This window comes from Rhipicephalus microplus, unplaced genomic scaffold, assembly GCF_043290135.1.
Source record: "Rhipicephalus microplus isolate Deutch F79 unplaced genomic scaffold, USDA_Rmic scaffold_16, whole genome shotgun sequence".
In the NCBI taxonomy this organism is placed as follows: domain Eukaryota; kingdom Metazoa; phylum Arthropoda; class Arachnida; order Ixodida; family Ixodidae; genus Rhipicephalus; species Rhipicephalus microplus.
The window spans coordinates 12,260,053-12,404,231 of record NW_027464589.1 but is presented as its reverse complement, the minus strand read 5'-3'; the positions used below and the strand labels follow the sequence as shown (position 1 = coordinate 12,404,231).

Below are 144,179 nucleotides of genomic sequence, written 5' to 3'. Positions count from 1 at the left end.
AAAAGTCAGAGCATGAAAAACTTCAGGGGCTCAGAACCTCCTCACTACCCGTCTAGTTACGGCCCTGGTCTATGTGTTCCGAGAGTGAAGCACTCGTGGAGCTATCTAACTACCTAACGGTGAGGAGGGTTTGTGTATACTCGAGCTTGTTTCATCACATGGTGAGAGGTGGCAGGTTGTGGAAATAATATGCTGTGTGGGAGGTCAAGATTTTGATTGAGAACGCTGAATATGAGCCAGTGACATTAGGCGTTCAAGATTTTTTGCGATATTCACCCTAGCATAGAACCTTGGTTGGTGGTTAACGTGTGCATTTGATCGCATCGTAGTCTTCCATCATAATTTTTTTGCCACTTGGCGTCGGCGCTCTTGAGTTGTACCAAAGTAATTAAGCATCCAGGTACAAGTATCTTCTGTCAGTGTTTCAATGAAGAGCTGAATATGAGTAATAGCTTCCATCGATACTTCTGGCATTGGTGTACGCACATTTCTTTTGAAGTTCTCTTGCAAAAAAGGCATTAAAGGTATGTTTTTGTGACTTTTTAGTGTTAGCCAGAACTGCTGGTGTGTCTGAAGGGCTCTTCGATTGATTGTGGTGTTGTCATGTTCAGGGCCACAGAGCTTTCAGTCTTTTTTTATATATGCCTTCATAGGAATGCTCTTTGCATGCTTCTTCAGTACTTTGTATTATTCCTAAAGCATTGACTTCTAGAAGTTGATTGTGGTGCTTTAATCTAGTGTTCAACTTCATGCTAGCTTCATTTGCACGCAAAGCAAGAACTCGGGAGTATGGTAACTTTTGCTATGGGTTTCCCTTCTTCAGTCTACCGTATTTTTGTCTGTGTTGTCTAAACGCTGACAGCCTCGTGCGACAGGTTTTTTTTGTGCACTTATTGTGTGCCAATGACTTATTTGCCTCCTCAGCTAAAGACTTTTTGAATATTAAGAGAAAGCTCTGTCTGTTCTGGTTTTGTCATTTGCTGATGGTGTATCTTCAGTATCTTTTTTCAGTGTACACTATACTTGAATGGAAGAGCAGCATGACTACCTTCAGCTGTTAGCAGGCTTTTAGCTGCTGTAAAACTGATTGATGCTCCTTTCTCGGGCGTTCTATTTTGGATGGTTGGCATGTCATTGCTTCTTTTAAACTATAAAACTGCAGGTGCGCCTTTTTCTGGTTACACCTGGTATAGTTTTCCAGTGGTGATGTGCTCCATATATATATACATACATACATACATACATACATACATACATACATACATATATATATATATATATATATATATATATATATATATATATATATATATATATATATATATATATATATAATATATGTTGCTAACTTGAGAAACAAGGCCTCTTTACGTTAGGTGCACATCAGGTGGGAAGAGTACTTCTATTACTTGCCAAGATTGTAGCCCCTTCAGGTGGGAATCATAATGCACTGTTGATGTGTCAAATTCACATAGCATAATTTCAAGGCACTCGATCAATATACGAGGAAGAAAATTATGTTATTTTGCGTGAGTTTCAGCAACTCATAGTAATTTGTATGTAAATGAATACTTCATCATTCTTGGCTGTCATGTTTTATGGAAGCACATGTGCTTCGTTAATAACACAAAAACACGCACGCTCACGCCACTGCAGTGGCGTGAGCGTGCGTGTTTTTTTTTTTATTAACGATTTGCCCTACCCACTCACGTTTCTTCTTTTTTTGTGTGTCGTACTGCTCGTATCGCGCAGCCTACCGTTTTGGGCACACGTAAAAAAAGTACATAAAAAAGAAGCGTTCCACGCCGAAATTCGCGTTCGCAACGAGCTGGGCACCGACAGGGTGCCCTACGACGCCCACACACTCCCCGTTCGCTGCGATGTTGTTGGGAATTCGTGTGGTCGTTGCATGAATATAGCGCGTGCGTGCGCACGCGCGTCTGTGTGTTAGATCACGGCAACTGCATATGTTGTATGATTCAGTCACCATAACGCAACTGACGACCCCCGCTCTTCCCACACGTCAAGCAGCAGCAAGTGCCGTTAACACGTACTGTGCTGTGAATGCAAAACAGATTCGAATAGGTTGCGTAGATAGCTAGCCCGACACATGATACGATAAGATTTGCGTCAGATATTCGACGTCTACACGCACGCGTTTGACAGCGGTATCCGCAGCAGCTTCGTCATACGTATGGATAGCACCGCATCGGACGTCACGTCTGACAGAGAAACTTGATCGGTAATTTTTTCTCACTTAAATAGTCTACCTTGCACAACTTCAACCAACGATTATGCATATCAACGAGCTGTGCATGGTTTAATGACGAAAAGATAGTTCTAATGTTGTGCCCGGCACATATATTACTCTCTCTCTAACTTGAAAAATCGGCGCGTGAATTGGGGCCAGAACAGCGCCAAAAAGCAGCAGACGCAGAAATTGGCTCATATTCTAATGTTATGACATCGTGATGCTGACTTTTCAGCTGACGCCGGCAATAACGGTGAAACGGCGGGCCAATAATGCCGGTCTTATTGGATGGCTCCACCCATATTGGCTGCTATTTGTACAACCTGGCCCGATGTGTCCGTTCTAATAGGCCGGCACAGCCTATATGGGCGGAAAGTTCTGAAAGCTGGCCCAATATATAACCGATCTAATAGACTGGCGCAACCATCATTGGCGGAATGTTGTTAATGCTGGTCCAACATAACCGTTCTATTCGGCTGGCACAGCCAATATTGGGGGTACGTTGTCAACGCTGGTCCAACGTCGCCGTTCTATTTGGCTGGCACAGCCAATCTTGGCGGCACGTTGTGAAAACTGGGCCGTTCATGGGCCAGGCAATGCCGATCTATCCCCAATATTGGGCCAACCTTCTGTGCTGCCTGGGCCATATTGTCGACATGTCATGACTTCCGGCGTTCGGCATACGTCCAGGTGATGCCCCACCTTGCCACACTGATAGCACGTGTTCACTTGCTTGCGATACAGATACATCTAACAAGGGTTGGACCATACCTCAGAAAATTTGGCACCCTTTGCCTATCAGACGCCACTATCACCGTGCCCGTGTCCTTTATACGTTTAGCCTCGAGAGCTAGTGGGTCCTTGCTGTTGATGATTCGGCATTGCACCACCACGTGGTTGTCTCCGATGGGAATGCCACGAATAACGCGCTTGCATGGGTTGTGTGGTGCCACTTCGTAGGCGCTATTTCATAATTCTTACCATTTAGCTCAAGGGCCTGCGTTTTCACGTTCAGGGTTGGGGTCTCCTTCTTTGGCGTGCTGACGACGACAATATTCTGCATTCCTTTGGGACCTATATGTCCCCTCCTGCTTCACTCTCAGCGATGCCGGCCATACGTATAAGCGGACTTGCACTCACCGGGACTCCATCCTGGCGATGCTAAACTTTCCTCTCGGCCTTACGATGATTTAAGCCTCTTTAGATAAATGGGGCATTCACCCTGCTTTGAGTAGACTTCCGTTGAGTTGCGCAGCACGGGCTCCACAGTGCCGGGTATTTTAAATGCAAGGATCAGCGCCAACAGTTTCTTCAACGAAAGCGAGAGCAGCTCTGCAGCGTTTCGCAGAAAGACTGGAAACCGTCTACTACCATCCTGAATCTTCGGAAACGTCCTCGGAGGATATATGCTCCCCCTCCACAGTGACTCACATTTTGAGTAGCTCTGACTAGTGTCGCCCGAGCGTCAAACAGGCTCCGCCAGCGCTGAGGCCTAGGGTGGGCACACACACCCCTCCACTGCGTCGTCGAAACAAAAAGTGGCGATAAATCGATGAAAAGTTCTCCCACCAATAAAAAAGGTGTTAACGTAATTTTCTTCAGTTTGGACGCCTTTTCAGTCAAAAACACTGTGTGCCGGAAGAATATTTCTGACGCAAACACTGAAAAAAGCTGGAGCCATGTGAGTAGGACGACACTGTACGGCACCCCCTCAAGCTGGTGCATGCCTTTTACCAATGTGGGTCCCAAAGCACGCAAACGTAACCGCGCTTCTGCCTTATTGAAGACGATAGTTTTTCTTAAGAACGTTCAACGCAAAAAATTTGATCTGTCTGTCTTTACATTTGTCTGTTTGTCCATCTTTAGCGGCACCTTAAAAGGTACCGGAGTAACCGGCCGATACCCCAAACAGCCAACCCCATCCGCAGCGCCCACCAATATTGCTCACGGTTTAGTATTCATACTTGTGTGATTGTCAATCAAAAAGCAGCTATTCCTCATATCTGAGGCACTATATAACAACACGTCATCATTTTGTGTGTTTATCTTTTACTCGACAAGGCCTACATAAGCAATTCTAAGGACCGTAGCGTTCATCACGCTGCGCTGACCATGCAACGCTTGCATGAAATTCAAGTGTTTCCAATGCTTTGCTAAGACGACACGGTGGTGGCACCTACCCGTCGCCTTGGGTTCTACACCTTATCGCCTTCGAGATGAGCGCGCACACCGCGTGCACGCATCGTTTTCCAAGATAACTGCCACATGATGCTCATGTCTGACGTCTGAAGTGTCTTGATGCGCTTATTCGCCTCCGCTGCACGCTCGAGGCACTCTAACATAGCGCCTCCAGAATACCATTCACCAATTTGCTTGCGCGGAACCTCAAATAAACGTTTTGTTCACTCTCTTCCTACTCAAGGCTATCATCTTTCGACGACATTTGCAGTGTGACATGCAGATACAGAACCAATTTATTATTGTGACAGGAATATTATGGACACTCTTTTTAGTATTTCACCGCCAGCGTCGACGTGGACGACAGCGTCGATGTCATGCACCGTATATGCTTACGCATATATATATATATATATATATATATATATATATATATATATATATATATATATATATATATATATATATGCCAATCAATGAACTAGCACTGAGAGGGAAAGTACAGGAATTCAGAATGTCGCTGCAGAACAAGTACTCGGCTCTTAGTGAGGAACCCAACCTTAGCGTAGATACAATGAATGATAATCTGACAAGTATCATTACGGAGTGTGCAGCGGAAGCTGGAGGCAGGGTAGTTAGACGGGACACTGGCAAGCTTTCCCAGGAAACGAAGAACCTAATTAAGTAGCTTCAAATCATGAAAGTGTCAAGTACAACAGACAAAATAGAACTGAGAGAGCTTTCGTAGTTGATTAATAGACGTAAGGTATGCGATGTAAGAAGGTATAACATGGAGAGAATTGAACACGCTCTGAAAAACGGAGGAAGCGTCAAAGCAGTGAAGAGAAAACTTGGGATGGGCAAAAGTCGGATGTATGCACTAAGAGACAAATAAGGCAAAATAAACACCATTATGGATAGGATAGTTAAAATATCAGAGGAGTTTTACAGAGATCCATACAGTAGCCTAGACAACCACGACCTTAATACTATAAGAACTAGCAGTAACCCAGATGACACCCCACCAGTAATGATAAAAGTCAGAAAAGCTTTGCAGAGCATGCACAGAGGAAAAGCTGCTGGTGAGGATCAGGTAACATCAGATCTGCTGAAAGATGGAGGACAGATTGTGTTAGAAAAACTAGCCTCCCTGTTTACGTGGTGTCTCCTGACGGGAAGAGTACCAGAGTCTTCGAAGAACGCAAACAATATCTTAATACATAAGAAAAGAGATGATAAGGACTTGAAGAATTACAGGCCGATCAGCTTGCTCTCTGTAGTATACAAGCTATTTACAAAGGTAATTGCTAACAGAGTAAAGAAAACATCAGAATTCTATCAACCAAAGGAACAAGCAGGATTTCGAACAGGCTACTCAACATTCATACTATCAATCAGGTAATAGAGAAATGCTCAAAGTATAACCAACCACTATACATAGCCTTCGCAAATTACGAAAAGGCGTTTGATTCAGTAGAAATATCAGCCGTCATGCAGACACTGCGGAATCAGGGCGTAGACAAAGTATATATAAACATTCTGGATAAAATCTACAGGGGATGAACTGCTACCATAGTGCTTCATAAAGAAAGCAACAGAATACCAATCAAGAAGGGTGTAAGGCAGGGGGACACAATCTCCCCTATGCTATTTACCGCGTGCTTACAGGAGGTTTTCAGAAGCCTAGAATGGGAACAGTTAGGGATAAGAGTTAATGGAGAATACCTTAGTAACCTGCGCTTCGCCGATGACATTGCATTGCTGAGTAACTCAGGGGACGAATTGCAACTCATGATTACGGAGTTAGACAAGGAGAGCAGAAAGGTGGGTCTTAAAATTAATCTGCAGAAAGCAAAAGTAATGTACAACAACCTCGGAAAGGAGCAGCGCTTCGAGATAGGTAATAGTGCACTTGAAGTTGTAAACGACTATGTCTACTTAGGGCAGGTAATAACCGCAGAGCCGAACCACGAGAATAAAGTAACTAGAAGAATAAGAATGGGGTGGAGCACACTCGGCAAGCGCTCTCAAATTATGACAGGTGGATTGCCACTATCCCTCAAGAGGAAGGTATATAACAGCTGTATCTTGCCGGTACTTAGCTACGGAGCAGAAACCTGGAGACTTACAAAGAGGGTTCAGCTTAACTTGAGGACGACGCAGCGAGCAATGGAAAGAAAAATGGTAGGTGTAACCTTAAGAAACAAGAAGAGAGCAGAGTGGATTAGGGGACCAACGGGTGTTAAGGATATCATAGTTGAAATAAAGAAGAAGAAATGTACATGGGCCGGGCATGTAGCACGTAGACAGGATAACTGCTGGTCATTAAGGGTAACTAACTGGATTCCCAGAGAAGGGAGGCGGGTTAGAGGGAGACAGAAGGTTAGGTGGGATGATGAGACTAAGAAGTTTGCGGGTATAAATTGGCAGCAGCAAGCACAGGAGCGGGTTAACTGGCGGAACATGGGAGAGGCCTTTGTCCTGCAGTGAACGTAGTCAGGCTGATGATATATATATATATATATATATATATATATATATATATATATATATATATATATATATATATATATATATATATATATATATATATATATATATATATATATATATATATATATATATATATATATATATATATATATATATATATATATATATATATATATATATATATATATATATATGTGAAAAAGAAGGTGTCCTTGGATCCAGTGGAGAAATACCAAGAAGTGGAGGACGGGCAGAAGGAAAACTTTTTATTTTTCCTACGTTTCAGCCGGGCCGGGGCCGGCCTTCATCAGAGAAAACACGTTACAAAAATGAGCTTTTCTTAAGTAGGCATGGTATATCAAGAGCTCCAGTCACGTGAACTATCACTATCATGCACTATCTACTGTGACGTGGTGAGTAATGAACAGCAGAGAATGTCAAAGCAAAGTCAAAGAAAGATTTTGAGAATGAATGAACGGTGTTTACATCAAGTAGATCACATGAATAGCAGTTTGAAAAGTACAGTAATATCTACAAACAAAACTATGAAATTCATACAGCAAATAACACGCACAAAAAAGACAAACAAGTATAGCAGAAAACGTTCAATTGGAACAAGATGCGTAACTAAGAATTTCATGGGGAAAAAACAGAATTGATGAAACAAAGTCAAGAAATTCACTGCACCGGAAAGGTGTAGTAAAGGTCTGCGTGTACAGTGATTATGAACATACTGTGATGAAACTAGAACTTAGTTCTGCACCGAAAAAAACGTCCGTTTGCCTGGATCTTGATTTATACCGGATAAGATCGCGTTGAACTTGTGTATCAGAAATGACTCGCACAGTTCCCTATCTTAGTGTGAAGGGAAACCTGATTCCAGTATAGTAGCTCTTAGTTTATTCAATGAGGGACCAGGAATGTCAACGTGCTTAGACAAAGGTAGGCTGGGTAGGCTTGTGGCATGTGACTTATGGTTATTAAAGCGCCGTCTAAAAGGTGTTTCAGTATGTCCGATGTATTGGAGTTTGCACACAGAGCATTCAAGCATTTACACAATGTTGCTTGTGTCGCAGTCAAAATGACCTTTAATTTGTAGAAGAAAGTTTGATGCTGCACCCTTAACCAAAGTGGTCGTTGTCATATTGTTACTAACTTTGCAACGGGGTTTGTTGCATGGATGACAACCAGAAAAAGTGGTGGCGGTAATCCTTGATGAGGTTAGTATGTCGCGTAAGTTTTTCGATCTGCGATATACCACACGTGGGGGATCAGGAAAAATTTTTTTAAAGTGATTACTCTGTATTAGTATGTTGTGATGCTTCTGAAGAATGCTGTTTATGTTTGGTGTTGATGCGGCGTGTGTTAAAAGCGGCGTGTGTTAAAACCAGGCTCGTGCTTGAGGGTGCGGCCTGCTTCTTCCAAATAAAAAGTTCCTTACGGTCAATGTCCTTAGCCCGTTTAATAGCATCGTTAAGAATTTGTGGTGGATATTTTTGCTTCTGTAGGGCCTCCCGAAGTTTGGTGTCGTTGTCTGTAAAATCTGAATTGTTCGAACATATTTTCTTGAAACGCAGTGCTTGACCATAAGGGATTGCCGTTTTGCAGTGCTTTGGATGTGAACTATTGAAATGTAGGTATGATTGCCTATCCGTAGGTTTTCTAAAGAGTTTAGTCGTCACTTTGTTAGCACGTATAGTAACCGTGACGTCAAGAACGTTTATTGCTGTGCTTGAGTATGATTCCGAAAAAGAGATGGTGGGATGAGCCTGGTTGAAGTTTGTAATGAACGACAGAAGTTCTGTCTCTCCGTGCTGCCAGATCAGAAAGACGTCGTCAATATAACGCTTACAATAAAACGGTTTGAGACTGCATGCGCCTAAGAATTTATCTTCTAGTTGGCCCTTAAAGATATTTGCATAGCTTGGTTCAATTTTCGTACCGATAGAAGTGCCACTAACCTGAACATAATGCACTCCGTCAAATTCAAAATTGTTCAATGTCAGGATTATTTCCAGTAACCGCGCTAGTGTGTTGCTGTCCACCGTTTTGTTGGAAACTTTTTCTTCATAAGCCTCCGATATTGCTTGAATGCCATCAATATGAGGGATGTTCGTTTAGAGTGAGGCTACGTCTAGTGTCACAAGCAATGAATCAAGTGACACGTCAAGGTCAATGATGTCGAGCAAAAAATGGTTTGTATCTTTCAGGTATGATTTGAAAGTGGGTGGGATATCCTTAATGAGATTATCAGCGAATATAGACACCGGTTCAGTGACGGCGCCAATAGCGGAAACAATAGGGCGGCCAGGATTATTTACTTTGTGTATTTTTGTAGGATATAAAATCGCCCCGGCATGGGGCTAAGGGGGGGCTAAGGGGGATCAAGGAGCGTATAGCTCTCTCGTTGATTTTGTATACTTTGTCAAGGTCTTTTATGGTATTGGAAACCATTTCCTTGAACTGCTCTGTCGAATCGTCATCAAGGTGCTTGTAGAAATGGGTATCATTCAGCTGTCTTTGCATCTCAGTAGTATAATCAGACTTATTCATTATTACTACAGCGCCACCTTTATCAGCTGGTTTGATAATTATGTTTTCGCGATCTTGCAGCATATGCAGGGCTTTTTTCTCAGAAATGGACAGATTATGTTTAAAGGACGTGGGTTTCTTATAGGCCTCCAGAATGTCGCTTCGTACTGCTGAGATGTAGAGATCAAGAAACTTGTCACATTGTGTTGGAGGCATCCAGTGCTCGCGGGATGGCATGTGCGAAGAAGATGGCTGTTCATGAAAGAATTCTCTTAAGCGTAGGTTTCGGGCAAAATTATTTAAGTCCTTTGCCAGCTGGAAATCGTTAAAGCCACTAGTGGCAGGACAGAAGTTAAAACCCTGAGCAAGTACCGCGAATTCCGGTTCGGAAAGAACAACCTCAGAAATTTTGACAATGTTAGTGGACTTGTCTTCTTCTGTATTATCAGAATCTGCTATTTTTTTTAAGCCGTCTCAGAAAGTATTTTGTCGCGGAGCAACTTCTTAGCATTTTTGAGTGGATTTCAGCGTATTTAGTTTGTTCGTATTCGTTGAGGGCCCTGATCTCTGAAGTACTAATCGGATGCGAGGCACGTAGTTGTCGCTCAGTGTTAACTAATGCTTTGGAGGATTCTTTGTAATGGTCGATCACGACACGTGTTAGGTCTAAAGAACCATTTGTTAAGATTGCATTCCATATGTCGCTTTTATGGCCCGACATTTTGGAAGTTGCTGGTTTCAACGAAAGTCGAAGCCCCTTAGGTACCGTCGAAGCAGTTACATAGGTACCAAGTGTGGACGCGGGGAGAGCATGGCGGATTCGTTTTTCAATAACCTTCCCGATTTTACAAAAACTCGAATAGTTGGATAGATTGACTGCCAGCTGGAATACTAGTCAATGATTAGAGACCTTGCTGAATTTAGCACTCCTAAGTTTGCATGAGTGTGAAGCAGGAAGAGTAACGGACCTTTTTTGTGGTGGCTGCGTCTGCAAACTTGAAGCGTTGTTAGGAGAACACCGGCGCTCTTTCGTTTGACACCCGCTAAGAGAGTCACCGGTGCGCTCGTCTTGTGCGGGAGACGGTCGGGTGGCGTGCGCTTGGTTTGAGTAACTGTTCAACTGTCCAATGAAGGAGGGACCCTTTGTGTATTGCTTCTGTTCGCATGGTATGCGGTTGAGCGAAGCTTGCTTCGGAGATGCGCTGCGTTGTTGACTGCCCGAGGGTTGACTTTGTCGTTGGTCCAGAGGTGACGGCAGTCGATCGGGAGACTTCTGTTTTCAAGAACAGCTGGTTGCGTGATCAAGCCATGAGCAAGATACGACGTTGCGCATGTAACCAAGACATAGTTGTCGGATATGGCTCGCCATCAGTGCGACGCCCTTGTAGCTGGGATGTAGGCCGTCAGCAGCGAGAACACGCGCAGATGGGAACCACTTGAAACCGTGGTCCAGAAAAAATACAAGACGAGAGTGACGGCAAAAATCTCTCAGGCGATGGTTAAATTCACATGCCTCTCGGTTGCATTGTTGTACAGTCGCTGTGTTACGGTTGCCACGGCGACGATTGGTACATCGGGGAAGGAAGGACCAAGCTTGCATGTATCCTGTGTATTTCAGGGCGTTGCGAAGCAATGAAGTTTAGCAGGTCGCTGTATTTGTCAAACGCCACATGACCGGTGTTGCGGGTGAGGTCATTAGTCCCGGAGCTGGCGATAAGGGTCGTTATTGACGGTGGCACGAAGTCCAGTAACGCACATACGTCGTCGATGCTGGCGCCACACTGTGTGACGAAGGCGGGACTGCCTTCTCGAGCAAGGTCGAAGTGCTGGTAAAGCTACATTGTTTGGGAGTCCCCTACAACGACAGTTAAAACCGCCGTCTTTTGGAACTTCAACAGTATAGTTTGCGTCGCCATCCGTTCGGGATTCATAGGTGTAAGGTATGAAAAAGAAGGTGTCCTCGGATCCAGTGGAAAAATACCAAGAAGTGGAAGACGTGAAAAACGAAAACTTTTTATTTTTCCTACGCTTCAGCCGGGGACTGGCCTTCATCAGGGAAAACACGTTACAAAAATGCGCTTTTCGTAAGTAGGCATGGTATATCAAGGGCCCCTGTCACGTGGACTATCACTATCATGTCCTATCTACTGTGACGTGGTGAGTAATGAACAGCAGAGAATGTCAAAGCAATGTCAAAGAAAGATTATGAGAATGAAAATTGGACCAAGCTATGCAAATATCTTTATGGGCCAACTAGAAGATAAATTCTTAGACGCATGCAGTCTCAAATCGTTTTATTATAAGCGTCATATTGACGACGTCTCTCTGATCTGGCAGCATGGAGAGACAGAACTTTTGTCGTTCATTGCAGACTTCAACAAGGCTCATCATACTCAAGCACAGCAATAAATTTTCTTGACGTCACGGTTACTATACGTGCTAACAAAGTGACGACTAAACTCGTTAGAAAACCTACGGATAGGCAGTCATACCTACATTTCAATAGTTCACATCCAAAGCACTGCAAAACGGCAATCCCATATGGTCAAGCATTGCCTTTTAAGAAAATATGTTCGAACAATTCAGATTTTACAAACAACTGCACCAAACTTCGGGAGGCCCTACAGAAGCAAAAATATCCACCATAAATTCTTAAAAATGCTATTAAACGGGCTGAGGACATTGACCGTAAGGAACTTTTTATTTGGAAGAAGCAGGCCGCACCCTCAAGCACGAGCCTGCTTTTAACACAAGCCGCATCAGCACCAAACATCAACAACATCCTTCAGGAACGTCACAACATACTAATACAGAGTGATCACCTTAAAAAATCTTTCGTGATCCCACACGTGTGGTATATCGCAGATCGAAGAACTTACGCGACGTACAAACTCATCAAGGATTACCGCCACCCCATTTTCTGGTTGTCATTCATGCAACAAACCCCGTTGCAAAGTTTGATGATTGATATGTGAGGTTTAACGTCCCAAAACCACTATATGATTATGAGAGACGTTGTAGTGGAGGGCTCCGGAAATTTCGACCACCTGGGGTTCTTTAACGTGCACCCAAATCTGAGCACACGGGTCTACAACATTTCCGCCTCCATCGGAAATGCAGCCGCCGCAGCCGGGATTTGAACCCGTGACCTGCGGGTCAGCAGCCGAGTACCTTAGCCACTAGACCACCACGGCGGGGCGCAAAGTTTGCAACCATATGAAGACGACCACTTTGGTTAAGAGTACAGCCTCAAACTGTCATCTACAAATTAAAGGGTATTTTGACTGCGACACTAGCAACTTTGAGTACATGCTTCAATGCTCTGGGTGCAAACTCCAATACATCGAACATACTGTAAGACCTTTTAGACTGCGCTTTAATAATCATAAGTCACAGGCCACAAGCCTACCCAGTCTACCTTTGTCTAAGCACGTTAACATTCCTGGTGACTCATTCAATAAACTAAGAGCTACTATACTGGAATCCGGTTTCTCTTCACACTATGATAGGGAACTGCGCGAGTCATTTCTGATACACAAGTCCAACGTCATCTTATCCGGTATAAATCAAGATCCAGGCAAATTGACGTTTCTTTCGGTGCAGAACTAAGTTCTAGTTTCAGTACAGTATGCTCATAATCACTGTACACGCAGATCTTTTCTACTCCTTTCCGGTGCAGTGAATCTTGACTTTGCGTCATCAATTTTCTTTGTGCCCCATGAAATATTTAGTTATGCATCTTGTTCCATTTGAGCGTTTTCTGCTATACTTTTTGTCTTTTTTGTGCGTGTGATTTGCTGTATGGGTTTGATAGTTTTGTTTGTAGATATTACTGTACTTTTCAAACTGCTATTCATGTGATCTACTTGATGTAAACACCGCTCATGCATTCTCATAATCTTTCTTTGACATTGCTTTGACATTCTCTGCTGTTCATTACTCACCATGTCACAGTAGATAGTGCATATTAGTGATAGTTCACGTGACAGGAGCCCTTGATGTACCATGCCTACTTAAGAAAAGCGCATTTTTGTAACGTGTTTTCCCTGATGAAGGCCGGTCCCCGGCTGAAACGTAGGAAAAATAAAACGTTTTCGGTTTGTCCGTCCTCCACTTCTTGTTGTATATATATATATATATATATATATATATATATAATATTGAATGAGCAAGGCAGAAAAATTCAGAAAAGTCCGGCGCGCGGAATCAAACGTGGGACCTCCGTGATATGAATGCGAGGACTTACCACTGACCCATCGCAAGGTTTCTCCTTGAACATGCAAATGGCAAGATATTCATATCTATCACTTACTGCTGTTGGCGGCATCTCCTGGAGGAAGTATCGTGTTTACAGCATTATCAGCAAGATGGCACAGTGAGCGCGCGGAAGCTCTCATCTCTCACGCGTACTATGCCCGCGTAGAGAATAAGTGGGCGTTTGATCGCGCGTCCTCATCTTGCAGTGGGGAGGATTGTACATCTCGTACGTATTCTGTTGTAGTTACCGGGTGCACGAAGGTCACTGCAATCGTTTCACATCCTCCGTTTGCTGAAAAGGCACGCTTTACAGACAGGGCGAAGTAGCAACTGAGACGCTTCTTCGCGTTCATCTTTATCTGTGAGTACGTTTCGTGCGTTTCGTGCGAACTCTGAATGCTGATCTGTATAGCACTATCAAAATAAATTAATAACACCGTCTACTCCAGCACTTTTCCCAGCGTTGATATTAGGCAGCATTTTCAGTACACCTTTGACCAACACTACAGGAACGCCTCCAACAGAATAATTTGGCACAGATGCTGCTGTTGTAACACTATATAAATTAGGTACCCTCCTAAAATAGTCCTTAAAGCACTGACCTATTTTTACCTCATAACTCACTAGTTTTCCGTGAAATACACGATCTTTTACGCATTCTTTGCAGTTGGAAGTAAAGCGTCGGAACTTCTTTAGATCGCTCCTAATGTACTGCGGTATAGTGTGGTCCTGAAACCTTTGCTCTTGGCTTAATCAATCTTAGTGGTTAGAGAATGCCTAAGTACTCGAAAAGTGTTTGTTTGGTCCTGTGTTACACAGTGTTTTTATTTTCGTTTTGTTTAGGTACGCTCCAAAAATAGTCTTTAAGCACTGACCTATTTTTACCTCATAATTCACTAGTTTTCCGTGAAATACGCGATCTTTTACGCATTCTTTGCAGTTGGAAGTAAAGCGCCGGAACTTCTTTAGATCGCTCTTAATGTACTGCGGTAGTGTGGTCCTGAAACCTTTGCTCTTGGCTTAATCAATCTTAGTGGTTAGAGAATGCCTAAGCACTCGAAAAGTGTATGTTTTGGTGCTGTGTTACACAGAGTGTTTTTATTTTCGTTTAGTCTGAATAATCTTATAGCTAATCCAAGGGCTGAGACGACTATTTTAAACTCTTTTTTATGTCTAGCAAATGTTCTGTACACAATTTAGGGCTTTCTTGAGGCTGTTCAACAAGCGACGAACATATTTACACTCATTATATTGTGATGCGACGGTGAAGGCAACCTTTACTAGGCCCAGAAGACACAATCAAGTGACCAAACCCAAGGCACAGAACTCAGGTAAGCCAAGTCCCCACAGCAGATAAAGATGACGACCACTCGTGATGAACATGTGTAAAGGCAGTATATGTGCTTAATGAATGCCTACACTAACTCTCCCCCCCCCCCCTCCCCCACGTGAAAGCGGTCATCCTGACCGCAGTTCTTGGCCGCAGTTTAAAGCGAAGAGGAAAGCCATATGAAAGGCTTCATGCGAAATACGTGGACTATTTCTGCTGCCCGGCAACGGCGATCCGTTGAAAGAAGAACGGGTGCCACGCTATAATTGACAGGAGACGTTTGCTCCAAGACAGTGTAGGGGCCTATGAAACGTAATTGAAACTTCTCGCACAGGCCGAGAGTGCGAATAGGTGTAAGGAGGAGGACTTCGTCGCCAGGGCTGAAGGACACGGCAAGATGAGAGGCATCATATTCATGCTTGCGATCCTGTTGCTTGGCTTCAGTGTTGACGCGAGCCAGCTGGCAGCAATGAAGTAGATGAGACACGTATCCTTCACTTGAAGATGAACGTGGTTTAATGGGCGCAGAGAAGAACGAAACATTGAGGAAAGAAGAAAGGAAGCGACCGTGGACGAGGTAGAGTGGCGAGTAACCGGTTGTGCGCGGTATAGAGGTATTATACGCAAAAGTGACAAATGGCAAAATGGTGTACAAGTTTCTGTGGTCCGGTTCGATATACATCGTTATCATATCTGACAGGGTACGATGAAAGCGCTCAGTCAGGCCGTTCGTCTGAGGATGGTAATAGAGCTTGTTTTGTGAGTAGTGCCGGATGCCTTGAGCCCTTCTTCGACGAGTTCTGAAAGAAATACTCTTCCATAGTCAATCAGTATCACACGAGGAGCTCCGTGATGAAAGATTATTGCTCGAAGGATGAAGTCAACAACTTCCGAAGCTGATGCAGAAGGCACGGGAGCTGTTTCGGTGTAGCGGGTCAGGTGCTCGACAGCTGTAACTATCCATCGACTGCCCGGGACAGTCATAGGAAGCGGACCACACAGGTTAACGCCAACTACCTCAAATGGTTGCAGGGGACACGGAAGGGGTTGTAATTGTCCACTTCGAGTTGATGTAGGTAGCTTGCGACGCTGACAAAGGGTGACAAAGGGCTGACAAAAGCAACGTTCTTCACGACACAGGTTGACAAGCCCGGCCAGTAGTAGTGACATTTTATGCGGTCATACGTTTTCTGGAAGCCCATGTGTCCAGCAGACATGTCATCGTGATATGTCTTGATGACTTTAGCCCGAAGGGAGCGAGGTAGAACGGGCACCCAACGTTGACCTTCAGGGTGGTAGATATGACGGACGGTACAGGACGTGGTTGGATGGATGGATGGATGGATATGGCTGTACCCTTTAGATCGGGCGGTGGCTAGAGCCACCAAGCCGTTATACCTAATGAACCAAAAACTAGATTAATTTTTTTCTTAAATAGTGAGGTTGAGGATTCGTACTTTGCAGCGAAGGGTTCAATTTTCACTCGGGCCTTGACTTTAGCCACCAATCAAATAACCTCCTTCTCGTTAATTCTACCCGCTTAAAGTCTACTTTGCCCTCACTGTCCCTAAGCCCCAATGCTTTAAAAAACTAGGCCATCAACCTGAACTACAGGGTGAAGCCCTTTACAGAACATGATTATCAAGTGTTCGGCAGCTTCTTCTTCCTCTCCACACGCACTGCATACCGTGTCTACCCCTTCGTATTTGGCCCGATATGTCTTTGTTCGCAATACTCCTGTCCTGGCCTCAAACAGTAGAGAACTACCCCGAGTATTATCATGGATCCTTTCCTTGGCTATTTCCTGCTTAAACGTTCGATAGATTTCTAGTGCGGACTTCTTAATCACGCCAATTCTCCGTGTATTGGTCCCAGCTTCCTTCACCTTCTTCTAAACCGATAATTCTTTTTGGTTTGGCCGCCTGCTGTTTTCCAAGTATTTACCAGTCACTTTTCTGGTTCGCTTCCGCCATTTTGTATCGACATTCTTCATGTACAAGTAGCTGAATACTTTCCTAGCCCAACGCTCCTCCCCCATTTCTCTCAATCGCTTCTCAAAATTTATCAGGCTGCTAGCTTCCCTGCCCTCAAATGATGTCCATATCATATCACCTTGTACTTACTGATTTGGTGTATTCCCGTGATCTCCTAAGGCAAGCCTACCTATTCCACATTGCTTAATTTCTAATCTTGCTTGAACTTCTGATCTCATGCACAAGAGCGCATTGCCGAACGTCTGACCAGGAACCCTGACCCCTTTCCATATTCCTCTCACAACATCATACCTATTGTAATTCCACACTTGTTGAGCTTGAATTGCGTCAGCTGTCGGCGAAGACGGGCGTTAGGGGGCCGGCAAGTCCCGTCAAAGCGGTCCATGATGCGGTGAGAGTAAGGGTCAGCATGTTGGTGAGATAAGAACAATTCACACTCACATGGAGAAGTTGGGTCCACAGTAGCTAAGGACGAAATATGTAGGGAAGAGACGGTCGAAAGCTCCTCGAGTGCGGCAGTGGCCCGTTTGTTAAGTGGCGCTGAAGAGAGCGGGCAACGCGAAAGTGCGTCGGCGTCTTGATGTTTGTTTCCCGACTTGTATGTGTTCGTGAAGTCATAATGTTGTAAGTGAAGAATTCAGTGACCAAGGCCGCAGGAGAAGTTTTTGATTGTCGAGAGCCAGCACAAGGCGTGATGGTCCGTAACCACGGTAAAGTGGCGGCCATGGAGATAAGATCGAAACATTTGTATCGACCATACGACCACTAGGCACTCCTGTTCGGTGATGGTATAATTCTTTTCGGCAGGGGTCAGTGGACAGCTCGCGTATGCGACGACCTTCTCACGTGAATATTTGTCTTGCTGTAGGAGAATTTTACCAATGCCTTCACCACTAGCGTCCGTATGCAGGAGCGTAGGCGCGGTTTCGTCGAAATGAAAGAGGAGTGGTTTGGATGTGAGTGCACACTTCAGTTGGGCAAACTCCGCTTCACATTCAGGAGATCACACAAAGGCGACGCCTGATCAGAGCAACTTGTGCAATGGTGAAGCTATTGAGGAGAAGTCTCGAATGAATCGGCGAAAATAAGAAGAGAGGCCGAGGAAACTGCGCAAACCTTTGGATTTTTCAGGATGCGGGAAGTGTTTGACAGCGGAAAGCTTGTCTGGATAGGGACGAATACCGTCTTTGCTTATGATGTGGCCTAACGCTTTACTTGTCTTGCTCGCAAAACGTCACTTCTTGGTGTTCAGCTGAAGGCCTGCGTTTGCAAGGCACGTGAGAACTTCGTCCAGTTGTTGCTAGTCCTGAGGGAAAGTTGAGGAGAAAATAACAATATCGTCTAAATAACACAAGCAAGTCTTCCATTTCAAGCCTCGTAAAACTGTGTCGATCATCCGCTCGAATGTTGCTGGAGCATTGCAAAGGCCGAATGGCATGATGTTGAACTCGTACAGCCCATCTGGTGTTGAAAACGCTGTCTTTTTTTTGCCGTCCTCGTGCATGGGTATTGGCCAGTAACCCGAACGCAGGTTTAGGCTTGAGAAGTACTCGGCACTTTGCAGGGAATCCAAAGCATCGTCTATGCGCGGCATGGGTAAAACATCCTTGTGGGTCCACGAGTGTTGAAGATTGGGCGAGTTGGTTCGTCGTACTTGAACTGGTATAGCGCATTACGGGGAAGAAGAAACGGCCGAGCAGACCGACAGTAGAGGACAGAGCGCTAACTTCCAACTGAGCTTTATTGTCAAACTGCATCAAATATGTAGACCGGCGCAAGCATACAAAACCACCATAACGCAACGACAAGATAACACACAACATCACACCGTCACATATCACAGATTCATAGGCGGTTACCCTGATTAAGGAAGGCCACTTCATGTTCAGATAAACCCAAAGAAGGGGCGCTAATACACGTGCTGCCAGCTCTTGCTATACAATGCGCTTCTATAATTTCTCGAGTCAATTGTGACGGGTGCTTTTTTATCACTTCACATTGCTCAAACATGGGGGTACATCCACAATCGCGGCAGTGAATTCCAATGTGGCCCTGGATTGCTTTGAGAGCATTATAATGGTGCTATTTTAGCCTTTCATTAAGGCATCATCTTTTAGCCTTTCATTAAGGCATCATCTTTTAGCCTTTAATTAAGACAATAGCTTACGCTTTTTAGATTTGAATTTAATTCTTTCACCTGACCATGTGTGCTGGCTATTTGAACCTAGAAATGGAAAACCCCTTTTACCCTATGACTCTTCCCATTCCAAGTTAGTTAAGCGCAGCATCACAAATCTTTCCCTCATCAATCCTCTTAGGAAATCATGTCATCATGTCATGCATCGCAGCTTTGCTGCTCAAGCTGAAAGGCTTTTGAGTGCTGGGTACCCAGCTATCCTACTGGCATCTATAGCTGAAAAGCTATTAAAACAGATAAAGAAAGGATGCAACTCCGAGGCCCAGCCGGAATCTAACGACCGAAAAAGACCCGTAGTTTTACCCTACGTGCATGACATTTCCCACCGGATAAAAAAGATAGGGGAGAAATGCAGCGTCAAAGAGGTGTTTTCAGCGCCGGATAAGTTACAACGGCTTTGCAAAGCTGTCAACCCTCTCAAATCACGTACGACTGGTTGCGCAACTAAGCACAAAGCCCGGTTTGTGCCGTGTGTAGTGGGGGTTGTTTACGCGATTCCATTCTCATGTGGTATGTGGTATTTCGGCCAAACGGGGCGTTGTCTTAATGAAAGGCTAAAAGAGCACCATTATAATGCTCACAAAGCAATCCAGGGCCACAATGGAATTCACTGCCGCGATTGTGGATGTACCCCCATGTTTGACCAATGTGAAGTGACAAAAAAGCACCCGTCACAATTGACTCAAGAAATTATAGAAGCGCATTGTATAGCAAGAGCTGGCAGCACGTGTATTAGCGCCCCTTCTTTGGGTTTATCTGAACATGAAGTGGCCTTCCTTAATCAGAGTAACCGCCTATGAATCTGTGATATGTGACGGTGTGATGTTGTGTGTTATCTTGTCGTTGAGTTAGCGTGGTTTTGAATGCTTGCGCCAGTCTACATATTTGATGCAGTTTGACAATAAAGCTCAGTTGGAAGTTAGCGCTCTGTCCTCTTCTGTCGGTCTGCTCGGCCGTTTCTTCTTCCCCGTAATGCGCTATACCAGTTCAAGTATCCTTGTGGGTGATCCTATTAAGTGCTCTATAGTCCACACTAAATTGCACGGAGCCATCTTTTTTCCTTACTACAACAACAGGGGATGACCAAGGACTCGCGGAAGGACGTATAATAATCCGTTGCAGCATATAGGCTACATTTCGTTCAATGACCTCCCGCTCGGACGAAGAGACGCGATATGGTCAACGGCGTACGATGGAAGTACCATCGGTCTGGATACGATGCTTAATAATGGACGTCTGTCCCAGAGATGAGCAATGGGCATCAAAAAAACTCCAATGCTTTTGTAGCAAGGCAAGCAACTTATCTGCATGTGAGAAGGTCAGCTCTGGACTAATAGTCGCAGCAAGAGCAGAAACGCTTGATGAACGTCCAATAGAAGGAAGGTCTGAACACGCTGGCATAAGCGGGACAACAGAGACAGGTTGGCATTGGGTAACACAAGCCATTGTGGTGCCTTTAGGAATGAGAATTTTCTCAGACGTCTGGTTTGTATCGTAGAGGAGTCCGGGGCCATCGTGGAACCGCGCTAGACCTGAAGCAAGTGCTATACCTCTTGCGAGACAGCGTGCAGATGGCTGTACAAACACGTCATTAGAGTTTATCACATTAAAAGTGATGGTGACCATTCGCTGACGGCCAGGTGGTAGCTCGGTATTTTCCACAGCGAGCAAGTGAACGGGCTTGTCATCCGTATAAGGGCATTGTCAGCTTCCGTCATATGAACAACATTTTCTCGACAGCAGATGGAAGCGTTCGCCGTAGACAGAAAATCCGAGCCTAATATAAGCTGGGGGGCCCACGAACTCCGCACGACAAATTGCACAAAATGGAGAAGACCAGCTATGAAAACACGGGCGGTGCACAGAGCGGCAGGTCTAATGGCGTCCCCCTGAGCAGCGAGCAGTGTAGGTTCGTCATAAGGGGTTGTGACTTTTCGCAGACGTGACCACAAGGAACGATCAATCACAGACAAACAACCACCAGTGTCTATTAAAGCGTCAACGTACACACCTTCTATTAAAACATATATCGTATTATATGGACGCACTGGAGGAATTTCTGTCTTTTTGTTCGATGCAGCTTTCCCTGCAAAAGCTGCAGAGGTTAGTTTTCCGGGCGTTGGTTGGTGAATTGTGAGACAGGTCGCAATGGAGACGTGGAGCGGCGGAGGGGTGATGGTGAGCGGCGTCTAGTAGGGTGGTAAAAAGTGGTTGGCGCGTTTGTCGCTCTTGGAGACGGTGAGCGACGTAACGGCGGATCATAAGGACGACGTTGGAAAGCGGACCCACTTGTCGCATTATCCCGTCCATAGGGGTCAAATCTACGACGCTCGCCCTGCTGACGCTTCCGAAAGAAGCGTGCAATGTTGCCCCGGTAGCCACAGTAATAACAGATCGGACGAGATGGGCGCCATGGTGGGTGAAAGGCCTGGCTAGACGCACTCGTAGTTAACGAAGCCTGTGGGACAGGCGTCGAGTGTGCGGGCATCGGTTGTATGACGGGTGGTGAACTAGCGAGGACTTGTGCGTACGACGGCTGGAGTCGAGGTACCGGAGAGTCCACATACGCTGGCCCGGTCATGGACGCCAACTCCTCTTTGATAACGTCGTGCAAAGGAGCGTTGGAGGAGGGAGGGTGGACATGGTGTCATTGAAAGGCCGAAAGATTGCAAGTCTTTCCGTATAGTCGCCCGGATCGTAGCACGCAATGAGGCATCAGTCGTGGTGGTATTTTTAGCGCTGTCCGGTGGTAACCGTTGGGAGTCACGTTCAATGACCAAGGCATTGAACGTGACCGTGCCGATCCCTTTCAGTAGATGACGAACTCTCTCTGATTCAGACATAGACGTGCTGAAACGGTGACAGTGAGCAACCACATCCTCTATGTACGAGGTGTAAGACTTACCGCATTGTTGCTTGCGAGCATCCAGTGTCTTCTTCGCGACAGCTGAACAAACCGCCGGGGTGCCGAAAATTCGGCGAAGCTGTTGCTTGAAATGTGTCCAGCCCGTCATGTCCATTTCATGGTTGAAATATCATGTTTTAGCAACGCCTGTCAGATAAAAAGAAACACGGCAAAGCTTGGTATCCTTCGATCATCCCAGTTGTTAGTGGAGCTCGCTCGATTGAACCAATACTCCACATTTTCACCTCGAAGTCCGGCAAACGTGGGTGGCTCACGCTGGTGCGCGGTGATAATCCACGATGGATAGGCCGCGGTAGCCAAGGCCGTGAAGGTAGATGCAGAAGCGTCGGTTGGCTTGTCCTGAGGCATGTTACCAGATACCTGGCAAAGAAGACGACCTGAGCGGAGCTCCAGGGGGTAAAGCGGGCTGGGAGAGGATGGAAGATCGCAGAGCACACTCCACCACTTGTGATGCAACGGTGAAGGCAATCTTTACTAGGCCCAGAAGACACGATGAAGCGACCGCACTCAAAGCACAGAACTCAGGCAAGCCAAGTCGCCACAGCAGATGAAGATGACGACCACTCCTGATGATGAACAAGTGTAAAGATAGTATATGTGCTTAATGAATGCCTACAATATACTAGTATGCTTTCCCACTAATGAAGAATGCTTTTGTCATCAGCACGTTAAAAATCACGTATGTATTCTGATGAGGTGATTCTGTCGCTTGAAGCAGGAGCCGAGATTCATAGCTAGAAGCACATTCATTCCCACACTGCAGGGTATATATTTTTCGAAATATATCGCTTCCAATCCAAGTCAGGCAAACTAAAATCACCTGTGATAATGATATCTTCAATTCGCTTTGAAAACAGGAATTCACAAAATTTCTCAAATTAACAATCAGCAGCATCAGGTGGTCGATAAACTGAACAAAGACAGAATGTGAAGCCTGATAATGTTACATTTTGAAATAAGGTCTCGTGGTTCGGAATATGGTCCATAGAATTCTTAGCTGCATTTTTTTTCGCCGCAACCGCAACACAACCACCTCTTTATCTTCAACCTCTATCACGTTTGCATAACTTGTAACCTGTTGGTACGACTATGTCACTATTATTTGACCACTGCCTTAAAATGAGGGTTTCTACCAGGAGAACCACCGAGCCGCTATGCAAGCGTCTACATTATCGCGCGCCTGCGTGAACTTAATGCGGTGCCGCAAGACATATTCCTCGTACTCGGGCTCGTTACAGTGGCCTGATCTGCTGGTTGTCAGAGAAGTGTTCGAAAGAGACATTCCTGTGGCACTCTTTAGCGAAGGCATTTATTGCTTCTTTGTTTTCTGGGCACAAGTTTGCCTCTAAATAAAACTATTGTTTGTGTTACCCTGTTGCAATATGTGTCAATATTGTTTATCTTATTCACAGTACTTGTAGCATTCAGAGAGAGAATGCGCAGTTTCCTCGGATCTTGGTATAGCTATCTGTCATCCTGCGCATCCACTGTTTGCGTTGCCAAAACACGTTCGCCTAGTGCATCGATTCAGACCTAGAATGATTGATCCACACGAAGCCTCTCACTCACACAATAAATACTCTTTCATCTCTCTGTAATATTTAGCACTTAGCCACAGGCTGTTTAGTTTGCTTCGTGTTTCAACCGATACTTTGCTTTGAATAAATATACGAGTTTCTTTCAACTTTTCTTATTTACGTAGGACGTCTTGTTTTTGCAAGTAATTTTGCAATGACTGGTTGGTTTGATTATGCCCTTCTCGATCTATTTATTCGTACTACAGTCGAACAACGTATCTCAAGCTTGTCTTCTATGACTTCCTTAAGCAACCACTCTTTAATCAAGAATTTCATAATTTTCGTATTTGCTTTCATTGATTCGAAACGCATAAATATATTTTCTATTGTGGTCTTTTAGTTCCACCAGCTTTTTTTTTCGTGCGCTTCGATAGCTTCCTTCCGTTCCCTCAGGATTGTGTTTGAACTATTCATGGCATTAGTCACATTGGTTACGTCCTTAATGTATTTCACAGCAAAATCTGTTATAAGATGAACACTCGGGTCATGCACGACGCCGTATAGGACACAGGTCACCACCACTGCCACGGCCTATGTCCGTAACTACATCGAAAGAAACTAGAAAAAAAAGCTAGAACCCATGACAATATGGGACTCGACCCCGAGTCAGCTAGGTGCCAGCCCAGTATTCTACTACTGAGCCACGCCGGTGCTTAGGACGTTTTGGCAAACTTGACTTAGGCAGGCATGATGTCGGGAAAACAATCACATTATTACGACCTATAACGCGTTTTAAAACCGCGAAAGAACAACCAGTCGTCGGACAATTGAAGTAGCGTAATGAGTGGGCCATCCAGTGCTCCAAACCATTACAAAAGCTTGTTAATGTTCACCTAATAACTGTGGCCCATATTCACTACAGGCATAAGTCCTCGTCGTCGTCAGTCACTGCATCAAAAATTGGCACAAAATTCTATGCAAGTGCTTTGCAGATTCCATGCTACTCAGAAGAATGACAAAAGATAGCATAGCAAATGCTGGCCTACAGCCCAAAAAGCTTTATTATGATGCCGTAGTGGGTACAAGGTAAGGGTGCTTGTAGCAGTTACCTAATTAGTGTATGGAAAAGAATCTGAAAGGCCGATCTTCTAGGTTTCGCTTTGTCTGTGCTGTGCCTTCCGCGCCGGCGAGGCAGTCTGACCGTAAGCGATCCGATGTTTTTACCAGTTTTATCTATTGTTTTTATGACAACAGCCAAGTCACTTCATATAGGCTTCCGTCCATCTGTGTGTGTTAAACGCATCTTAGCGACATCAGGACCAGGGTTTTCTTGAACGTCGTGAGCAAGCAAAGGCTTACAATTGTTAATTACGCTGTAATTAACAATTGTCTATGTGGGCACGGCACAACCGAATCTCTTCGATGATCACTCTTGTATGAGCAGTAGTAACTTACCTGGAAGCACAATAAAGAAGGCATGTTCAGAGTGATGAAGACTGCGCTTTCACCGGGCCCACTTAAGATTTTGTCCAGCAGCACCAGATATAAAGGAAGTTTCACTGGTGACGTCGCTCCCCTGGCTCCTATGGTAGCACTGACCGGATGCAGCGTTTTCCAGCGGTAGTGGTGATCTGCACGATCATTCGTTTCCGCGCGATCCTGTGCGGCTTGTTTCGTGTCTGGCGGTGGTGCCGCTGATGCTACGCATAGGCGCAGTGCCTGGTAGCACGATATTTAACGCTTGTTGAGAGCTCTGACATCAATAATATTGATCAATAAACACAATCATCAGCATCATTAATTGAACAATTGATTGATATGTGGTGTTTAACGTTCCAAAACCACCATTTGATTATGAAAGACGTCGTAGTGAAGAGCTCCGGAAATTTCTACCACCTGGAGTTCTTTAACGTGTGGCCAAGTCTGAGCGCACGGTTCCATAGCAATTTCGCCTCCATCGAAAATGCAGCCACCACAGCCGGGATTCCATCCCGCGAGCTGCGGATGCAGCCGAGTATCGCAGCCACGAGACCACCGTGGCGGGGGTGCAGACTTATTGAACGCCACAGCTTTGCCGGAAAGGCGAACGAATGAACGCGATAGCAATAAATTGGAAGGTCATGCACAGAATGGCAAGCAGATCGAAATTTGCCCCGCGTTTCTCGCGCACGAAAAATGCACTAAACGTACTAACAGGTGCAAATGAGCGCGCATAAGCGTCTCAGTTGTTACTTCGCCGTGCCTGAAAAGCGCGCCCTTTTTCAAACGGAGGCTGTCCAACGATTGCAGTGACCATTCTGGGCCCGGTAAGTGCAACAAAAGATTTTGACGAAACTCAAAGGCTAGCCATGATGTACGATTCTCCCCACTGCAAGATAAGGGCGCGCGATCGAGCATATACACTCCCTTATTCTCTACGCAGGCCAAGGTAGGTGTGAGAGATGAGACCCGCCGTGTGCTCACTGCGCCATCTTGCTAATAATGCTGAAAACACGATATTTTCCTCCCCAGATGCCCGCCAACAGCGAAAAGTGGTAGATATGAATAGCTTGTCATTTGAACGTTGAAGGAGGTACCTCTAAGTAGCTCATTTTCACTTCCGGCTTTCGAGCGATACGGTTGCGGAATGTTCGGCTCAGACGGAACAGCTTCAGCGGCCCGAATGGGCCGTGGTAACAGGGTTTTTGCGCCTAGCGCCGACGATTATCAGGTGATTCTGCTCAATCTGCCTTCCGGACGTAACGCTGCAAATACCGTTTTCATGCATGGTGATTCGAGAGCCCGGCCTTATCACGTCGAAGATTACCGGGACACTTTCGCCAAGCTTGGTGCGCTCGACGACGTTTTGGCGTTGGGGGCGTCTCAAATGAACTAGACGTGTTCAGAGCACCTCTGGGTTCTGGGCACAGTAGGTGGAAAGGAAACGTGGCTAGGGGTAGCCTACTTGTGGACGGGGAATAACTGCAGAGAAAAGAATCAGGAGATAGTGGATTGCATGAGTGCGGATATTAAGGAATTTGGTAATGGGGCCGAAATCATCCTTCTAGGGGACATGAATGCCCACATACATGACCTTGACGGATATTCAGACACCAATGGGAAGTTATTACTAGATCTTTGCGAGCAACATAGTCTGGAGATAGTTAACACGGGGCCTAAATGTGACGGCCAGATCACATGGGAAGTCGGAAACAAGCAATCAAGTATTGATTATTGTCTCATGACTGAAGGAATTCACCACAAACTGACAGAAATGAGGATAGACGAGGAAGGCATTAACAGCTTGGGTAGTGATCATAAACGAATAACATTACAAATGGGATACGAAACTGAAAATATGAGCATGGAATCAAAGTCTGGCAGCTCGTATTTAAATGACAAACAAATAATAAATATAGCCGCAAGAGTCGAGGAAGAAGTAGGCGAAATACCAGGCAAGGACTGGGAGTATAGTGAGCTGTTACATCTAATGACGAAGGAGATAGGGAAAGAGAAGAAAACTGTTTGCTGGAAAGGAAAAAGGAAGCCAAAAAGTTGGTGGAACAAGGAAATCCGGGAGGCGATCGAGAAGCGACGCGAAGCATCACGGGAGCATAGAAAGGCAAAAAAGGAGAAGCGGCCGCAGGACGAAGTCAAAAAAATATGGGAAATATATTTAGAGAAAAAATCCCTTGTACAGAAATTGGTAGAGGCAAAAATTAAAGGTGAAAGTGAACGCTGGATGACAGAGATACACGAAAAAAAGGAGGCCGCGCCTAGGATTTTTTGGAGCCACATAAAGGCGCTAGGTAGGAAGTCTGTCACAACGCAACAACATATTCTAGATGAAGGAGGAAATCAATTGGAAGGGTACGAAGCGCTAGGTTACATCCAAAAGGTAACAGCCGATTCGTTTCAAAAGAGCGTCCAGGGGATCTCCCCGGTGAGTAAAAGTGTGGCGGAGAAAGCAACAGAGGAAGAGCTAGTACTTGATAATTTCAACTGGAAAAAGGCCGAAGGAAAAATTCCAAAGTGCACTGCCGCGGGTTTAGATGGGATTCCCGTTAGCCTCATTAACGAACTAGGACATAACACTAAAGAAGCATTGTTAAAAGCAGTAGAAAAAAGCTTAAAGGACGGACAAATACCGGACAGTTGGCGACAAAGTAGAATGAACTTAATCTATAAAGGCAAGGGAGAAAAGGAGAAGATTCGCTCGTATAGACCACTAACCATTACATCGGTACTATACAGGTTGGCGATGCAAGCAGTAAAAATGAAAATAGAAACATGGGCCGAACATAACGATATTTTGGGAGAACTCCAGAACGGATTTCGAGTCGACAGGCGGTTAGACGATAACCTGTTTGTTCTCACTCAGTGTATAGAAATATCTAAAATAGAGAATAGGCCCTTGTACGTGGCTTTTCTAGACATCACTGGGGCATACGACAACGTTAATCAGGAAATTTTGTGGGATATATTGAAAGGAATGGGCATGGGCGACGACTGTATACAGCTTTTGAGGGAGATATACCGAGAAAATACAGTTTGCATAGAGTGGGAAGGAATGCGTAGCAAAGAGAACGTTGAGGTTAGCAGGGGTCTGAGACAGGGATGTCCTTTGTCCCCGCTGTTATTCATGCTGTACATGGTGAGTATGGAAAAAGCGCTAGAAGGTAGCAACATTGGTTTTAATCTGTCACACAAACAGGGCGGCATGATGATTGAGCAGAAGCTTCCAGGTTTATTTTATGCGGACGATATCGTCTTATTTGCGGACAGTCGAGATGATATACAGCAGCTGGCGAATATATGCGGAAGGGAAGGTGAAGCTCTTGGACTAGGATTCAGTGTAACGAAGTGTGGATTGATGGTATTCAATGATCCCTGTGATCAGACGGTGTCCATACAAGGCCAAGAAATACCGAGGGTAAGTGAATACAAGTACCTTGGAGTATGGGTAAATGAGAGTGATAGATACATGGAGGTACAGGAAAAAGCCTCGGCAGCAAAAGGAAAGAGGAATGCGGCAATAATGAAGCACAGAGCGTTGTGGGGATACAATAGGTATGAGGTGCTTCGAGGTCTGTGGAAGGGTGTAATGGTTCCAGGGCTTACTTTTGGGAACTCAGTGGTGTGCATGAGGGCAGAGGTGCAATCGGGAATGGATGTAAATCAAAGGACTGTGGGACGCCTCGCGTTGGGTGCTCACGGGAAGACGACAAACGAGGCTGTAAAGGGCGATATGGGGTGGGCAGGTTTTGAGGCGAGGGAAGCGCAGAGCAAATTAAGGTTCGAAGAAAGGCTAAGAAATATGAAGGAGAGTAGATGGGCAGAGAAGGTGTTCCGTTATTTGTATAGGAAGAGCGTGGACACACAGTGGAGAAAAAGAACTAGAAGACTCACTAGTAAATATACGGCTGGTATTGTAAGCCATATGTCAACAAAGAGCGTTAAGGGAAAAGTCAGGGAGGCGGAGAGGATTTACTGGATGGCAGCTATGGAGAAAAAACTGGCTTTGAGTAACTACCGAAAGGGCAAAAATGAAATAAGGAGGGAGGAATTTTACGATAATTCAAGGGGAAGCGCTTTACTGCTTGAAGCGAGATCGGGTTGCCTTAGAACGCGTAGTTATAAAGCAAGATTCAGTAAAGAAGAAGAACAATGCACATGCTGCGGGAAAGATAAGGAAACGGCGGAGCATGTTCTCATTGAATGTGGAGATATCCACCCAGGTGTACGTTTGGGCACGAGCCTACAGGAAGCCTTGGGTTTTAGGGACAACAATGGAAAGCTGAACACACCCGCGATTGAAATAAGTAAGAGACGGTTAGAGTATTGGTGGCAGAAAATTAGAGAGAAAGGACAAAAATAAATATTGGAAAAATAAAATATGGACAGTGTGCCGTAAATGGCAGAGAACTTAAGCTGAAAATGTACCTTTTTTCCATTAAGATAGAATTTATCGAAGTAGAGGCATTAGGCCAACATAAAAAAATTGCCCGCAGCTTCCCTCGGGGGAACACTGAGGAGGATGCGGACCATATAATTGGTTAACGGGGTGTTAAAGTGCGACTTACTTGGGTCGATGGCTAAATTGGTTAACGTGGTTGTGAAATGGGGTGTTAAATTGCGACTTACTTGGGTCGATGGCTAAATTGGTTAACGTGGTTGTAGGAGGGGGTGTTAAATGAGTGAACACGTACACACGTATGCGAAAGGGCGGCGCTGGTCGAAGGGACGTCGATCATTGTGTTTGTGGACTCGTTGGAATTCATTTCACCGCGACCTTGGACGTGGACGCGCCGTACAAACCAACCGACGAGCGGCAACTGAGCGAGCGAGCGCCGACCTTGAGTATATATACAGCACGACGGCGCATGCACTGTCAGCTGTTGAATGTTCTCGAAGCGCGACGCCACATGCGCGTCCACTGGAGAATCAGGAGAATTGTAGAGGTCGAACGCGGTGTGTAGAGGAGGAAGGGTGCACAGATGGTGGAGGAGTGAAGCGCGCGCGGTGTGTAGAGGAGGAAGGGATGCACAGATGGTGAAAGAGTGGGCGACGGCGCGACGGCGCATGCGCGCGCGTCAGCTGTCGAATGTTCGAGAAGCGGTGCGGACGGCGCGGACGGCGCACTACAAGGCGCGAGTATAAGATGCTCCGCATCTAAAAAAAAAGAAAAAAGGTTTTTTTTTTGTCGAGCCTGGTGGCATACTTGTCACCACCCCGTTATAAAGGGGACGCTCATAGCATCCATCCATCCATCGTATGAGCTGTGACGCTGACGAGGGCTGAGGCTGCTCGGAAGTTGCTCTCCGCCGTCGATGTGAAGGTAAAGGATCGCCCATGTTTGCTTACTGACCCAAATAACCGCGAGGTTCGCTTGCCGCTTCACTGGTTACTGCACGGCGTGACCGATGAAGGTGTGCGTGTTGCCTTGACTCCCTATGGGAAAGTACTCGAAGTGAAGCTGCAGAAGTGGAGAGCACCGGGCATCACTGAAAAGGGCTCAACGACGCGGTCTGTCGGACTAAAGTTGCACTCCGACGTCAGGGTGTATGACATTCTGCACCAGCTCAAGATTCCCGGAGAGTTGACTCTCGTTGTCATTCCGGGCCGTGCACCGTTGTGCCTACGGTGCAAGAGTACCGGTCACATACGTCGCGACTTCCGAATACCCCGCTGCAGTCGTTGTCGCCGCTTCGGCCACGAAGACGACGACTGCGCGAAGACATATGCCAGTGTGACAGGACCAGCGCAGGAAAGTGACGTACTGGGCTTCCATACGAAGGCGTAGAAGAAAGCAGCAAAAGATGGATGCAAGCAGCACCGGCGACACGTTTTTTGGCTTAGCAGACGAGACCCCCTCTGAGGCGTAACCGATGACTGGGATTGAAAGCGACAGTGGCTCTGTGACGGGGAAGCGTCCCCGTGACGCAGGGAAAAAAGAGAAGGGCACCACTGCTGCCACGCCGGACGAACCACCCGCCAAAACGTCTCCCGCTCGGTGGTCTGTCCTTCGGCCACGGCCAAACATTTCGACGGAGCGCAAGACGGCGGAAACGCCGCCTTCGCCACCTTAAAGACTGTACTGGGACAAGGCATTCAGGAAGGAATTGCAATTCTAAGGTAAGCGCCATGCTCCTGGGTTTTTCGCAGCCTTACAATGGTGCAAATAGAAAATTCAATCCGTGTGGCCACTTTAAATGTGCGTGGCCTGGCCTCACGGAGAAAACAATGTCAGCTTTATCGACTAGTAAGTGACCTCGACCTTGGCATCCTGGCAGTCCAAGAGACTAAAGTCCATGGCGACGATGAAACTGGGGGCATGGTGCGCCAATTCTTGCCGTGGTATTCCGCTAGAGCTAGTCAAGCCATAGGGACTTCTTCCAGCTGTGTGTTGTTCGTCAGATGGAGCCTGGGCACCAAAATAGAAGCCTTAACGTCATGTCCGTCTGGTCGGCTCATTGTTTGTGATCTTTTGTTTTCAGGTTTGAAATGGTGCATAATATGTTTGTACGCACCGACTGTCACCGACGAAAGACGCATATTTTTCGAACAACTAAAGCAGTATACCCAGTGTAATAGGCTCCTTATCATTATTGGTGATTTCAACTGCGTCCTTTCAGCCAAAGACAAAACTTGCGAACGACATTACAGGGATGCAAGCACCGCTGTCTTAAGCGATACAGTAAGGGAACATGGTTTGGAGGATGTGGTAGAATGTCTCGGTGGTGGCGGGACTATGCAGTACACCCACTTTCAGGCAGCCAACCACAGCCGACTAGATAGCGTGTACGTGAGTGTTGAATTGGTGCCGCTTTGCAAAGCATACCGTGTTAACGCCGTTACATTTAGTGACCACTGCCTGGTTAGCTTTGTAGTAGCTAGCATGAAAGAAACGAAAAGGGCCTTGGAGTGGCAACTATGGAAAGTGAATTCGAATCTGCTGAGTGATGAAAAATTTATGGCGGAAGTAATGACGGAAGTTGAAAAAATGAAAGTTCTCAGTAAAAAGACGTTTAGAGAAAAATGGGAGAACTTCAAACAGGTCGTTAAATTGAAGGCTTTGGAGCGCTCGAGCGCTATAGGCAGAAAAAAAGGAGCAGAAGAAAAGCACATGCGCAGAAACCTGGACAAATTGCTAAACGAAGAATGTAGGATGCCCGGCATGTGTATTGACGATATTCGCGCATCGAAATGTAAAAAATGTAACGGTTCGATATCGAAAGATACAGCAGTGCTATGGTTCGGGCAAGGGCCGAGCAACTGATAATGGCAGAAGCACCGTCAAAAAGGGCGTTGGGCTCAGAAAAGTGGCATGCGCGACGTAATCAGATAACAGAAATTGAACACGAGGGTGAAAATCAGCAATGTCGCAGATGTTATCGAGCGTGCTTTCTTTGAGCACTTCAATGGTTTATTCGCCGCCAGCTCAGTTGATGTCAATCACTTTAAAAAAGAGTTTTTAACGCTGATGCCAAAGCTTGACAATAATACAAAAGAAATATTGGAAGAACCCATTTCGGAAGAGGAAGTTAACAGTGCCATTGAAAGTCAGGGAAATCCCCTGGCCCTGATGGTCTAACTTCTGCCTTTTAAAGTGTTTCAAGTTAGAAATAACACCAGTCTTAGCCGACGTTTATAATGAGGTGTTTGAGCTGAAAATATTACCCGCCTGCTTTTCATCCTCTCACACTGTTCTTATACCAAAATCGGGAGACCCTGTTGCACTGCGCAGAGTATCTTCTTACCGCCCAATGTGCCTCACTAATGGAGATTAGAAGATATTCATGAAAAATCCAAGCTAAAAGGTTGCAAACAGTCATTACGGAGCTCGTGGGGCCGCATCAGACGTGCGGCATTAAAAGTCGAAATATCCTCACTAATGAACACGCAGCACGGAGCATCCTCGAATGTTGCGATGCTATTGGTGCGCGAGTGGCAATGCTGCAAACTGACCTCGAGAAGGCTTTTGACAGGGTGCCTCATGAAAGTCTGCTGTGAATCCTAGATTATGTGAATTGAGGGAAAATAATCAAAGAGGGGGTTGCCATGGCGTACCGAGACTGCTCAACGCGGCTAATCATTAACAAGGCGGTGGGGAGCGCATCCCGTTCAAGCGTTCAGTCCGTCAGGGTTGCCCTCTCTCACCACTATTGTTTTGTTTGTACATAGAGTCCTTTTGTTTGAGTGTCATGGGGAATGACTGTGTCCGTGGGTTTAAGCTGCACGAGGTTGAAGTCCCATCTGTTGGCTTATGCGGATAATATTGCCATTTTTCGCGCTGACTCTGACAGCATAGCAGAGGCTGTCAAATGTGTTACTAACTTGTGTGCTGCAAGTGGCAGCGCTGTAAACTGGGGAAAATGCACTGGGGAAATGTAAACTGGGGGAAATGTAAACTGGGGAAAATGCAAATGATTAACGACAAACGAGGCTGTAAAGGGCGATATGGGGTGGGCAGGTTTTGAGGCGAGGGAAGCGCAGAGCAAAATAAGGTTCGAAGAAAGGCTAAGAAATATGAAGGAGAGTAGATGGGCAGAGAAGGTGTTCCGTTATTTGTATAGGAAGAGCGTGGACACACAGTGGAGAAAAAGAACTAGAAGACTCACTAGTAAGTATACGGCTGGTATTGTAAGCCGTATGTCAACAAGGAGCGTTAAGGGAAAAGTCAGGGAGGCGGAGAGGATTTACTGGATGGCAGCTATGGAGAAAAAACCGGCTTTGAGTAACTACCGAAAGGGCAAAAATGAAATAAGGAGGGAGGCATTTTACGATAATTCAAGGGGAAGCGCTTTACTGTTTGAAGCGAGATCGGGTTGCCTTAGAACGCGTAGTTATAAAGCAAGATTCAGTAAAGAAGAAGAACAATGCACATGCTGCGGGAAAGATAAGGAAACGGCGGAGCATGTTCTGATTGAATGTGGAGATATCCACCCAGGTGTACGTTTGGGCACGAGCCTACAGGAAGCCTTGGGTTTTAGGGACAACAATGGAAAGCTGAACACACCCGCGATTGAAATAAGTAAGAGACGGTTAGAGTATTGGTGGCAGAAAATTAGAGAGAAAGGACAAAAATAAATATTGGAAAAATAAAATATGGACAGTGTGCCGTAAATGGCAGAGAACTTAAGCTGAAAATTTACCTTTTTTTCCATTAAGATAGAATTTATCGAAGTAGAGGCATTGGGCCAACATAAAAAGAAAAAAAAGGTTTTTTTTTTTTTGTCGAGCCTGGTGGCATACTTGTCACCACCCCGTTATAAAGGGGACGCTCATAGCATCCATCCATCCATGCCTTGGCTTTTGGCACGGTGACCGGGCAGAAACCCCAGACAGTTTTGCCAGCATGAGGTTTGTTCCGACACCGGTGAAATACTTGGGTGCCGCCCTCGAATGCTAATAAGACAGCGATTTGTACTGGAGGAGCCAAGTGGATAACCTGTGGGAAAGAGTGAACCAGTGGAATGGCTGGAATCGGTCTATGTTTTCTAAAGCAACAATTTACAACATATTCTTAGTGAGTAAAATTTGGTATATCTTACAAGTCTTACACACTTCAAGGGTAAACATCCAAAAATTTCACCGTTTGTTCGCTGTCTTCGTGCGGGAACCGTCTTGAGAAAGTTCATGTTCACCGTGTGTTCGCTGTCTTCGTATGGGAACCGCCTTGGGAAAGTTCAAGTCGGACCAATTTATTTATTCAAGTGCGAAATGGGGGACTGGGCTTGTCGCATTTGTTTTGCAGACAGGCAGTCAATCAATTTTGTTTCCTTAGAGACGTCAACAGCCCATTTCTTCGCACTGTCTGTCAACTTCGCCTGGCGCAACACTTGCCTAACATGGTTGTCTGAACCGGCAGCGTACCCGGTAGTGTTTATGGCTTTCTCCGCGAAGTTGTGCTTTTTTGTAGCTTTCTGTCAGTGCGGCTTTCACATGAATACTTGAGTCAAGTCCAACGTAAAAAGTTGTACAAGGACCTATATGATGTGTTTTTACTAGTGCCTTTGTATCGGTCCCTTTACAATGTGTGCCATGGTCACACTGTACAAAAGCGCGTCAAGGCGATGAAAATACCGCCAGGTGCTAAGAATTTCTTTTTTAAATTACATACTGGTACGCTGGCCGTCAAAACCTGAATGACTGCGAAGGGGTTTTATGTCCTTGGGGCACGCATTGCATAATATGCAGAAAGGAGGAGACAATTGAGCATGTATTCCTTGACTGCTGGGATGCTGTCTTTCTTTGGAACGTGCTTCAACGCACGGTCAAAAAAGATTTCCCCCTTGCTGCACATGGCATCCGCTATTTGCAAATACAAAGTGACGTTGGTACCCCGTATGATATGATAATGCTTATGGCTCTTCATAGCATTTGGAAATCTAGGATGGCAGCCATGCACTTTGATGTAGATGCATGAGCGCCCACCCAGTACTTCAAAGAATATATAAGAAATTTTGTGGATGCACAAAAGTTGCAGGAATTCACCCCAGAGTGGTTGCCGCGCGTCTAATTATTATCGACGATAAAAACATGTTAACGGATGCGTGGCCACAACATTTGAGCCACGGTTTTTACAATGTTTGTATTGTGTTGTGTAATTATCTGTTAATTTGTGTATTGTTTACGAGAGCCAAAGACAGGCAATGAAGAAAAAAAACCTCTCAGTAGCTTAGTGATTAACGCCACACATTCACGATGCAGAGGTCCCTCGTTCAATTCTGCACGCCGGAGGTTTTCTTTTTCTGGGATTGTTTTCTTTCTTGCGTTTTCATATATATAGATACGTATAAATATAGAGTTGATTGATTGATATGTGGGGTTTGACGTTCAAAAATCACCATATGATTATGAGAGACGTTTTAGTGGAGGGCTCCGGAAATTTCGACCACCTGGGGTTCTTTCACGCGCACCCATATCTGACCCTATTGCAAAAACCAGAGTCACTGTACCAGCGTCCAGCGCCATGCCTGATTATGGGCCCAGTATGGTGCTGGTACCAGCACCTCCCAGCGCAGGTTCTGGGATGCTGGAGCGATCCCAGTACTCTGCACAAATTGGCTGCACAGGGTTAAAACAGAGGTGCCCATTCGCCATAAATAAATAAATATATAAGTAAAACAGCGCATTCATATTCAAAATTAAACAATTAAAAAAGAAAAAAAATAGAACGCTGCCTGGCGGGATTCGAACTCGCCACTTTATAATTTTAAACCGAGTACGCTACCCACTACGCCACGAGAAAATTTTGTGCATGGTAAATATTAAAGTATTTGCGCAATAAAGACAAAATTAAGCGAGCACAAGTACAATCAAATCGCGAAAATATGCGCTCAAGCGTTACTCATAAACACTCAATGGCTAGCACAGCGTGAGTTCCTCACGTGGAGAGTTCTTCGCATCGTTTTATGCAAACAAAAAAGGGGTGAGGTCAAACAGTTCTTTAAAATGGAGTACCAGTCCGGTCTAAAGTCTTGCTCGTCGTAAATGTTTTTGAGGTGGTGTCACAAACAACGCTCCGAAAAAGCGCGTGCCGCTGAATTCTAGCGACAGTAATGATTCCAAGCGCAGAGAGGCGCCTCAAGGTCAACGATAAAAAAAAGAAAACCAGCATTCAAAGGCTCCTCGGGCGTGCGTCTCTGCCCCATCGGAAGCGTAGTCTCGCCGACCATCCTCCTTACATCGGCGGCCGAGCAAGCCCCGGAAGGTTCTCGAGGGATATGGGCGTGGTGATGCAGAGTTGCATCATGAGTCGCGAACGGCCCTCAAAACGTCTCGCGCTTTCCCCAGGCTTGGCTGTGCTAGCTGTGCATCGCGGCAACGAAACGATGAGAATTTTCTGGAACCTAGCGCGAAAGGCATTTAAGTGAGCAGCGGAGAAGGGAGATTAGGAGGAGGAATTTCACGCCAGTGTGCGTAGGGTGTTTCCGCCGTGTCGTCGGCGAAGCCTTTTGTTCTCAGTGACAGAGAAGAAGAAGGAATTTCGCGCCAGTGCGCGTAGGGTGTTCCGCGTTGTCGGCGAAGCCTTTTGTCCTCAGTGACAAAGGAGAAGAAGGAAGTAAGTGCCAGTTTGCGTGGGGTGTCTCCACCGTTTCTGCGGGCGAAGGTTTTGCCCTTAGGGACAAAACAGAAGAAGAAACTTCGCGCCCGTGTGCGTAGGCAGAAGATGAAAGTTTTGCACAAGTATGCATAGGGTCTTTCCACAGTGTGGGCGAAGCCTTTTGTCCTAAGTGACAAAGGAGGAGAAGAAGAGAATTTTCACCTGAGGGGTTAAGCCTCGTGCTACAGGCAGGAGTGTGTGTCTACCGCCAGCCAGCGAAGACGCGTGGCAACAGCTGCGCGTAGGAAGCCGACGTGTTACCGGCGAAGAAGTTTGGTGCTTGGAGAGCGGTCAATTGAAGACGCGAGGTTTCCTGGAAGAGAAACTTCGGGGGCAGTGGAACGACAACAGCGCTGGACTTTGAGTGAGTGATTTGCGGAAGAGTATCATTCAGACTTTTGTTCCAAGGACTTTGGACTGAATAAGTTCTCGAACTCTTTAGTCTTTAAGTGTCTTGGTTGTTCGATGCATGCGACTGCATTGGAGTGCGTATTGTATGTGTCCGTTGTTTCGAGGGTGGCTGATTGTACTGTGTAGTACGTTGTTTATTGGTGACATATCGTATTCAACTATTGTCAAGTGTGCATATTTTGGTATCGATTTGTTGTGCCAGAATTGAGAATATAATTTGTTTCGTTTATCAGCTCTCGGCTCTGACTTGTTCTTTGGGCCACAGCATGCGTCCGCTGGCGTGCCAAATAGGACCACTTCTAAATTGTCCACACTTTCGTGGTGCAGTTCGGGGGGCCAATATTTAGGCCTTTGGAATTATCCCGGCCATCGCCTCCCTAATTAATGGGACCTGTGACAATTAATCTGGCGTCCACAAAAGGACCTTTTTTGGGCACAGTGTGTCCAAAGTAGTGAGAAAGAGCCTCGAGTTGTCGATAGTGCTATCGGAACGATTTTGTGTGTTGCTCAGTGTTCTCGTTAACGAGTGCAGGAGAGTGTTTCGATACACTGAGTTGGCAGATACCTTGTGCACATGGCTAGAATTTTATTTGCGAGACGCAATGGATCTCGAAAAGTTAGTAGCTCAAGCTACTAGAAGTTGGTGAGAAGATGAGTCTTTCTGGTGCCGAACAACGGAAGTGTGTCACCCAGAAGGAAAAAGAAGAAAAAGAGAGGGCCAAAGAAGAAAAGGCAGCTTAGCTGGAAAAAGAAAGTTTGGCGGTCGAAAGAGCCAAAGCTGAAAAAGCAGCTGAGTTGGAGAGAGAAAGGCTGGCAGCTGGGAGGGCGAAAAAAGAAAAAGAAGCGGAGATGACTGAAAGGGAACAGCAGCGGCAGCACGAGATGGAACTCGAGCTGCTCTGTTTGCAACAACGACGTGAAACTTCCGTCCAAGCTAGTTGAAAGCAGCGAACGGGAAGACCATGGCTTCCGCTTTACCCCAAGCAAGCTACTCGTAGCGTTTGATGAAAGGAAGGACGACTTTGAGGCGTATCTTCACAGATTTGAGACAATTGCAAGGAGCCAGAATTAGCCGGAACATCAATGGGCAACTGCTTTGAATACTTGCTTGAGTGGCGAAGCGCTAAGTGTGTACGGTAGATTGACGCCGACCGATGCAGCCAAGTATTTGAAGGTGAAAGCTGCTTTACTGAAGCGATTTAGATTTACTGTGGAAGGTTTCCGGGACAGATTTGGGACAGGAAAACCAGCTGATGGTTAGACGGCTACGCAGTACGGCGCCCGACTTAGCAATTATTTCGACAGGTAGATTGAACTTTCAGGCACAGCACAGGAGTATGATGAGCTTAGAGAGCTCCTAATTAGAGAGCGATTTCTTACGAGTTGCCACCCAAGCCTGTCGCTGTACTCTAAAGGGAGGAAGGTTGAGTCACTTGAAGACATGCTTGAGTTGGCCGACCAATTCTTGGAAGCGCAATGTAGCACAAATTTGGCCAAAGTCAAGAAGGAGTGTCCCGAAGATTCGATGAATGCGGCACCCGAACAAAAGAAGCGTGCACCGGGAAGTGTTCCGCGATGTTTTCTGTGTAACCGAGTGAGTCATCGCGCGAACAGCTGTCGAACTAACTTTACAAGCCCTACGGTTGTGAAATGTTCCAAGTGTGGTCAGACCGGGCACAAAGAAGGCGCATGTCGTAACAAAGTGAGACAAACTCACCAAGTACCCTACTGAAACGTTCCGTTTGATGAGGAAACCTCAAGTACGGAATTATTGGAATACGGAAGCCATATGTTGCAGACTCCGCATTTTATGGAAGGACAAATGATGCTGGCTCCGCATTTTATGGAGAAACGTATGATGCGGACTCCGCATTTAATGGAGAGACGTATGATGCGGACTCCGCATTTTATGGAAAGACATATCATGCGGAAGTGATACGGCACTCCGCATTTCCTGGAAAGACGAATCATGCAGAAGTTACTGAAATCTTTGCATGTTACGGAAATGTGTGCATGTTACGTCCGAATCTAGTACAAAGCAATGTATAGTGTAAATTGAATAGACGTCCACATCTTGAGTACATGCAATACTGCGTACAAATCACAATATTTCTTAAATATGCATGATGAGGGATTGAATCATCAGCATCTTTTCAATTGTCGCGATGCGGAAGCAAAATTAGCTTTTAGATACAATATGTTACAAAGCTACTAAATTAACATGCTAGCAATCATAAATGGTAGTTACATAGCAACACAATAATGCAGTGTTCTATGCAAGACTTAAAAAACTTATAAAGTAATTATTTGCAATAGAGAAGCAATAATATACACATCAGCCCTGCTACAATGAATATATTTTTTTACTTGTCTGTATTGCCACGTTCCATTTCCCAAGTTTTTGTTATCGTCCCAAAACACCACACGATTCTCAGCGCAAACCGCGCCTGCAGTTTTCTAGAGGGTTCCGGACTGTAGTAGATCATTTCGATAAGATCACGCCCACTGTGCGAATGGTACAGATTGTTCTGGAACGCACGCCGCCGCCAGCGATAGCGCTAGAACATTCGACGGCAAGGGTATAAATGCCGACGCGCTTCACCGCTTGTCAGTTGTTGATCGAAGGCCGACGCTCCGTTCGCCGCTATCAGTCTGAGACTGCTATCTGTGCGAGACTGCTGCTGTAATTGGACTTTCTGTAACCGGGCACAGGTTCGCCCAAATAAACAGTTAAATTCCAAGAAGAAGTCTCCTGTCTTCGGCCACGTCACGACCCCGTGACATATGGTGGAGGTGCTGCTTCGTTCATGTACCGGACGCCCCCGTCAAGCCGTGAACCCAGCCCACGTCGCGGAGAAGACACCGACGCCAACCAGGAGCAGCGAACAAGCCGCCGACAGCAAGGGCTACCGCCGGAGTACGGGCTTCTACACGACAAGCCGCGGAAGACCAAGGCCATGACCGCGACTGCTGCGACAATGACAACCGCAGCGTCCCAGCCCACGATGGTCATGCATCAACCCAGGGAACCACCAATTTTCCATGGGTCATCGTTCGAAGACCCGGAGTCCTGGCTAGAGACATACGACCGTGTGGCCGCCCTCAGCCACTGGGACCATGACGAAAAGCTGCGTCGTGTGTTCTTCTATTTAGAAGACACCGCAAGGACCTGGCTCGAAAATCGGGAGTCCACGCTCCGAACGTGGGATGTTTTCTGCGGCGCATTCCTGCAAACATTCGCGAGCGTCGCTCGAAAAGAGAGGGCCGCTGCTTTATTAGAGACCCGGGTTCAGCTACCAAATGAAAATGTCACCATTTTCACAGAAGAAATGACCCGACTATTCCGTCACGCTGACCCAGACATGCCTGAGGAGAAAAAAGTTCGTTTCTTCATGCGAGGGGTCAAACAGGAGCTCTTCGCGGGGCTGATGAGAAACCCACCGAAAACCGTCCAAGAATTTGTAGCCGAAGCGACCACTATTGAAAAGACCCTGGACATGCGCACCAGACAGTATAATCGTCGCCTGACTGCAGACTGCGCTGCTGCTCAAGCCAGTAACTCCGGAGACCTGCGTAAAACGATCCGAGCGATCGTGCAGGAAGAGCTGCGCAAGCTGTTGCCTTCGGCGCAGCCTCAAGTGGATTCGATCGCCGACATTGTGCGAGAAGAAGATCGGCAATCGCTTCAAATTCCCCACGCACCGCTGCCCGAGCCGGAAGCTATGAGCTACGCCGCTGCACTGCGCCACAACGCTACTCCCCGTCCACGCCAAAACGCCGCCCCATCGCACTTCCGTCGACAGACGCCACCGCCGCCACTACTTCCACCGACGTCATACTGTTCGCCAGCAGCCCAACGCAGTGCACCGAGGAAGACTGACGTCTGGCGCACCCCTGATCATCGCCCGCTCTGCTACCACTGTGGCGAGGCCGGACACACATACCGCCGTTGCCAGTACCGACAGATGGGATTGCGTGGCTTCTCCGTCAATGCACCGCGCCCACAGCCAGGAGAACGACAAGAAAGCCGTGCGCCGATTTCTGGGCCTGTGCGCCTATTATAGGCGGTTCGTGAAAAACTTCGCCCGCATCGCCGATCCTCTCACTAACCTTACCAAGGCCGACGTGGAGTTCAAGTGGGAAACTCCACAGGAACACGCTTTCCAGGAGCTCAAACATCGCCTCCAGACGCCTCCGTTACTTGCCCATTTCGACGAATTCGCCGAGACAGAAATACATACTGACGCAAGCAGCGTAGGTCTTGGCGCCGTTCTTGTGCAGAGGGCTGACGGACTTGAAAGGGTTATTAGTTACGCCAGCCGATCGCTATCCAAAGCAGAAGCAAATTATTCCACAACAGAAAAGGAGTGCCTCGCCATCATCTGGGCTACGTCGAAATTTCGCCCATACCTCTACGGCAGGCCCTTCAAAGTTGTGAGCGACCACCACGCCTTGTGTTGGCTAGCCACTTTGAAGGACCCTTCAGGTCGCCTCGCACGATGGAGCCTGAGACTTCAAGAATATGACATTACTGTCATTTACAAGTCCGGCAAAAAACACTCCGACGCCGACTGTCTCTCTCGTGCGCCTGTCGACCAACCGCTACCCGACGACCCGGATGACGACTACTTCTTGGGAACGATAACTACCGATGACTTCGCTGAACGACAGCGGGCCGACCCGGAACTTAAGGCCCTAATAGAATACCTCGAAGGCAAGACCGCCGAAGTCCCGAAGGTATTCAAGCGCGCATTTGCGTCGTTTTTTCTACGAAACGGTCTTCTACAAAAGAAAAACTTTTCACCGCTTCGGGCTAAGTATCTCCTTGTGGTGCCTTCAGCTCTGCGACCAGAACTCCTGCAGGCCCTGCACGACGATCCGACGGCAGGGCACCTCGGTGTTTCTCGCACGCTCGCGAGGATACAAGAAAGGTACTACTGGCCACGTCTTACAACCGACGTCACTCGTTATGTGAGGACATGCCGGGACTGTCAGCGACGCAAGACACCGCCGACAAGGCCAGCGGGACTTCTGCAGCCAATTGATCCACCTTGCCGACCTTTTCAGCAGATTGGTATGGACCTATTGGGGCCGTTCCCGACGTCGGCTTTCGGAAACAAGTGGATCGTGGTAGCCACCGACTACCTCACCCGCTACGCCGAGACAAAAGCCCTGCTAAAAGGCAGTGCATCCGAGGTAGCTAAGTTCTTCGTCGAAAATATCGTCCTACGTCACGGCGCCCCGGAGGTCCTTATCACCGACAGAGGAACGGCATTCACTGCCGACTTAACTCAAGCGATCTTGGCATACAGCCAAACAAACCACCGCCGGACGACAGCGTACCACCCACAGACCAACGGCCTCACCGAGCGGCTTAACAAGACGATCGCCGACATGCTGTCAATGTACGTCGATGTCGAACACAAGACGTGGGATGCCATTCTTCCGTATGTGACCTTCGCATACAACACGGCGGTGCAGGAGACGAGGCAGATATCTCCATACAAATTGATCTACGGAAGGAGCCCGGCAACGACGCTCGATGCCATGTTACCCAACGTCACCGACGAAGAAAACCTCGATGTGAGCGAGTACCTTCATCGCGCCGAAGAAGCCCGACAACTTGCGCGGCTCCGTATCAAGAATCAACAGACGACCGACAGCCACCGTTACAACCTTCGACGACGCTTCGTGGAATACCAGCCCGGTGAACGTGTTTGCGTGTGGACGCCGATACGCCGACGTGGACTAAGTGAAAAGCTTCTGCGATGGTACTTCGGACCGTACAGGGTGGTTCGACGTCTCGGCCCACTTGATTACGAGGTTGTCCCCGACGGCATCACGAACTCTCAACGACGCCGATCGCGACCTGACGTCGTCCATGTCGCACGCCTCAAGCCGTTTCATGCGCGTTAACAAACTGAAACAGTGTTTTTTTTGTATTATTGTTGTATCGTAATTTATTCATTGTACTTTTTTGCATTATTATTGTACCTTCATCTTTAGTTAAAGCATCGAGACGATGCCTTTTTCAGAGGGGGGCAATGCCACGTTCCATGTCCCAAGTTTTTGTTATCGTCCCAAAACACCACACGATTCTCAGCGCAAACCGCGCCTGCAGTTTTCTAGAGGGTTCCGGACTGTAGTAGATCATTTCGATAAGATCACGCCCACTGTGCGAATGGTACAGATTGTTCTGGAACGTACGCCGCCGCCAGCGATAGTGCTAGAACATTCGACGGCGGGAGTATAAATGCCGATGCGCTTCACCGCTTGTCAGTTGTTGATCGAAGGCCGACGCTCTGTTCGCCGCTATCAGTCTGAGACTGCTATCTGTGCGAGACTGCTGCTGTAATTGGACTTTCTGTTTACCGGGCACAGGTTCGCCCAAATAAACAGTTAAATTCCAAGAAGAAGTCTCCTGTCTTCGGCCACGTCACGACCCCGTGACAGTATGCTGCAGCTGAGAATAGCGACCTTGCAGTGTTGATGGTACGCAAATGAGGTGACTGCACCGTGATTTCACGAGCTCCACCTAAGCCACAGGATGGTGGCACAAAACACTATCTAACAGCAATTTTGGAACGAAATATTTAAACATAAATACTAATCATAGCACTGTGAAAGTGTGGCGCGGTGTTTATTTTATGAACGCCTTGTGGAGATCGGCGAAATGCTGCTTGAGGCTCCGGCACCACTGTAGATTTGGTAGGTCACTGCCATAGAACTTATGTGTCCGTCATAGGCACCTGAAAGTGTAAATAATTGGCACAAATAATGTTAGAGACACATGTTAGCACCTTAGTTCACATGCACAAGAAATATGACACACAGAATGAAACTGAAAATGTAAGGCACACAAACCTTCATGTTATGCATATGTGAATATTAGAAGAAAGAAGTGTTCTTCAACATGAAAGAAATTAGTTCTTCAACATGAAAGAAAACAGCATGCTTACCACAGTGAAAATACCTAGGTTGTTGTCATAATTTTCAATGGTAGAGATTATCTATTGATATGTCCTTATAAAATTATGATTTAAATGCTTCCTGCACACTAAAACTTTAGGAACTGCTTGTGAAAGCTCTCAATGTACATTTAATAGTCCGTACATTTGCTGTCTTTAAACTATACAGTTTGTGCGCAAAATTGGCATCTTTAACAAGTTTGAGATGTAAAACTATGCAACTAATGAAGGTTAAAATTACCAAGAAAGCAAGCAGGATGAGGCAGGTGCCATTTAAAATGTCTGCAAGCCAGACTACTATAACCGAACTGCACAGAAATATGAGAGCAAGAGTAACAGAAATTCGGCTGCTGACCAGCAGGTCGCGGTATCATATCACGGCTGCATTTCCGATAGAGGCAGAAATGCTGAAGGCACGTGTGCTCAGAGTTGGGTGCACGTTAAAGAACCCCAAGTGGCCGAAATTTCTAGAACCCTCCTCTACGGCGTCTCTCATAATCATATAGTGGTTTTGGGACGTTAAACGCCACATATCAATCAAGAATAACTGAAATAAACTGCCAACAGAAAAGTTGGGTGCGTGTGATATATGTAAGTGCTTACACCTTACTACATACATCATGATCATTCCATTTTAAATACTGATATTGAAAATAACTGCTCCATTAGGAATGTAAAAGATGACATAGAACTGAACGACTCTATTAAAAGTGACCCTATTATGACATCACGTTTTCTTATAACAAATTTGACTAAGACCCTGAAATTTCATTATGGAAGAAAAAATCTTCAAAAGAACAATCAAGTTTGAAGTCATAACTTTTATTATGGCTACTATAACTATAACCAAGAAATCGAGCTCAACATGGCTAATGTTAGTTTTTAAGGCCTATGTTCGCTAGACAATGAACTATACAACAAAAAGCACAGCGCTCAGGCAAAGCACCACACAAAAAAGAAAACAGACCTTTTTGTTATTACCTACAATGCCTTTAAAATGGTATTTTTACCTCTACTTGCCGCTTTTTATCTAAGTAACTGGTGTGAAACAATTTAGCTGAAAATGCACTGTTCTTCCAAAACCTGTTGGTTGAATCTGCATTTTTAAAAAATTGATGAAGCTTCCACTAATTTAGGCTCCACAAGTCTTAGAACAGCGAAACTGCATGACTCTTAGGACTACTTTGGTTACTTGTGTTTTGTTTCTGGGCCTAAGCATGAAGACAAGGGCTTGATTGAATTGCTGCTAACAAAAAATGCTTTCGAAATTGCCTGAGCATCAAGGCATGCTCAGGCATTTGTTGTGTTTTCTACTGGGCAATTCTACACCAAACATCCAAACCATACAGCCTGGCGACCATCACAGATATATAGTTTAAAAAATGGTGTTAATTTACTCTTTTGAAAACAGTTATTTGCTGAAATATTTTGAAGAGAAAAAAGTCGTGGTCAGGTGGGTACCTTCAAAATTTCGCAGAATGTCGCGCGGGTGTTGTTTGTGAGAAAAATTTAAAAGTACCGCTTTTTCTTGTCATATCCAATTTGATCTACATAATGAGTAAACGTGCTTCTTTAAGGCATTTGAAGCCGAGTAACATTAGTACAATTTTTCCGCTACATACACTGTAAACCAGATTACACCCATATAGGTGTTTTATAGTGTCTATAACTCACACCCCAACACCCCACGAAATAGGTGTATTAAGCGGGACCTACACCTATACTGTGGGCGGATTTCCGAATTTACACCCTATGGCACAAACATTTTTGGGGTGCAAAAGCGAATGTACACCCAAGTGGCCTTAAGGGAGTGAGGGTGTAAAAGCGAATGTACACCCAAGTAATCTTGAGGGCGTAAGGGTGTAATATCGCTATGACACCCTAACACCCTTAAAAAACTAAAGTATATGTAGGGGTGTAATTCACCCAAACAGCGAAAAGGGTGTGGGGGTGTTCATGCTGAATAATGCCCCAACACCCATGCGAAAAATACCTTACTTCGAGTGTTACCCCTTCCCAGTAGGCCCCTGTAGAAGCACGTAAAAGCTTACCCTTTAGCTAGACCTTTCATGTGCAGATGTCCTATTGTAGTGGCTCCTGCCACCGTGTGGTAATCCTGGCCCTAGCGCAGCTTTTATGGTGCATATATGAAGCACGGCATATAAGGCTCTCACATTAAACATGTAATCGTAGCTGAATGCGAAGGCATCACTCAAAATGAGCTGTCACACATAACAGAACGTTCACAAAGTCATGCCATAGTGCAAAATGAAATCAAGATTTATTTTATTAGACACAGAGCACATATAGGCTTCAGAGACAAATTGTACCTTAATCAAAAGCCTTTTTCAATTGTGCAGAGCAGAATGCCATTTGCTACAAAAGAAGACCGAAAATCAGACGTCAATGGTACGGCATGGAGCTCTACCGACCGATGCATGCATATCAAAGTACAACAGAAGAGCCTTTATTTGCACTTGAAAATGAAGAACTAATTTTAACACAAGAAGCACAAAAGCACAGTGCAGTGAAGCATACAAACAGTAGAAAGAGTAGTGCAATGCAGCATGCCTTGTTTCTCCAATATACTGAAATACTTTAGCAATGCACACTACAATTGCCTCCTTGATACACCACAGTTTGCATGTGTTGTGGCATGCCTTATGTATATTATGCAAGGCTAGTGGTATTCTAATGAATGCAATGACAAAACAGTCTTAAAATGGCATTTTCATTTCACAATAACCCTTGTGTGTCCAGACATTCAGAATACTGGAGAAACAATAATATAGGAGTGAAAACAATAGGCAAAACTATAATAGCTTAACAGTGTCACTAGATACTAACCATGCAGAATAATTGATTTAAAGCTGTAAAATATGAAGCGCATCACATAATGTGTCCCCCTGAAACAATGCAGCATCAAGGAACACAAAATGGACACACAAAAGCAGGGTGAAAGATTAACCACTTACAGCTAGCAGAGGTGGAGCAGCCAAGCTATCATCTGAAGCAATATTTTGGAGCATCATATCTTGCTTTTCCATAGAGAAAATTCAAATTTGGAGCAGGTTTCAGGAAAAACAAACACAGCATTTTTTAGCCTGAAATTCTAAATTTACAGCATTGATTGATATGAGCAGTTTAGCGTCCCAAAACCACCATATGGTTATGAGAAACGTCGTAGTGGAGGGCTCCAGAAATTTTGACCACCTGGGGTTCTTTAACGTGCATCAAAATCTGAGCACACGGGCCTACAGTATTTCTGCCTCCATCGGAAGTGCAGCCACAGCAGCTGTGATTCGATCCCGCGACCAGGGGGTCAGCAGCTGAGTACCATAGCCCCTAGACCACCACGGTGGGGCTCCAAATTTACGGTAGTACAACAAATTAGACTGAATCACACAAACGGAAAAAATATATGTAGAAATTATTTGATATCCGCTAAGTCATTCAAAATATACGAGAGCGCAGCTATTTCAATAAAAGCCCACAATGCGAACAATGCTAACCTTCCTATTTACGAACGCTCTTCGACTCGAATCTCGTCCTTCACTTGAACTAGCCGAGCACAGCGCTACCGCTTGTCTAAAAATGACGCTGCGTTTCTCGAGAATCGCTGCAGATTATCCCTGATATTGATTCACTTGCTCTGCCTAGAGACTGCGCTGGAATCAATTTTCTCAAGTCAAGGTGAAGCATTTAGTGAAGGGACGTTCTAAAATTCGGGGGTAAAACTCACAGTAGTATTTGCCGAGCTTGTCAAACTGTTTGACAGGCTTCCCAGAAATTCCAGATATTCGTAAAGGAGGAGCTCAAGGGGGTGGCGAAATGAAGAAAGTGGCATACGATTTTATCGTTGCTTAAGGCTGCAAAAAACTCATAAATCACTCTGAAAGACGGCCAGCGCCCATACTAGTACTCGTTGTTGAGTGGCATCTGCATGGCAGAGTAATATAGGGAAAAAATATTTTGTGTCCTGTGACAACGAGTATTAGTAGCCACTTCCAAATCATAAAGCACTTTTCCGCAGAGCGAAAGCGCACTCTGCCAAAAGCGACCTAAAAAGCGTTATGGTTGTCATAGAAAGGGGGGGAGAACTTTCTTTTAAACTGTTCTACTCTTTTCTTTTACTGTGAGGTTAGAATATAGTCAATTAAAAGTTATAATTACGGTTGGCGCATCTGTATTTGATTGTATGATGATGACCCCGCCTCGATGGTTTAGTCGCCAAGGTACTCAGCTGCATTTTTCATGCAGGCGGAAATGCTGTGGGCCCATTCCCTTAGATTTGGGTGCACAAGAACCCCAGGCGGCCGAAATATCTGGAGCCCTCCCCTAAAGCGTCTCATAATCAAATGGTGGCTTTAGGACATTAAACTGCACACATCAATCAATTGGATAATGATGCACAAACTTAAGTTGATTAATGAATTTCATGTTTCTTAATAAAAATTAACAATACTGAGGAATAATTGAGGCTGGTTGGGCAATTCATAATGGTTTTGTGCAAAATTAAGAAATTGTATCCAATTGACACAATTGGCGCGGCTGCTGTTCTCTTAAGCATGCAAATATGAATACGAAAATAGCATGTGATATTGTGCTACACACATTAAACATGTGCTGTAAATAGACATGAATGCCTGAATTGAATAGTCGATTTCGCGATCAAACAACGACCGCACAAAGAAAACACATGGACAGGACAGGTGCTCACTAGCAGCTGTTTGTACCATATATTCATAATATACCATATATTCATACACACAACCTTAAAAAGGTGGCGAGTCGGCATGAAGTACTGATGGAGTTCGTGCCCCTAACAAACTAGCAAAGTTGCGCCGGTGCATCGCTGGAAATCATGCTGAGCAGCTGAAAGGCTGTAAAAAGAAGCATGCGTGGCCATTCACGAAGTCTGCCACTGAAGTGGTTTACAAAATACCCCTATCCTGCAGAAAGAGACATGTTAGACAGACGACGAGGCGCTGCGTCAATGATCGAACGAGGGAACACGCCCTTACGGCAAATAATAACGACGGTGCCTGTTCAAGAGCGCAAGTCACTTCATCTGGATTCACACCCAGAGCAATTCCGAAGGGCTTTCACAGAAGAAACGGGGTATCAATTGCGTTAGAAAAACTTCACTCATCATGTATGAGCTGGAAGCACGGTATCTAGCGATCATGTGCCCTATAGCGCGATTAGGTAAGGGACGGCCCGAGTAGGTTGCACATGCGTTGACGAAAAGTGGGCTTATATCAGCCTGTTTCCTCGAGAAATAAACAATTGCAAATGAGTGCCCATCCAGTTTATGTGTTTTCTTTGTGTGGTCGTCATTTTGGGGCAATATTGACTAATATTTATTGCAAACATGCACCAACTATCCCAACAGCGAGTTCTACTAGATATGAATGCCGCTGCTGCACATGTAAACAACAATAGCACGTGCAGCCGCCTTAGCACTCCGAAAAAAAAAAAAGCAGCGTTATACAGTGCTTCAGATGAGGCACTTTCAATATATTTCTTGGTAAATAAGGAGCTTAATAAGCACAGGACCTTTTTCTGTGTTCATGACATGCTCTTAGGGTGATTTCATGCCAAATGCCCAGCCATTTTGACGACCATCTCAAATGCATTCGAAAAATATTGTGCTGATTAACTGTATTGAAAGCAATGAAACAGTAGGATATTTCGGAGAGAAAAATGTTTGGTCACGTGGTTGCCTTCAGAACATTCCGGAATGTCATTTGGGTGTTGTTTGTGAAAAAAGTTCTTTTAAAAGTACGTTCTATACCAAACTTGGTCTACATGTTGAGTAAAGGTTCTTGTGTAAGGTGTTTGAAGCTCAGTAATATTATTGCAATTATACTGACACATATGCTTCTAAGAATTCATCCAAAATGTGTTATGTTTGCAATTTTTTATTGCAATACTGCAATTTGTATGAATATCTGAGTAGTGAATACTTACTCCACGCAAGGTATATCTTGAGAAAAAAATATTTGAGACCTCTCAAGCTGGTAAACTTTATGAGAAAAAAACATAAATTCTACAAATTCGTAATTTTTGTCCATATTGAGATGCGATTTACGCCATGTGGTGGCTAAACTAAAAATTGCCTTTATACATAAATTGAAAACAAATAAACAGTTCTTTTCATATACTATCATTACATTTTTTGTTTTAAGGAAGAAAATATGTTTTTAGAATTCCCATTGGCGCCTACCTTCCCGTTTGGTCATATGACAGCTGCCGCCTTGAAACTCCCTATTTTCATCAATGGGAAAGTTCAAAACTTATTTTCTTCCTTAAAACAAAAATATGTGATAACAATTGGCATATGAAAATACCTTTCTTTTCCTTTTGATTTAGGTTTGAAGGTTATGTTTATTTGGACCACTCGACAGTGCAAATCGCGTCTCAACACAGACAAAAATGACGATTCTGCGAAATTTGTAATTTTTCTTGTAATGTTTAGCAGCTTAAGAGGTCTCAATATTATTTCCTCAAAATATATCTTTTGTGTAGTTGCACATACATGCACCATACGGCCTACCTTATCAACAACCGGTCATATAAGTGGACCCCAGATAACTAACTTGACAGCAGTTAAGAAAAATTGAGGGTACACTAACACAGGAAGCACCAAGTTGTTGAATATAGAAGGCTTCACTAATCTCGTGCTCGCGCCGATTTTTCTATCTCCCGTGATCAAACACTTGTCAAGAATTGGCTGACAACAAGACTTATTACAATAGACTTATTACAACAAGACTTATCACAATAAATGATCAGTTGAGAGAGCACGCTAACCCTCTAAAAGGTTCTCTTCCTAGCCACTTGGCAGACCATTGTGATAAGTCTTGTTGTCAGCCAATTTTTGAAAAGTGTTTGATCATGGGGGGGATATAAAAATCGGTGCGATCACGAGATTAGTGAAGCCTTCCACATTCAACACCTTGTGCTTGCTGTGTTAGCGTACCCTCAATTTTTCTTAACTGCTGTGAAGTTAGTTATCTGGGGTCCACTTATATGACCGGTTGTTGATAAGGTAGCCTGTATGGTGCATGTATGTGCGATTCTGCTTATGGTGCGTCGTTATACGCAGATTCTGTTTTCTATATATTGCAGTTGGTTTGCAATAAACTCTGGTTGTTTCTTCAGGGCTCAACTCGTTTCTTCTTTCTCTTCTTGTCGTTTGCGCTGTTAAGTACTTTCTTTGTCTACCATACAGCACCAACCAGCCGTATATAGCACTTTGTTAGTCTTGGAGGCGTATGTGCCAGTGAAATTGCACTAATATTACTGCGCTTCAAACACTTTACACATGAACTTGTATTTAACATGTAGACAAATTTAGGTATAGAAGCAAGGAGCAGTACTTTTAAAATAAAATTTTGCACAAACAAGAATAAAACGACATTCCGGTAAGTTCATAAGGCAACTACGTGACCAAAAATTTTTTCTTTCAGAAATATTTATTGTTTCACTGTTTCCAATGCTGTAGATCATCACAATTTTTTCGAATACATTTGAGATCGTCGCTAAAATAGCTGGGATGTTTGGCGGGAAATGACCCATAAGTGAATCAACCTTTAAGCTGGAGACATCTAGGCTGTCTGCAGTTTATCATACAACTCTAACATTATGCATTATACACAGTTTTCTACACGCAGTGCTGTTAAGCTGATGGCAAACTGATACTCATATTGGAAAAATAAATAAGTATATAGGACACATAGCTTGAGATAAAGCCTTCCCATCAGAGGAATGTTCCTAAAATGTACAAGATAATTGGTGCACCCTATGAGTAGCATCCACCACTGCTGAAACCCTTTGAGTGAGGTCGTGAGCCCGGAACACCTGTTTTCATGTTGTGATGAAGAGTACAGTGCATTGTCAGCACCCAGTTCATCGTAGAAGATGTAGTGTGCTTTCCTTTCAACATTCTGCATGTAAGAGATGCATAACATTCAACTAAGCATTTAAAAAATACTGGGAACAATCAGAACCTCATTATGATGTATCATATAATAAAAAGCTACAGCTTCCCCCCTTCCAGCTTTACCACTATTCACTTTTACGTTTACAAGCATCTGTGCATATTAGTGTACGAATGCAAGTGCCATGTTTAAGTCTACACCATGGTGGTGGTGAAAAAGTGCTTCTCTCTTAAATCATGCACCTACCAAGAAGTCTGAAATATACTAGGATGCTCAAATTTCAGCGTTTTTACCAAGTTTTCTTGCTTAGCTAGAATACCTTAACCAATAGGCCACTACAATGGGTGATACAAAAAATTATATAAACCCATTCAGACAGAAAAGTAGCAATATTTATCATTTACTTTGAAGGATCGTTTTGTAGACATGTACACATCACAGATGTACAATCTACTGTGTGAAACTAGTGTAAAACATCGAGCAAGCCCCACTCTGAAAGGATCAACTGCACTTATTAAATGACAACTGCTGCTGGAAACACAGCACTGTGTATTTGTGGAAGCTCACCTCTAAATTTCTTCTCCAGTTACATAAATTTGTTGTACTGGATAATTTTATAATATGTCTTTCACAGGTTGCTTATTGGTCAACAAAATGATTACTTTAGGCCTGACTTCTATCAAAATCAAAAAACTGACTTCTCTCAAAATCAAAAAGACGTGCTAATCTTATTCTTCGAGTGCACGCGTAAGCAGCTCATTCGCAGTTGAATTTTGTTAATTCATAAAAACAGCCATGCAACAGATAATGTATCACAAGTAAGTTAAATATATGCTAAATAAGCTCTGAACTGTTGGACTATAAATATGTATAATTAAAAAAAATGCACGACTTATTGGAAAAGTAGCTAACAGGTATATATGCATGGAGGGCTTATTAGTTAGATCAGTGTGTTTGCATTCGTAAGGATGAAACCTGCACAGACAAAATGCATGAAACAGACAAAAACTGTTAGGTCTGCCTGCTTTCATTTACAGCCACCTGTGTCGCCATCATTTCGTTTTTCGCGAGCGTGTTCTTCATTGGCTAACTATGCCTACACCATTATCATCTGTGCTGTATCAGCTTAACTGAAAGTTCTGTGTGGGTGTTTGTTGGTACACTTTGGCTAAGCTTTGATATGTAACCACAGCACCAAAACCCTACACCAAAATATACAGAAATATTCTATTCTACAATATTCTATGTGCCGCACTACAACGGTGCAAAAATGCAAAAGGATGTGTGCAATTGAGTGTGGCTGTGCAATCCCTTATTAAAGCACATCAATATTTATATATCCTGATTATCTACAATATACTAGTATAAATATAAACAAACCTAACAAGGCATAAAAAGCGCAAATCGCTGAACAAACAAGGTCATATAAATTCTTTGGTTAGCTGCACGATTTTTAACAAAACACATGTCACGCCACTGCAAAGCGCAGGCATCAAAGGGGTACTGATACAATGTTTAAGTATTTTTGAATTGTTGCTTTAAATAGCGTATTTATCGCATTAAAAACGCACCCCTATCTTCAGTGATTGAAATCTGGATTTTTTTTTTCTCCCGCGTACTAAACGCGCCCCATTTGTCCGCTGCAGTCCCGCTAACTGACAACTGGCGCCTCCTTTACCGTTTATCTGCTTCGTTTTATTATTATTATTATTATGCCATTTCTTTCGCCCACCTCAGCTCGCTCACCCCCCCCCCCTTTTTTTTTTCCTCACCCGCTGTCGCATGCCGTAAGGTTTATCTGCGCGCCGCGGCACATCCCCCCCCCCCCCCCCGTTTTCTTTAACCATGCCCCACAGCGATGTTCACGAACACTGCGACTGTTGAGACATTGCAGCTGATAAGCACCCAGCGAGCGAAGGTCACGAAGCTACCAAGAGACGGTCGCTTCCTGCAATTACGAGTCATCATCATCATCAGCCTGACTACGTCCACTGCAGGACAAAGGCCTCTCCCATGTTCCGCCAGTTAACCCGGTCCTGTGCTTGCTGCTGCCAATTTATACCCGCAAACTTCTTAATCTCATCTGCCCACCTAACCTTCTGTCTCCCCCTAACCCGCTTCCCTTCTCTGGGAATCCAGTCAGTTACCCTTAATGACCAGCGGTTATCATGTCTACGCGCTACATGCCCTGCCCATGTCCATTTCTTCTTCTTGATTTCAGCTATGATATCCTTAACCCCCATTTGTTCCCTAATCCACTCTGCTCTCTTCTTGTCTCTTAAGGTTACACCTACCATTTTTCTTTCCATTGCTCGCTGCGTCGTCCTCAATTTAAGCTGAACCCTCTTTGTAAGTCTCCAGGTTTCTGCTCCGTAGCTAAGTACCGGCAAGATACAGCTGTTATATACCTTCCTCTTGAGGGATAGTGGCAATCTACCTGTCATAATTTGAGAGTGCTTGCCGAATGTGCTCCACCCCATTCTTATTCTTCTAGTTACTTCAATCTCGTGGTTCGGCTCTGCGGTTATTACCTGCCCTAAGTAGACATAGTCTTTTACAACTTCAAGTGCACTGTTACCTATCTCGAAGCGCTGCTTCTTGCCGTGGTTGTTGTACATTACTTTCGTTTTCTGCAGATTAATTTTAAGACCCACCTTTCTGCTCTCCTTGTCTAACTCCGTAATCATGAGTTGCGATTCGTCCCCCGAGTTACTCAGCAATGCAATGTCATCGGCGAAGCGCAGGTTACTAAGGTATTCTCCATTGACTCTTATCCCTAACTGTTCCCATTCTAGGCTTCTGAAAACCTCCTGTAAGCACGCGGTAAATAGCACTGGGGAAATTGTGTCCCGCTGCCTTACACCCTTCTTGATTCGTATTCTGTTGCTTTCTTTATGAAGCACTATGGTAGCAGTTGATCCCCTGTAGATTTCTTCCAGAATGTTTATATATACTTCATCTACGCCCTGATTCCGCAGTGTTTGCATGACGGCTGATATTTCTACTGAATCAAACGCCTTCTCGTAATCTATGAAGGCTATGTATAGTGGTTGGTTATACTCTGAGCATTTCTCTATTACCTGATTGATAGTATGAATGTGGTCAATTGTTGAGTAGCCTGTTCGAAATCCTGCTTGTTCCTTTGGTTGATTGAATTCTAATGTTTTCTTTACTCTGTTAGCAATTACCTTTGTAAATAGCTTGTACACTACAGAGAGCAAGCTGATCGGCCTGTAATTCTTCAAGTCCTTGTCATCTCCTTTCTTATGTATTAAGATGATGTTAGCGTTCTTCCAAGACTCTGGTACTCTTCCCGTCAGGAGACACCTCGTAAACAGGGTGGCTAGTTTTTCTAACACAATCTGCCCTCCATCTTTCAGCAGATCTGATGTTACCTGATCCTCACCAGCAGCTTTGCCCCTTTGCATGCTCTCCAAAGCTTTTCTGACTTCTTCTATCATTACTGGTGGGGTGTAATCTGGGTTACTGCTTCTTATGATATTAGGGTCGTGGTTGTCTCGGCTACTGTACAGATCTCTGTAAAACTCCTCCGCTATTTGAACTATCCTATCCATATTGGTAGTTATTTTGCCTTCTTTGTCCCTTAGTGCATACATCCAACGTTTGCCTATCCCAAGTTTCCTCTTCAATGCTTTCACACTTCCTCCGTTTTTCAGAGCGTGTTCAATTCTCTCCATGTTATACCTTCTTACATCGCATACCTTACGTCTATTAATCAACTTCGAAAGCTCTGCCAGTTCTATTTTGTCTGTTGTACTTGACACTTTCATAATTTGACGCTTCTAAATTAGGTTCTTCGTTTCCTGGGAAAGTTTGCCAGTGTCCTGTCTAACTACCCTGCCTCCAACTTCCACTGCACACTCCGTAATGATACTCGTCAGATCATCATTCATTGTATCTACGCTAAGGTTGGTTTCCTCACTAAGAGCAGAGTACCTGTTCTGCAGCGACACTCTGAATTCCTGTACTTTCCCTCTCAGTGCTAGCTGATTGATTGGCTTCTTGCGTATCATTTTATGTCGTTCCTTCTTCAAGTCTAGGCGAATTCGAGACCGTAACAGTCTATGGTCACTGCATCGTACCTTGCCAATCACTTCCACATCCTGCACGATTCCAGGGTGTGCACTCATTATAAAGTCTATTTCGTTCTTATTTTCGCCATTAGGGCTCCTCCATGTCCACTTGCGGTTTTCTCGTTTTCGGTAGAAGGTATTCAGAATCCGTAAATTATTGCGTTCTGCGAATTCTACTAGTAGCTCTCCTCTGGCGTTTCTAGTACCGATGCCATAATCTCCTACTGCCTAGTCTCCAGCCTGCTTCTTCCCTACCTTTGCATTAAAGTCGCCCATCACTATAGTATACTGTGTTTTTAACTTACTCATTGCCGATTCCACGTCTTCATAGAAGCTTTCAACTGAAGCGTCATCATGGCTGGATGTAGGCGCGTAAGCCTGTACTACCTTCATCTTGTATCTCTTATTCAGTTTAATTACGATACCTACCACCCTTTCATTAATGCTATAGTATTCCTCTATGTTGCCAGCTATGTTTCTGTGAATTAGAAACCCCACTCCTAGTTCTCTTCTGTCTGCCAAGCCCCTGTAGCAAAGGACGTGCCCATTCTGTAGCACCGTATAGGCCTCGTCTGTCCTCCTAACCTCACTGAGCCCTATTATATCCCATTTAACACCCTCTAGCTCCTCGAATAGTACAGCTAGACTTGCCTCACTAGATAAGGTTCTAGCGTTAAACGTTGCCAAGTTCAGGTTCCAATGGCGGCCTGTCCGGATCCAGAGATTCTTAGCACCCTCTGCTGCGTTGCAGATCTGACCGCCGCCGTGGTCAGTTGCTTCGCAGCTGCTGGGGACTGAGGGCCGTGAGTTATTTGACGTAAGCATGTGGGAGGTAGTGGCCAGATACTGCACCAGGGTGGCCAATCCTTCTCTGGTGAAAGTATGCGTTCTCGGCGGTGTTTGCCGGTGAGGCCGCACCCCAGGCCTCTTAATGCAGTTCCACCAACACGCGGATTTTTTTTTTAATCCGGTTGGGAAAATCGCGGTACCGGGATTTGAACCACGGACCTCTTGCATGCGAGGCGGATGCTCTAACCACTACGCCATCGCCGCTAAAAATAGGTTAACAAAGTGCAAGTTAAATACTTTTTTAGGGTGCACACACACACTTAGCGATACTTTTTCCGAAGTCTTGAGGGCTTCGCCTTTCATTTGGCACCAGAGAATGATAAATGAAAATATTCATCTCCGTACCCCTGACACCTGGTGCGATGCAATTGGTGAGAAGCAATCGTCCTTGGATGAGAGCTTCCATGGTTTAAATGAGTGAGATAGCTCAAAAAAATAAAGTTTTGTGCTTGATTTTTCTTTTTCATTTTTCGGCTTCAAGGTAAGGGAGCTCACCAATATTGTGTATTATATGGCAGTTCCTGGAATTCTGTTTTGTGGAGTACTAACATTTCTTGACATTTAACTTGCTCTATCTATAGAAATGTTTTTATTCATTTTCTTTTGGGCAATGTTATCTACTGCTTTTACAGTAATGCAGGCAGTGCATTTTTCTCACTAAAATTCCGCTTTATTTAATACAACAGGTTTTCTCTCGCTGCAGCAACTGCTACACTATGTACCTTCCCAAAAATGGTGTGCTTGTTCTGCAAGTCAGGACAGGCGCCCAAGGTGAAAAAGAACTGGCTGCCATTGTCGTCGGCCCCGCCCGATGCCATGGCCACCAGTCCACGACGAACAAAGCGCAGGCGGGAGTGGAACTCGTCCTGGGCCGACATTTGACAATCGTCTCTTGTGGCACGCACAAAGGGTAGAAAATTTGACTCAGAAAGAGGCGAGCCCTTGGAAAGAGACAAGGCAAGACGATGTGTTGACAAGTAGTTTGATCAGATGAAATCATTCTAGTAATGAAAAACCTCCTAGCTCATGCATGCAGGTGGAGACACCAAAAAACGTACAACCATGCCGATATACAATCGAGAGCTGCGCTCTGCTACATTGATGCCTGTGGCAATGCAGGCATCGAGGTAGCAAACCTTTCATGTACAAAACCTTTCCTGAGTGCACTACATAAGCTTTTCCCAAAGCGACATGTATTGACACCGGAAAGAAGTGCAACAACCTGTTTTCTTTGTTGGACACAATATTACTGGAACTAACAAACAATGATGCCAAGTAAAGTATAGGGCATTGTTAGTATTAACTATAATGTAAACGTCAAGAAAGCAAAAAAAAGTGCACGAAGATATCACTTGCCACTGGCGGAGACCACTATTTGAAGTGATCAAAGCGAACGGCGGAATGACTGCTGTTGTAGCTCAATGGTCGAGCATTATTCGAAGCGATGTGCTGCTTCGAATAATGCTCGACCACCGAGCTAAAACAGCAGTCATTCCTTTGTCCGCTTTATAGGGTATATATGTGCATATAAATGGTCCCTGGCAAACTCGATGACTTCAGGTAGTATGCAAGGGATTACTGGTCAATAGCCAGCTCGTCATAAGTTCATGTGCTACGTGGCCCCAAACAGTCCGATAAAGAGTGCTCCACACTCGCCATAAGGACAACAGGTGGCACTGATTGGCACTGCCCCGTTTAAATGCACATATATACCCTATAAAGTAAACAGAGGGACTACCACCACCATAGCTCAGTGTTAGAACATTGGGCACCTTATTCAAACGTCGTTGGTTGAGTGCCTGCCCATGGCAAGTTATTTTTGGTCAACTTTTATTTCTTCACATTTACATTACAAGTACAGTAGACTCCCTTTACGGCGAACTCTGTTGAGACAAATTCTTACTTAAGATGAACAACAAAGGAATGTTTGTTTGGTTTCTCGTAGACTCGACGCAAAAAAAATCTGCTTAAGACGAACCACTTAACTGGCCTCTTCTGTCATGATGAACTCTCGCAGCGACCAACAACCACAGGAAGTCTGGGCAACAAACTTTATGGGCATATTCAGGCAAACTAGAGAAAGCAAAATGAAAAAAAAAACTTCTTAGCACAAAGACTCAAAGCAAACCGAAATCGAATTGCTACAAGGAGGGAGAAAGCGAGATGAGTGCAAAAGGTCCACACATAAAGCTGGTAACTCCCTACGCCTAACCAGTAGGTGAAGAAAGAGTCAGCTTTAGCAGCAAGGAAAGCAACAAAATAAGTTCGTCCATTCGTATTCTAGTTGTGCAGTTCTCCAACAGGAGTACAGTAGAGAACAAAAGAACACAAGAGCTTGGCTAGAGGAGGGAATGCAAGGGAAGGGGGCCGTAAAAAAGCCAAATGAAAGTGAAAACAGGAACAAAGAGTGTCTGTACGTTGTAATCACATGAAATGGAAACCACATATGCAGCACTAGCACTGCCATCGGAGGAGTCAGATGCATTGTCATCGCTGCTACACAATGGCACCTGAGCACTTGTGGTCAGTTTGCATAGGTTTTCATAGGGCCTGTGTGCGTTGTATGTGTTCCCAGAGAAACTGGGCACGGCGGTACCGTCAACATGCGGTTCCCAAAGTGTCCCTTTGCCTACATTTTGCAGTTCGTCTTCGGCCTGCTGATCGGCTCAGGCGATGTGCGCCTCGGCACTGCCGGGGCTGCTGCGACTGCGCTGGACCAGCAAGCACGGAACAACCATGCATCGACGATGTCAACACCGATCTTGGACTATCAGCTGCATCAGCCCACCGGCACATGCACCTACTTACGTGCTGTAGAGTGCCACCCTGCGTCTGCACCGCCTGCCATATATCTGCTCCACGGGGGACCATCTGTCACTGGGCACGGCGGTACTGTCGACATGCGGGGTTCAAGTTTCCCCTTCACCTACATTTTGTAGGTGAGAAAGCAGTTTGGAAAATGCATCCGCTCGAGTGACCGTTTCTTTTGGTATTGCTGTGCCAATGGCAGTGTAGTGCTGTGTATGAATTGTGCATGACATCTCTTAGGCAGCTACTGCTGATGGGTGGAGATATTGAAAACAACCCTGGTCCTGACTTGAAGGAAATCGCCACACAACTTACCGAAATAGCTTCGGACATTAAAGATATCAAAGAAAAGCGTCTAAAGATATAGATTGCAAGCTTGATGTCACTGCAAAACTTGAAGCTGAAGTCCTTGCATGCCAAGAACAAATAGATGGCATGAATAAAGTAATTAAAAGCCTCAAAGCGAGAATAGATGACCTAGAAAACCGCAGCAGGTCAAACCTAATCTACAGTTTATAGTATACCAGAAGCGGAAGGTGAAACTAGCGAAGCGCTTGCAGAGGTCGTAAACGAGGGAATCACAGAAACCCTTGAACTCGAACCTGTGGCCATCGAGCACATACATCGCTTAGGAAGAAGAGGACCAAACAAGACGAGGCCAGTCATACCTAATTTACTTGACGAAAGAAGTAAAAATGCTATACTCAAAAACGGTTTCAAGCTGAAAAATACGGATTATTCGATAGAAGAAGACTTCTCACGATAACTTAGATAAACCCGCAAGAAACTCTGGGACAGTGCTAAGCAAAACCATGAAAACAAAGACAAGGTGTCGTTAGTGTACAAGCTGTTCATTAATAACCGTGTTTACATCTGGGATGTCGAAAAGAATGACAAAGTTGAAATAAGAAAGCATGAAAAAATAGCTCAAAAAAGTACGAGAGCGTAGAAGAAAGAAAAAAGGATGCGTACCATCCAGGAACTTGGCAAAACCAGCTCAAGAAAAAATAACTCTGCTATACATAAACGCTCGAAGTATCTTAAATAAGGTACAGCCATTTGAAAACTTATTGCTCGATCGTGAACCAGATATAGTAGCAATGACTGAAACATGGTTATCCCCGCCCGTCTCGAGTGATGAAATTACTCCCCCAAACTATGTACTCTTTCGGAAAGACAGGCAATCACGTGGTGGAGGCGTAGCCTTAGCTATAAAGAAACCAATCCCACTGGTCATTCTGCCAGAGGTAACTGATGCCGAGGCAGTTTTTTGTAAGATTAATGCAAATGGCACAAGCATGGTCGTTGGCGGTATCTAAGTCCCACATGTGGCCATGAATGCATTATTGTGATACAAAAGTATTTGCAGCAGCATGCTCGAAACAGCCGCGTCATTCTCATGGGTGACTTTAACCTTCCAGATTTTAATTGGTCTACTATGCAGTACAAATCAAAGGCTTCAGAAACCCTTCTCGACATGATGTTAAACTTTAACCTTTGCCAAATCATGGAAAGCCCCACAAGAGAGCAAAGCGAGTGTCAGAGTATACTCGACCTCATTTTACTAAGTAGCAATTTTCTCTTAGAACAGGTGAAGATTGAGGTAATAAAACGAATATCTGACCATAATATTCCGATGTGTATTTTACCTCTAGATTATAAAATATCAGTACAAACTGCTGCCCAAACTATAATCAATTTCGACAAAGCTGACGACGACCGCATACAAACCTATCTAGCTAATGAATACCAAGAGTTTTTGGCAGTGGCCTCAGATCCTTTCACTGATGTAAATGCTGTCTGGTTGCGCTTTAAAGACATAGTGTCACACTGTACAACAAATTTTGTTCTCATCAAACTGAAAAAGACATTAAAAGATAACCCGTGGGTTTCTCGTGAAGTAATACACGCAAAGCGCCAACGCAAAAAATTACGGAAAGTTAACAAGGCTGCCGGAAATGACTTAGTTAGCACCGCCAGACTTGCGCTTGCCGCAAAAAACTTTATACAAAAATCCAAGGAAGTCAAACAACACTATTTCAATACTGTACTCCCTAGCTTTCTCAAAAGTAATCCAGAAAGATTTTGGAACCACTTTCGCCGAAAGAACACGCTCACCACTCAACTATCGTCACTTGAAAAATTAGATAAAGCCAACAGATATAACCAGTTCTTTCATTCAGTTTTTACAAGAGATAGTAGCGTCATGCCGGAATCGGTTCCACGTGTGGTGTCTGTGATGGACCCTCTTGTTATCACAGACACTGGTATTCGTAATCTTTGGCTTGCTCTAAATACTAAGAAAGTGTGTGGTCCAGATAATATACCTAACCAATTTCTGAAAAATACGCAGAATGGTGTAGCAGATATCTCTGCAGTATTGTCCGTAAATCACTTTCAACATCAAGACTACCAGAAGATTAGAAAATAGCTAAAATTATTCCAATTTATAAATTGGGAGATAAATCCATTGAATCCAATTTCAGACCGATATCTTTAATGAGCATAGTATGCAAACTATTCGAGCAATAGTCTTAAAACAGTTAGCAATTTTTTTCGAAAACGAGGGCATCCTGTCCCCCAACCAGCATGGATTTCGTAGGGGCTTATCAACCACGGCGCAGCTGACTGAGGTTATATACGATCTTGCACTAGGTATTGACAATCACAGCCAAACGGACATAATCTTACTTGACTTTTCAAAAGCATTTGATTGCGTTTGCCACACCAAGCTAATCGTTAAACTACAAAACATTATCGGGGACGGAGAAATTGTTGCTTGGGTTCGTGAGTTTTTATCTAATAGGTCTCAGCTTGTTGTCGAAAACATTGCATCAAATATTGTACCAGTCATGTCAGGAGTGCCCCAGGGTTCCGTGCTTGGGCCCTTGTTATAGAGAAATTAGAAATGACCAAGATCACTATTCGCTCAACAAATCACTCTCTGCTATTTCTGAATGGTGTTCAAACTGGCAGATGACAATCAATGTTAAAAAAAAGTCAGCTTGCATGACAACAACGAGGAGAGCCATCAAACTTTTGCTACACTATAAATGGCACTGCTCTGAGCAGAGTACACAAACAAAAATACCTAGGCTTAACAATTACGTCCGACTTAAGGTGGGACGAGCACATTAGAAACATTACTTCATCTGCCATGCAAAAATTATTATGAGCTTAAGTTGGGCAAAGTCGTCTATGTATACAAAGATAGAGACCGATCAAGTGCCTCACATTACAGACCGATATCTGTGTTAAGTGTAAAATACAGTGTTTGAAAATATTCTATCAGCGCAGATAACATCATTTGCATCCAAACATAATATAATTTGCTCAAACCAACATGGTTTTTGAGTACACAGACCTACATCTACTGCAGTTTTGGTATTAACCCAACAAGTTAACAAAGCCTTGAACAACAATAAGATAGCCGTCATAGTTTTCTTAGACATAAGAAAAGCTTTCGATTCCGTCTACCACAACATCATGTTAAGTAAGCTTCATGACTACGGTTTTCGAGGCAAAATTCACCAGCTACTTAAATCATACCTATCCTACCGCCAGCAACGAGTAGTGACGAATGGTGTCGAGTCCTCTACTCAATCAATAGTCTCTGGGGTACCACAAGGCTCAGTTATTGAACCCACCCTTTTTTCCCTGTACGTTAACGATTTTCCCTCCATCCTACTATAATCAGAAGCTTTAATGTACGCAGACGATACGGCACTAATCTTTGTTGGTGACAGCTTAAGGGACATCGAAGGTAAAATTAACGAAAAGTTATAGAGAGTACAATATGGTTTAAACGAAACCACCTAAATATCAACAGAGAGAAAACTAAATACATTGTCTTTCACTCTAGGAAAAAAGAACTCGACTTTGGAGGTTTGAACTTGGTTTTAGATGCGGCACTGCTACGGCCAGTAGCCTCGTTTAAGTACTTAGGTGTCATGTTTGACTTGGACATGAACTGGAAATCGCATATAGAAAAGACATGCTCCAAGCTAGCATATTGGTGTCACATGCTACTAAAAGCCCGTGAATGTTATGGCGCATCGATTTTACACATCCTATATTTTGCATTCGTGCACAGTCACTTTAGCTACTGTATAGCATCGTGGGGCAGTACATATAAAACTCATTTGAAATGTATTAGCCGCCTGTAAAAGAGGGCAGTCCGGATTATCACATACTCAAACACGACGGATACGGCAAAACAACTGTTTCAAATGATGCGTGTACTTCCACTGGACTCTGTTCACGTGTCCAGTGTTGCTGATATAGTGCATGTAATAATAAAACGTGATGACCCATTCCCATTAAGCACCTTTACGTTACCCGCGCGCTGTACTAGAGCTGCAGCTAATCACTATTTTAATTTACCGGTAGCCAGAAATGCCTACGGTCGAAGGCTCATAGAATTTCACGGCGCTCTCAAATGGAATGCAATACGGACTGATGTGAAAGAGGCCAGAAATTTTTCATTGGCCATGAAGAGTTTTTTTGCGAATTTTTGCGAACTTTTTGCCACTTCATGCGAACTTTATAAGTAATACGATTGTATAGTTATTTAGTGTTATTAATATTATTATGATTAATATTATTCTAGTGCTATTATTATTCTGTGCTATAAGTTGCTATGTTCTGCGCTTTGTTTCTTTGTATATTTCAATTATGTTTTTTTTGGTTTTTTCTTTCTAGTTTTAAACATTGTATCCAGTTTGATGTCCTTTGTTGCTGTGTACCCACTTGCGCAGGTATGTAGGTATGTCACACAATTGGTCCCTCTACTAGCCAGTTAGGCTATGGGACCAAACAAGTGTTTGCGAAGTTTTTTTTGTTACATGGATGTGAAAGTTATAATTAAAAAAAAGTCTGAAGCTTTTCTTTGAGGTTCAGATATTTTATTTTCAGGCCGCAGTAACTTTTTCTGGTCTCCATTTACGCTTCTCACGATCATGTCTCAGGCACACACACACAAAAAAAAAACACGACGCAGCTATATTCAGTGTGGAAAATGACCTTCCTTTGTTGTGCACTTTCATAATGAAAATGGCCCATTAGAATTTGCTGCATTTTATTTATTATTTATTTGCAATACTGCCAGTCTCTATTGAGACCATAGAAGGTGGGCACTCTGTACAGATGCTATGATTGTTTATAATAGTAAAAAAAAACTGTAATACAGAACATAAAAGCAACATAAACCTGGCACTTTGTACATTAGCAATATTTACACAACATAAACAAAATACAAGTGCATACAAAAATGGCAAGTTTAACAATAAGGCCGCTTACATGGCTGTTTACAGAACATACAAGTAGTACATACTGCTTTCATTACCATTGTCACTGGGTATTTAAAGAAGCTAAGAATTGTTTTCAATTTCTAATTCAAACTGAGACAGTGACTCAGTGTTGGTTATGTGAGGGGCCAACATGTTCCATTCGCGAATAGCTACTGGAAAAAAAGAATTTTAAACACATCAGTGTTGCATTTGTATTGTACTAATGTGTGTGTATGTTTGTGTCTTGTGGCTCGTGTTTGTCAATAAGACACGTAATTTGAAATGTCTGTTTTGTCTATTTTAAAATAATTGTGCGGGAGTTGGTAAAGAAATTTTAGACGTGCCTGTTTTGCTCGTACTTCTATCATAGGAAGTTCAGAAAGAGTTAGCAGACTAGTGGGTGACTGTTCACGTTTATATTTGCTGTGGATGAATCTTATGGCTTTCCTCTGTACTGCTTCAATTTTCTTTATGCTTGTGCGGGTGTGAGGAAACCACACTGTACTTTCGTATTCGAGGATAGGCCTGACGAATGTTTTGTAGGCTAGGAGCTTTGTTGGCAATGTTGCCATTTGAAGTGATCTGCAATTACGAGTATCGCGGGCAAATCGGGAGTTGGCAGGCAGGCACGCACTTCTGCACTTCGTTGTTCGCGTGCACGAAAGCTTACCTTTTCAGCAATAGCACGAAATCCAAAAGCGTTCTCCATGTAGCTCCCTGCGTACACTCCGTTGATCGCTTGATCGGAAACACTCTGCTTGCGGCGTGCACAAGCTTCAACGAAAGCCGTTGACAGAGGACACACACTCCGCCGCACCGAAGTTGTTCTGTACTTGCCGACACGCCACAGATTGCAGTGACACGTACTGTATCTACTGTAGGCGCGAGTTAAACTGTGCAAGCCGTGTATGTGCGCATCCTGGACAAAGCAAGTGAATAGTAAAATAATAAACCACCGGCAGCCTGCAGCAAACGCGCACACGACATGTTACCACGCAATTCAAAGTCTGCCTGTTGACGATGGCGATGCGCAGTTGCCCCGAGACCTCAAAAACGAAACCGAAACTCATAGCAGTATCGTTTTATGATATAATTTCTAAGCTATGTCAAGCCTCCAAGATAGAGTGTAATCTTGTAATTACACGATATCTTGATATATCTTGACACTATAACTTAATCTTGATATAGTGTAATTTCATGCTTGACAACGTATTTGTTTGCTAACAGAGCTTCAAAGTCTTTTTTTTTTTTTGCCACTGACGTGTTCAGGCGGCAAATGCGTAGCCTTCGTGATGTACATTTTTCTTTTCCCGGGTGAGGCGTTATTGCGGTGTTGTTTCGACATTTTGGAGTCAAAATTTGTTACTTGTGGAACATAGATATAAATAAAAAGTTAGGGAAGGGTGGCAATGAGGTTGTTCCATATTTGACACATCTCCCACCCTTCTTTATGTTCGTTAGAGGAGCTTTTTTTTTATTCAAAATTGGGCAAATCTAGAACCTAAACAAGCTCAACTAACGCTGCCTTGACATATACATGCTATCAACGTTCTTCTAGAACAGTAACTATTATAAATAATGTTTCAATATTACTATTTTACAGGAAAGGTGAGAACGTATGTATGAGCCAATTGAGTGTCATTGGAGCTACATTCGGGTCAGGGTTTGGCCCATTTCGCACAAAAAAAAAATGAAAGCACCCAATTTGGTTTCTCAAGTATGCAACCACAGGCAAAAATGTACATGCGAATGGGTCAGGCCCTCTTTTTTTTCTTTTTCTATCCCCCTGCAGACATAAACCTTAGCAACACCCCCGCTGTGCTATTAGCTTCTTTTAAATAACACTCTGCCATTCAGCAAGAACCTGGGGACTATGCTTTTTTTCACCGACAAAGTATGAATGACGCTTGCTTTTATTTCAAGTCTTAAATTGTCTGTGAGCATAGCAATGTGCGATTATCAGTGCATTGTAGCGCCACAGTAACAACTGTCAATTACAATGCTGCAACTAAACAACTCTTCTCCATTCTTGTGGCACGGGTACATTGCGCTAGTGTTGTCTACGATCGTTCATGTGTATGTTAAGTGACACGCAAGCGTTCATATCAAGGAAATAAAAAAAGAACAGTAAGTGCCCACAGAGTGGCACATCCGCTAAGCACGAGTTCACCCGTGCTTAGCGGATGTTCGCTAAGCTTGTCCTGCGGCGCTGCATGCGTGCACAGCAGCTGCACTAGAGTAAGCTTAGCCTGTTATTTGTAAACATGCCTAGTTCCACGGCAATGCGGATGCTGCAAACATTCAATTTGAACTCATCCATGTTCATAGATCTAAATATAACTCACTGAATAAATCAGGGACTTGTGTATTGATGCGAAATACTTCAGTGTAAGGAAATATGTGGATCCCCAATAAAAAAATTGGCCCCGTATCGGCATGTTTCTGCAAATGTCATCGAAAGACGACAGTCTTGCGTGTGGAGAGAGTGAACATGACATTTATTTGGTGTTCTGCGCAAGAAAATCGGTGAGTGGTATTCTGGAGGCACTGCGTTTGAGTGCCTCGAGCGTGCAGCGGAGGCGAACGAGCGCATCAAGTCACATCACACATGAGACATGAGCGTCATCTGGTAGTTTTCTGAAAAAAAAAAAAACAAAGCGTATGGCTCTGATACGGGCGTGCGCGCCCGTCTCAGAGGTGATAAGGTGTAGAACGCAAGGCGACGGGTAGGTGAGACCACCGTCTCGTCTTAGCAAAGCGTTGGAAACACTCCCCGTTCCGTGCAAACGTTGCATGGTCGGCGCAGCGTGATAATCGCTACGGTCCTTCAAAATACTTATGTATGCTTTTTCTAGTAAAATACGCACATGCAGAATATATACGTGTTGTTATGGTGTCGCAGACATGCGCAATAATTGTTTTTTAATTGACGATTGCACAAGCATGAACGCTCAATCTTGAGCAACATTGATGGGCGCTGCGGATGGGGTCGGCCGTTTCAAGTACCAGATGCCGTATAGAGTGAACAAACAGACAAATGCGCAGGCGGACAGACAGACAGACCAAAATGTTTGCGTCGAAGGTCCACAAGAAAGACTATCGTTTTGAATAAACCAGGAGCTCTGGTACGAAATACTTAGTGTGATTTCAAATGAGAAAGCGCGCACGATAGCCTGTCGAAAACTGTGTGTAATCGTTTCATGTTATGTTTAAGCGCAACATAATCTCTTTTACCGATGTCTCTGTGAGAATCAGGGAAGAATGGACATCAGCGGCAGCAAAATATTTTTAGTAAGAATCCCAAAAACGTAACTCATGAATTAAGTCGTTGAACATGTGAGAAATGTTCTGAATAATGTAAATAGGGGATGGTATAATAAATATAATACATAGCACGATATATTTTGGTGAATGATACGGGAAATGAAAACAAAGGCCGAAACATCGATATTTTCACCAGAACTTTGGCTTGCGGTTTGATTGAATCCGTTGAGATGTGATATGTATTGATGCCCTAAACTATATGCATATATGATAGGTGTAACATTCAAGGAAACACCGTTGGGTGTAATTTGCGAACATACACCTATAGTACACCTAATTATGACAAATGGGTGTACAAAAGGTGGAATAGCAGAAGTTACACCCGTGCGGATAAGTTTGGCAGAAATAATAGGTGTAAGATGGGTGATTTATTGAAAAATCCACCCCTAAGGGTCTGAAATGATTTGCAGTGTAGGCTTTGAAGAATTCAGCCAAACTGTTTATCGTTTGCATTTCTTGTATGGCAATACTGCACTTTGTATGAATATTTGAGCCATAAATAGTCACTCCACAGAAAGTATATTTTACGAAAAAAAAATGATGTTAGGTACAGATTACAAAAATCACTATATAATCGTTTTTGTCTACATTGAGATACCATTTGCACTATGTGTTTGTCCAATCGAAAATTACTTTTATGTGTAAGTTGAAAGCAAATAAACAGTTCTTGTTATATGGCAAGTGTTATCATTACAATTTTTGTTTTATTGAGGAAAATGATGTTTGAAGTCTCCTATTGAGGGTTGTGGGGAACTTCGGAACCGAAGCTGTCGTATATAAAATGCGAAAACAGCCATCATTAGGAAACGTCAAAAATTATTTTCTTCTTTAAAACAAAAAGTGTAATCACATAACTTGCCATATAAAGAGAACTGCTTTCTTGCTTTTAATGTGGCAAAAAAATTGCATTAATATTATTGAGCTTCATGCACTACACACAATCACCTTTACCTAATACCTAGACCAAATTTGGTGCAGCAAAGGCAGTATTTTTGAAATAATTTTTTTAACAAACAACACCCAGACGACATCCTGGGAAGTTGCGAAGGCACCAAGGTGGCCTAATATTTTGTTCTCCACGATATATTTTAGCATTTTGCTGTTTTAAATACAGTAAAAGAGCACAATATCTTTTTTCAAAACACATTTAGGATAGTTGGCAAAATGGCTGGGATGTTTGATGTGGAATTGTCTCACTACCAGTATTTATTCTTCTGAAGCTCAAGCTATCACCTCTCCGTTACTGCCATCCTTACATACAATGCCTGCACAGGAAAGAAAAAAAGGCAGGTCTGACAAAGTTCACAAGTCAAGATATTTTCATGTTGGATAATTCCATTACCATAAACAGCAGCAAAATAACATTCATTTTGAGTAGTCCGAGACACAAGCTATATACCAGTATACAAAAAGCCAAGCGCAAACTTTCAATTTGATCATGTGCGGTGATAGACAGGAAGCACCTACTGCAAGACTGATCAGCCTGTAATTAAACTGAATGAAGTACAATGCACTGTTCAATCTAACACCACATAGGCATCTTTGCTATAGCAAAGCCATGTGTCATTGATTCATGCACTAGATTGGACAATGCAAATGTAAAAAAAGGTGAAAAAAGAAAAGAAGGGTAAAAAGAAGAAAAAGGGGGATGTAAAGTAGGAACAGTGTAGCGCACTACTTTTACTTTGCATACCCCTTTTCTTTATTCTTTTTTTCTTTCTTTTACCTTTTATTGCTTCCCTTGCCCCCAACCTCCGACAGAACACTTTGTATCATCGCAACCTAACTTGAAAGGAAGCGAGGGCTACACTCTTCTGCATTATAGTTTTTTTTTATCAGACAAACATTTCCAAAAGGCACACACGCCTGCACCAAAAGACGATGTCATTACTAACCCCATTTAAACTAACACGCCAAGGGTGACAAAGTGACTTCTAAAAAATAGGTCCTCCTATCGCAACATCGGCCAGCCTGTCTGAGGCACTTCCACTGTTCACCCTGATTACCCCACTAGATGCTTCCGTCTGTCAACTCGCATCTTTATTTCGAATAACACTAATACGAGCTTACATTGATGAATACGCACGAAAGTTTAGCGATGTATCACGCATAAGATTAAGCAACTGTGTTAAAAAATATTTATAGGTTGCTTCCAGGCTTTTTATACTACATTACGGTGCTTGAAGTAGCCTGGAACTGCGTAATGTCTTCTATTCACATGAACCAGATTGACAACGTAATGCACAGTATGTTTAAGAATATTGCGAGAAATATGATAACGACAAAACGACCAGCCACCCAAATTTTCCGCTGTACATGTTTAAAATGCTCATGAGCACCCAAACGAGTGGCTTATGATTACAAGCCGAAAAACCTACAAGTAGGGCCTTGGGGCCTTCTGTGTGTGGACGTGTAGCGTTTTTTCTGTGGAGGGCTTTACACCCATAAGTGAGGAACAAAACTCATGTACAATGAAGAATGCTGGCCGCTATCAGTTATAGAAAAAACTAATGCAGCTAATCTTCCCCGACACATCTGTACATATACAGTGGTGACGAAGCTTCTGTCATTTGTGGCAGTAACTCCAACAGAACCAGTGCAAAAATTGGCACTACTTGGCTAGACAAATGTCCAAACATGCCTGCCCGACTCCCTCTAGCCATCCCGGCTGAATCTGACACATGTTTTCTTGACTGCTGGCTGGACAAAAATAAAACTACTGAAGCACTCACAATACACAGCGTGAACTTCCTCTGGAATGGTCAACTTCGTCTTCCGCAATGAAAGAGCAGCACAGTGTACTGATAAGGCACTGCTTGCAATGATTTTCAATGACACACAGTGACTTTGCTGTTCCTGTCGAAGAGCGCTTGGGGAGCTTAGAGGGTGTTTGCTCTTTTCTGGGGGCTGCTGCCGCTCCTCGTTTTCTGCTCAAGGTCAACCTGCACAAAGTTGTAGACGATGTTTATAGAGTTGTATATAATGATATACAAATTTTTGCAGAACACACATTTCCTCGTGGCACACTGAGGAATTTTTTATAAAACTTAAGGCCTCGCATATGCAAACATTTACAATCGATCCGAAGATGCACTTGACTCTAAAGGAGCAAGTTTGTTATGTAGTGTATATAAAGAAAGGTCATTCAGCACAACCGCAACTACAGTTGCACACGGAAACAACATTAGCTGGACGCTGTGGGTCGCTTTCATGGCATAGCTTAAGCTGACACTGATCGAGCAACGGTACTAAAAATATGCAAAAATTGCCTGATCAATTTCAGGCAGTACTGAAGGGTAGGGCACGAATCTATCGTTCTACTCATGAGCAATGCACAAACTTCAACATCAGTACCAACCCATTTAGCTAAAATTTTGATTAGGATTTCTTCAGTAATGATACGCACAAGTCGCCATAATGTGTGATTGGAGGTGGAAATAAAAATCCGTGAATTGAACTGCATTCTTTTTGCAACTTGAGTGGCATTTCCTTTTAAAATTGCACTTAAAAAGCCTAAAAATCAGTATGTCATGCAACCTGTATGTTTACTGCAAATAGTTTGATGCTTTAACATGCAAAAAGATTAGTGGTCAAAGTTACAGCATATATCCATAATACCTGTGCCAACATTATTCTGTGCTGCCTACGCCGAGAAGTCAACTCCAAAAAAGCAGCACTGCCATCGTGGCAAACAGTGCGAAATATGTGCACTTCACACGCAATTGAAATGCATGCTTTCGCAGCAAACTGCAATGCACAAACATATAAAGCTGTTATGCTGACCTCCCACTGTTTGCAGCCTGCGTTGTGTGACACTTCATAGCAGTCAGAGACCTGAAAAGTCTTTAAATGTTTCCAGCAATTTGTGTGTTGCCAATAATTGTACTCATGAAAGCTATGTCAAACAAAAAGAAACAAGCCCCGAAAATTCTCTTGCTTCACTGCATGATTATACGCTCAGACCAGTAAGCTTTCTACTGCCGAAAAAAACAGCTACTATAAAAATTGATATTCGGTCCCATTAACTGCTTTATGCTTTGTTTTACGCAATCTGGTCTGCATGAACTCTTGAACCGGGCACCATATAGGTTGAAAGACACACACAGAGTTTGAGACAAACCTAGTTTCCCGTGGAGCATCGTTATGCACTATAACAACACATCTCAATCTAGTTAGTTGATCAAAATAACGTGAAAACAGCTCTCACTTGAGGAGGGCGGGCAGAAGGAATCACGCCTGCACCCTGTGCTTCCTGTACATTGTCGTGGAGGGTGCAGTTTTCACCTCATCCTTATGCAATTTCATATTCATAACTTTGCTCGCTGCATATTCTTTGTGGCATTAAAGTGGGTGATACCGTCATGTGTAGCCCATGTAATTTATAAAAATAGAATTCAAGATAGCTCGATTCAAAATAACAAAGTGCATCCAGCACCATGTCCTGTAGCCATTCTTTAGGCAAGTGGCAGAATGATTTATTCTTCAAAACATATCTTACTTGTAATCACTACAAGAGCTAGCTCGTACACTGGCACATTCTGTTTGCCTCTTCAGAACTTAAGGTACCTTTTTTAACGAACACCAGAAAATCTGCAAGAAGAATAGAAGTGTTGTAATGGTGAAGAAAGAAAAGTAGAAGGAAAAAAGATAACCTGCCCTGGACAGGGACCGAGCCTGCGACCTTTGAATAACGTGTCTGATGCTCTATGAACTGAGCAACCATAGTGGCTATCTCCCTTCCACTTTGTACGGTATATATGTGCATTTAGTTATAGAAGAGTCAGTCAGCGCTGCCTGTTACTATTATGGCGAGTGTCGGACACCTTTTTTTGCCTACTGGTGGCACACAGAACGCGCTATTATTACACGAGCTAACAGCCTACCAATTATTCCTCATATACAACAAGAAGTTTCTCACTGCGAATGAAGGAAAGGAGGGCTCGTTTTTCATTGTTAGAAACGATAATATTGAGAACTGACAATGCTGCCAGAAAAAGTACTAGGGATATTATTGGAAGTATTTGTAATGTAATTTAGAAGAAAGTAACGTGGATGAAAAGGTAACTTGTCGTGCGCAATAACCAAACCTGGAAACCTTTGATTAATGCATCTGGTGCCCTACTAACTGCGCTACTATGACAGTTATCTAACCGTCCACTTATGGGGTATATATGTGCATTAGGCACAGGAGCGTTAGTCAGGCTGCCAGCTTCTAATAACATCACATGCTACGTGATACCAACAAAAAAGAAATAGTGTCTCAAACTAGCCATGATGGCAAAAAGCGGGGCTGACTGTCTCTCCGACGTTTAGGTACACATATATACCTTGCCAAGTGGAAGGGGTAATAGCTGCTGTGGTACTAAGCACAGTTGGTAGAGCACCTCACGCTTTTTTTGTAGGTGGCAGGTTCAGTCTCTCGCCATGGCAAGTTATCTTTTCTTCCACTTTTCTTTCTTGACAACTACATTACGATTACTTAGAATATCCCTATACTTCTTTGGCAGCATTATGCATCTGTTATATCTCAGAAAATCTGCTGGTCACAGGAGGTGGCAATGGTTTGCCCTCCCACTTAAATGCACGTACACGAACACGCGCACAACTGATCAAAAAAAAAAAAAAAACAAGCCACACACCGCTAAGATTACTGAGATTCACTGTTTCAGATTCACGAGTAAAAAAAAGAACTATAAATGTAAGGGCTCATTGTCTTTGCTGAACACATTATAATGAGAACTAACCGACAATGATGACAAACAAACTATAGGGGATGTTATCAAAAGTAACTTCAACAAAATTGTGAAAAGAAAAGTCAACAAAAACGTAACTTGGTGACAAGTCACTAATGGGTTCACGTTTTTTGACAACTGAATTGACATTACTTTTTATAACATCCCTATTTTCCTGGGTAATGTTGTCAGGTAATTCTCATTATTAGAGTGGTGAGTAGGCCGACAAAGGAAGGATATGGCATTGATACATCTTTTGAACACCTTTTGAGGATTTTAAAAGAGCAGAAACTGCTTTGAGTAGACCATAACATTTAGTTGGAGCGAAAAAAAAAGTACACACAATTTTACCAGGCTTTCTAACACACTTTGAGACATAAAAGTGTATGCTGCCAGTAATGCTAAACACCATTATTTTTGTCACACTATGCACTGTAGCAGGTGTAATTAGACTGGTGATAGTGAAGCATTAATCAAGCATGCCACCAACTGCGTTCACATCTATGGTCACGTATTTTAAAAAAAAACCTGCTGTATAGTAAAAAAAATTTAGACCATTTATGAGTTTATCCAAATCAAATTATACCGACTGGGTAAGCGAACTATTTGCATAAAATCAAAAGGCATTATTAAGACGATCGAGACCAGGGACTGCTTCGAACGAATACGGTTTATTAGAAGAAGTGAAGTAGCGCGCACTCGCTTCAGGCAGCAGTCTTCTTTCTTCTTCTTCCGGCATTTGATGATGATATTTTATAGGCTCCCGCCCGCCCAAGTTGAAATGTGATAAGCTCTCGCGGGCTATTTGAAACAACCTTCCATTGGGTATATGTGGTTCACCGATCTTCTTAGAAGCTCTTTTTTGTCTGTGCGAAGGAGACAAGCTCTTGTTATTCCGTCTCGCCCAGGGTAGAGTTTTTCAATCCGGCACATTTTCCAAAATGTTCTTGGAGCCTTGTCCTAAACCAACACGATGTCACCCTGTGAGAGTGGTTTTGCTTGCCGTGTCTTGGCTTTGACCGTAGCTCCTATTTTCTTGATATATTCTAGACGCCATCTTTTCCACCATGCGCGCACGAGTTTGCATCTACGTCGCCATGCGTCTTCAATGTCACCGTTGTACAGTCTTGTTTGTCCGTCTTGAAGCTGTCGCCGTCCACCTATGATGTCTGCCGGCGTTAGTGGCATTGGCTCGTCAGGTTCTCCATATACGTAAGTCAATGGTCAATTGTTGAGTGTTCCGTCAACTTCTGCTACAATAGTGCGTAGCTCCTCTACCGAAGCTGTGCTTTTCGATATTATTTTTCGCATCGACGTCTTCAAACTTCTTATGAGGCGCTCGTAAAATCCTCCCCACCATGGCGCGCACTCGGCTATCGTTTTCCATTGAATTTGTGGGCCACTGCAGTAATTCTTTAAAACCTCGTTTTTAATTGTTTCGAGCATTCTGTTGATTTCCTTTCCAGCTTTTATAAATGTTTTGGCGTTGTCCGAGTATATTACTGCTGGTATTCCCCGTCGAGCTGTAAATCGTCGGAAGGCTTGTAGAAAACTTGACGATGACAAATCGTTGGTAACTTCCAAGTGTACTCCTCTTGTTGCCGCGCAGGTGAATATCAGTACATATTGCTCACAATCTGATACTTGTCCTTTGCGTAAAGAGGTACTGGGCAGTCAACTCCTGTAACTTTGGATGGCTCTGCTTCAGTGACTCTGTCTGCCGGAAGTGGAGGTATGTCTCGAGTCGCCGGTCTGGAGTTAGGCCTCTTGCAGACGACACATTTGTTTAGAACTCTTTTCACTGCTTGTCTACCCTGCAATATCCAGAACTTAGTTCGAAGTTGCGCTAGCGTCCCTTGAACTCCTCCGCGTGATACCATTTTATGCACGTGACGTATTAGCAGTTCCGTGAAATGCTCATCCTTTGGAATTACTATTACGTGCTTGTTGAATTCTTGGCTGCACTGCAATCGTCCTTTCTGTCTGATGATTCCATCGTCATCAAGGTAGACTTTGTGTCCATTAATTTCAAATGATCAATTGTTTGAATAGGCCTCACCCTTTGTTTGTCTCAGTGATATTTGGGTCTGTATTATCCCGTATTTCTTTGCGTTTATTACCTCTTTTCCTGTCAACGGCCCTTTGTGATTTTCCTTTCTTGTGTTGTTTATGAATCTGAACACCCATGCTGTCACTTTTATAAGCCGTCCGTATGATGAATACCTTTCGATTTCCAAGATTGGCGCAATTTCAGCTCTTCCCAAGCATTGGTGACATTGTGTTTTATGCTGGTCTTCCACGTCTGTATTTGTGCCAATTATGCTTACTAAGTTTTTTTCCAGTGATGTTACCCATTCGGGACCGTTCCACCATAACTTTGACGTTATCAATGCCTTTGCGCTTATTCCTCGTGTAAATAGGTCAGCAGGGTTGTCACTTTGAACGAATGACCAGCTTGCTTGAAGTATTTTTTCTCTAATTTCTGCGATTTTGTTGGCAACAAACGGATCTCTTTTGCCCTCAGTTCAAATAGCGCCAATGCCAGCTCTTTAATTGGAGCTACGCGGCTTTTTGGTGTTACCAGCCTTGATTCTTTGCTTCCATCATGGTATACTGCTATCAAGTATGCTGCCGCTCCGTATGGTAATGGGCTCGCGTCGGCAAATACATGCAGCTTGTATGCTTGTACTGGTTGATTCTTGCTTGTGTAGCATTGTGGGATTTCTAGAACTCGAAAGTCCTCCGCTTCAGACATAAGGCTCTTTCATTTGTCGCATTCATCTTTAGGGAGCTTGTCGTCCCACGTGACGTTCATTTTTTACAGTCTCTGCAGTCCTATTTTCGCGCGTACTGTGAATGGCGACAACAAACCGAGTGGGTCAAATATCTTCGCTGTGGTTTGAAACACAGCCCTTTTTGTCAAGTGCGTTGTACCTGTTAATAAATTCCACTTTTCCTTAGGGAAGCAAATCATGTCCTTTGAGTGTTTCCATATCAAGCCCAGAAGCATTGTAAATCATCTAGATCGAATATCTATGTGAGAATCGTCTCTTTCTTTTTCATCAATTATTTTGTTTAATCGCTCTTCATTGGATGTCCATTTTCTCAAATTCATCGCTGCCTTTCTGAACACTTGATTTGCCTCTTTGTACAACTTGACTGCTTCATCAAGCTTTGCTGCTCCCAAAATAACATCATCCACGTAGATCGCTTTCTGCAGTGTCCTTGTCGTATCAGGAAACTAGTCTTCCACTTGTTTCAAATGGTGTTTAATTGTAGCTGCCAGTATAAACGTGCTTGGTGTTGTTCCGAACGTTACTCTTGTCATGCGCCATGTTTGCGCTTCATTCATTAACCTTGCTTCAGCGTCATCCTTCCACCACAGAAATCTCATTTCATCTCTATCCTCTTCATGTAAAGAGATTTGTAGAAATGCCTTTTCAACATCTCCAACTAATGCCACCTTTTTCTTTCGGAAATTATGGAGCAGCGATAGCATGTCCTCATTCAAATTGGGTCCTGCCTCTAGGTTCTCGTTTATAGACATGCCTTTTCGAGAGTGTGATGAGGTGTTAAACACTACTCGAACCTTTGTTGTGGCTCGGTCCTCTCTAATGATCGCATGATGTGGCTTGTAGTAGCAAAGTGCATTTGGCTGTTCTGATGGATTTTGGACCTCCTCTGCAACTCCTAATGCCATATACTCTGATATAGCTTTGTCGTAGCGATACAGCATGTCTTCATTTTTCGGCAGCCTTTTAGTCAGTTGCTGTAGTCTTTTTATCGCATTTTTCTGGTTGCTTTCCAAGTTTACGTCCTGTTTCCATGGCAAGCTGACTTGATAGCGACCGTTTTGTTGTACAATCTTGCGCTCGAATTCTTCGACCACTTCATTTCCGGTGTTATTCAAACTATTTCTTGTGATCCCCATTGACTCCAAGCTCCAGAACTTCTGTAGCTCTTGCTGGAGCTCTGTCTCCGCAGCTTCGACCTTCAGAACCATGACTGCTTGATTATGTGTTAGTTTTGTCTTGCTTTGCTCTGACAGCCCTTGCAGTACCCATCCAAGTATAGTTTCTACAGCCATCAGTCTGTCCTCGATTCTTTGAGTTCTACCAGTAAAGAATTCCCAATAATAGTCTGAGCCGATCAGTAGTTCTACGGAATTTGTTGCAGTCGTCTTGGTTCTGTGATCAGCCACTTGCATATTTAGCTGTTTCATTTTCTCGCTGAGTTTCTTAGTTGGAGTGGGTATACAACTGTGCGAGATAACGTCGACTTGTAACGCTTCAATCACTGTTGTCGTGCTTGTTTCTCGTGATCCTACAGTCACTAGCACCACGTTCATTAGTTTGACCTTTTCGTCTCCTCCAAATGAACCAATCATCAGCCTTTCCTGTCGCAACACCTTCGCACCTATTTCTTTCGCTAATCCCGCTTCAAAAATGAACGTTGACTTCCGCTGTCTAATAACAAACGGCAATGTCGGCCACATGTTTCTCCTTCTACGCACGCTACAGCCGTCTGCAAAAGCACAAACTTATGCTCGATATCTTCGGTTGCTTGTAGCGTAGACGTCGTCGCTTCGGCTTGCACTGTTGAGACCAGCTCTGCCCTTGTTTTCTGCATCACCGTTCTACACACTGACGTGGCATGTCGTCCCTTGCATTGCTTGCATTTTACTTGGGCCTTGCAAATGCGTGCAGTGTGGTTTGGTCGAGTGCATCTGAAGCATGCTCTATTTTCGGTAAGCATAGTTTTCTTTTCATCCATTGGAATGCTTCTACGACAGTTTGCGGTTGCGTGGGTTTTCTGCTTGCAGAATAAGCATATTCTGTGCGCTGAGCTATAGAAGCTTGAAGTTGTGCGCATCTGTCCGCGGTTCTCTCTTGGTTTTGCAGTTATCCTTTTTTGTTCACGTTGTGTTTCTTCACGAAAAACTGCTTGCTCTCTCTAGAATAACATGAGCCTGTCCAGCTTTTTCTGGCACGCTTTTCCCGTTGCCTTGTTTTGCTCGCCGTTTTCTGAAGCTGAGCTGTTTTCCATAGCCTCTTTTGACTTGAACTGCACTGGTAATTTTGGTGGAATTGCTCTTTTCAATACCGGTAACAACATCAGCGCACAGCTCTCGGTTTCCACTTTTAGCGACTTGAGTGCCAATATGTTAACTTGCACTCTCTGTACTAGCCAAGTCATCGGTATCTTGAACAGACCTCACTTTCTCCAAACTCAATAGCTCATTCATGTGCATTTCAATGGAATGTTCTCAATTGCCGAACGTCTTTTGCAGTATTTTGATTGCGTCATCATAATTTTCCTCTGCCGAGTACTGAAGTCCTTCAATAGCAGCCGCCGCTTTTCCAGTTAGTGATGCTAACAAGTAATTGAACTTCTGTCCCTTGCTCATGTTCGGTCTCAGGTGAACTGCCGACTCGTACTGAGACCAAAAGCGGTTCCACTCCAAAGTTTTTCCCCCAAACTTTATCATTTCAAGCTTACGTAGCTTAACTAGTTCCGTTGCTTCTTGTCCTGTACTTGAGGACGTCACCAGCCTTGTCCTTTCGCTTGAATCCAATTGTTCAGGCTGTCGAAGTCAGATTTCTATTGCAGATAAGATCGTCGTTAATTTCATGTCGTACTCTATGACGCTTTCGAATTCAGCTTCGGCATTGTCTTCTGTTAGAACCTTTCTATTTGCTCGTTCACGCTCTTGAGACTGTCACTTATTGCTTTAATCTGCGCCTGCGTTGTAAGCAGCTGCTCCCGGTTAGCTCCATCTATTTATTTATTTATTTATTTATTTATTTATTTATTTATTGTACCCTCAGGGCCAGAGGCATTGAAGAGGGGAGTGGGTTTACAAAAAATGGACTCAGAAGGTGAGTAAAGGGGAGTACAGGATTCAACGTTTACTGAATAATCAATTTTAGCTGATAACAAACTTAGGACACAAAAGTAGAACAAAAGAGATCTAGTGTACATATTTTAAATAATCCTAGTATACAATTCTAGCTGCAAAACACATCAGAACACGCAAGAACATAAAAAAACGAAAAAGGCACACGTAATAAGTAACCTCAGTTTACAATGTTTGTTAGTGCAGCGCGAAACAGCTGAAAATCAGTAATCGCAGCAGTCGCTCCAGGAAGCTGGTTCCAGTCTTTGCTGGTGCGTGGGACAAAAGATTCTGAACACGTTCTTGTTTGGCATATAGGTATACTTTATTCGCATGATCGATGCGAGAGGACACGTAGGACGGTGAAAGAAAAAGATTAGCACGAAGGTGGGGGCTGTTATGGAAGATTTTATGAAAAAGGCACAGGCGAAAAAACTTACGACGAGAAGAAAGGGAAGTCAGCTGCAACGAGTTTTTCATAGCTGTAACGCTTGCTGTTCGATCGTAATCGTGTAGGATAAACCGGGCAGAGTTATTTTGGACCAGTTCGAGGGCTTTGATCAGATAAACCATGCTGGGATCCCAAACTGAAGCAGCATATTCTAATTTACTTCTAACCAAGTTCTTATACATCAGTAGTTTTAGAGAGGCAGGTGAAGAAGAAAAATTGCGACGAAGATAGCCTAACATACGGTTTGCATTGTTAATAATGTTGCTTATGTGAACGGACCAGGTCAGGCAAGAAGTAATGTGCACACCTAAGTACCGGTAGGATGAAACACAATCGAGTAGAACATTATTAAGATGGTACGAGGCGGGAGTGGTTGAAGTTCGACATACGCGTAAAACTTTACACTTTTTAATATTAAGGTTCATTGGCCAAAGACTGCACCAGTTTGAAATAGCGTTAAGGTCGTTTTACATAATACTAACATCGTTTGTGTCGTTAATTTCACGAAATATCACACAATCGTAAGCGAACAGGTGTATGTTTGATGAAAAGCAATCAGTGAGGTCATTGATGTAAATTAAAAATAAGAGGGGCCCAGGACTGAGCCTTGGGGTACGGCCGAATTAACAGAACATTCTGGGGAATTATATGAGTTGGCTGCAACAAACTGTGTACGGCCACACAAAAAGTGTTCAAGCCATTTGAACACATCACGATCAAGGTTAAGTTTGCTAAATTTCAGGAGCAGGAGATTATGGGACACTTTCTCAAAGGCTTTTGCAAAATCTAAAAAAATACAGTCCGCTTTGGAGCGACGGTCAAGAATGCGGTGAAGCTGGTGTGTAAAAGACAGTAATTGGGTTTCACATGAAAATCCCTTTCGAAAACCATGTTGTGCATCCGTGAAAAATGAATTGGATTCGAGAAAAGTTACGATGCTTGTGTACAAGACATGCTCCAAGACTTTACAAGGAATGCTCGTAAGGGATATAGGGCAGTAATTTAAAGGAGATTCTTTGCTACCTGATTTGTGAACGGCGACCACCTTACCGACTTTCCACTGGATGGGTAGGGACCCGCTGTCAATGGATTGTTGAAAAAGTTTGGTAAGAAGAATTGAAGAATACGAGGCCGTACCTTGAAGAAATTTAGAAGTTATAAGATCGACACCTTGCCTTGAAGAGGGCTTAAGTGACTGTATTATTTTAGAAATTCCCCGAGTGTCAATAATAATTGAATTCATGAGTGGATAATCGTGCAGCTTTGGGGAAGGAATAGATGTACTGGAAGAGACCACAAAATTACTACAAAAAAACCTGTTCAGGACAACCGGACACTCATTGTCGGGAGTGGATTCGTCATTATGGTCCAGCAGTTTAATTGACTCAGTCGTGCTTGGATTAATTACACGCCAAAAGCTTTGAGGATTGTTTAAAAGCAGGCTAGGTAAGGTACTTTGGAAAAAGTTGGATTTTGCATTTTGACAGCGGATACATAGGAATTGTTGGCTACTTTGTATGCAACCCACCGAGCGTTCGTGGGCAGCAGTTTCGCTTTACGGTAAAGGCGCTTGCGGATTGATAGACGTTTTAAGTAGGCATTGTACCATGGAGCTCTGGCATGCGAAGAGATTTTGCGAAGCGGGATGTATTTGTTGGTTAGCTCGTCGACTTTTCGCAGGAATAAGTTCCAGTTAGCTTCAACTGTACGATTGTCGAAATTGTCTAGAAAAATGTCAAGAAAAGTGGACAGTTCAGTGTTAATGGCATCAAAATTTGCTTTCTTATAATCACGAATTTGCTTAGTTGTCTTACGTGTTTCTAGAGCTGGTACTGAGATGTTGAAAGAAAGGATTAAATGATCAAATAAACCGGGTAAATATGTCATGCACGAGACAGAGTCGGGGCGTGAGGTAAGTACGAGGTCTAGTACCGTTGCTGTGCTGTCTGTTATTCTCGTCGGCTGGGTAACTAGTTGGGTAAGGGTGAAGGTTGAGCAAAGGTTCAGAAAGTCGCTAACTTGTGAGGAACTTGAATTAAACATGGGCGATTCGGAGGACCACATAATTTGAGGGAAGTTAAAGTCACCTAATAAGAAAATCGGGGCGCTTGGCAGGCGAGTTACTACGGTATTAAGAACATCGTGTAAGGAGGCAGTAAAAGTTGGCGGGGCGTTAGGGGGGCGATAACATGCCGCAAAAATGAATTTCTGGTGTGCCACCTCAACACACTATAAGATAATTTCAATATCGGTTTCAACAGCAACCTGGTAAGAATCGTGTGCATTCAAAACAGCAAGCATAACGCCACCGCCTTGGCGAAGGTACGGTCACAACGGTAAATTGTGTAGCGGGACGCATCGTAAAAAATTTCCGTGTTCCGAATGTTATTATTCAGCCAAGTTTCGGTTAGCGCGATAACATTAGGTCTGCACGTGTCTACAATAGAGTTAAAAGAGTCAAGTTTATTAAGCACACTCCTGACGTTCGCAAGAAGTACAGATAAGCGTGACGGGGGCGGCAATCGCCCACATCCCCTCGCGTTTTCCTATCGTGTCTCTAGGTTTGCTGTTTGCGTAGCGTCTAGGCCGTTGTTTTGCGATGCTTTGCGTTGATGCGTTTCAGGGTGGGGAAAGTTACTCGTTTCTGTTACAGTATCGGTTAAAGAGTCATATACGTAGCATTGTTGGTTGACATACAGTTTCGTGTAGCGCAAGTTGTATTTCGGGGATCCAGGTAGACCCTTAGCGAATTCAGACAGTTTCTTTCGTGCCTCACGAGTCGCTGGCGAAAAGTCTTCGGATACCGAAATACCGGATTCTTTAAGTTTAGCGCGCGCTGATAATACCTTATCTCGGGTTTTAAAGGAACAAAATTTCATTATAATGGGGCGGGGTTTGGATGCAGATAGCGTCCCTATACGGTGAGCTCTTTCGACGTCTGAGGGGGGTATTTCGACGCCAAGTGCGGAGTGTAACGCGGCAAGTGCTTTCTCCTCCGTATCGTTCCACGTTTCTTTCGAATCTGATATACCATTAATAACGACGTTATTTCGTCTGGAGCGATCCTCTAAGTCATCCAACCGCGTCTGTAACATCTCTTGTTGGGACGTCAGATGGGCGGTGGAGCTCCTAATTGACACGATATCTTCCTGAAGTGCATTTAGGGTTTTCGATTCATGCTCCAAGGTTTCAAGGCGGGTGAATATATCTGAGAGACTAGTTTTTATAGTCTCCTGGTTATCTTTTATTGCTTTAACATCCGTGGTTAGATTGGCTTGGCTCTCAGTTAGATGAATTGTTCGTTCGTTGACACCTTTGAGTATTTCAAGTATGGCGGCACTATGTACAGGAGTTCGTTCTTCACCTATGTCTGCGCTGGAACTGCGAAGAGTAGGGGGGCCAGGGTTAGTTTCTACGTCACCAGAACAAAGCAACAGCAAACTCACATCTAAGCATTCTTTCAAGACAATACACAGCTCACGTGGGCATGGGAGCACGACTAAGAAACGATTGTCACTTTTTTTAGCATGCAGTGGAGTATATGTACACACCTGTGGGGCGAAGAAGATCAACATGTTAGCCATGCTTTCGCAGTGGCTGCTCCCATGCCCACTGAAAGCGGGGAAGGATTTCCGGAGGCTTAAGTAGTCTTTGGGTCCAGGGGTCGCTGTGGAGTCGGTGCACTTGTGCGCAGAAGTGAAGGGCAATGACGATGCCTCGATGATTGCGCGCGCAGAATTGTCCGGGAAGGCTGGTACCGTATCAGTGTCGGCACCGAGAAACAGGCACGAGGCAGGGCAGGGTGTTGCAATCAGCAGAGAAGCTGACAAGGTCAAAACAACCTGTGGGGCGTAGAAGATCAACATGTTAGCCATGCTTTCGTAGTGGCTGCTCGCATGCCCATCATTAATTTGCTGCTCAGCTGCGTTAATCAGTCGCGCGATCTGGGAGCGAAGCACTTTCCTTTTTTTAGTTATCACTTCTTTGCTCATATTGAGGCGGTTAACAATGACTCCTTACTTGCCAATCGTTCGTTCTGATGCTCGTACTGTCCACGGTGGTCTCGTCGCTCGATCCAGGTCGATCCTCTGCTCCTCCGCCGTTTTCTTTCTGCTGCTCTGTGGCAGGTTGACCTTTCTTGCCCGCGAGGAGGTAGTATCCTGGGTCAAGGCACCTTTATTAAGACGATCGAGACCAGGGACTGCTTCGAACGAATACGGATTATTAGAAGAAGCGAAGTAGCGCGCGCTCGCTCCAGGCAGCAGTCTTCTTTCTTCTTCTTCCGGCGTTTGATGATGATATTTTATAGGCATAAACTGATTCATGTATTATAACTATGTGAACAATCTCAGCAACACAGGGCAAAGTGACAACAGTTCAATTAAAAAGCCCTCTAATTATAACATGCATGAAAAGCACCACACCAGAATATATTATAGTGCAGGTAATATCGAGACTACTAGACTGTATTGGCCTTTTAAAAGAAGGGTATCTCCTTCACGTTCAAGGGGCAACCACTTAGCCTTTTCCTGAGCTTTTTTGTGAATATTTTTTGAATTTCAGATATCAATAGGATTGATTTATAGTGAACAGATTTTGCTTACACATTGAAACCTAGTTCTGTATGTAACTGCAATAAAGGGTGCCAAACCACCTCCAATTATTTTTAACATATAAAGCAAATGTGTGCAACAACTTCAGAATAGTCTGCTGATCAACAATGACAACTGCAGCAGCACAACTAGCTATGGGTGCCCAAAAAGTAGCTATAAACAATACGTTTTCCTTTTTGAGCCTTTTGGAAGTGTTCAGTCCCTCAATGCTCACCTTATAACAGCTTTTTTTTAAGACGTGTTTGTGTGCCCACTGCTCTTGCTCCTTGCACAGTGAGGAGGAGCATATGGCAAGAAGAGACAAGAGAGAAGCATAGCAAAAAAAAAGCGAAATAAGCGAGGACCTCTTTTCTATCATCCAATGTGTGTAACAATACTATTGCGACTACATATAGAAAAATTATCACGGCTATGCATCCATTGTAGAGTCATGCACAGCTGCAACACCACGAATAAATTTCAACCTTGTGTTGGTTTAGGATCCCTTTATAGTGGCAAGCTAAAGATATCTGCATTTGTTCGACACATACTAAGATGTAGTGAAATGCAATATGGTGATCTCATTTAGAATGCACGGCACATGGCTTTATTGTATATGTGGCCAAAAGTAACTCTGGTTGCAAAGCAATAGAGCACAGCCTAAACGGACATCACCGACCACTCCAACCTGAACTTACCTTTGCTGCTTGCCCATTATCATCACAGCGAAAAATGAACAATTGAATCTGCTATAGATATGTGCAAGCTTATGCTAAGGACCAAGTATGGAGGGTGTTTTGTCATTATTGAGATCAGTTATTGGTTCAAGAACACTTGCTGTCAAACACAAATACATTGCTGTCGAAGCATCAGGACTCAAATATAAAGCAAAAAGAAGTGTCCTTAAACATTTCAGGCCACAAGGTGCAAGATAAATATTTGATATACTTGGGATGTAAAGCACACACAAGAGGTGCTGCCATATTATATTTTTCCCTGTATTAAAACCTGCTTGCTTTACTCACCCAACACATCTGTAAAGATGCCGTGAAAACACCAAGCAGCTGATGCAGCATGGTTGAACACATGTCCAGGGATTCCACCATTCATATTGGCTAAGCAGCCCTACAGCCTCAACAGTCCTGGAACCATTTGTAAGACAAATATAGTTCTGCCCAAAGTTCTTGGTTTACAGACACACATGCAAGACGCATAACCACTCTATAGGAAGTTTCCATTAGAATTCGCCGGGTAGCAAAACGGATGCCAATATCAAGTAAGTATCCCGGCCTGCCACTTCTTTCTTTCCGTTCTTAAAAATTAAACAATCCATGGTTAATAAATGTGAAGTGCTACTGGCAGTCCGGTGAAGAATTGCAATATATTTCAAACACAATCCAATTCATGGCAAGTAAGCATGCAATAGCGTTTTGTCAGCTGTGTAAGAAAACAGCATGAAGTTTAGCTAAAACCCATGTTTTTATAAACACCATTCAATTTGATATATAAAGTTGTGAGCATTATGTGAAAGAACCCAGATTCATGTTTAATCAATGATTACTTTTAATGTACTTATATGAATGCAACTAAATGCAACTAAATGAATATGAAACGATAATTGTGCTTGAGCATTTAAAGTTATGAACACTGTCACACTTGCGAGCTGCATCTTGTCCAAAACAGCGGCAAGCTAGGCTAGTTTCTGTAGGTTAGCAGTAATGAACAGTGCAAAGTAAGAACGAGAAACACCAATAACAAAAGTAAGGGGCAAGCACAGACTGCCAACTGTATAGTTTATTGCACAAAAGTTCGCCTGAATATCAGTCAGACCACTCGTTTATATGAAGGTTGGAAATGAACAAGTTACGAATTCAACAATGCCTGCTTTTTCTAACAGGACCCTCATTCACATAAAGTATGCAGCGATAGGCCCCTACCGAGGTACCTCACAGCATGATGTCACTAGCACACGTAAAAGGTGTGGCTGAAAAAACACTCCCACTGGTGGCTCAGCCCGGTACAGACAGTCTTGCGGAGTTTGGGGCAAGTTTTAATTTGTCAAAGCTTACACCTCACGTTACAATGTCTACATTAGCTGTAGTATGTGTCAGCAAGCATCTAGTTGTGTGGTAAGCTGTGTGGTAAAATATTTGCCACGCTGTCTGTTTATCTTGAAAAAGTGAACACACGTGGTGGCCTGTGCGAGGAACAGCGGCATAGTCTTCAAAAAATGTGCACTGTTGATTGTTGCATGTAGTGTCCATTGAAATGTATTGAGAATATCGGTTCAACTGAGAATATTGTGCGTGGTGTGTGCAGTGTGAATAATGATGTGTACCGTTTGCGAAGACGTTAGCACTCGTGGCAGTGACCGGTTGTTGAAAAAACTTGATTCGACATTTTAGTGAAGGTAAATATGCACTTGACTTGATCATCTGTGACTGGGTACATCTCGGTGTTTGCGCTGTGTGCAGAAAAAAATTGCATGGTCACCGGGCTGGAAGATACCATTTGCTGAAGCTGCATGTATGCATCGCCCCGACGAGTACGCAAGCCCAATAAAGGTATAACTTGTTTTATCGAAGGCCTCATATGTCTTCATGTAACAAGCAGATTCTTGTTTCACATATACTCAGTACCTTTACCGTTCGATATTCATGAAGTGACAGTGCACACTACAAGTTTGTGTGTTAGGTCCTAAGAGATCAATGTAAGAATGCAAATAAGTTGTAGGTGTCAAATGCAGCGATGTAACTGCACAAAAGATTGCGTATATATTAGGCTATAGGTTTAGAATCGCATACATCTGAAAGGGCTATCAGGAACGTCACCAACAACTTCCTTTCCAACCAGTCCTTGCACCGAGGAAGGGAATGGCTGGCACGGTGCTCGAAGTGACGTCACACTGTTTGCAAACATAGAGAGGTTTCTTACTTAAGAAACATTTTGCACGATACATTTTTAGATGACAGACTGTACTCGTCGCACATTGATCATACTGATGTTTTTTTTTGTTCTTACATTGTGCTGTGAATTACTAGGCATTTAGTCACCATGATCTTTAAAAGCTAATTTCAGTGTTCTCTCTCATATTGCTGACAACTGTGTCGTTGCATAAATTGGGCAAAAAAGCAACACGGAAATGCTGTCACAATAAATACACCAACGTGGGTATTCTCCTACAAACAAAAGTCGGCACTGGTCCTGTCAATACCCGTCTTCCTTCTCTCATTGCCTTGTTTGTGCTGAAACAGCCAAACACCTGATGAGTTAGATGAGAAATAATAATGCATCAAAACTATAAGTGCTTTCATCAGCACCTACACAACAGCGTGATAACCGCACCCCTGCCACACAGCGGCAAAACATATTTGAACATGCTGGCAGTGTATTATTTTATAGAAAGCAACTCTGGCAGATTACAAAATCTCACATTGTGCATGCAAGTTTTCTTCAAAGTCAGGCGTACAATGTAGGTGCTGGCCGGTACATTATTAGTTACAAGCAAAGGCGTCTTGCAGGTACACATACAGATTGCACGAACACCTGTCTCTCTCTACACTAGGCACACACATTATATCTTTTAACAAGCATACGCCACTGTTTAGGGGCATAATAACGCTCTACCGTGAACGTATGCTTATCAACCCACTAAGGCGGTTGGCTAGGTGAATCGAGCCAGTTACAAATTGTATCGCCCGCGAACGTGAACAAAATGCTGCTTTGCATCAAATGGCACTGCAGGCTTCGTTTAATCAACAACGTAGCAAGCGCCGTGTGCGTCCTCCTCACTACATTGCACATATGAAAAAATTGATCACCATAGACATGCATGTTGCCGCAGTTGTCGCGAATGAGCTCCAGTAAGGCCGCGCCGATGCGCCATGGCTCTGCTGGCATTAGCGTTGTCAAAGCGAATTGGTAACCGCACTCGCAAAGGCGCGTAAGGCTGCCGTTTCACGACGCCTCGTTCCTGTGCGGCAACACACACTTGCGCTGAGTGGCATACTTAGTCTACATAAAAAAGTGTTCCCTTACTTTTAGTTTCTTTCACACTGTCTTTACCTTTAGTTTCTCTCACACAGGCGTCAGCCGTCACCTCGGAGTCCTTCGAGCACCCGCACAACCCGCCGATTCCTTGGACGACTCACACTTGATACGCACTCGAAAAACCGCGGGAATAGCGCGCAATCTTCGCACATTGCATGAACGAGCAACGACGCTTCCTTGCGTAAATTTATTATTTCGTGCTCTCGTGTGTAGCAGCGCGAACGTATGAGAGACGCACCGAAACAGCATGCCCACGGAAACAAAGAAGACAAGCATTATGTGGCTTTAGCTGTGAATGGATTTGACTTGAATATCTGTGTGAGGAAAAAAAACATCTTTCGCTGCAATACACTGAAAAAAAATGTATGTTATCTGGCAAAACCACTTTAAAAGTGATAAACGGTTTTTCAAGAAACAAGTTACAACTTATGAATACTTTCGCAGGTCTTTGTTTTGTTTTCTTTTTTGTTCTAGCAGACGACAGCCTCCTACTACTTCTATGACAGACGAATTGCGGTTTCACTTTCGGTGCGTGTCGCCGACGTAAAACTCTATGGTAGTTGTATCATGGTTATCAATTCTCAATGAATCATAGAATGGCTACAAAGCAGTAACATTTTGACATAGTGCAGTACGCTATCTTTTAAGGCGTGACATTTCTTTGCTCTGAAGCAAATCGATGCAAGCCGGCCGGTGCAATCAGCTGATGTCGCCGCTACGCGAGGCATGGTCGTGCGCATTAGCGTCGCGCCCCACGCTCGATTTGTCATTGAGAGCGAGAGCTACTAAGTGGAACACAGCAAGATGCATGGGCTAATGGCGTATCACTCTAATTTCCTGTGGTGGCCCACTCAATCGCAAAAGAGTCCCGGGAAACAACCTTCAACTGCTCAAGCTTGTGTGTGGGCGTAAAAATACTTGTTTTCATCCGCGAGGGGGCGGCAATCTATAGTTGAAAGACATGCGAAAAGCATGTGACGTAGATACAATCACAAAACATATGCACACAATAATAGATACGATCGCATATCGTCCATAAATATGCCAACACATAGCGTGTAAACAGCAAATTTGTATATATATCCTAAATAAACCCTCACTCTTTGGCGCGCATAGCTTAGCAAGCTATTCTTTCGTCGGCACTCACGCGCGTCGTACGCAAGAATCAGGGCTGAACCTCATAAACGCGAAAATGCACGCGACAGCAACAAGTGACGCGACGTAGATCGGCTTCGCACGATCAGTCGCTAGCGCAGGCAAACCTCATTCACGCGACGGCTTCGGCGAGCTAATTCCACTGTTGCTGGCATGAGGCCGTCAACTCGCACCAAGAAAACCGCGTAGCGAGCGGTATGCAATTTAAAATAAGATATATTGTTGTGTAATGAAACGGAAAGTGTTATTATTGCCTTGCAGCACTTTTTATATGCACATGCGTAATAAACATTGCGTTATTTCTTGTTGCGCATACGTGACTAGGGCAGGGTCACGTGCATCTATGTAGTCTTTGTCTTTTCCGGTAATTCACTATTGGCTGCTTGAGCCCAGCACTTCCGGGCGATGAGCGATGGTTTACAAATCTGGAGAACCAAGCGATCGCGTGAAAGCGAGCAAGCGACACGTCGCGCGAACGCCCTGTTTCGTCGCTCATAGCGTCGCTCGTCGCGTGCATTTTCGCGCTTATGAGGTTTGGCCCTCATGTGCTCCGTAGGAGCGGCGTTTGCGGCACTACTAGCCGTGGTAACAGGATGAGCGCAGAGCAAGACGCAGGATACGAGATAATTTTGCCACCACTGCCCAAGGGACGCGTCGCGCAAAACACCGTGTTTTTACACGGTGATGTGCGTGGCAGACCATATCGAGTAGAAGATTTTTGAGACGCGCTCGGGCCTACGGGACTGCTGCCGGAGGTGTTGGCACTGGGAGCCTACCAGATAAATTATGTCTGTGGCGCAATTATGTAAAAGTTCCAAATCCGGACAAAGGCGGTCTCTTCCATTGAGTCGCACGCGATTGGCCCATACAAGCTGTGACGAATGCTGTGACGTTATGAGTGACGTGGACTGGGGTGTCACGTGACTCTTTTTTTTCGGTTTTCGGAGAAAGGCGAAGGAACGGTCGGAGAGACTGTCCGAAAGCAACCGGATGGATTGAAATGGCTGCAAAGTGGCGTGGATTGGATTGAAAAGGAAAAAATGCGCGACTTTTTGGCACCGGGACACTTAGACAACATGGCGTTTCCCACTGACACGGTACTTCGCCTTGCCTGTGCGGTAGCTTTAATCGAGCAGAGGCGACGACGCGAGGTAAAAGATGCATTTGAAGAGTTCAGCGAAGAAGAGTTCCGGCAATGTTTTCGTCTGTCCAAACAAATAGTGCGTATCTTGTGCGACGAACTTGACCCTATCATCGGATGCCAGCGAGCCAGTGGCCTTTCCACAGAGAGAAAGGTGTTGTGCGCGTTGCGATTTTTCGCCACCGGTAGCTTCCAGAAGAGCATTGGTCGCGAGGAACACATCGGCATGTCTCAGCCGGCGGTGAGCAACACCATCCACGAGGTGACGGAGGCGATCATTACCGTGGCTTCTATAAAAAGGGTGGCGGACTTCCTACTGAAAACAGCTGCTAAGGATGAGGCAAAGGTGGAGTTTGTGCTACGCGGTTGCATCCCAGGGGTGCTGGCGTGTGCCGATGGCACGTTGGTTACCATTCGCAAGCCAGAGGGATTCAGACTGGCTGACACGGCGAGCTTCATGTCCAGAAGAGGCTATTATGTCCAGAACGTCATGATCGTAAGTACTGTTAGGATCGTTTATTACTCGCCCTTCGGAGAAATTGTTCAGTTGTGACGCCAAAGCTGGAAAAAGTAATAATGCAACGAATGAAAAAGAACCTGCAGAGAATTGGGTGCGAGCTAGATGGTGGCTCGCAAGGCCTCGGTAATAATAAGTGGCAAGTGTTTTGTGCGTGAGCCAGTTGCCGTTTTTGCACTGGCATGCATACGCAATTGAATTGTGCATTTTAGAGGTAATCGGTAATGTGGGCAGCAGACGTAGCAGAAGTATATACACGACAGGGAAGTATTTCCAACACGAAAGTGCTTACAATCACAATTGCACGAGCTGGTTTTGGCATTTACGAGTGTTCTTTCCCAAGAGCAACGCGTAGCTTTTCACTTATCGATCATTCAGTGGATGTCGTAGCCATGTGTACAGCAGAGGTGGGGTCGTTGCCCCCACCCTCCCCCCCTCCTCAGTGTGCTACACCCTGTGTTTCCTTCTAAGAGAAGCTCCTTGTACCAATGACTGTACTAGTACGCATTGTTTCCTGCATATGCGTAGAAAAAAGGGATTTATTCTGAGTATAAATGCAGTACTATTTTATATCGCTCCTCATCGCAAATGTGCAAAGCATGGCTGCGCATAATTGTCAAAGACCCATGATTCCCAGGTTCGTGCCACGACTCCTGGGTGTGGCAACACAACCCACTGCGTGCACGCCTAGCTGCACATCTGCAGCCTGGCGAATATCTGCTTGGTAAGTATTAATGTGTACTATCTGGGCAGAGCACTCAGCTTTTATGCTTACATTGCAGGAGACGCAGGTTATCCCCTCAAGCCATGGCTCCTAATTCCAGTCCTTGGCAGTCAACCGTGCAACACTTCCGAAGGCCGATACAACAAGGAGCACGCATCCATGCACAATGTTGTGTAAAGGTGTATCGCCGTGTTGAAAAGCAAGTTCCGCTGCTTGCAGCACTTTCGAACAATGCTCTACAACCCTGATCGGGCAGCGCAAATCATCTATGCTTGCTTTGCTCTCCACAACATTGCGTTGCATGCAGGCGACTGGACCTTGGACGAGTATGTCGTGGACATGCCACCAGCTGAGGATGACGATGGAGAGCCAAGGGGGAGCCATATGCTCACACCACGCAACGTGCTGCTCAGAGACGGCAGCAGCGCTGTCATGGACCTTTTTTGAAGTACACAGGAACGGTGAGTTTTCATGTTTTCATATCTCACACATAATTTATTTACACTGATTCTAGTGCATCTAGACATGAAAGGGCTGTGTTTGCCACATTTGAATACACAAAGTACTTTTGCTTCGATATGAAGCAAGGTGGCAATGTCAAAATGCACCATTTTCTTTAAATGGCACATGAAATATGCAACAGACACACCCTTTTCCATATTAGCGATCACAGTCACAACAGACTAGATTGGAGCAAGCATATATGAGCGGCACTCTGTGCTGAATGTTGCTATCACAAAATTGTGCGAACAATGCAGCAACGTCTCAAAATTCTTTTCACCAGAACGCATAAAAATTGAGATTCCATTAGTAACATGTTGTATGAACACATGATACATAAGTCCATATCTTCTCATAGTGACTGACTACAAGCATTCAATTGTGCACGCCAGGCTTGACGAGCAATTGTGCTCATCAAGTTGTGCTGTTTTTTTGCTCATTGTCCTAAACATTGTGTGAATGTTAAAATAACATTTAATTTGAATTCACGACTGCAGTCATGCTGCAATGCTAAAAAATACGCAAATCAAGACGGCAAACAACAGGCGAGTTGTTTTGATAACATACAGCATGAATAATTCGCTCAGCCATCTCGCGGCTCCCAAACCATACCACGTTCGAAATTTATTCCCATAAAGAGTCGTTTATAATGAAAACTAGATGAAATCAATCGCTGGCATGTTGCTGTGATGACCATTTTCCTTTGTGAAACTGTGCGAGATGACCACTTACTAGCTTAGCGCTCCCAAACAAGATTCAGAATGTAGTTGTTGCATCTTAGCCTCATTGTGCTGAAATGAAAATATCACAGTGAACTGCAAAACAGTGTGATGCAAAAAGATATCACATTACTACACTATGTGGTAATGCTGAATAAAAATCACAGTGAGCTAGAAAACACAGTGGGACAATACAAATATCACAGAAACATTAACAGAAAATGTCAGCTATACACTTGTGGTCTCCGTGTGAATGACTAGACACCTTTGAAATGTGGGTAAAAAACACTGCCACTAGAACAGCTCGAACATACATTTAGAAATGCATATATCGAACATAAAGAATGCTGCACTCCTTGTGCAAAGTAAATGCTAACCTAAATCTAGTAATATGTACTAAATGCAAACAAAAAACGAACAAAATAGAACATGAACAGCAACACGTAAACATATCAAAAACACTAAACCAATTATGAATGATAAAAAGTTGAAAACATGGCGAAAAACAAACTAAACTATGTATATGTCTCCCGAAGCGTATAAAATTGAACATGAACAGCAGCACCTAAACACATTGAAACCGACAAATCATTAATGAATGATGACAAGAAAAAACATTGAACACATGACGAAAAATTAAAATAAACTACGTATCCCTTTCTCGCAGAAAGCCCTCAGCCATGGCCAGTGCCCTCCTGTGCCGCTGCCACACGCCGTGCTGCAGAAGCGATGCGGGTGTTTGATTTTTCATCTCCCACAGCACCTGCGATGAATCGTCATGGTGTAAATGTTTAAGTGAGCTGCCGGCAAACCCTTAACCATCTCGTGGCTTGAAGCTGCTCCTGCTGCCAAGAATATCAATGGGCACAACAATTTCCCCTCAGTTGAAGATCAACTGGCCTGATGGCATCCTTTGAAAGTGGGAAGCTTTGTGTACAAGCTATGCCCTCCTCGTGCGGACCTACAAATATTTGTTGAAACTGCTCTTTATTAATGTCCTCAAACGCATCTCTCACCATGAAAGAGCCCCAGGGCTAACCAACCTTTTGCCCGGTAGTTTATCATTGCAGATACCCAATACCATGCCCTCAATACAATGCATGGTTCTTGTTTACAGCCCAAGTTGGTTTCAGTGATCATAATAGAACATGGAGAATGCTTATGCCCCTTATGTAAAATGTAAACAAAGGGTCAACTCACCTTGAGCATCTTGTCGCCCTGCTCAAGGTTCCAGTCCTGCACTCAATAAAGCACTAAGTTCTCAGATGCTTGCGTGTTACTGTGTCACTGCCATCTACAGCCGCTTCAGTGGCCTCCACATCCATTTCCACTGCAGCAGTGGGAACATTCGCCTGCTGGAAAGTGTAGTAAGCATGATCTTTCAGAAAGTGGGTATTCGTTACTCTGGCTATTTTGCAACCTTAAGTACTAAACATCTGCGGAAATGCTGTGCAGCTATTCAGTGGTCATTGATGTCATGTATTACCATTTTAGTGCATGCACTTGCCCGCAGTCATTGCGTGTTTTATGATAAATTAATACCCCTTGTACTGCAAGGGCTGCAAACTGAGATTTTAGTTAAACCTACCCACTTTTGATTACTTTCTCGTGCGCTTTATTCCCGTTTAACAAGGTTCCGCTAAAGGCACCCCTTCAGATATCAAACTCTGTCATGGTACCGCTCAGGATCCCGTGATACTGCGGCAGCAGAGTGCTTACCTGGTGATAGGTGAGACCAAAAACGCCACTGAAGCCTGTCATCCCAGTCAACTGTAGAACCCGGCCGTGGAAGCCAGGCAGCCAACCCTCTCCAGTGCCCCTGAAAATATACACTAATGTCACAGAACAAATTGCCCGTGCCATTCGACGGTCACTCACGTTTGTGCGTCTCTGATGGCGGCGGTGTCACGGCGGGCCTCGTGCACCAGCCTGCGCCACCAAGCCTGCCATTCCTGCACAGGCACTTCATGGTTCAGCGCGTCGCTGAGCTCTTGCCACAGCCGCCACCGTGCGGCGACGGTGACGCCGTGCCGCAGCTCGATGGCATTCGCCACGAGCTGGAGATGTTCGTCCATAAAGGTGAGCACCAGCGCGCGCTGAGCCTCGGATAACGCCGATGAGCCGCTGTTGCTGTTGACTACTGGTAAAGTTGACCTCCGCCACGTTTGCGCTCGACTGAGCCAACAACTTCGAAAGTTGCGCCGTTTAGGTTTGTATAGTCGGGGAGATATGAAAACAGTAACTGCTTGAAACGGGGTTGTACTTAGCGCCACCACGTACCGCCCCGCTAAATTTAGCGTTACTTCAAAACAATAACAAAAAAATACGTTTATATTGTGCCGTATTCCTTAATAAACGTTTGAAAACTTGTGCCAACACAATTTGATAATGGTCAATAGTAGTTAAACATTTTTCAACACGTTACAAACACTTTTCATTTTGCTATACGGCCCCAAGGCCACGTCAAAATGATGACGCGAGGCTTCATTTCGCTCATTGGCTGTTCACTTCCCTTCGTCCTCGCGACCGCTGCGGACCGCCCATTTTTTGACGTCACCGACAGACCGCCTCCGTCCGGATTTGGAATTTGTATATAATTGCACCACTGGGCAGTCACCATGAACAACGCGGATGCTACGACACGCTTGCTGGACGTGAAGGAGCTGAAAGTCGAGGGTCGACGCTGCATCATCGTAGACCTCCAGGATCAGCAGGTGCGGCTGCGTCTTCATTGGCTGCTGTATGGCGTAAACGATGAAGACGTGCGAACGGCGTTGGTGGCTTATGGGAAGGTCGTACAAGTCACCAGGGAGAATTGCCGTGTTCAAGGAGTCAGCGACAAGGGGTCAACCACACGGACTGTGCTACTTATGCTCAAGAGTGGTGTGAAGGTTGAAGATCTGCCGCATCAAATCAGGGTGGCTGGTGAACTGGCGCTTGTGGTTGCACCTGGTCGGCCAATGCAGTGTCTGCGCTGCCAAGGTACCGGCCATGTTAGAAGAGAGTGTAAGGTACCCCGATGCTCGTGTTGTCGGTGGTTTGGCCACAGCGAAGACGCGTGCATGCTCACGTCCGCATCGGCTATAGGATCAGCTGAAGGTGAAGACGCAGCAGAGTTGGTGATGAACGTGACCGAGGTTTAAGACGTGGCGAAAGGCACAGGCGACGTGGTGAACCCAGAAGCTTCAACAGGTACTGCCACACCGACTGGTGGTAATGAACCAACAGTCCAACCAGACATAGAATCTCGGGAGGTTATTCAAGAGCCAGCCGGCCAAACCGAAGAAGGCATCACAAGTACCCCATCGAAGGAGCCTAAGCCGGTGGAATTAACCGAACTTCCAGTGTCGTGTGAGAGTATCAGTGGTGGGGCGTCAAGCAAAAGACCCCGCGAGCAGTCTGCAGGACGGCGTGAGGTGTCCAGTGAAAAGCATGAAGAGGGGCCACCTGCGAAGGCGACTTCGTTCAGACGCAGCCGCACAAGGCTGCGTCCCAACCAGACATTGGACAAACACTGGCCACGTTTGCCCTCCAGTGGCACGGGTCCACCTGGAGGCTCCGAAGATGTCTAGCTCTATGCTAGACGCTGAAAGTAAGCATCATGCCCCGGGCTAACTTCTTCATGGTGTATACATGGCTTTTGCACCGAAACTTAGAGTGGCAACGTTAAATGTTCGAGGTCTTGCCGCCAAGCGGAAACAGAGCCAAGTCTACAGGCTGCTCGTGGATCATGATCTGGATATACTAGCTTTACAAGCAACAAAAGTAGACGGTGAGGAGGAGACCTAGGGCATGGTGCTGAGGTTTACGGCGCGTTACTACGCAATTGTAAATCAAGCAATAGGCACGTCTGCAGGCTGTGTTTTGTTCATTAAGAAGTTACCGGGTCTGGTAGTGCAAGATACCTTCTCTTCCCCATCTGGTAGATTGGTTTCCTGTGATTTTGTATTCAGTAAATGTCAGTGGCGTATAGTGTGTATTTATGCACCAACCATTTGCGAGGAGTGATCACTTTTTTTTCAAGCCTAAAGCAGCACTTCACGTTGGAAAGGAAATATGTATTACTTGGTGATTTTAGCTGCGTCCTCAATGGGCGAGATCGAGCAAACGGACGTGCCATTTACGATAAAAGTAGTAGGACGCTAGCGGACGTAGTTACTGAATTCGAGTTAGAAGACGTGGGCAGCTGTATGGAGGGAACGCGGGATGTGTGTTTCACTCATTTTCAGGGCAATAGCCATGCGCGCTTTGATCGCATTTACGTGTCGCTTGAATTAATGGCCAACTTAAGACATATGCGGTCTACCCAATACACTTCAGTGATCATTGTTTAGTTAAGTGTGATATGGGAGAAAAAACAAAAGGTAGAACTTTCTCATGGGAGCTGTGGAAGATGAATTCCACTTTGATCACTGACGAATATTTCTTAGATCAGGTAATGAACTGTATCAATGAAATAAAAATGGACGATGAAGTTAAACTTGCAGAACAATGGGAAGAGTTCAAGCAGCGAATAAAAATAAAAGCTATTGATCGTTCTTGAACATTGAATATATGCGCACTCCGTTACAGTTTCGTAATCACTTGATGAGAGAAGTGGCAGAGGCCATCTTAACTTCAGTCACTAGTCTACCACTTTTGATTGCTGATTCACTACAGATTCAGGTTCAGCTGCACTACTTTTCTTGAATTACACCAAGAAAGGCACAGAAGCTAAAGGTATTTCAATACCTGACGAAAGGCCTGTGAACCAGTTTCAAAAAAAGTAAACAAATACATAGAAAAATGCTCGTAGCGTACAGTTTATTGCTTCAATGTAGAATACAACACCCAAATAAACACACAATTCACAGTACGTAGTGCCCTAACTAAAAAAAGTTCATTTGTACAGAACTAAAAAAATGTATAACGATAACTCGCCTAGTAGTACAATTTCAATACATAGAATAGTTTTGTGCAAAATAAAAATAAACAAGAAATAAAGACACAAGCACATATAAACAAATGTATGACAGTTCATTCCACCGAAACAAAAATGCCTCTTTATGAACAAAGTAGTATGAAACATGTCTTTTAACTGGACATTTTGATAGTGAGCGCGAGTTTTAACAATACGCTTTGAAGTTGCTTCTTAGAAATGTTTGTACTAACATCGAACTCCAAATGTCTTTCTAATCTGTTAAGAAGAAACATAAAAATTCAGGAATTGCTCACCATAATAATCATCATCATTATCTGCCTGGCTACGCCACTGCAGGGCAAAGGCCTGTGTTATGATCCGCCAATGAACCCCGTCTTCTGGTTTCCGCTGCCACGTTATACATGCAGACTTTTTAATCTAATCGGCCCACCTAACTTTCTGTAACCACTTCTTGCCTTTGCTTTCTCTGGGATTTGAGCCAGTTACCCTTAATGACCAGTGGTTATCATGCCTACATGCTATGTACCCGGCCAATGTCCATTTCGTGATTTCAAATGTGATATTTCTAACCACGGTTTTTCTTATCCACTCTCCTCTCTTGTCTGTTAAGGATACACCTATTATTTTCCTTCCCATCGCTCGCTGAGTCGTCCTAACTTAAGCTGAACCCTCTTTGTAAGCCTCCAAATTTCTGCTCCGCAGGAAAGTACTGGCAAAATGCAGCTGTTATATACCTTATTGTTGACTGTTATTGGCAGATTATCATTCGTGATTTGGAAATGCTTGTCGCATTCGATCCACCCCTTCCTTATTCTTCTAGTTATTTCACTCTCATGTCGGCTCTTCGGTTGCTCCCTGTTCTAAGTAAACATAATTCTTTACAACTTCCAGCCTCTCTCCACCTATTGCAAAGTGCTGTTTTCTGCCGAGACTGTTGCACCTTACTCTACTTTTATGCATAATTATTTTTAGACCTACTTTTCTGTTTTCCGTGTCCAGTTCTGTATTCTTGAGTTGTAATTGGTCCCCAGAGTTATTCATGAAGGCAGTGTCATCAATGTATACCACGTTACTAAGATACTCTCCATTAACGCTTATCTCTAACTCTTTTTAATCTAGGGTCTTGAAAACCTGCAGTGAGCACGTGGCGATTAGCACTGAAGAGATCGTGTCTCCCTGCCTTCCACACTTCGTAATTGGGATTCTGAAGCTGTTTCATGGAGAACTATGGTGGCTGTGCTCCACTGTACATTTCTTCCGGTATGTTTATGTAGGGTTCTTCAATGCCCTGATTATGTAGTGCCTGCATTACTGCTGATGTCTCAATTCAGTTGAACGCAATCTCGTAATCTATGAAGGCAATGTATAAGGGTAGGTGATATTGAGCGCTTTCTGTATTACCTGATTGATAGTATGAATATGGTCGATTATGTAGTAGCCTGTACGAAATCCGGCTTGGTGTTTTGGTTGGTTGAACTCTAATGTCGCCTTAGTTATATAGGCTATTTTTTGCAAATAGTCTGTAGAGAACGGACAGTATGCTGATTGGTCTATAATTTTTCAAGTTTTTGACGTCTCTATTTGCATGAATTAGGGGACGTGGGTGTTCTTCTAAGATTTCGGTACCCTTCTCTTTAAAAGACACTTCGTATATAAGATGGCCAGTTTTTATTACACAGTTCTTCTACAATATTTCAGGAGGTGTGTGGTTGCCTTATCCTAACCAGTGGCTTCGCCTCATTGCAATCTTGAAGGGTTTTCTTTATTTCAGCTGTCATTACTGGTAAGATGTCAAGTTTTTCTGGACTATTATTGTTTCTCACAATATTATCCTGGTTTTTTCTGCTTCTGTAGAACTCCTCCGCCACCTCCACCATCGTATGCATATTAGTTATAACATTCTCTTCCTTGTTCCTTAATGCATACATCCAATTTTTGCTTCTGCACAAGTCTGCGTTTGCAGCTTTTACGCCTCTGTCGCTTTTTACAGCTTGTGCAATTTTTTCATGTCATACCTTCTGACATCGGCTACCTTACGTCTATTAAATACCTTCAAAAGCTCCGCCAGCTCTATTTTGTCGGTTGCATTCGAGAGTTTTATGATTTGTTGTCTCTATTTAGCATTTTTTTGGTCTCCTGCCTTGTCTAGTGACCTTACTTCTGACTTCCAGTGCACACTCTTTGATGAAACTGTAATACAGTCACAAAGTTGGGGTCGCGACGGCATTTATTAGGGCAAATCACCTGATCAATGCTTCGAACGATGACAAAGTTTTTCGTGATGATGATTAGATACAGATGAAGTAGATGAAGATCAAATGCTGTGAATATTCGACTTACACTTCGCGCGGAAGTCACCCACGTGGCTTTTCTTTATGATGATGGTGTACGTCGCATGAATGGTTTTAGGAACCACACGCGAACAACCTCCGTACCACGAAAACGGCGGTCGGAAGGCATGACAGCAGGGGTTAATTGGTAGCTAACAAGAGACGTATGCTCGACTATAGCGTAGGGCCCATGAAACGTAAATGAAACATCACACAGGCCGGGAACCCGCGTTGGCGTCCTCAACAGTACTTCGTATCTAGTAAAAAAGTGAACTACGTGGTGAATGGCATCGTAGCGAGTCTTCCGCTCTTGTTGGCTTGCTTCTGTATTGAGGCGGGCTTGTCGGTGACAATCGGCAAGGCGAGAGATGAAGTGCTTACTTGATGATGACACCGAGTTCATAGGGACGTCAAAAAAGAAGATCTCCAGTGGAGATGTTGGTTGACGGTCATAGACGAGAAAGAATGGAGAATAGCCCATAGTGCGCTGCGTAGCGGCATTGTATGCAAAAGTCACGAATGGCAGGATGGTATCCCATATGGTGTGGTCGGCGTTGGTATACGTAGATATCATATCGGTGAAAGTTCGACGAAAGCGCTCTCTGAGGCCATTAATCTGAGGATGGAAGCTGGAAGTCGTCTTATAAACTGTATTACATGCGTGGAGGACGTGTTCAAGTTGTTTCAAGAGCAACTCCTTGCTGCTGTCGATCAATGGGATGCGTGGCGCACCATGTGTCGAAAAGATTGCCTCCAGAAAAAATGTGGCAATGTGCTCTGCTGATCCCGAAAGAAGTACAGCTCTTTTGGCGTCCCTTGTCAAGTGGTCAACTGCTGTAACAATCTAGCGCTGGCCGCTAGCTTATATTGATATAGGTCCGTAGAGGTCAATGCCGATGACATCGAAGAGAGCGTCATGACACGAGAGAGGTGGTAGGACACCGGCTGGGGAGGAAGTGGGTCGCTTGTGGCGTTGGCAGAGCGAGCTTGATGCAACATATCGCGCTATGCAGGTGGAAAGCCTAGCTCAGGCAAAAAGACTGCGGATGCGTTCATTAATTTTTTTTTAACTGAGATGACTAGCCTTGGGGTCATTGTGAAACGCCTCTGAAATCCTCGCCCTTAGGGAACGAGGAGCGACAGGAACCTAGCGTTGTCCTTTGGGTTGGAAGACAAAGCGGTAAAGGATTGAGTTTTCAGTCTTGAATTTCCGCAGCTGTCTAAGGGCGTGGGCATTGGGAGGACGAGAGTAGCCTTGAAGCCACTGCATTATAGCGCGACAGTAAGTGTCTCTGCGTTGGTGGCATGTAAACGTCTTGTTGTATAAGGCAGAAGGTCGACAGCGGCAAGTGAATGAACTGACGAAGACGCTTTGATGGGTTAACTCACAGTTGGTGACAGGCCAGGAGCGCCTGATGAGGATGGTAAATGACCGCGGCTAAGGGCATCGGCATCGTAGTGTTTCCTGCCGGATTTGTGGGTAATGTCCAACTCGTATTCTTGGAGACGAATTATCCAGCGACTGAGACGTCCAGACAAATTCTTCAATGTCGACAACCAGCACAAAGCGTGGTGGTCAGTGACAACGGTAAAGTGGCGCCCGCGAAGATATGGTCAAAACATCTGGATGGCCCAGACAACAGCGAGACTTTCCTGCTCAGTGATGGTGATGTTTTCCTCTGCTGCTGCGAGAGTGTGACTAGCATATTGCCACCTACTTCTAGTAGTGGGTCGTATGCCAAGGTGAAGGCACACACCACAGAGAAGTGCGCGTGGGCCCCCCGCTGTGGCAAACAAGCCAGAGCGGGGGGGCCTGCGTTCGTGCTTGTGTCTGCGTTTGTGCCTGCGCCTGCGTTCCTTGTTCCATCCTCAGGGTTGCGGTCAAGTAGCCGGCGGTTACTTTTATTTTATTAGATCTACCGTTGTTCCGCAACTGTTTTAGTGCATCGATAAGTGTAACTTCTTATTTCATGTCTCTTTCTTCTCCGGGCCAGAGGCCTGCCCTCTGGTCAGCCTCTGTTCCCCCTCAAGATCATCCCCTGGAGTGGTTTCTCCGCAATGAAACCCGTAGCATTCCTGTCACTTTGGTGCCGACCACCGTGGGTTCATCCACATGAAAAATCCCAAGACAATCCAAACGGAACTTCGTGCGATCACTCCCCACTCTCTACTGGTAACAGAGATTCGTCAGTTTGGACGCGGGGGGATACTACGCTGCTCACCAGACAAGGCTTGCATCCAAGACCTTCTGAAGTGCACTACTTTTGCATCACATCCGGTGAGCTCTTTTATCCCACCTCATCTAGCTTGCTGCAAAGGATTCGTTCGGGGGGTAGACGCAAGTCTAAGCCCAGCAGAAGTCTTGGACATCTTTTGCCCAGCAGGTGTTATTTCTGTTTACCGCTGTACCAAACAGGAAAACCAACAGAAAGTTCCCACTGAAACTGTAATTGCTACATTCGCTGGAACAGATCGCCCTTCGGAGACCAAGGCATGGCCGCTTGCCTATAAGGTCGAAGCTTTGGCTCCCCGTTCGCTGCATTGTGTTAAATGTTGGCGCTTTGGGCACAGTACTAAAAATTGTCGATCAAAGACGCGATGCCGCATATGCAGGGCCATATACGGGGCTGGTCGTAGTATTGTTGAGTGTCAATCAGACAATAAGACATGCTGTTTGTGCAAGGCAAATCACGCTGCAGACGATCCTAACTGCCTTGCTAGATCAAAGGAACTTCAGGTGATTGAAATCATTGAAAGGAGACGATGCTCTCGTAGAGAAGCAATTGCAGAAATTCAAAGCAGGAGTCAGGGTTATGCCGGCATAGCAGCTCGTCCACCTCTTTCTATGGATGCATCACTTTCTCAGTCCATTTTTGATATGGTAGAAAAGGCCGTAGAATAAGCATTAGAAAAGTTTTTACTCAATCTGTGCGGCTCACTCAATAATATTGTGGATTCTCAGATGTCGGGCGCATCTGATCGAATAACTAAGAGTATCCAACCTCGTAGTGCCTCAATTAGTAAACCTGCCGAACATCAGTCAGATGTCTCTATCGATAATGAGGCAATGCCTTCTAGATCTAACTTAACTGAGCAGGAAAGTATATCTGATTCAGAATCAATAAGTAATCGGGGTGTAGATATGGAAACGCCTATTGAAACGCACCAGATCACCCACTAGCAAACTTAATAATTCTTCTCATCCAAAAACGAAAAAGAGTGTGAAGGAACCTAGGACTAAAGCGGACGTCTTAGAAGATAGTATCTTAGATCAAGCAGTTGCTACTGCTTGCGTATCATCATAGGGTGCCTTAGAGTACTTCAGTGGAACTGCTGTTCAATTCTCTTTGCAACTACTGACTTATTATACCTAATTTCTCAACAATCTCCAGACGTCATAATTTTACAAGAAACTTGGCTGTCTGCTGATCAAAACTTTTATCTAAAGAACTATCAGTGCTTTCGACTGGACCGAGACTCACGTGGTGGAGGATTAATGTTTTTCATTTCATCCAAAATTTTTCGTAAAGCACACTTAGTTTGCCAACAAATATCACACGATTATGAAGTATTGGTTTTGGAAATTCACTTTCCCGGATGCGCGCCACTATCTATAGTCAACAACTACTTTCCGGCTGGAATACAAGATGAAAGAGCCCTCGACGTGACTGCGAGTTTTTGCAGAAACAGTATACTATTTGCGGGTACTTCAATTTCCATCACGTTTCATAGGGATTCCACACTGATTCATCAGGAAAACGGTTGTGCGACTGGACTAATCGGAATAACCTTATTTGTTGGAACTCCAGAGTTCCAAAATTCGTTCGATGTAATTCGAGGTCCGTCTTAGATTTGACGTTTGCTAGCTCAAGTGTGACAATATTGTCTTGGACTGTTCTTGTTACCGCTACGAGTAGTGATCACTGCCCCCTGGTATTTGAAGTCAGCATTCCTTTAGTGACGGTAGATCGCCAGGTGCAAAGTTTTGTAAAGTACTCCAAATTTAAAAAGAACTTACAGTCAACGCTGTCTTCCTTGCCAAATATGGAAGCAAATATGAAATCTATGAGCCTTTGTTCCATCCTAAAGTGTACAATAAAAAATCACAGTTCACTATATCTTCAACAAAGAGAAAATTCATATCTGCCTGGTGGAATTCGGATTGCGCCAGAGATTATAGACGCCGCAACGCTGCATGGAAAAAACTTCTCACCAACCAATGTCTGACTAATTGTAAAAATTATTTATTTGCTAAAGCTACCTTTAAGAGAACAGTTTCATTAGCGAAAGACGAATATGAAGAAAAACGGTACAGCTATTTATCCAAGTGTGGCAACAAGAAAGAAGGGGCACGACACCGCATCGAGAATAGGTCGCTTACCACTACAGTATTTTCAGGCTGTACTGCTCATGGGCTTCAGCTCCTGGTCTCCTGATTCTTGGCAGCAGTGCCAATCAGAACCAGCTTCGTTCCAGTCGACATCGTTCTGTGCACAACTACGTTTGGACGGAAACAGTTCCCTCGTCTAGCTACTGAGATCGTCAACTGATATCGTCACCACCGCCGGTTATAAGCGCCCGCCTACAACTGTTTTCTTTGGGCACGACACCGCATCGAGAATGGGTCGCTTACCACTACTGTATTTTCAGGTTAGTTACCTTGAGTGCGCTGTTTGTGTGAAGAGCGACAATCGTTTTTTGATTGCGGTGTCGTGCTCAGTGACATTGTTCGATTCTGTGAGGCGAGCATGCTGTCTTCCAGCACGCCTGTGCCATGCTCTGTTTGAACTATTGCTCATCGTTTGTGGCGATGTCGAGACGAACCCTGGGCCTACCTTGGAAAACAAGGTTGCCACAGTTTTGGAGGTTGACGGCAAGCTTGAAGCTGGGCAGGCCAGAATACTCAGTGAATTAAAAAGTGTTCGGGAAAGGCAAGATGTGGCTGACCAGCAGATTAAGCAATTGACGGAAAGAGTTACTGCCCTGGAAACCGCAAAGATTGCAGTTGATTCCACTGTACTCGATTCTGTGCCTAATGAGTCTTTGCGCAATATAACTGATAGGCTACAGTCTATAACGATGAGATGTGATGACGCGGAAAACAGGCAACGGCGGGACAATCTGCTCTTTTTATATAGATGACGAAGACAAAGAAGATTGGGCAACATCCGAGGAAAAAATAATAACTTTCTGTTCTCAAAAACTTGGCATCCCACTAACAAACGACTACTTTGAACGGGTACATAGAATAGGAAAGTACAAGACTGATAAGTAGCGGCCAATCATAGTTAAAATGAGTTCCTTTAAAAACAAACAAAAAGTTCTTTCTGCCACGCATAAAGTAAAGGTTCCCGACTTTTTGATTGGTGAGAACTTCTCGCCATCTACACGTTATTGTAGGAAAAAATAATTGAAATCGCCAAATGCCTAAAGAAGCCAGTAAAGTTGTCAGTGGATAAACTGCGCATTGATGACGAGACCTACATGTATGATCACGCAACGGATTCCGTTGTACTTCACAAAACAAAGCAAAGAAAGCATGCACACGCAACGGAACCTAAGTGTTCAGATTACTATAACAAACCACCATTCATGCAGTTATGTTTTACTAACATACGCAGCCTTATACCCAAACGCGATCAGCTTTGCTCGTTCTTAGAAGATAGTAACCCTAACATTTTAGCAATAACAGAGACTTGGCTTCATTCTGATATACCCTATCACGAGCTTCTACCCGATAACAGTGCCTACAACATATTTAGGCATGACCGCGATAAAAGAAGAGGCGGTGGCGTTCTACTAGCTATTAAAAAAACACTGTCATCCTTTTGCATCAATATAGACTCCACTATGGAAATTGTATGGACTGCATGCATCACATCAGCAACAAAAATATTGATAGGTGTCTGCTATCGCCCTCCCGACTCGGATAACTCGTTTGTAGAAGAGCTGCGCAAAAGCGTTGATCCCGCAATTCGACAATGCTCTCCTGATAATATATACTTACTCAGCGACTTTAATTTTCCCCAGATTGATTGGTCTCTCCTAACTTCTACCTGCCACGAAGCAATGGAATTTGTAAGTGTAACCCTAAATTATAACCTGTTTCAAGTTGTCAAGGAACCAACTTGTGGTACAAACATTTTAGACCTAATTTTAACTAACGCTCATAAGACTGTTAGTTCTATTCTGCACGTAGACGGTTTCAGTGACCATAAGCTACTTCAAATAACACTTAGCCTCCAAACCCACGTATTACATAGCACTGTTAAAAAAATTCGGGACTATAACAGAGGTATTTACGAGGGTATGAATGACGAATTGGAAGCTTTTTACAATCAGGTTTTTCTTCCATATTTCCCGTACCGATCAGTCAACGAAAACTGGATTCTCTTCAAAAACAAAATCATTACTTTGGTTGATAAATATATTACCCTAATTTGTATCTCTAATGACAATAAAAATCCCTGGTTTAACAAAACGCTTAAGTCTCATAAATCAAGGAAGAAGCGGCTCTACGAAATTGCAAAACGCACTTCGAGCCCTTCAGATTGGGAAAAGTACAAGGGTTCTTTGAAAGAGTACTGCTCTCTTGTAAGCAAAGCAAAATATAAATATTTTACACACGATTTGCCTTCCATGCTAAATACTAATCCGAAAAAATTCTGGCAAGTAATTTCCCCTCACAATGCTACCACATCTGTCAGTATACAAGATGCTAACCATATGCCTCTATCAGATGTAGACAGCGCTTCAGTGTTGAACTCATTTTTTTCATCTGTGTTCACGTGTGAAGATCATTCCAGAGTGCCAGAAGTTCCCGAGTTTGATTATACATTCATGGAACCTATTGCCGTCAGCACTGAAGGGATTGCGAATCTTATTGGAAAACTTAAATTATCAACTTCTTCAGACATTGACAACATTAATTCTAAGGTGCTCAAAAACACGTCATTATGCTCAAGTAAAATCCTGTACCACATCTTCACGCAATCTTTATCAACAGGACAACTGCCGGCTGATTGGAAAATAGGTAAAGTAGTTCCCTTATTTAAAAGTGGCAATAGATACTCACCAGAAAATTATCGCCCCATATTACTAACATGCATTTGCTGCAAGATGCTTGAGCATGTCATTTCTTCGCACATTTATTGTCATTTGGAAACCAATAACTTCTTTTTTGAGAATCAGCATGGATTTAGGCGAGGTTTTTCTTGCGACACCCAATTACTGGAATTTACCACTGATATTTACTTCAATATGGATAATAATTTACAAACTGAGTGCATTTTCCTAGATTTTTCTAAAGCATTAAACCGCGTACCTCATTCCCGTCTGATTTCAAAATTAACAGAACTTCGTTTAGATTCGCTAACCTTATCGTGGATCCGTAACTTTTTGTCTTTTCGAAAGCAGTTCACTCTGGTTAATACCTCTTCCTCTCCAATTTCCGATGTCACCTCCGGAGTGCCTCAGGGTAGCGTCTTGGGGCCACTACTTTTTCTAATTTACATTATTGATCTTCCAACTAATATTTCTTCGTCAATACGGCTTTTTGCTAACGATTGCATTCTATACCGTTCTATAACTAGTACCGATGACCACCTTGCTCTCTAAAAAGACCTTAATCTCATTAACAACTGGTGTGGTGCATGGCAAATGACTTTAAATTTATCAAAATGTAATCTAATATCATTTAGTCGAAAAAAATTAACTGTTGAATTTGATTACTCCATAAATAATTCCAACGTGTCACGGTCGTCTTCGTATAAGTACCTCGGCATTCATTTCACTTCTAATCTTATTTGGGCAGCACATGTAACCTACATATCTGCAAACGCATCAAGAACGATGGGATACTTACGTCGAAACCTACGAAACGCGCCAAATAACGTACGCAAACAAGCTTACTTAACCTTTGTTCACCCACCGCTGGAATTTGCATAACCCATATGTTCCCCCTTCCAAGCCTATCTCATTAACCAGCTAGAAGCTGTGCAAAACAGGGCGGCACGGTTCATTTCACGTATTTACAGTCACCCCTCGAGCGTCACACAAATAAAACATGACCTTTCATTACAGCATCTAGACATACGGCGCACAGTTGCCCTCCTGTCTTTGCTTCATAAATATATCCACGCGTCCAGGCCACCACCCTTTCCACTAACGGCACCATTGCGCATGTCTAAACGACTTCACAATCAGCGAAGCATCACACGCATCTTTGGAAAAACAAAATTATTCAATTCATCGGCTTTGCCTCGTGCCACAGCACTCTGGAATGACCTATCCGACGTCATTGTCAATTTAACTAACCATGAAAACTTTCGCGAGCAATTAATGATACATCTATCTCAATAGCATTGTATAACCTCCTTGAATTCTGTTTTTGTTCTTTGTGCTTTTTTGCGGCTGGGAAATTCTTGTTGTTGCTTGAAGCCCCTCTTTGTCATTTGTGCAACCACTGTTATTAGTTCCAATGTTATGACTTGCTTTGTATTTTATTAGTTATTAGTTGCTCTGTAGTTGCTTTGCTTTGTAGTTGCTTTGTATTGTGACAGAAGTATCACCCACTAGCATTCTTTCCTATGTACCCCCCTTACTCTACGCGCCGTAATAGAGCCTGTAAGGTATTTTTAAATAAAAAAATAAATAAAAGCTCTATTCAGATTTCTGCGTAATCGTAAAGCTAATACAGCAGACGTAAATATTGACTCAGTTATTTTTTCTCTAACTGAGTTGGAAGATACATTAACTGAAATTGCAATAGGATTGGAGAAGAGATTTACATCACAAATAAAAATGAAGTGTGCAAAACCGTCATTCGGAAATGATTTTATTGAAGTGAGTAGGAATGAACTTGCGCACGTTGTTCGTATTCTGCCAAACACAGGTCCTGGACCAGATGGCGTCAATTCAGAAATGTTAAAAATATTATTCGACATCTCTCCTGAAGACCTCTTTAACGTTGTCAACTATTCACTTGAAAATAGTTGGATACCTCCCGACTGGAGACTTGCAAAAATAATACCGCTTCTTAAAAACAGGGACTAGGAATGCAGATAGATAACATTAGGCCAATCGCTTTAACATCACACGTAATTAAGTTAATAGAAAGAATACTTTACATTAGAGTTACAAAGTTCATAACAGATAATGCGATACTCAGTGCGGCCAGATTAGATTTTTTAAATTTATATTTATTTATTTATTACATACTGCTGTCCGTAGACCAAGAAGGAGGGGCACAAAAAGGGAGCATAGCGAAAAAAGCGAACAAGTTATACAGCAAGTTAGAACACACAAAGCTACTGAAAAACAAGTCATACTAAATAGGATGCTTAGCTATACATATCTAGAAACAAAGCAAACAAACTTCTAGAACCAGTTTCAAGCACAAAAAAGTAAAGCTGCACAGTTGAAATAATAAGATGAGGTAATCTAGCATTGAAGTATCAACAGTGTTGATTTGAGTGGGCACGGCGAGACGACAGCGACCATGTTGCTGACCACGAAGTTCTTCTTCGTTGTACAGGTTTCGCTGCTGACGGTCACAGGATTACCGAGCACGAATGACACGTGCGTGCCGCCGGTTGACATCATCTACCTTTCCGTGGCAGATCTGCATGTGCGGACGCCGATACTGACCTTCTGTATGGACGCTCTGACGCAGGGACAGTTGCGCATGTCCGTGACATCAGTGACCGAGGCTATAAAGCATCCACTGAAGCATTTCTTCGACAGTGGGCACGGCGAGACGACAGTGACCATGTTGCTGACCACGAAGTTCTTCGTTGTACAGGTTAGCTACTCTGCTTCCAACATAAAAACTAGTGATGAAGTCATGTTAGTAGTTGTGCCGTGCCCAAGCATCTGTTTAAGTATTGCATATGAGTGCTATTGTGCATGCAAAATGTTACTCTGTGGTGACGTTGAGACAAACCCGGGACCCACGAACGCTGATTAATTACACAGTATTCTTCAGGGCCAAGCAGATATGAAGGCTGAAATACTGCTATTAAAATCGATGAACGAACAAATAATGTGCAACATGGACTTGCGATTTCGAGCAATTGAAGCCAAACTACAGGAATTTAAAGATAAATCATCAGAAGGGGCAGCTCTTGAATCCACTGCAGCTTCCTTTAAAACTGTGCTGTCATGGCAAAGCTCCAAGTTAACTGATCTCGAAGAGCGAAGCCGTCGGGAAAACCTTATCATTCATGGTGTTCTCGAAAACACAAATGAAAATGACACCTGTCTTCGAACTGCTGTTGTAACCGATATATTCGAGAATACATTGGGAGTGAAGTGCAAATCCATGGCCCGCATTCACCGTCTTGGCCGCCAAGGTAGTCGTAGGCCTGTCATAGCTGACTTTCAAGATTATCAGGAGAAACAAGAAGAAAGAATTCAAATGAATTGAAGGGCTCCAATATTTATGTACAAAATTATTATAGCCAGTGCACGCTGCGCAAGCGTCACCTGCTTTGGGAAAGTGCAAAAGCTGAACGCGACAGCAGGAAACGGGTTACTCTTATTCACGACAAGATCAAAAATGATGGCAATCATTTTGGCTGGGATGAAGCCAAAAATGTGCGTGTAGCCCTTAATCCGCAAGCTACAGGTTCTGATTGACCCGCTCGACAGTGTGTGTCTAAAAGTTTGCGAGTGCTTAACGTAAACGCGCAAAGCCTGTCAAATAAAGTTGACAAGCTCGAGTATCTTCTACTCAACTACGACTCTCACATTACAATAATCACAGAAATCTGGCTGCACGAAGGTATAAATGATTCAGTACTAATTCCTCCGAGATATCAAATCTTCAGACGTGATCGGCCAACAAGAGGTGGTGGTGTAGCAATAGTTCTCAAAGATTGTATTAGTGCTCGGCCCCTTCAACAAATTCATGAGCACGAAAGTTTGTTCCTTAAGGTAAGCTGCTGGGGCCATTACTTCACCGTATGTGCCATCTACAGACCACCCTCTTCAACACACAAATATCTGTCTAGACTATATGACCACATGTGCGCGTTTAAAAATGATCGTCTGATTCTAGCAGGTGATTTTAACTTGCCCAATGTTGACTGGCGCTTTCCATGCTCTGTATCTGATGTAACGACGTTAAGCCCTCTCGCTGACATTGCCTTGATGTGCGATCTTGTGCAGATTGTTAATTAGTGCACCAGAGAGGCTGGAAACACCCGTTCTACACTCGACCTAGTCTTTTTAAATTCTGATGTATGCAAGTACACGGTCTCTATTGAAGATGACATTTCCGACCATAAAGCAGTATTTTTATCCTTCGGTATTGGTGAAAACAGAGCACACCGACGAGAGACCAGACATGTCATTAAGGATTACTCGAAGGCGGATGGCCAGGCCATTTTGAATTATCGGTGGTTCTTATGTGATAATCTTGCTGATGATGTGCCGATCGCCTGGAACGAAATAAAAACTGCGATACATTACTGCACTGATAAGTTTGTGCCAAGCAAACGGCTTAGGGAAAACCGAAATAACCCATGGATTACTAGAGATATCATACATTTGCACCGCAAGCTAAAACGAGCCAGATAAAAGAAAAAAAATACCCTGCAGACTTATCTCTTTGAAGGTCCAGCTTGCAACTCGGCTAAGCGAAGCTAAGGCAAGATGCTTCAAACACTCGCTTCCTAATTTTTTGAAAACTAACCCGGATAGATTCTGGCGGTACTTGAGCGATGCGCACAAAACACCGACCGAGATATCAGTAAATGGCTGTATTGTTAACGATCCAGTCAAAATCGCAAACCAATTCAATCAGTATTTTCACTCAGTATTCACTCAGGGAGATCATGCTGACACAAACATTATTTCTCTGTCTACTATATGTGCTGATTTCATAACTGTCGAAGGTGTCCTTTCACTGTTACTGAATGTTAAGACTAAATCTTCCGATGGTCCCGACGGCATACCTAATGCATTTTTGCAACGTTAACGCCGAACCTATCGCGCATCACTTCACCCATACTTTTCGTCTCTCGTTTCATAATTCAATTCTTCCCGATGATTGGCGAACGGCACGTGTTATTCCCGTAATTAAAAAAGGTGATCGCCTAAATGTTGAAAACTACCAGGTCAATATCATTAACTTCCGGTCCTTGTAAACTTCTTGAGCATATCATCACACATTACATAATGTCATTTCTTGAAGAATACAGTATTTTGACTCCTTTCCAGCATGGTTTTAGGAAAGGCCTCTCGACTACCACTCAACTTGTCACCACAATTCACGACTTCACAATGGCACTTGATAAGGGCGACCAAACAGACGCCATCTTCTTAGATTTTAGAAAAGCTTTCGACTGTGTTTGCAATAGTAAATTACTCACCAAACGTGTAAACATTGGCCTACCCATTACTGTAATTAATTGGATTCGCTCCTACCTTACCAGCCACAAACAGTTTGTCCAGGTCGAGGGCTGCTGCTCTGGGGTTCTACCTGTAACCTCGGGAGTTCCACAAGGCAGTGTCCTTGGCCCTGCCTTGTTTCTCATCTTTATCAATGACATCGTTTCATCAGTTTACACCTCCGCCATAAGCCTAAAGCTTTTTGCAGATGACTGCACTCTTTACAAGCCAAATAAAAGCTAAAGGGACCAAGAGTGCTTGCAGAACAACCTAAATTATCTCTCCGATTGGTGCCACACCTGGTCGATGGAGTTAAACATTAGTAAATCGGTCTATACGCGTATCTCACATAAAATTACCCCTTTTGCATCATGCTACATCTTAAATAATAATCCGTTGATCGAAGTGAGCAATTTTAAATACTTGGGAGTCAATATTACCAATTGACTGTCGTGGAGTAACCACATTGACGATGCTTGTTCCTCCGCCTCTAGAAATATAGGGTTTCTTAGACACAAACTAAAAAACGCGCCAACTCAGATCAAACTTCCTGCATATAATACATTTATTCGACCTCGTTTTAGAGTACGCATGCGTAGCCTGGGACCCGTATTTTAAAAAGGATGTTCATAAACTTGAAATGGTCCAGAGGAGAGCGGTAAGATTCATCTACAATGCCTATCACAATCTTCATTCACCTTCATCACTTATGGCTACTAACAACATTCCGCTCTTGAAACAGCGTAGAACTATCGCCAGACTCAAGTTTCTTATCCTGCTTCGTAATCATCAGTTTAATATCGATCCCAGTAAATACATCTCTCCCTCTTCTTCCAGGAAAACCAGGTATGCTCACAATCATGATCTCACACCTTACTTTGCACGTACTAACCTTTTCAAACATTCCTTCTTTCCGAGAACCAATAGCGAATGGAATGCACGGCCTTCAAATGTTTTTCCTTTACCAGGTTAGACCAGGTTACTCTATATGGTGGGCGCATCTTGATTTAGAGGCTCGTATAAAGCTTGCTCGACACAGACGACCATATGCGACCCTAGTAACCCTTGACTTAGCCAAGGCATAAGACAGTGTTGAACATCCTATTCTTATCAATGTCCTAAAAGAGCTTACGTTCCCGCAGTACATAACAAATTGGATATACGAATTTTTAAAAGCCAGAAAATTTTATTGCTGCGAACGAGGTGTTTCCACGCCGAAGTGTAGCCAAACGAGAGGTGTTCCTCAAGGCTCTGTTCTATCGCCTGTGCTATTTAACATTTCGTTAAGTTCAATACCACAGAGTGATAAGGTACAAATATATGTATATGCAGATGATATCGCGTTCTTTGCATCTGACAACGATATTTATTTACTACATTCGACTTTACAGTGTTATTTGGCAACATTGGAAACCTGGTTTCAGAAAATTCATATGAACCTGAACGTAACTAAAAGTGCTATAATAGTTTTTCTATTGGACGCACCAGTTACTATTTTTCTTCACTACCATCAGGAAACAATACCCCAGGTTAATTGTATTAAATATCTGGGTGTACTGCACGATCAAAAACTGAGCTGGCGTGACCACATTGAATATATTAAATTAAGGCTACACGCGCTGTTGGAATGATAGGTAGGCTTGGCCGCCTCCGTTCCGGTCTTCGCAGAGATACGCTGATCATGATTTATCGCATGTACGTTCGTCCGATTCTTGAATTCGGATGTGTACTATTCTCTGGTGGACCAGCATACAAAATAAACCACCTCATTCTCTTAAAGCGGGAAGCTCTACGTAGTTGTTTAGGTGTGCCAAAATTCACAGCTAACAATGTTTTATATCAAGAAGCTCGGATACCCACCCTTGCTTGCAGATTTCGTATTTTAACAATGAAAACCTATTTAAAATTTTCTGACTCCACTTTAAGAAGGCGACAGTTTGTATTCTTTGCCGAGCCTGGTGTCTTTTTCAATGAGCATTGGTCCTATGTATATAAGCCCCAAGTGCTATTTGTTCAAACACTTCTAGATGCTTTAAATGTTAATATATTCGAGATCACACCATCTGTCAAACCAATCAGCCAAGTGCAAATAAAATTTGACGATATCTTCCCCATGAACGCTAAACACTTGCCGTCTAAATATTTGATTAGTTTATTAGAACAACACCTGTCTCAATTAGGTACTAATATAGTAACTGCAATGAATGCATCTATGAGTGGCGAGAAGGCAGGTGTGGGTATTTTTTCTCTCTCATTATTCTGGTCATTTTCATTACGCCTCCCAGATTATACACCAATATTTGAAGCGGAATTAATGACCGCTATACTAGCTATTCGTAAACTTCCTGCGACTCATTTGACAGCTGTGATAGTGTCTGACTCGTATTCCGTGTGTTCATTCTTATCATCGTCGTCGACATTAGCAGTACTAGAAACTTTTAAATCATTAATCCCAGCAAACATTCGTCTAGTGCGAATGATATGGCTGCCAGGCCATCGTAGTATATTCATAAACTAGATGGCTGACACACTTGCGCGAACATCTCTTGATCTTCCGATTGTGCCAATCATGCCTCCTACAGCTTATGTAACAGCAGCGAGGTTTAGAAAACTTTCCCTTCTTGAAGAGTCATCAAAAATCATTATACCGAATTCAGATTTCTCGTGCCTGCACTTCACATGGAATAATAAATGGTGTCCCACGCGTAAATTGGAAGACTTGACAACAAAATTACGTTGCCGTGTACCACCTCTTAATTTCTACTTAAACAGGTCCGGTCTGGTGCCATCCCCTCTGTGCTCAAGCTGTAACGAACCTGAAAATATCGACCATTTTGTTATCACATGTCACCGCTTCAAAAATAAAAAAACTGCTTCGAAATATTATTCAAAAAACTAAGAATATCACTTAATACTCCCAATATTTTGTCTTTTGGGGCCACTTCATCAGGACACAGCGACAGGAACATCTGCGGGGCTTTCTGCAAATTCATATATAACACAAGAAGATTACCTTGCTGAGTCAGCGATCAGCTCTCGAATCTTACTAGCCACACTACCACTTATTATTTAGCTGATACACTGCAATAATTCAACTTTCAGGAGAATTTCATATAACAATCCCACTTCAGATATTCAACAAATTCTTTTATTTCTCTCCCCCCACTTTTTTCCTTTTTTTACATTGCGCAAAAATAATTTCACAGTCAAAACACAGTAATCATTTTCCCCTAGTCTAGAAAATCTATAGGTATTGACCTGCATTAACCACTGGCTTCTTGATCAATCCCCCTTAGTGGGTGAGAGCCACAAAAGAAAGGAACAAGCAAGCAAGCAAGCAAGCTCAACCGACACGCTTGGTTAGAGCCCTGTTGCTCAGACGTCATTAAACCTTCTCGACACCCCCTGGAGCGACGTGACAATTGGTGGAGGTTTTGGGTAGCCCCTCATGGATGTTTCAGATCCCTCCTTGAAGCGACGCCACAAGCCCAGTGCGAGTCAACACTCCCGTACATCGGACAAGCCGCAGGATCAGGGGATTGCCACTTGAAGCTGACCCTACAGTTCACACCAGTATGATGAGCACGTCCGTTCAAACCACTTTAAAAGGTACGGAAAACCGCCCGGTGACTCGGTACACCCTCGAAAGTCCACAGGTTCCGACACCGTTTCATGGCACCGAGCTCGAAGACGTCGAGGACTGGTTGGTCGACTTCGAGCGCGTGGCTGCTTTGAACGACTGGAACGACGCGGCCAAAATACGGCGTGTGTACTTCTATTTGGAGGATGGAGCACGCACCTGGTACATGAATCACGAGGAACAGATGACATCGCGGCCCGAATTATGCCGCTGGCTGTTGGATACTTACAGAAGTGCTGATCGCCACGAAAGAGTGGAGTGAGCGATCCAGGCCCACATCCAGATGCCAAATGAAACTGTCATGACCTATGTGGAAGATATGACGTGCCTGTTCCGACGGGCTGATCCGAGTATGACAGAAGACAAGAAGTTGCGTCACCTGATGCGGAGAGTTAAGGAGCAGCTTTTCGCTGGCCTTGTACGGTGCCCTCCGAACATGGTCGCCGAGGTTTTGTCCGAAGCCGTCACGATGTAAAAGATGCTTCTGCATCGATCCACCCTGTATGAGCGGCAAGTGAACACGTCCACTGCCCAAGTTCTCGCGACTATTGGGAGCAACACCGAGTGTCTGCGCGACCTTATCCACTCTATACTACGCGAGGAGCTGCAAAAGGCTGCCACACCATCACTACCTACGGTGAGTTCCATTGAAAGCATCGTCAAGGACGAGCTGCATCATGCCCTTTGTGACCCTGTGAGTCTGAATAACACCACACCCGCCCCGGCTGACTACCACCATGCGACCTATGCGGAAGCCTTGAAGCGCCCAGCTTCCTCTTCCCCGCTGTTTGTTCAGGCGCCTCCTACGTTTTCACTTCAGACGGCGCAGCTTCTATGGTACTACGAGAACACACGCACGCCCCCACCCCTTGTTTACGCCAGCCCTGTGCATCTTGTGGAACAACCAGCACACTACCTTGACGACAGACGCGCTTCGCCTCGGAAATCTGATGTTTGGCGCACTCCTGATCGCCGACTTCTGTGCTTCCACTGCGGTGAAGCGGACCATTTGTAACGCCAGTGTCCATACCGGTGCCTCGGGCTACGCAGCTTTTCAGTATATTCAGCGCCTCCTCCGTATGGCCAGCGACCCCAGGACATTGAGGACTACCTGGCTCAACAGCGCATGCCACCGCCTTTTGGACGGCAGTCGCGCTCACCATCGCCGAGGCGCTTTTCATCTTCGCCACAGCGCCATGCTGGCGCATGGTCCCCCAGTCCCCGCCGGGAAAACTAGCGCGAGCGACCCTTGGAGGCGATGTCACTGGCAGTCGACGTGCTGAAGACCTCTGATAGACGCTAACAGTAAAGGGTGTAGATTCAACTGAGTGATATGTGCGGCTTTATCTGGATATACCGGTGCTGATGGACGGCTATGCAGCAGGTGTTTTAGTTGATACCGGGGCTGACTATTCGATACTAAGCGGGAAAATGACCAGACTTCTAAAGAAGGTAATCACGCCCTGGCATGGCTCCGTGATTCAAACGGCTGGTGGCCACATCATCTCTCCGCTTGGAACCTGCACGAGTAGAGTTCGGGTCTGTGGTTATACTTTTGTAGCAAGTTTTCTTGTGCTCCGTGAATGTTCACGCGACGTTATTCTTGGTGTTGACTTCCTGCAGGAGTATGAAGCTCTCATTGATCTTCAAGAGAATCACATCACCTTTTCAGCCGACCGAGTAATCGACAAGCAGGACGACCAACAACGTACCGACGTTCTTCGTGTTTCTACTGAAAGTATAACGCTTCCCCCAAGAGCCAGTGTTATAGTCGACGTCACAGGCTGTGGATTGCGAAATGGTGAAGCGATTGCAGCAAGTAATTTTGAACACCTGCTGACTCAAGGTGTTTGTGTGGCTAGGAGTATCATACAGCTACGTGATGGCCGATCTCAACTCCTCGTTACAAGTTTCAGCAACGAACACCGACACCTTTTCCGTGGTACTTCGTTAGCGTTTGCAGATGAATTAGGAACCGTTCCCATCAGCTTCTCGTCGGACGCAGTGGATACCGCCGATACGTATTTTATCAATATCATTATAATTCTAACCTCACACCAGAAAACCAGACAGCACTGCAAAAACTCTTGCTTGAATTCAAGTCATGCTTCGCTGCTTCCTCTATGGTACGTCAGGCTTCGATCACTAGACACAGAATCATCACTTACGACGACGACCGCCCAGTACACCAACAGCCTTACCGCGTGTCAGCGAAGGAACGAGAAGCCATTCGTACGCAAGTTCGAGAAATGCTTGACAACGGCATCATCCAGCCTTCCAACAGTGCGTGGTCCTCTCCGGTCGTCCTAGTCAAGAAGAAAGACGAAAAGCAACGTTTTTGCGTCGATTATTGGAAGCTGAAAAGCGTGACTAAAAAGGACATGTACCCGCTACCACGCATCGAAGACTCGTTAGACAGATTACGCTGCGCCCGCAATTTCTCCTCTTTTGGTTTGGGCTCAGCGCCCGAAACCTTCCAACGAATGATGGACACTGTGCTTACTGGTCTCAAGTGGCAAACTTGTCTCGTGTACCTTGGTGATGTCGTTTTTTCTGAAACCTTCCAGCAATATCTTCACCGCCTCAGGAGTGTGCTACATGCTATTCAATCAGCAGATGTTACACTCAAACCGCAGAAGTGTCACTTTGGTTATGAAGAGTTCAAATTCCTTGGACATGTAGTCCACGCGAAAAGAGTCCGACCCGACCCCGAAAAACTTGCCGCTGTAGCCGCGTTTCCGCATCCTACAGACAAAAAAAGACTGTTCGGCGCTTTCTGGGCTTGTGTGCCTACTATCGACGATTTATTAGAGAGTTTTCAAAGATAGCGGAACCCTTGACTCGCCTTACACGCGTCGACGCACCGTTTGTATGGGCTACCGAGCAACAGGCTGCTTTTGCCGAGCTACGACAGCGGATGTAGTCAGCCCCTGTTCTTGTGCCTTGTGACGATGATGCTGACACAGAGGTGCACAATGAAGCCAGTAACCTGGGCCTCCGCGCCGTGCTCGTCCAGCATCAACGCGGCAAAGAATGAGTCATAGCCTATGCCAGCCGCTCACTGTCCCGTACCGAGGTGAATTACATGACCACGGAGAATGAGTGTCTCGCAGTAGTGTGGGCGATCACCAAGTTTCGCCCGTACATCAATGGTCGTCCATTTAAAGTGGTGACGGACCACCATGCCCTCTGCTGGTTGGTAAACATACGTGATCCCTCTGGACGACTGGCCCGATGGAGCTTGCGTCTACAGGAATTTGATGTGACCATCGTATATAAGTTTGGACGGAAGCATGAAGACGCTGATACGCTTTCGCGTGCACCCATACCTTTAGTCAATCAAGAAGAAGAGGACGATGACGGTTTCCTGAGCGCCCTTAGCTCATCTGACTTGAGCAGACGCCAGCAAGAAGATGAAGAGATTCGACCGCTCATCGACTATCTGGAGGGTCATAGCGCCGTTATACCTCGCTATCTATCTCGCGTCGTGACTTCTTTCTGCCTCCGAGATAATGTCCTGTATAAAAAAAACGCCCGTTCTACGAGTCGCATTTACCTCCTCGTCATTCCAGAAGACATGCGGGACGAAGTCCTCTCCGCGTGTCATGACGAGCCCACATCTGGTCATCTAGGTTACTCGCAAACGCTCGCCAGAGTAAGTGAGGCGTATGACAATATGCAATCACACGTTCGCTATAACGCTCTGTTCGTTGCAAAATTACAGTGTCGAGTCTGTGTCCACCTGCATCAGTATGGAGGAGAGTTGGTGTGGCATTATCAAATGATGAAGCCCTGGCTCAGACGGGAGGGCACCTTTCAATTTGTGAAAAGCCATTTGGTAATCGTCCGACCATACCTATGACGTTCTCGAAGAAAGCAGTTGATGAAGTGCTGCAGCAATAGTGGTGAAGTCTCGTATACAGCACCGGAAGTACGACGCAAGGTCAAAAAATCTTCGGAGCATTTTGGCGCGTTGAGGCACCGGAAATCGAAAAACGGTGGTAATCTTGTCGAAATCAGGCCGGATGCCATCTTTGCTGACGATATGTTCGATTAATTAATTACTTGTGCTTTCAGTGTGGCACTTTTTGGTGTTGAGATGAAGACCATCAGCTGCGAGCACATGTCAGAACTTCATCTAGGCGCTGCAAGTGCTGTTCGAGTGTTGAAGAAAATATGACGAAGTTCACCATGTTTTCCACTTAGGGCCCCACAATACAATGTCTATCAGTCGTTCAAACATTGCTGGCGCATTGCAGAGGCAGAAAGGCATGACGTTATATTCGTTAAATCCGTCGGGTGTGGCAAAGGATTTTTTCCTTGTCATCCTCGTGCATTAGAATTTGCCAATAACCAGAGCGCAGGTCAAGACTCGAAAAACATTCCACTACTTGTATGGAACCTAAGCCATGATCAATGCGAGGCAGAGGATTAACATCTTTTCTGGTTACTTTGTTCAATGCGTGGTAGTCAACGCAGAAACGCACCGAGCCGTCTTTTTTATCGCACGAGAACGACAGGTGACGACCAAGGGCTTGAGGAGGGGCGGATGATAATTTGCCGCAGCATATCAGCAACTTTTTTGTCGATGATCTCGCGTTGACTGGGAGAGACACGGTATGGTCGACGACAGACAATAGAAGTTTCGTCAGTGTGTATGCGATGAGCTACCACAGAAGTCTAGCTAAAAGGTATGGAATGTACGTCGAAAGAAGATTTATGCTAGGACAACAACGCCTGTAGTTCGTCTGCTTGCGGGGGAGTGAGAGCCGTGCTGATGGCATTGACGAGAGCAGTAGTAGGTGGAGCATCTGTTGGCATCGGACGTGATTTCAGCATATTGATATCCGAAGCCACTACAGAGATAGGTTGTGTGTTAATGCTGCAAACTACAACAGTGCCCTTGGTAAGCAAAATCGGCTCATTGGTGATATTCAGCACAGCGAGAAAGGTGGTGTCTTTGGAAAAGCGGACAAGACTCGATGAATGTGCAATACCTCTGGAAAGACAACTGGCTGATAGAGTGACTAGGACGTCACCGTGGTCAATGAAGTCAGACATAACAGTGATAACATGCTCGTGGTTAGGTGGCACAAGGAAGTCGTTGGCTGTTCGTAGCCGGTTACGTGATGATTTCGGGAAGATATCATCCATCTCACGCATATATAGGAGTCCTTGTCAACAAGTGATAAAAGCAGCAGCGTCAGAAATAAAGTTACATCCTAAAATAAGCAGAAAAGCACACGAATCTCACACGGCAAATTGGATATGGTGCCGGGTTTCATCAATGAAAAATCTAACGGTGCACTACGCCGATGGCCGTAACCTTGAGTCATTCGCGCTATGTAAGAGAGTGCCAGTATGAGGTGTGGTATCTTATGTAAACGAGAACGCAAATTAGTATAAATTACAGAAATAGCAGCCCCCATGTCCACCAATGCTTGAACTGGTACCCCTGCAGCATACACTAACAACAAATTGGCCGGGCCCTCTGGAGGTCTTGGTGTTTGTTAAAGTGATGCAGCTTTCTCTTCAAAAAATTGCAGATTTCACGTACAGTGGGGATCGATGATATGCGAACAAGAAATGAGAAAGGTTGATGTGTCTCTTTAAAATCAGCACAACGTGACGAAGTAAAGGTAACTGATGCCCTACATCACTTCCACATTGTCCATGGCTTCCCAGTTGAAGACCTTTTAAAGCACGTGACATTATCATGATTACAATGTTTTATTGTGTCGTTTACCTTCGTCATCTGTTCAAGTCACATGATACCAAATTTAGTATATGTGCAGCTAGCCAAACAGCTGCGAGCACGCTATGAGCGTGATAGCGTGGTATGTTTTGTTCTTACATGACACGCGTGTCAGGATTATCATATTTGCACCAGTCATATACTTTCATCATCCATTAAGCTCGCGTAACACCAAGTTTTGTATATGTGGAGCGAGCAATACAACCGTGAGCGCATCATGAATGGCCCAATAAACTCTAACGTACAGTTGATGCGCGCGCACGCTGGGCACAGCGACGCTACGTTAGCGAAATGCGAGCACTCTATAGTCTGGCGCCAGGCGTGATCAGTGCGACCAGCATTTGTCGGCGCGACCCAACAGCAACTGGCGCAAAATGCGACATGCTGCAAGTCGCGCTGATGCGTTCCCGAGACAACACTGCCCCTCCCTCTTTTCGTTACGGAGAGGCGCCGGAAGCGCTGAAAGGCGCAGGCGTCAAAACAACGCAGAAGGATGCGCGCTTGCGAATATATGCCAGGACCGGCGCCTGGCGTGGCAACGCCAGCGTGACGCGACGAAATGAACGCCAGCGAGCACGCGCACCACGTCACATCGAAAGTATTGGCACCTTGACTTTGGCATGTGGTCATGTTCCCACATGACATGCATCTCATAATTAGCATGTTTGCACCAGTCACATACCTTCGTCCTACATTGACGTCACGTAATATCGAATTTGGCATGTTCGAAGCTTGCGAAACGGCCGTGACCGCATCATGAGTGTGGCATGTAGTCATATTGTTACATGACACGCATGTCGTGATTATCATGTTTGCATGTTCCATTTAACTGTGTCGTCCACTCGCGTCACGTAATACCGATTTTGGTAGATTCGAAGCTAGCGAAATGGCCACGAGCGCATTGTGAACGTAGCATGTTGTCACGTTGCTACATGACACGCATCTCATGTTTATCATGTTTGCTCCAGCCACATACCCTCGTAATCTATTTACGTACCGTAATACCAAACTTGGTATATGTGAGGCTAGCGAAATGGCGGCGAGCGCACCATAAGCGTGGCTGTAAGCCATGTTGCATGACATGCATGTCATGATTTTCATGTTAGAGTCTGTTGCTTGTGTTGGCAATGCAATCATGTCATACCATACAAGTTTTGCATCATGCCGCGTGAACGAAACTACCGCAAGAGCTGCTGGTACATGATATATAAATAATGACATTCATTACAAACATTTATTGACTTTCATGGTAAATATGTTCTTCATAGAGTCATGTTTTGCCATACCAAGTTTGGTATCAATACCATTATTGAAACGGCCATGAAAACTAGAAGTCCTTGGCGGCTAGATAGATAGATAGATAGATAGATAGATTGATTGATTGATAGATTGATAGGTTGATAGATTGAATGATAGATTGATAGATAGATTGATTGATTTATAGATAGATAGATAGATAGATAGATAGATAGATAGATAGATAGATAGATAGATAGATAGATAGATAGATAGATAGATAGATAGATAGATAGATAGATACGCTCAATGTCGCCGCAGTTCGCTAAGAAATGCTTTGCGTTTTAAACTGCACCACCTAGTTTTCCGAGTGGTAGTGAGAGGTAGGTGCAGCTGGTCTCGGAGAAGATGTTGAGCGTCGCAGAAGTGAAAGGGACCGGTGGCATGAGGTATAGTAGGGGCGAGGCGCGTCGGGTGGAGAAGTGGGAGAGAAGGAACGTGTCGTAGGCCGACGCTGGTACTGGTTTAGAGAGGCCATCGAATCGCTTTCGTAAAACTTGTAGCCATGACGTTCATCCTGCTGGCGTTTGCGGCGAAATCGTGAAATATGGCCCCAAATGCCACAATAGTAACATATTGGGTGAGGTGAGCGCCAGGGGGCGTAGAGTGCTGGAGCTGTGACAGGCATTGTTACTGGCACAGGTACAGGCGAGTGTGGTGCAAGTGCTGCTACTTTGAAGTGCGCAGGAACAGGACGTGCGTGCTGAACCAAGGCAGGTGTCATGGCCGTGACTTGCGCATACGACATGGGTGGCATTGATGGCGTCGAAGTGTCAGATGGGAAAGCGAAAGCCATGGATGAGAGCTCCTCTTTCATGATGTCGCGCAGACCAGCAGATTGAGGGAGGTGCTGAGGGGCGGGTGCACATGAAAACCCTTGCGCTTGATGTTCCTCGCGAATCTGAGTGCGAATCGGCGTGCGCGAATCCACATCCGAGGAAAGCCGGCTGTCACTGGCGTCTTGGTAGTCTGGGTGCAATCGAATGACTTGGAGTTCATGAAAATGTTGACATGGAGTGATGAAGTCCTCAACGGCGGTGGGGTTTTCAACAGCCAGAGGGTTAAACGTTACATGGTCTTTCCCTTTGATGATGTGGCGAACACGATCAGCTAGTGTCATCACCGAGTTCACGCGGTGGCAAATGGTAAGGACGTCTTCATAGTACGAAGTGTACGTCTTCCTGGGTTGTAGGGCTCGCCTATCAAGCTTCCGTTTCGATACTTCAGAATGAATGTTCGGTTTCCCCAAAATTATACGGACTTGAGCAAAAGTAGGGCAATCCGGAAAGCTGCTCCTGTGGTTAAAAAACCACCTTTTTGCGACATCTGACAGATAGAAGGCGACGTGACACAGATTTTAAGGTTAATCTTATTGGCTATAAACACTCGTCATGTCGTATGCCTTCAGCCATGCCCCGACGTCGTCACGTGGAAGACGAGAGAAGATGGGTGGGTAGTGCTGCCGGGCGTTAACGATTAAAGCAGGAATGGTATGTTGGACAGGGATGCTGGATTTTCCGGGCAGCGGTTCCTGAGCCATGACAGGAGACGGGGGAAGAAAGCGACGACCCGAACGAAGCTCCAGCAGAACGTGACGTCAGGGAGGACTTGAGGATCGAAGCAGCCTCCACCACTCGGTAAGACAGTAGCGGTGTTCGGGTCGCGACGGCATTTGTTAGGCCGAATCGCCTGATCAACGCTTCGAACGAACACGACGTCTTTCGCGATGATTATTATATGCAGATGAAAAAGATGAAGGTCAAACGCTGTGAATATTGTGCTTACAATACTAGTAAGATTATCGTTTATTGTGTCAACGCTAACGTAAGTTACCTCGTCTGGTGCCTCGAGTCTAATCTGAAGCAAAACTCCGAACTCCTCTGCTTTTGCTCTCACCACTAGTTCATCAACTGCCTTCTTGCGTATAAGTTTTACAGCGAAAGCTGTCATGAAATCAAAACTTGCATAACGCGTGGCGCTGCCGCCGGTGTTCGTAACCTCTACAGCGAGATAACAAAAAAAAGCCTAGTACCATGGACACAGCGGGGCTCGAACCAGGGTCCACTACGTGCCAGCTTAGTATTCTACCAATGGGCCACGCCTGGGCTCTGGACTCGTTCTCATATTTTGCCTTAGGCTGGCTAGATATCTGGAAACAAATCGCATCATTATGAGAAGCGTTTTAGAGCAGCAAAAAAACAGTCACAGCTTTGGCGCAAAGGGGAAGCAATAAACGTGATAAGAACAAATTCGAAGGACACGAGCAGAATGGTGAGCAGATCGAAACTTGCCCCACGTTTCTCACACACAAATTACCCACCAAACGTACGGCCCTCTAAACAGAAGAACGCGAATAAGGGTCTCAGTTGATACTTCACTGTGGCTAAAAAGCGCGCTCTTTTCTCAAACACAGGCTGAGCAACGATTGTAGTGACCTTCGTGTGCACCGTAACTACAACCGAATTGTTCCAGTCAAGCCCAACGCCAGCCAAGGCGTATGATCCTCTCGACCGGGAGATAAGGGCACTTGATAGATTCTCCACTCCCCTGCTCTCCGCGGGCAAAAGACGCGGGAGGGATGAAAGCCACCACGCGCTCAGTGCGCCATCTGGTTGATAATGCTGAAAATACAATATTTCCCCCATTCCCCCGAGATGCCCACCAACAGCGGTAAGTGGTAGATATAAGTAGCTTGCCGTTATAACATTTAATGAGGTATCCCTCAGTGGCGCTGTATCTGCATATAGACCAACAATCTTAACAAACGTTCAGTACAAAATTTATATGAAGATATTGGCTTAAAAACTGCACACCATAATACGAGACATAGTTGAGCCTCATCAAATCTGTGGCATAAAAGGCTGTTCTATTGTCACATATATCCCAAAAGTGCACTGCTTTCTTGAGCGTTGTGACTATTTAGATGAACGCGTTGCTAGCTTACAAGCAGACCTGGAAAAAGCTTTTGTTTGTTTTGATCATGAAACTGTTTGCCATTTAAATCACGGTAATTTTGGTTTAGTTATTTTGTTACGGAGTGGCCTTGGCATACCGGAACTGCACAACAAGGTTGATTGTAAATAAAAGTCTGTGAGCTTCTATTACCGTGCAGCGTTCGGTTCACCAGTGTTGCCCCCTGAGCCTTTTCGTATTTTGCATTTACATAGAAACACTGTGTATGAAAATATTCAACGACAATAGTATCTTTGCTTTCTAGTTACAAGCAGTTGAAGTTAGGCTAATGGCATATGCAGATGACATCACCATTTTCCCCAGAGATTGTGCCAGTATTACGCAGGCCGCTGAAATTGTGTGTCAGTTTAGCCACGCTACGGGGAGCAGTGTAAACAGGGCCAAGTGCCTCAGGCTTTTGCATGGATCATTGGCAGCGAAGCCAGATCATTTCGCCAACATGCCTTGGGCAACAATCCCGGGCAAATACATAGGCGTTACGCCTAATTGATTGTTATAGGGGCAGTGCTGATTACTGCAAAGGGCAGGCGAAAGACTTATAAGAAAAAGCGGCGAAATGGAAAGGTGCTGCCTTATCGATCTTCGCCAGAGCCACCGTTTGCCACGTCTTTTTTTATTAGCAAGCTATGATATGCGCTGAAGGTGCTGCACTGCTCACGGACAAATGTGCAGAAATTTTACACAATACTCGGCACATTTGTCTGGGCGTCTGAGTTGAAGCGGTGCAGCCGTACCAACTTGTTTCGGCCAGTAAAGGAAGGGGGGCTGACTTTGGGGCACCTCTTTTTACGTAAGTTGGTTTATCAGTTTTTGTTCTTTAGAGCGCCACGAAAGATCCATTCTTACGCACACACATACAATTAGGACTGCGCCGACTGCTTCCGGAGTTGGCCGTGTCAACAGACTATATGGTGGAAGGAGTTGAGGGTTTTTTTCAAGGAAATAGTGTCCAGTGTAAGATTGTTATGTGCGCTACTTTTTCGAGAATATCTCTCTAGTGTCAAACGTAAAGAACTTTCTTTTGATTTAAGTGATATTGTATTTCCTGTGCAGTTTCACAGGTCATTGTACAGTGGAGGCTCAGGTAGGAATGTCCTAAATGTAGTAAAAAAATACATCTGCAACTTAGTGCCAAAAGTTTCTTCTTTGTATTGTATTCGGGCACTCTGCGAGTAAAATCATTTATGAAAAGAAAATAATTTTTTCGCCGTGAGGAACACGTTGTTTATTTGCAAATTACCGTAAACTATTGATCGTGCATTTCCGCATTGTTGGGAGGGGGTCTACTTTTCGGATGTCGTGCACCAAGCCATAAAAAAGTATTTACCTCTAGACCCGTACGAAATTAGGTTACTAAATGTTGTCAATTAAAATGGGGGTACCTTATGACGCCATCATGCTGCTGGGGCTCCACTCCAAGTGGAGATCATGAATGGCAGGCCACCGTTTAGACAAAAAAGCACGGCCTGTGAGAATGTATTTGCGCGAAAGTGTCGATTGGTTCCTAGATATTCGCCAAGCTGCACCAGAACCACCAGATCGGCTTTCAAGGGTAAAGCCGCTTGTGATATTACCCGAATTTTAACCCGGTGATACCAGCGCAACGCTGGTTGAATTAACAGTCACCACGTGTGCAATCTACGTTGTGTGCTTTTACTATGTCGCTGACGTAATATGCTGATTGTCAAAATCAGGTGATAAAAAAACTCCTTGGTGGCTCAGTGGTCAAAGCCTTGCATTCACTATGCAAAGGTTTCACGCTCGATTCCGCGTGCCGGACTCTTTTTCTCTGCCACATCCCCTCTGGCACATACCCACTCTAGAGCGGGTATGTGCCACAGGGGATGGCAGATGGGAGATCGCGGTACTTGGAGTGTTCACTTGATGGACGCATGGACGGACGGACAGAAAGATTAGCAGACGGACGTATGGATGGATGGGCGCTCGAACTAACGAACTGACGTATGGACGAACTCATAAATGGACGCACGGACAGACGGACAGACGCATGAATGGATGCACCGATGGTCGCGCGAATCGACGGAATCACCGGCGGGTTGACGGACGCTTCACCCCACTGTCAGCATTCCCTCCGTGGATATGCTGTGCTTCTTTCTTTCTTCAGTTCTCATATATATAGATACGTATATATATATATATATATATATATATATATATATATATATATATATATATATATATATATATATATATATATATATATATATATATATATATATATATATATATATATATATATACGGTGCATGACAGCGACGCCCACGCCGATGCCGGCAGCGAAATCCAGCCGAGAGTGTCCATATGATTGCTATCGCAGCAAAAGCTAAGTGTCACACAATGTGAATAGCATAATGAGTGGGTTTTCCAATGCTCCAACCCAATACAAAAGCTTGTTTTCAATCACCCCTTAACTGTGCGACGCATACCGACCTCAGGCTTACTTCCTCATCGTTGTCAGCCTCTGCATAAACAATATGAACAAAATTCCTTGCAAGTATTTATTGGATACAGCGCTTCTCAGAATAATGACTTAAATAGCAGAGTGAATGCTGGTCGACTGCCCAGAAATTATATTATTTATGCTGTAAGGGGTATCCAGCAAGGGTGCTTGCAGCAATTAACCAATGAGTGTTTAGAAAAGGCCTTGAAAGGCCGCTCTCTAGCTTTCGCTGTGACTGTGCGGCACATTCCGGACAGGCCTGGCTTTTTTTGTCTTTGCTTTTTTTTTAAACGAGGTGACTACGAACTCTTATCATTCTATGGTCTTCCTAACTTCCCAACTACTTTTACATCTTGTACAACGCCAGCGTTTGCACACAAAGTGAAGTCTATTTCATTTCACGTTTCGCCATTAAAACTTCGCCACATCCAATTACGGTTAGCCCGTTTTCTGAAAAGGGCATTCAAGATCCGCAAATTATTAAGTTTTTCGAACTGTACTATAACTCCCCTCTGGCATTTCTAGAGCCGATGGCCTTTATCCCAACTGCATGATATCCGGCTTGGTTTTTGCCCACTTTAGCAACAAAGAGGCAGTGGCACGAAACTTCGCGGCCGAGATAGCCTGCGGGGTCGATTCCCAAGAACACTCGTACATTATCTGCAAAGTATCAACAGCGAATATAGCTGGAAAAAGTACTTCAATAGAATTTCGAAGTTTGCGTAAACCCTCGACTCTATCGTGCTAATGACATCATTGAAGGGGACCCTGAGGTGACACCCTACTTCCCCCACTTCACCGTGTTGCAGTGAACAAAACAAGTTATGATGAGGCCATAGCCGCCATTTTCGGCCACGTTTCTTCCCGCAGTCCTAACTTTTTGGTGGCTGGTTGCGAGTGTGTGGCCGTGGTGCACGCTTAGAAACAATTCTGTTTGGCGACACTGCAGTACTATTTCCTATTCAAAAGTAATTCATGATGCGGATTGTGCGGAAGTGTGTTATGGTTCTGTGTGGTGACCTGGTCAAGATCTGCACACGCTAGGTGGTGACAGTTGCACCCAGCTCTTGGAGCTGTCTTAAACTGAAACTGAAACTGATCGATAAAGAGGCGCCTGTAGGTTATTATCTGTCGAGTGCTGCAGCAAACGATGTGTCATGACTAACAGGCCCCCAGCAACACATTGCAGCAGAAAAACACGAAGTCAAAGTTTTTGCGCCAGTACCCCTTTAATGTCAACCATCAGAATAATGTATTGTGACTTTACTTTATTAATGGCTTACTTTACGTCTTCATAAAAGCGTCAAACCAAATGATTGTCGTGGCTTGATGTAGGCGCGTAGGCCTGTACCACCTTCGTCTTGTTCATTTTGTCACTTAAAGGAATGGTGCCAACAAATTTGTCGCATGCATGTTCTTTGCTGTTAGCGTTTCCTTCAGCTTCAGGAAGCATGATGCACACACCAAGACTCATGTAATTTTCCTAAATAATTTAATACTGCTCTACTTATGTGGACTACTTTCGGTTTTAGTTTCGCGGTGCTTAATTGGGCAATGACGTTGATGCATAGGTGGCTTGGTCACATGAGCACACATGGCTGTGATGTACATGGTTTCGTTTGCTCTCATACACATGTGCCACACCAAGCGCCAACAAAAAAAAACGTGCTGGCAGTCGAGATGGCCAGCTACGGTATCATCGAGGCAGTTACAAGGCAAAATGCAGCAAGAAGAAAACAAAGCGTTAATATTTACAACGTATGTACAGAACGTGGACGACGAAGCCACCTGACGTTCGATGTACCGGTCTTTTATAGCCGCCGAGATTGTGATGGAGGACGGGACAGTCCCGCTGTTAGACGCACGCAGCATCTCTGAACTACACGTCGACTGTCTTTACGAAAGCGTTCAGAGTCCTTGATGAACACAGTGTGTCTACAAAAGACGCCAGCACACTTGTAACAGCAGGCATGCTGGTTCTTTCTTTGTTCACAAAATGCGTTTCGGAGATAGCGGAGGTCACTCACGTCCCTAAAAATCTGGTGTGACTTCACGAAAACTGCTGTTGCTTCTCCTATTCTGTAACTTCAGGGTTGCTGCGCAAGCGATTTGCCAACATAGCGAGAGTGGGCGTTCAGCTGCACTTTTAGAAGTGAAATAAAATACATTGTACGCGTTTGTTTTGTCCGATTATTTGTGTGGAGAGTCCTTGCATACAGAGGAAACCCGCAACAAGCATGAGATAGCCTTGAAATTTGTTGTCACCACCCCTTTATTTATAGTACCTACCACCTTCACGTTGATGCTATAGTATTCCTCTTTGTTTCCAGCGATACTCCTGTGTATAAAAAACCCTAATCCTAGTTTTTTCTGTCATCTAATCTACGGTATAGCATAGGACGTGTCTGTTCTTCAGCAATTCATAAGCCTCCCGTGTTTTCTTAACTTTGCTGAGCCCTATTACATCTCCTTGAACACCCTTTTGTTCCTAGGACACCTAGACTAACCTCACTAGATAGCGTTGTAGCGTTAAAGGTAGCCAAGTTCAGATTCCACTGGCCGCCTGGCTGCACCGAGGTATTTTTTTAACACCCTCTGCTGCGTGGAATATCTGACTGCTACCTTGGATAGTTGCTTCACTGCCGCTGGAGATTGAGGGTCAAGGGTTATTTGCTGTAGTCATAGGAGGTAGTAGTGAAACGCTGCACCAGTGTGGTCAATCCTGTTCTGATGAGAAAGTGCTTTATTGGCAGGTGGTTGCCAGTGAGGTCACACCTCAGACCTCTTCTTTTCTTTAAAAATTTCCACCATTCCTCGCTTTGCGTAGATATATGATTGGGAATGGTCCGGCATATGCATTCTAACCAAATTTTGTCATTTCATGCAAGGCTACCATGTTATCACTAAATAGGGGATTCTGTTGCACTTTCTTTGCTCTGTAGAATGCCAACTGACCGCTTATTAGCTCTCAACGTCTCCTGACACGTACACTCTTTAAAAAATGGAGTGACATTCTCTCCATTCAGGGAGAAGAGGCTATGTTCACAATGCTCGTCTTTAAAGGAGAAACGTTGCTCCTTTTTCACAGAGAAACATGCTTCTCCCAATGAGAATCAAGATGGCTGACCCCAGGTTAGCGAAGCGAGTAGGTTAGCGAATGCGCCGATTCTCGACTGATGAGAATACGGCACTGACAACTGCAAAAAACGGCATCGCTGAGCTTGATATTGAACGAAATGATTATAAAAACAAGCAGACGAACCCGTGGCGCTAAAAACATCGGAAAGAAAACGACGGAGCAAGCAGGTTTCGTTCGGTCAGCGAAATAACATTCACTCCGAAAGACACGGATACTGCAGAGTCCTCACCTGAAGAGTGCATGCTAGGCTCGCTGCATTTATTTCTTCACATAGTGTAGCGACGTTATTCAAGCGTTAATGGGACCGTAGGCTACGAGATGTGCCCCCAAATCGTAGACTAGATCGCTGCGAAACCATTCCAACTCAGCAGAGCAGGTTCGTTAGATAAATGTTGAACGTTATATAAGCAGCTGGAGGTGTGAGAGCATCACAGTCGTGAAGGGGGCCGTAGCTGGTGCCATCTTGAGAGAATTAACGATAGAAAAATAAAAGTTGTCAGCGATAACGTACGTTGACATAACTACCCACACGGCTCTCTAGAAGATAGTTGACGAGCCGCAAGTAGGCCCATTTATAGATTACTCACTGACACGACACCTATAAAATGCTGATGCAATGCATATAGCTACACATACATACAAGAACACAAAGCACACATACATACATAAAGAGTTAACTCAACAAACAAGAGTGCAATCATGAATTCTCCACAGCAGCACACGCTTAGACGTGTTTACTCACACCCCTCTACGAAAGCGCACAAGCTTATAGAGCAATGTATATCGACTGACCATAGTGACACAAGTGAGAAGTAAGGTTTTTTTGTACTTTTCGTGGCCGTACCACAACATGCGCACACGTAAATATGTTGTATCTGATTTTTAGAAATCAGAAGTTTATCAATAGCTGCACGACGATGAACGTATAAATTATTAGAGCTTATCAGGTTTTCGCGAAAACGATGACCCCGTGCCACGCATAGAATGCCAACGGCATTCCGAAGAGTGCGCAATCTCTCGACCACTGCCAGAGAATTTTTTTTTCTTGAAGCCTAGGAGAAGGCAAACGCTTGCAGCGCGCTTGCCATTTCGGAGGTCACGTCTTTTTTTTTTATTCTTCCACTTGTTACTCGTAGAGGGCGCAAGCATGCAGGCCAGACTTGGTCTCCGTCTTGGTAGATGTTCCGTTGTCACGTCGACTTTCTTTAGTTGTTTCTTGTTAACGTTTGCTTGTATTCCTTTTACGTGCTTACCACAAGTATGACCGTTAAGCATGGATACAGTACACCGCTAGCCCTTCGATGAAATGCGGTAAAGACTGTCTTAGTGCTGTGTACGTAAGTTACAATGCAGGTCGTGCGGGAGAAATAAGAGATGACCACGCACCCGACGGTGTTCTTTCGTGAGCGATGGCAGTGGCTGTTGACGTCGCGCCAGATCGATTACTTGAGTGGAGGAACTTGCGCAACAGTTCGCAAATTCACTGTAACAATATAGCATGCTGTGCTACACATACTTCTCTGCTCCAGACGCGTCTCGCGATTCGCCTCGGGTGTCAACTTGCAGTCATTGTGCGTGCCACAATTGTGTTGTTAGCGCTGTGGCTGTGGTGATTTTTTATACTCTTGATTTAGAATTCTGTTTTCACAAAAGTGAGTGAAAGTGTTAGTAATTACCCGCTGTGCACAGCTGTTACTAGATGTGCATATTGTGTCTAGTTTCTCACGGCAAAGGTGAATCATGTGGACGAGAAAGGCATACAGCACGCGTGCATGATTCCGTCCTACCTCTGAGTGTTCGCATGAGCAATTCAAAATGCATGCGATTGAGAATTTGATTTAACTTAGAGAAGCCATTGGTTTACTTTTCACGAAAGTGTAGTTATGATGACTTTTAAAACGTTTCTGATGGTTGTAACGCAGTCTGGCAAATAAACGCTCAGTGACACTTTGCAGTCTGTTTCTTTTTGTGATTTTACCTGTAGAGGTAGCATAGCCTCATTGGGTGTCGTTTGACAAGCCTGGGGGACGCAGGTTCGCCTTCTGGCCACGGCGGCCGTATTCGAATGGGGGGGGGGGGAAATGCGAAGAACACCAATATGTAGGTAGCAGCACTTATAACTATACCAATTGGATATGATCGTGCTTTCACGCATGCACTGAACATTGGTATCACGTTTCCTAGAGTGTTGAAAAATTAACTGTGATGCTTTTTTATGCGCCTCGTTAAATCTTCTTTATTCTTTATTCAAAAAAAACCTTACAGGCCCCAGAACAGGGCATTGGGTAAGGGGGGGGGGAGGAATCGGAATGAACAGTTTACAGGCAGAATCAGTGCAAAAACAACGAAAAAGTATATATATATATATATATATAAACGAGATCACATTTTAGGCTATACAAGGCGAGGTAAATTTGAGGGAATACAGCACTTGTTGATATGAACATGGCGACAGAGGGATACATTTAAAAATAAAAGACAAGGGGAATATAAATCACCGTTACGCAATGCACTCAGAATACAAAAACAGGGTCACATGGTGAACAGAGGGAGTAGCTGACGGCGAAATGTATCGGGATTAGATATGGAGGCTATGCAATCAGGGAGGTCATTCCAAAGACGAACGGCCCGAGGCAGTGGTGATGAATTGAATGCATTAGTAGACCCGTATATGCGCATGAAGCTGAACTGATTATGCAATCTGCGTGAAAAAGAGTGAGGTGTTTGAAGCTGAAGCCGCGTTCGTTTATTAGAGGTAATATATTTCTGGAACACACAGAGAAGAGCAATACTGCGACGGCTATCCAATGACGGCAGCTGAAGGTCTGATTTAATTTGCGTTATGTTTGACGTGATGTCGTAGTTTCGTGATATGAAGCGGGCACCTCTATTTTGAATCCTTTCTACCATAATAATCAAGTAGTTTTGATGAGGAGACCAAATTGCTGAGGCGAATTCTAATATTGGCAGAATAAAGGTAAGAAAGGCTAGTTTTCGAATATTAGTAGGGGAATTTCTCAAGTTGCGGCGTAGGTAGCCCAGTGAACGTGATGCTTTGGCACAGGTAGACTCGATATGTGAGGCCCATGAAAGATTCTCTGTGAGAAGAACACCTAGGTATTTGTAGGAAGAAGTGTGGGAAAGCATGGTATTGTTCAAGTAATAGGAGAATTCAGAGTTTACGTGTTTACGGGTGAAAGACATTACCTCGCATTTTGTTAAGTTCAGTTTCATAAGCCACTTGTCGCACCAGTTACAAATATGGTTGAGATCTGCTTGAATGGTTAAGTGGTCATTACTGGAGTTTATAGAACGGTATATTATAAAATCATCGGCAAATAGACGCATGCAAGAAGTAATCTCGGAGGGTAAGTCATTAATGTAGATTAAAAATAGTAAGGGCCCAAGGACGCTGCCTTGCGGTACGCCCGAACTAACAGAAGAAAAAGGGGACGCAAGATTGTTAACAACAGTGAACTGCTGTCGAAAAGAAATGAAGTTTCGAATCCAGGTTAATGTTAAAGAATCAAGCCGTAGAGCAGATAGCTTAGAGATTAGTCGGCAATGGGGCACACGATCAAAGGCTTTAGAAAAGTCAAGAAAGATACAGTCCGTTTGAAGGTTGCTGTTCATGTTTGAGTGTAAATCGGTGGTGAATTCAAACAGTTGTGTGTCACACGAAAATCCCTTTCTAAAACCATGCTGATTAGGAAAGAAAAAATTGTTCGTCTCGAGGTGATTGTACACGTGTGAACTGATTATGTGCTCAAGCATTTTGCAGCATATGCAAGTTAAAGATATGGGTCGATAGTTCTCAGGTGAGTGAACATCTCCAGTTTTGTGAATTGGTTTTATTTTTCCTATTAACCAGTCGTCCGGTAGCATGCCAGATGTTAGAGATTGGTCAAAAATTTGGCATAATATTTCGCTTGATATGGGGAGGGTGTTCTTTAGTATCTTGGAATTAATGTTGTCAATACCGGCTGATGTGGATAATTTTAGTTTGTTAATGAGTGATCCAATGCCTCCAACAGTGACAGTAATGGGTTCCATATAGGCGGCGTCAAGTTCAGGAAAAGTAGGCACATTGGAAGAATCTTCCTGAGTGAAAACAGATGAGAAGAACCTGTTGAAAACAGAGGGGCAATCGGCGATAGGAATAGGTATTTTGTCAGTTCCATGTAAAGTAATAGTGTTAGTATCTCTGACCGGAGATATAGTTCGCCAAAATTTTTTGGGATTAGACTGAAGCAGGGAAGGTAGGCCTTGCGAGTAATATTTATCTTTAGCTGAGGTTATTGCTGAGCAGTAGGTTTTCAAACAGTGTCTGTATGCCTGCCATGCCCCATCAGTGCGCAAGCGTTTAGCCCTGTTGTACAACCGTTTCTTCTTGTTTCGCAGTTTGCTAAGGGACTTGCTGAACCAGGGGCTTAATTTATCGTTGGTTATGGACACTAAGGGAACATTCTTATCGACTAGCGCTGTTAATTTATCTCTGTAGAGTACCCAGTTTTCATTTACGGATCGACAAATGAAAGTAGGTAGTAACTCTTTGAAAAAAAATTGTTCTAGTTCTGTGTTAATGGCAGCGTAATTTCCTCTATTGTAATCGCGAATTCGTTTTGTTGTTTTGCCAGATACGGGCTTCGGGATGCTTAAATTAAGTTGGAGGAGGTTATGGTCACTAAAACCGCTCACATTTGAAATTGAAAGTATTGTGTCAGGAGCGTTGGTGAATACCAAGTCCAGGATATTAGAAGCACGGGTGGGTTCTTTGACAACTTGGAACAGGTTGAAATCCAACGTTAGATTTATTAGTTCTAAAGACGCTTGACATGAGGATGACATGTGTTCCCAGTCGATAAGAGGAAAATTAAAGTCGCCAAGAAGATATACATGGTTAGATGGGCATGACTGAATGGCATGAGAGATGCTATCACGCAAGTCACCCAAAAAGGAATGATCAGAATCTGGTGCACGGTAACAAGCCCCAATTAATACCACACTAGATAACATAGACAAAGCTGCCCATACAATTTCGACGGAAGATTTCGAATCAATCCAATGCGAATGAAGCGTTTTCTTAATAGCAAGGAGTACGCCGCCACCGCGCCTATTTACGCGGTCGTTCCTATAAATTTTGTAAAGGTCGTTGTCAGGTAGTACTTCGTTATCTCTTATATCTGGATTCAACCATGTCTCCGTTAGTACTACTATATCTGAATCGCTATCATCAAGAAAAGAACAAAATGTGTCACGTTTGTGTAACAAGCTTCGGATGTTCGTGTACGCGACCGAGAGTGGAAAGGCTGCTTGGGGCACGAGATGCGGCGCGTGTGAGTTTAAGCTTACATCTAGCTATCTGGAAGATTGAGCAACTGTGTCATTAACGGCATCATACACATATACCTTCTTATCCAAGTGAAGCTTGTCAAGGACCAACTTGTACGGCTTGTCGAATGATCTGGCAAAAGCGACCAACTTTCTTCTGGCCACACGTGTTGATGGCGCAAAGTCTTCCCCAATCGAAAAAGTTGTTCCCTTAAGCTTACGAGCTGCAGACAAGATGCTCTGTTTGTCCCTGAATGAAGATAATTTTGCTATAATGGGCCGTTTTTTTCCAATGGAAAATTTGCCCAGGCGGTGTACACGTTCATACTGCACACTTGTAGTGGCAAGTTCGAGTTTTTCTGCGCAGAATTTGATGACCTTTTCTTCAGATGCTGCCCAATTTTCTTTTTCGTCATCCTCTAAACCGAAAAATATCACGTTGGAACGTCTTAATCTGTTTTCTGCATCGTCGCATCTGGAAGTTATTTGTTGTAGCTGAATTGAGATATCATGCAAGGCATTTTGAGAAGGAACTACTTCAGGGGAAGCTGGATCGATTGCACCGGTTTCAAGAGCAGTTACTTTCGCTATAAGATTCTGGATTTTTCCATTAGTAGTTGCTTGTTCCGCCTTAATACCCTGAAATTCAAGCAAAACAGACTTCAGTTCAGTACGCAGTTTCTCAATTACCCCCAAAGCCGATTCGAAGGCAACACCCTCTGCCTTACTCATCGGGCCGGGGTTCGATTCAACATCGCCCGCCAGCAAGAGCAGCAAGTGAACAAGGGAAGAAGAAATGCATAATGAACAATTCAAGATATGCTTTTTAACGCAAGACAACTCTAATGGGCACGACACCGCAATAAGGCAGTAATTGTTCGTTTTGTAACACATGGCATGGTTCAAGTAACTAACCTGGAAGAAGATCATTCGTGAGCAGCGCATGGCGGAAGCAGTGCCGTGCCCGATGGTGTTGGCGGCTGGCTCCAATTTATGCTTTGCTCCGCTTGCGTCACCGGTAAACATGCCCTATCCGGGTTGCCAGGCGTTGGAAGCGGATGCATCCAGACCCGGCGGGGATCCGAGCAGGACCGGACTAAGCGGTGGTGGCTCGTCGAAGTGCAGCGGGAAAAAGCCAGGCAGCCAAGAGTGTACGGTCCATAACAGTGTGGCCTGGAAGAAGATCATTCGTGAGCAGCGCATGGCGGAAGCAGTGCCGTGCGCTGAGTGCCATTGGTGCCATCGATGAGTGCCATTGGTGCCATGCGAAACTAAAAACGCGTATGCTTACCAAGCATGGATGAAGGAAAAACTAGAGAGAGGCCATGACGTCACAATTGTGAGTCTGCCACATAGATGGATGGATAGATATAATGGATAGATAAGGCTGTACCCTTTAGATCAGGCGGTGGCTAGCGCCACCAAGCCGTAATACTTAATGAACCAAAAACTAGATTTATTTTTTTTTTCTTAAAAAAGTGAGTTTGAGGATTCGTACTTTGCAGTAAAGGGTTTAATTTTCACTTGTTCCTTGACTTTAGCCACCAATCAGATGACATCCTTCTAGTTAAGTCTACCCGCTTAAAGTCTATTTTGCCCTCCCGGTCCCTAAACCCCAGTGCTTTGAAAAACTCTGCGCCATCATCCTGAACTACAGGTTGAAGCCCTTTACAGAACATTATCAAGTGTTCGGCAGTTTCTTCTTCCTCTCCACGCGCACTGCATACTGTATACCTCTTCGTATTTGGCTCGATATTTCTTGGTTCACAGTACTCCCGTCCTGGCCTCAAACAGTAGAGAACTACCTCGAGTATTATCATAGATCCTTTCCTTGGCAATTTCCTGCTTAAAAGTTCGATAGATCTCTAGAGCGGACTTCTTAATCATGCCCATTTTCAACATGCCAGTCTCCGTTTCCATCACTTTCTTCTTAACTGATAGTTCTCTTTGGTTTGACCACCTGCTGTTTTCTAAGTATTTACCAGTCAACTTCCTGGTTCGCTTCCTCCATTTTGTATCGACATTCTTCATGTACAAGTAGCTGAAAACCTTCCTAGCGCAACGCTCCTCCTTCATTTCTCTCAATCGCTTCTCAAATTTTATCTTGCTGCTAGCTTCCCTGCCCTCAAATGATGTCCACCCCATATCACCTTGTACTCCCTGACTTGGTGTATTCCCGTGAGCTCCTAAAGCAAGCCTACCTATTCCACGTTGCTTAATTTCTAATCTTACTCATCTCGCAACCTTCATACAATTCGTCACGTCTTGATCATCAGTATAAAGTTTTCATTCCTTTCTCCCGTACTAACGTTTTTTCAGACTCCTTTCTGCCAAAGACCATTGCCGAGTGGAACCACCTTTCCCCCTCCATCGCCTCTATTGAGGACGTGTCATCCTGCAAGACTGCACTAACCGATCATATCTTAAGCCTCTAATAACTGAATATTGTTTGAACATGTATTCTAATTAATTGATTGTATTATTGTGTTCTGTTATTGCTGCATTTTTGTTATATTACCCACCCCATTTGTAACGCCATTATGGGCCCTGAGGGTAATGTAAATACAATAAATGAATAAAATAAAATAAAGGTGGCGTATTAACCTCTGGGGTAGACGTTTCACCCTTAGAACCAACCATCAGGCTGTAGTTGCTTTGTTAGCCGCAGGTGATGCAGGCCGACGGCCTTTAAGGATTTCGCGGTGATCAGCTAGACTTTTGTATTACAACTTTGACATAGAATATTGCAAGGGCTCAGAAAATGTGGTCGCTGATGCCCTGTCTAGGCTGCCAATTCAGACCTGTCCAGAACTTAGCAAGGATGAAGAAATAGTGTCTTTATTGACATCTGTAGTTGACAAAGAAACCGTCCAACTTGCAACGAATGAAGATGTGACGTTTCAAAAAGTCTATGAATGTGTATCCAAGGGCTGGCCTTTTAAAAAGCATATACACAATGAGTTAATGGCTTACTTTCATGTTAGGGATGAACTCTCTTGTGTTGACGGATTACTCATGCGTGGTGAACGTGTAGTCATTCCTAGTGTTCTGGTACCTACTTTCCTCCAATTAGCACATGAAAATCATCAAGGGATAGTACGTACTAAGCAACTTCTACGTGAAAGGTATTGGTGGCCTCAAATGGATCGTTCTGTAGAAGAACATGTCAAGCATTGTCACATCTGTCAGCTGACAGACAAGCCGGCCAAGCCGCGTGTAGCACCGTTGCAGCCCGTTGAATGGCCTGAAGGGCCGAGGCAAAAGTTGGGTATGGACATTGTCGGCCCGTTAAATGTATCTTTTCCCAGGTATCTTGTTACCTAAGTCGACTACTATTCAAAATGGCCTGAGGTTCTTGGCACGAATTCAATCTCCACAGAGAATGTCATTAAGCTGTTGGAATCGTCGTTTAGCCGGAAAAGGCTACCAGAGTTCTTCGTAACTGACAATGGTCCACAATTTGTCTCTGTACAATTTCAGGAATATCTAAAGGAACTGGGTATCCGTCATATATTTTCGTCCAATTATTAACCCCAGGCCAACGGTAAAATAGAACGCCTTAACAGGGTTCTTAAGGAATATTTGCAGGTAGCCAGACTTGAAGGTAAAGATGCCTCGAGGAGCATCACACAGTTTTTGAGTTCGTAAGGGGTCACACCACATGCGGTGACTGGCCTGTCTCCAGCCTTTTTGCTGCACGGTCGACAACCTCGTTCCAAAGTAGACATTAGCAACTTTAGCATTCGTCCTAAAGTATCGCAGTCGCCCAATGAGTTGCCTCATGTCTGGAATCAGGTTGCAGCAAAATAGAATAAGAGCAAAGGGTATTTTGACAAAAGGAGAGGTGCGCAGCAAACCCGCATAAAGGTCGGCAATTTGGTTAAGGTAAGACTCCTTAGGAAAGGCTTTTTCAAGTATAGTAGGCCTCTTACAGTGAAGGCTCGGGTTGCGCCGTCCACTTTTCTTCTCAGTGACGGAAAAGTGTGGAATGCATCCAAGTTAACAGCAATTCCTAGGGATTCTTTCCAGAATGCCACCCTTTCTACTACACCCAAAGAACCTATTTACTCTTATTCCAGTTTAGATCTTTGTGGCAGTCAGTCCTCTGGTGCACCTACGTTGCAGGGCTCCACCCCCAGTTTTCAGCCAGACTCCGATTCGTCAGAGATCTCTTATAGTGAAGGGTCTGAATCAGTTGTTCCCCAAGGAACGTTGCGAAGTCAGCAGGACCCGGTGCGGGTACCTTTTTCAAGTAATCCACTAAATCTCAACCCTGGGGAGCGGGAAAGTGAAGGGGCTACAAGGTTTTCAAAGACGACCGAACCTGGTCGCACTTCAACAAGTTCTACTGAGACTTCTATGGGTCCGCGCCGTCAGACAAAACGACCTCACTGGCTCAAAGATTTTGTCACTTAAGGTCAAAAGAGAGCTAGTGCGCCCAGCAACGACATCGCAGGAGACTTTCAGTTCTGTGGCCCCGCCGCGGTGGTCTAGTAGCTAAGGTACTCGGCTGCTGACCCGCAGGTCGCGGGTTCGATTCCCGGCTGCGGCGGCTGCATTTACGATGGAGGCGGAAATGTTGTAGGCCCGTGTACTCAGATTTGGGTGCACGTTAAAGAACCCCAGGTGGTCAAAATTTCCGGAGCCCTCCACTATGGCGTCTCTCATAATCATATGGTGGTTTTGGGACGTTAAACCCCACAAATCAATCAATCAATCAGTTCTGTGTTTTTTTTTGCAGTGTATTTCGTTCCCTAAGATGTGTGACGTATCTGTTGTATTAGGGCACTTGTGCCTGTGCGCGAACTGTTCTTCTCCCTGCCGCTCGTGTGGTGTGAACATTCCTTAGTGGAGATCCTGGGACTTTCTCTAGTGTTACCCTGTGATAATGCTCATTTTGTCGACGGGGGGGGGGGGGGATGATGTGTCGTGGCGCCACCTGTGAGTGGCGCGCGCACTGAGTGCGCCCTAGTGTGTACTCTGTTCAACAGATGTCGTCTGTAATGGCACACACGTGATTGCATGCAGCCAATCGCGTGTGCCCGCGTGTCCGTTGTGTGTCGTTCAATAAACGGCCGCTGGCCGGCTCAGTCTTTGTTGGGTTCCCGCGGGCTCCGGTCAACTCATTACTACTGCGCGTGTCGGGGGCGCGTGTCGGCGCACGTTGCGTCTCGCGTTCAGTCGTCGGGCCCTCACCGTCGGACGCCGCTCACCGACACAACAGCTGCTTCTTTTGCCCGTTTTTTAGAAAAGCTGTGCGATGCGCAGCGGTGCGAATCGTGTGCACTGCCGCAAGCACTTGGTGTCACTATTCACGTACGTCCGCTTCACTGGTGATCAACAATGCATGCTATGTGCTTGCGGAGCTCTCGGCTGTTTGCTCCGTTGGTTCTTATACACGCTCATTTTCGTTTTAGTGTTTGTACGCATAGTGTCGCGTTTTTAGAAGTTTTGTTGGTCATACGGAAGGCCAAAAAAAACCTTTCTTGTTATTGGACTAAGTGTGTATGT

At 44.4% G+C, this 144,179-nt stretch overlaps 2 protein-coding genes across 8 annotated transcripts; one reads left to right on the top strand and one right to left on the bottom strand.

The window, feature by feature from the left end:
• Positions 1-44,289: 44,289 nt before the first annotated feature.
• On the bottom strand, positions 44,290-89,934 carry LOC142784974 (uncharacterized). 4 transcript variants are annotated; one of them, XR_012888802.1, is made up of 6 exons: positions 89,661-89,934; positions 86,648-86,764; positions 85,051-85,190; positions 84,582-84,872; positions 71,684-71,893; positions 44,290-44,423 (listed from the first exon to the last, which is right to left on the bottom strand). XR_012888802.1 is itself a non-coding variant. In XM_075883396.1 (5 exons), exons 2-5 carry the CDS (start codon positions 86,730-86,732, stop codon positions 71,831-71,833), a joined length of 579 nt encoding a protein of 192 aa, XP_075739511.1. In that variant the 5' UTR covers positions 86,733-86,764; positions 89,661-89,934; the 3' UTR covers positions 68,103-71,830. The 4 variants fall into 4 exon arrangements, 3 of the variants coding, with proteins under 3 accessions (XP_075739511.1, XP_075739512.1, XP_075739513.1); XM_075883396.1 differs by lacking the exon at positions 44,290-44,423 and having other exon boundaries at positions 68,103-71,893; XM_075883397.1 differs by lacking the exon at positions 44,290-44,423 and having other exon boundaries at positions 68,103-71,893; positions 89,688-89,934.
• Positions 89,935-97,052: 7,118 nt separating this feature from the next.
• LOC142784973 (uncharacterized) lies at positions 97,053-129,890 on the top strand. 4 transcript variants are annotated; one of them, XR_012888800.1, is made up of 3 exons: positions 97,053-98,021; positions 100,470-106,330; positions 111,216-126,259. XR_012888800.1 is itself a non-coding variant. In XM_075883395.1 (3 exons), the coding sequence occupies exons 1-3, from the start codon at positions 100,578-100,580 to the stop codon at positions 126,304-126,306; spliced, it is 339 nt and encodes a 112-aa protein (XP_075739510.1). In that variant the 5' UTR covers positions 97,053-100,577; the 3' UTR covers positions 126,307-129,890. The 4 variants fall into 4 exon arrangements, 1 of the variants encoding a protein (XP_075739510.1); XM_075883395.1 differs by adding an exon at positions 126,268-129,890 and having other exon boundaries at positions 97,053-100,610; positions 111,216-111,482; XR_012888801.1 differs by lacking the exon at positions 100,470-106,330.
• Positions 129,891-144,179: the final 14,289 nt, after the last annotated feature.

What these genes read in the sequence shown, in the direction of transcription:
- LOC142784973 (XM_075883395.1), top strand. Translation starts at nt 100,578, where the DNA reads ATGGTGGCTGTGCTCCACTGTACATTTCTTCCG. An exon ending in TCCACTGTACATTTCTTCCG is followed by an intron (nt 100,611 to 111,215) that starts GTATGTTTATGT and finishes TTCGTTGTACAG; the next exon opens with GTTTCGCTGCTGACGGTCAC. An exon ending in CGAAGTTCTTCGTTGTACAG is followed by an intron (nt 111,483 to 126,267) that starts GTTAGCTACTCT and finishes TATGTTGGACAG; the next exon opens with GGATGCTGGATTTTCCGGGC.
- LOC142784974 (XM_075883396.1), bottom strand. Translation starts at nt 86,732, where the DNA reads ATGAATGGTGGAATCCCTGGACATGTGTTCAACCATGCTGCATCAGCT. An exon ending in CATCTTTACAGATGTGTTGG is followed by an intron (nt 85,191 to 86,647) that starts GTGAGTAAAGCA and finishes GCCTTGACCCAG; the next exon opens with GATACTACCTCCTCGCGGGC. An exon ending in TCAGAACGAACGATTGGCAA is followed by an intron (nt 84,873 to 85,050) that starts GTAAGGAGTCAT and finishes TACGCCCCACAG; the next exon opens with GTTGTTTTGACCTTGTCAGC.